Raw genomic sequence first — 125,249 nt, forward strand, 5'->3', positions numbered from 1 at the left:
TCTGTAAATCGTCCTTTTCCATTCCTAGTTTTGCATTGTGAATTGCTATCACTAGAATAAGTAGATGGTTCACAATTGTTTCCCCCACCCCTATGTCCTAGTTGAAAGCTTCCTAACATGACATGAATCTGAAATGGCTGTAGCTGTACTGCAGTAGTTACCCCTACTTGATGCTGCATGACTGCCAACGGTTCTTACAAATTCTTTCTTACATTTAATGTTACTCCTTGACAGTGGAAAGGAGACTGAGTTCCATATTGAACCTGAATTGACCCTTGAGTTAATGATGGCGGCTAATTATCTCCATACGTGAGAGCCTTGTCTCTCTCTTCACCTCTTAGGCACAAGTCATGCTTATAAGGTAAGTATAATCTATTTATGGCTCTTCTTTCTTTCCTTTTTATCTATTTATTCCTTCTCTTTATTTATTTATTTATTTTTCAGGGGGGTGGGGTGGGGATGATTTTGAAATGTGTTTGGATATAGCATTATGGAGCCTAATCATTTTGCTCTGTCTATTGCCATCAGGAAGACTTGCAAGATGGTTTTGCCATAGGAGGCTAAAAGGATTTAAGGTAGTACCATCTCACATATTTTCATACACCAGAAGTGGGTATATTTATTCTTAATCAGGTGGTTTCTGCCATTGTAAGCTGAAAGGACAAAATTAATAAAGTTATTAGAGAATTTAGAATTCTGTTCTGCTTGTAACTTTGACGTACCTATTATACTCCCCAAAGTGTAAAAAAATTATATGTTAGGGCGTCGTCTTATCAGCAGTCCTGTCATCACCTTAAAAGTTTTAATCTCTGATGTACAATGTTGGTGGAGCTCTTGCTGGCTACAGTTCTATGTAACTGGTTCAGGCCTCCACTGTTTTACTGCCCGAGTAGGATTCAACGAACTTGGCACACTGTGTAAACCTAATACTTTAAAAAAAATATTAGGGCAAGAGTTTTATGTTGGGGGAGTGTGGCCCCTGTATGCACACGGGGATCAATGAGAACGGTCGTGGAAGCATCACGGTGGCAGGATTTCCCCTTTCATTGGGGGTGGGGTTGGGGGTGTTCATTTCTTCCCCCACTGTCTTTGGTGAAACACTCACCCACTAGAAACTGTTCTCCAAAATTTAAATATTGTTTTGTGAAAAACTTCTCCTCGACGACATAATACTATTTCCTTCTCAAATCATAGTTGGAAAATTAGGTTTTATTCCAAGTTAGGTGACTCGGCCCGGTCAAACCTAGTTAGGGCAAGTAACGTTTTTCCAAGTTTTAAAATCAATAAATATATATAAATTAGTAAAAAACAGAAAAAATAAATAAATTATATGAAAACATTCGAAAAATACACTAAAACACTTATCAATTAATTTATTGCCCTTTATTGAAAAGTATGATAGAAATTTCTTGAAGCTTATGTTGTATATGCTACAAATTCATCGCCTATCAAGTTTTTCTGTTTATAAGCATATAGTGGTTCATCAACAGAAAACAGACATGGAAATTTTCCCCTTCCCCTCACCCTCACCAAAAAGAGAGGTGGGTTTATTCAGGAGGACTATTGTGATTGATTAAATAGATACGGATTCTTCTTGTAGTACATGATCTCAGGTCCATTTTGTACATGGCTTAGTTTAAAAATAATTTGATAATCAAATTCAAAGACTCACGGTTGATTGTCATTGATAAGTTGCAGAGGGGCTTAGGATTTCATTTTCTCACAACGAACTATTGAATAATTTTACTCACGTGGAATAGTTTAATAAGATTTTTTTCTAGATGACTGGACTCATCAAATTTATTTTGACTCGGATGAAAAAAAACAAGTCTCATTTGACACGGATGAGTTGTGATTGATTCTTGTCATTTTTATCCTAGCACAGTCTATAGGATTCTTGATCATGTTTTCGAAAAATTTGTCTAGATTCAAATGACTTGCCGTCTTGCCCGAGTCAAAACCCGGTTTTCCAACTCTCTCTCAATTCTCAAATGGAATTTTTTTTTCTTGCCTACTCTCCCCCATGAGGATGATTCTATTATTTGCACTACCATTGCTGTGGAATGTTTCTCCCTATAGGTTCTTAAGATGTCAGATTTTTAGATTAGGTAAATTTTTTTCTTTACATATGATAAAAGGGTTTACCCACAAATTTATTTCCTTTTTCTATTATAAAAGGGAATAAAAAACATGCAAATTATCTAAATTGCATAATCTCTACCTTTACCAAGCCTTAAGCTTTACCTTTAGCCTTAAGATGCACATGTCACCAAACTAGCGATGTTACAAAGAAGCTGGTAATTTGCAGAGTCTGCCAGAATATCTCTAGATTCAGTACCACCTGGGCCTGTTGAAGGTTTCGTACTTGGAGTTTCGGTGAGGCTCATTGGGGTTCTATTGTCATGTTCATGTGCTAACCCTGCTTCACCGTGGGATGTGGATGAGTCTGAAACTCTTGGGTGAAGCCTCTAATTAACTCCATAATAACAGTGTCCATGGATACTGGAGCTGGAAAGGTTGTCCAAGAGGGTCACTTTGCCTATTGTAAATGGCTAAAGTAGAGACAACTAAGAACCTTCGTTTGTTGAAATTGGCTTGGTAGTGAGGACCAAAGTTCTAAAACTCGGGTTTCGACTAGGTTTCGATCAGTCAGAAAATGAGTTCGTCTCGGTTTCGACCATATCTCAGTTGAAATCTGGGATTTTCTCTAGGCTAACTCGAACCATGGTTTCGAGGCCAAGAAGTTGTTATTTTTGCCCTGATTCTTATTGTGTTGCCTATTTTTGACATTTTAAACTCAATCCATGCATTAAAAAAAATTAGTAATAAGAAGTAGAAGAACGATCTTTGTTTGGGTTGGCTACATGTTTCACTCACCTTTTTCCCTACAGTAAATTTCAAAATCAATATTCTCACTTAAGTCTTTTGTAACTTTCAATCATCCATTAATCAACATAGCCTAATAGAATTCACATTGTCAAAGCTTTACTTTTTACCACTTGACAAGTGAGTAAAGAATTTTTGTTAGGGTTGAAATTTATACACAGTTGGGATATTGAGTTATAACTATCTATAAAATTTTAGATCTGATATACCTAAATAAGGCTCGTCAATATTAACATGACATGTGGCAAGGCCACAACCATGTAGAGCAACTCCCGACCTGTCGGGTTATACCTATGCAGTACTCAACCAACCCAAATCAGGAAAACTAGTCATGTGAGGACACGATCCCCACAGAGAAGGAACAAACGTATCCTATAAGGAAATAAGATCTCCCACCGATTAGCAATATAGGAACTCCCAGTAATGGTAGACTCTCCAGCCATCATTCTCCTAATAGAATTCTTACCATAATAAGCTCAGCGTTGAGCACAAGACTCATCGTCTCTTAGTGAAGCATAACCTCTACCTAGTCTGGCATATAAATAGGAGGACAACATGGCACTTAAATCATCTAACTTATTCTCTCAAGTTCTCTTGAATTTTCTGCTGCTAAAGAGACCTGACTTAGGCATCGGAGAGTCCCCCACTAGAGAAGACCGACACTCCCTTGCTTGTTTGTTTCTCTTTGTAGGTTTCATTTTGGAGGATTCATCCAATGGTTTATTGACACAACAGGCTCCACACAAACTAGTTGCCATCGTCCATAAAACCCAACTGACAAAGATCAACCGACATTGTTTCAAAATGTGATTGGACCGGTCAACTTGACCAATTTAGATATGTATCAAATGTGATTGGTCCTTATTTTGGATGTACCAATCCAGTTGATTCTAGGGTTTTAGGACCAAATCATGGGTTTTTTGAATCTAAGGGGTCATTTCTAGGGTTTCTAATACATATTCGACATCTGATTTAGAGTTTAAAGTTATTGATCCGTCAAACAAGAAATACGACAAAATTGCACGTGATGATTATACAAATGCTTTTCGTATCTAGGGTGTTTAGGATCCATGCCCAAAAAAGTGGCTGCTTACCAATTCTAGGGTTTTTAGGATCCATTTTTAAAAAAAAAAATTTATAAGCACTCATTCTTTTTTTCTTTTATTAGTAAAATTAAGGAATCGTTTGATAATACCGATTTCTAGTTTAAAATCCGCATGGTGATTACCCAGCTTACACCTTACCGCCATGAGCAGTTGAGTACCCACATGGCCACATGGAGCCGTTATGAGCTAACAGCAAACCAAAAGAGTCAGACAGCTGGCGCGTATCTTTGACCAGATTCAGCCTTCCTCTAATTAACACGCATGCACGCAAGCATGACGGATTTACAGCTGGCGCGTATCTTTGACGCCACCTCCCCTCGACCGTTATTTGGTTCCCTCTCTTTCAAATCAACTATACTTTCCATTTTCCCTCTCTTTCTTTCGCTCTCTCACACTCTCAACGGTAAGCACTCCCTGCTGTACAAATTCTGCTATATATGGAAGGAGTGTCTCTATTTGCAGAGTATGGCTTCGTTTTTTGTCCAATTTTTTCCCTTTCATGAATCTTGATCTTGAAAGGGAAAGCGATAGAGAAAGGAGTAGAATATGAAAAATTGGGAGGAGAATGATACACACCCGCTTCTCTCTTTCTCTTCCCCAATCGATGCCCTATTTTGCTTTAAATTAATCGTTGGAAAAGTACACCGGCACTTTGATTGTGTTGGAGAAGTCTGGATTCAGGTTGCGAAGGAACCCAAGGAAAATAGGGTTACTGCGGAGGATGGTCGGAGGTCGTGCTTGGGTCAGGCGATGACGCTGTGGCATCATTGTTGTTCTGATATGAGATTGGTAAGCCGGCGACTTATGTCGATATTGCAGGGGTGCAGCGGGATGGGAGGCTGCAGTAGCGGAGGGTGGGTTGCAGAGAGTTCCATTCATTGCAGCAGCGGCGATGTGTTGCAGAGTCTTCAACGTGCACCGGTGTCTCCGCCCAGCACTCTTTGTACGCTAAACAAAATCACAATCTCCACGAACACAACTTGCAGTCCTTCTGTGCTACTCCTCCAACTCCAAGTTCCAGGTCCAGAAAATCAGAATTTACAGAGAAGAAAGCAGTGGAGACTGGAGAGATTTAAAAGTATAATATTCTTATGAGAATATGATTACGAAACGAGAAAAGCAGGAACCTCTCTACCTACGTCTTCTTGATGTATACGAAGAATAAGTAGTTTTTGTGTTTTTAGATATATATATATATATATTTTTTTTCTGTAGTAGTTAAAAATTTCATTCATCTTTTTGTCTGTGAGAAATATTGATTATTGATGGAGGGAATGTACGGACTCCAACCAAGTCTGGATTACACGGAGCAGACATCGTTGTCGCCGGATAATATGGTTTCAGCGGCGGATTATCAGAGTTTGCTTAGTAGCGGAGCACTTGGAAGCGATCGAATTCCGATCTTTGGAGCGGATCAGTTGTTTTCGGCGGCAGCTTTTACGCCTCATGAAATTCAAACAAGAGGAAGTGGTGTTGTTGTTGGAGGAGGAGGAGAAGAAATGTCAAGTGTGATAAAGGCGAAAATCGCATCTCATCCTCGGTATCTAAGACTCCTTGAAGCTTACATCGTTTGTCGGAAGGTAAAGACTGAAAGGAGTTTTTTTAGTTCTCTGAGAAACGGAAATTTCTCATAAATCAAAGAGGAGTTTAGTTTAGTGTATGATTTCAACTTTTTCAGTGCTGTACAATTATCCATGGCTTACGTTTTTGAAAAATTTCTTTTAAAATAATCTGGATTTTTTTGCGTTACTACGAAGTAAGTTAGTCTTGTATTCAGGTGTTGAAGATGCAAGCAGAATTTGATGAACCTTCAAACATATCAGTCTTTTGGAGTTTGCGTTTTCTTCCAATGTTTTTATCCTTCGATCTTTGTCTTGGAAGTAATGGTTGCTTTTTCTGTTTAGGCTTACTCTCTTTGTTGTTCCTTGTAGGTAACACACCTGTGTGCAAATTGATAGCAGCCACTTGTTGGGTGCCCAAAGGGGTTTCAAAGTCTCTTCCAGTCGTAGCAGAACCACCTTGTAAAATGGAAATCGAAGGGATACTGAAGAGTGGTGCTTTAGAGAGAAGGTAGGACTTGTTAATTCTACGTTGTTTCTAGTTTAACTAAGCATTTTAGACACTTCGGTAATGAATGTGCAAAATTGCCAATTCGCATCATATAAATAATCAATGCAAATGCAATGCAAGATGTCTTTGCAAGTAACCTATTTCACATGCAATAATGCATTAAATAAAAAGCTAGAAAACTACAGGATAGGATCGTGAGCATGGCATTCAGCATAAAGTTGAAATTAATGTGATAAACACGCAGGAAATTAAGGTCGAATCCCCTTACCTGGATCGAAGTCTAATTCAACTAAGTAATTCTCCAATAGGTCAGCAAAGCACACAAGGACAGCAGAGAAATAGACCCTAATATCATAACAACACAATATATATTAGGTCTAATTTGAAGTCAGGACAATTCCCAACATAACAGGCGCAAGAAGGGCACTAAAAAGGACCAACCGGATGCGAGACTCCAACAGGGCCGGTCAACCGCCCGGGACTCGCAACTCCATCCGGGAGTGTGTCCGAATTTGGGGTTTTTGCTATTTTTGGGTAGATCTTCACATGCAAGGAAGAAACTAAGTGTTTTAACATTATATAAAGGTGGGTCTACCTATATGGGAGTTCAATTTCATAAATAACTTCATAATTTTGGTAATTATTCAATTAAACCTAATTAATTAGTTTAGGGTTTATAAATTGCCATCAAGAACAGCAATACAACTTTCGGACTTGGTAATTTCCCAAATTTCAGGTCTTAGAGAGTCAAAAGCTGTTTCAAATTAGTCTAATTATGCTCAATTTCACAAACCGAGCTTGGTCTCCAAGCTTTAATGGCGAAATTCTTAATAGTGAACTAGAGATGGAGAAGAAGGGAAATAAAGAGGAAGATAGCAAGTATCCAAGGCTTACCTCGGTTATAAGAACAGATTTAGAGTGCAGCGACTTTCTAATGGAGATTCTTGGTTCGGCTCAGTGTTGAAGACAAGCCCTAAGGTAAGCTTCCTTTTTTCCCTCTCTTCTTCTCTTCTCTTTTCTTCTTTCTTTCCTTCTCTCCCAAGTCGAACAATTTTTTAGCTCCCTTAAACTTGTGAATAGTGATCAATTGGAAAGGCTTTTAATATTTATCTAACTACTTAAGCACTAAGGGGTAAATCTGTCTTTTGGACAGAAATTAGATTTAACCTAATTTCTAAAATAGTTTATAAATCTGAATTCGTATTTATTGGTCTATTCTATCCATAACTTGATGCCGGGCGACATTAAAGGTCATTCGAACATGGGTAATTGTGCGGAAAAAGCATTCCCACTGGGAACCGGGTCCCACAATGACAATTTTACTAAAATACCCTTTAACCCTATTTGGTCGACAAAACGTTATATAAATATATTTTAAATTATACTTACATTGAGTTTAATTAAGGGGAGGTCCCTGCACTGTCCAGCCAGCAGACCCGACACAGGTAGCTCTGGTGCGGGGTCCCACAAGGTAAAAATTACTATTCTGCCCCTAATACACTAATTAATTAAAAATACAACATATATACATATAAAATGGGATTCTTACCTAGAATTCGGCCTAAGACAGAGAGAGGCTTCGCAGGCCATCAATCCAGCATGCCGAGCTTATGTGTTGCCTTCCGCTAGACACCTCAGATTCATTTAAGGCCATGGTAGTTGGCTGATCGGAATGCCTTTACAGACGAGTCATGAGATAGGTCTGAATTTCTTAATCAAGACGGCCCACAACTTAGAGGCTAGCATGGCCAAATATTGAACCAGAACCTGAAATCACACAGATTTCAAAAGTTCAAATTTATTTGGAAATTTGACCGGGTTTCACAGAGTGAGTCTCAACACACATATTAGCCTCATTAATTTAAGTCTTCCAAATTACATAAGACTCCCTAGGGGGGTAAAGAGAAATAAGACAAGAAAGTAAAAAATACAACTTAGGCATGTCTTATAACTAGACAGTGACAGAACTACCCCTATACAAGATATTCTAACACTCCCCCTCAAGCTGGAGAATAAATGTTATACATTCCCAGCTTGCATAATAGGGTACTAAATAGACTAGGGGAGAGACCCTTAATGAAGATATCTGCTACTTGATCACCTGTCTTCACAAAGGGAGTACAAATGCACCTAGAGTCCAGCTTCTCTTTGATAAAGTGACGATCAACCTCAATATGGTTGGTTCAATCATGTTGAACCGGATTATAGGCAATGCTTATGGCAGCTTTGTTGTCACAATAAAGTCTCATGGGCCCTTCAGTTTCAAAGCTCAAGTCCTGAAGAAGCCTTTTTAGCCATATGAGTTCATATACTCTATGGGCCATGGCTCTAAACTCGGCCTCAGCATTGGATCGAGCGATAACTGGTTGTTTCTTGCTCCTCCAGGTAACTAGATTACCACCCACAAAGGTACAATACCCAGAGGTAGATCTCCTTTCTGAGACTGAACCAGTCCCAATCAGCATCGGTGTAGCTTTCAATCTGCGAAATGGTCATGCCTGGCAAATAGAAGACCTTTTCCTGGACAGGATTTCAAATATCTAATGATGCGATATATTGCATCCAGATGACCACTCCTGGGAGCATGCATAAACTGACTCACCACTCCAACTGTATAGGAGATGTCTGGTCGAGTCAAGGAGAGATAGATTAGCTTCCCAACTAACCTTTGGTACTTGCTTGCATCTATAAGAGGAGAACCACAGTCATCACCAAGTTTATGATTCGGATCAATGGGGGGAAGTAGCTGGTTTGCACCCCATCATCCCTGTCTCTTTCAGAAGATCTAAGACAAATTTCCTTTGACAAATGTTGATCCCTTTTCCTTGATCTAGATACCTCAATTCCCAAGAAGTATTTCAAGAGTCCAAGGTCTTTGATCTCAAACTGTTTAGCCAGATAAGACTTCAATCTATTTATCTCAGCAACATCATTCCCCGTCACCACAATATCATCAACATAGATAATGAGGGTTGTAACTGTACCATTACCTCTCTTAATAAACAAGGTGTGGTCAGCTTGACTCTGAGAATACCCATTCTTCAGAATGGCTTGTCGAAATCTCTCAAACCAGGCCTTAGGAGACTGCTTTAGGCCATAGAGAGCTTTCTTCAACAAACACACTTTCCCTTCAGCTGAGGGACACTTAAAACCAGGTGGAGGTTCCATGTATACTACTTCTTTTAAATCTCCATGAAGAAATGCATTCTTCACATCTAATTGGTACATTGGCCAATCTTTATTGGCTGCTACAGAAAGAAGAACCCTAATGGAGTTATGCTTGGCTACAGGGGCAAAAGTCTCCTGGTAGTCAGTCCCATATACCTGACTATACCCTTCTGCAACCAGCCGAGCTTTGTACCTTTCCACTGTACCATCGGATCTATACTTGATTGTATAAACCCATCTGCATCCAACAGGAGTTCTCCCCCTGCGGAGATCAACAAGTATCCAAGTATTGTTTTTCTCTAGAGCCACCATTTCCTCAGTCATTGCTAGCATCCACTTTGGATTGGATAAGGCCTCTGTGACATTTTTTGGAATGGAAGAAGACTCAAGAGCAGTGGAAAAGGCAACACCGGTAGGAGAAATGGAGTCATAGGAAACAAACTGGGCTATGGGGTTAGTACAGGTTCTCTTCCCCTTTCTCACAGCAATGGGAAGATCTAATTCAGAAGGAGAGGGATTACCTGAGTGAGGAGAATGAGACTGAGGATGTGGATCCAAAGAGGGATTTTGGCAGGGTTGCTTATACCATGGTTGCTTCCCTTTTCCATTCAACAAGGATTCACCTCTTGTGAATACACCATCTTCTTTGAATCTCATACCCTTGTATTCTGTTTCCCTACTAGCATCACCACCATCAATAACAACAACATCCACCTTTTTGTACTTTCCAATATCAAATAGGAACGGGGAGGTGGAGGTAGGCAAGGGAGATAAAAAGGGAATGACATCCGCATTCTGTTCACTGCTTGTACTCTCCCCTTGAACAGAATGGCAAGGGGAAGGAGAAAAAAAAGGAATAGACTCAAAGAAGGTGACATCTTTAGAGAGAAGTCGCCTTCGGGAAGGAGGATGGTAGCACTTATACCCTTTGGTGGAGAAAAAAAAGGAATAGACTCAAAGAAGGTAACATCTTTAGAGAGAAGTCGCCTTCGGGAAGGAGGATGGTAGCACTTATACCCGTTGGTGGAATCAGAGTAGCCCAAGAAGATGCACTTGAGGGCTTTGGGATCAAGTTTGGTATGAGCTGATTTGTTGACATGTACATAACAAACACAGCCAAAGACGCGGGGAGCCAAAGGAAAAACTGAAGATTGAGAAGAAAGAAGAGCCAGGGGGGATTTGGAGCCCAGGAGTAGAGTGGGCATCCGATTAATAAGAAGGGCAGCGGTAAGAAGTGCATCAGACCAAAAGGTTTTTGGCACATGCATAGCACAGAGAAGACCTCTGGTGATTTCCAGCAAGTGGCGGTTTTTGCGCTCAGCCACCCCATTTTGCCGTGGGGTGTCAACAAAAGCCAATTGATGGATAATACCATGATCAGAGAAAAACTGTTGGAGCCCCCCGTACATGTACTCACCCCCCTTATCAGATCTAACAATCTTGATGTGAGTACCAAACTGAGTACTGATAAGTTGATAAAAATCCTTAAAGGCATCACAAACATCACTCTTTTGTTTCAATAAAACAGTCCAAGTAGACCGAGAATAGTCATCCACAAAAGAAACAAAATAACGAAATCCAGATAAAGAAGTAGTAGGAGAAGGCCCCCAAACATCAGTATGAACAAGAGTAAAAGGTGCAGTAGATCTATTACCACGATAAGGATAAGATGTGCGACAATGTTTAGCAAAAATACAAGATTCACACTGAAAAACATAAGATGCAGGAAAAGAAGTAAACAAGTGGGGTAATTGTCTCCTCATAACAACAAAAGAGGGATGACCCAAACACTGATGCCAAAGCATAACAGACTCCACAGTACTACGGTCATTCCGACCACAAACATAAGCTGCAGCAGATAGATATCAGTAAGTGTAACTGTGGCTCAAGAAGATAGAGTCCGCCTTTCTCAGTCCTACTGCCAATAACCCTCTTTGTCTCCAAATCCTGAAAAACACAATAAGAAGGAAAGAAAGTGACACAACAATGTAAGGATTTGGTTAGGTGACTCACTGATAATAGGTTAGTAGCAAAGTCAGGAACATGAAGGACAGACTCAAGAGAAATAGAAGGAGTAACCCGCACATTACCCTTACCAGAGACAGGGGAAAGGGAACCATCAGCAACCCTTACCTTGTCCCGGCCAGAGCAAATAGAATAGGAGTCATAGTACTGGGACATACCAGTCATGTGATCAGAGGCTCCAGAGTCAATAATCCATGTGAAAAACCCACAAAAAAAAAAAAAAGAACTTTTGGAATCTGTGTGATTTCAGGTTCTGGTTCAATATTTGGCCATGTTAGCCTCTAAGTTGTGGGCCGTCTCGATTAAGAAATTCAGACCTATCTCGCGACTCGTCCGTAAAGGCATTCGATCGACCCAACTACCGTGGCCTTAAATGAGTCCGAGGTGTCTAGCGGAAGACAATACATAAGCTTGGCATGCTGGATTAATGGCCTGCGAAGCCTCTCTCTGTTTTAGGCCGAATCCCAGGTAAGAATCCGATTTTATATGTATATATGTTGTATTTTTAATTAATTAGTGTGTTAGGGTTAGAATATTAATTTTTACCTAGTGGGACCCCGCACCAGAGCTACCTGTGTCGGGTCTGCTGGCTGGATAGGCTGCAGGACCTCCCCCTTAATTAATTTCAATGTAAGTATAATTTAAAATATATTTATATAACGTTTTGTACGACCAAATAGGGTTAGAAGGGTATTTTAGTAAAATTAACCCCGTGGGACCCAGTTCCCCAGTGGGGAATGCTGTCCTAGACAATTACCCGTGCTCGGATGACCTTTAATGTCGCATGACATCATTCTATGGCTGAATTAAGGTAGTAAATACAAAAGAATTAATTTTAGAAATAATTTATAACCAAATGACCATTCTACCCCTTAGTGCTTAAGTAGTTAGATAAATATCAAAAGACTTTCCAATTGATCACTATTCACAAGTCTAAGGGAGCTAAAGAAATTCGTTCCAGCTTGGGAGAGAAGGAAAGAAAGAGGAAAAGAGAAGAGAAGAAGGGAGAGGAAGAAGCTTACACTTAGGGCTTGTCTTCCATACTTAGGATTAAGCTTGGATTCTCTATTGGAAGGCTAAATTGCACAAAAGAAGGGCTGCCTGCATCTGTTTTCACTTCTGAAATTCAGGTAGGCCATGCTTCTGGACATATTCCACCTTCCTCTTCCTCTAATCTTCAACATATTAGGCCTAATTGAATTCCTGCCATTAAAGCTCTAAGTTTGAGCTCAAGTAATAAGAATTTTACCCAATTACTTGCTGTCCTAATGCTATTTAGGCTCAGTTATGTCTGAATCTCCATGGCAGTACCTCTAATAAGCCCAATTTCTGCTCCCAGTAACTAGTCCATGAACTCTAGCTAAGAAATTTAGGTTTAATTGAAGAAATTCCTAAATTAACTAACTAATTATGAAATTGGAACTCAAAATAGATTGACCCACCTCAATTAATGTTAAAACTCCTAATTTGGGCCATGCATGCAAAGATCCGCCAATGAAGCAAAACCCCCAAATCGGACATCGGCCGGATCTTTGTTGCAGCCCAGGGGCGGTTGACCAGCTCCCTGGAAGTCTGCATCCGGCTCCCCCGTTTTTGTGCCCTTATGACCTGGACCCCTTGGGACTTGACCTTGGACCATCCCAGAACCTATTGCATGGTGTTTAGTATGTTTTTTAGGGCTAATTCTACTGTTTTTTAGTCGGTTTGTTCGATTGTTGGTGGGTAACTGACCTAGAATTCCTTCTATAACTAATCTATAATATTCTTGTCGCATATTTAGGATTGTCTTGGTCTGTTCTTGCCTGCCTATTGGAGTTTATTCACCTAGGCTAGCTACAACTACAGGTAAGGGGATCTTGACCTTAATTTCTGTGTGTTTATCATCTTAATTTCTATGTTGTGTTGATTGTCATGCCATGCATCATTATAACTGTATCTGAGACATATAGTTTCCTAGCTTGTTTTTAATGCATTAGAATGCACTGTGAACTAGGTCGCATATGAGCGTCTGCGTTGCGTTTGACCGATATATTATTTATGTGAAATTATTGATGATGGAAATCAAGTACTCTATAACTCAATCCATGATTGTAACATCATAATTAGATTGCACTGGGTTAGGTTGTTATTTACAACCCGGTACTACGCCCCTTACCAACAGGGGGAAAGGTGTTGGACAACCCGTGGTACAACCGAAGGGATATGCCGGGGTGCCATCTTCTGTCCCATATTAGCGTGTCCGCTCCGCTGTGGGAATAAACAGACAGGGTTGGTCATTGAGGGTTTGTCAGGTCCACTACCTGGTGTCATACCGATCTGGCGGGTCCTCACCGTAGTAGAATGGTTTCGCTCGGGTGACCGACGTCTGGAGCTGCCTTGTGTCATGCTTTCCGGTTGGTCATTGGGGGTTTGTCGGGTTAGCTGCCTGGTGTCATGCTTTCCTGGCGGGTTCTCTTCGAGGCTAACATCTACTACTCGTAGTACTTAAACCTCATGAGACTTAGAACTGTGCTAGGAGCATACTAGTTAGGACATGCATCATGATTTATTATGTATGTGTGCTTCCCCTCCCCCTTACTGGGCTCAGTGGAGAGCTCATCCCTGTGGATATCCTTATTTTTCAAGTGATTTAATTACTTCTAATGTTGGCTTTACGGCACTGGAGTTTGAAGCGCACGATACTTCGTGCACACGTGATGATTGCGCAACCTCCTGGTCATGGCCTGATAGTCCAGGCTACCTCCTCACTCTTTTATGCTTTATAAATGCTTTATATAGTTATAGTATAGTTTCTTGTATACTTTTACTCTGTGCTACCTTTGAGAACTGTATAGTTGTATACTTGTATCACAAGCCTTATCATTTATATAAATGAAATATCATTTAGACTTCTCTTACTAATGATGTTATCTCTATTAATTAAATTATTTTCGTTGCCCCTAATTACTGTATCTGTGAGCAATGATTGTGAATAGGGTACTGCACTTGAGATCCTTAGGGATTGGTTGGATGTCAGAGACATCCCGCCACACTTGGCCCTTATTAACCGGGCCGGGGTGTGACAATCCAGGTGGGTGCAGTAGGGGTAGCAGATGAGACTTGCAGAGCTGAGGCAGAAGTGGTAGACCCTCCAGAGCTAGAAACAGTAGCTGACCCTCCAAGGTGAGACATCAATCGACGTAGGGCTGCAATGTCATCCTGTGAGAGGGAATCAGGAGCAGGCTGCGGTCCAGGTGGCTCGGACTCAGATGTCACAGAATGAGCCTTAGCTCCACCTCGCTTGCCTCCACGGGCATTAGATGAACTACCACGTGTACTGGGGGGCTGCTCATAAAGATCCCAGCACCGGTCCTTAGTATGTCCAAGCTTACCACAATGGTCACATTTGTATCTCTCACGACCTTTCCCCCCACTTTTCCAGTCTTTCTGGGAACTGGAAACAAGAGCAGACCTCTCTATTGATGGTACAATATCCATAGTGGTCCTCTGGGTTTCCTCACTTTGCAAATAACTGCACACATCATCCAGAGATGGAGAGGGAGATCTCCCCAATATTTGCAGGCGAAGAGGCTCATATTCAGAGTTAAGACCACCAAGCAAAATATGGATCCTTTCCTTTTCTTGGCTCCTGTAGACTTTTGCCTGATCCTCAGCATTGGACAACTGGAGATTGTTATAATGATCATATTCCTCCCACAAGCTAATAACAGAGTTGTAATACTCAGATATACTCCTATCACCCTGTTTCATATGAATGATTTTTTGGAGAATTTGATACACTTTTGTTGAATCTCCAACTCTATCAAAAACTCTGGATACACTGTCCCAAATATCTTTTGCAGTCTCCTTACTCATGAATCTCCGACCTATCTCAGGTTTCATGGAGAATATCAGCCAAATCATGACAGTGGAGTTTTCAGTCTCCCACTTGAGATAGCCTGCATCAGTAGTAGCAGGGGCTGTGATAGACCCAGTTATATACCCCAACTTTCCTCTACTGCGTAGGGACAACTTCACGGAACGGGACCAATCCAAATAGTTGGTAATGTCCAACTTCACAACTGAGATCTGGGTGTTGGGGTTATCAAAGGAAGCCATGGTTGGGAAACCACCACTTGGACTGCCGGCTGTAATTGGTCCATTGACTTTAGAATCTTGTCCAGACACAGTGGACATAATAGGCAAACACTTCAACAATCAAGATAAGTTGTTTGCACAAGTGGGGAGTATACTCAACCCAAACACAAGGAGGCAAACCAATACACAGATGGTTCCCAATCAACCAAACCACTAGGCTGAGACTAAGCCTAAAAAACCAGCAAGCATATGAAGAGCAAAAAATTGCATAACTCAACCCAAATTCCTCTAGTAGCCAAGAACCTTTAGTCTATAACACCCAATAATTATATCAAGATGTAATACTATCACATTCAGCCATCCAATACAGCAGACCTCAGAGAAAGCAAAAAACAGAGCAGCCGATACCTGTATACCAGCAGAAAAAAAGTGGTAGCAGTCCTCTGATCCTCCCCCTTCAAGGGCAGGCTCTTAGGGCTTCAAAGAAGCACTCCCATACGACACAAATGGGACAAGGTCCAAGGCTATCCAAGCTGCCAAAGGCAGAATCGAAACTGAGACACTACTAGGCTAGCAGAAAAACAGAGCCTGGTTTCAAGTCTTCAAGACATCTGGCAGCAGGTCCTTTCAACAAACAAGAGCTTTGGGGTTTGAAACAACACCCCTAGGCGATGCAACTCCATTAGGCTTCATACCAAGATGTGGAGAAGAGAAGGAGAACCAAGGAGAAGCTTCACAGGCTGGCGGTAACTTGCCTGTCTTCCTCCATAGCCTCAAGTCACCTTCGACAGCTCCTAAACTCTCTCCAACTTAGAGAATAACACTCCCAAAACTGTAAGGAGTATAGGTCTCACATATACAGCCTCTAATGGAACCCCCTTTACATTTATAGGGTTCCAAAGAGAGGAGAAGATGAGGACTGAGCTCAGCTGACTCTCAAACCAGAGAACCTGGCTCTGATACCAAGTTGAAACTCAAAGGTAGATCGAATCTGGTAAGAGGAGAAGTTTACAGCAAGAAGAAAGAGGGAAGAGAGAAGAAGAAGAAGAGAAGAGAATGGGAGAAATCGATTGTATGTGTTGAGTGAGTCTCAACACACATATTAGCTTCATTAATTTAAGTCTTCCAAATTACATAAGCCTCCCTAGGGAGGTAAAGAGAAATAAGACAAGAAAGTAAAAATACAACTTAGTTATGTCTTATAACTAGACAGTGACAGAACTACCCCTATACAAGATATTCTAACATCTTCATCATCCTCTGGCCTTTGTAAGACGTTTCTATTGGCCACGACTAGTGAAAACAACCCACACAATTTTCTTCTATTGCTGGAAATTACTCACCCCTTCCAATCTCTTCTCTGTAATAGATTTGGAAGAGCCCGAAACAACCTTAGAGATAACACCTTTAGAATCTTCATTTGGGTCACCCATCTCGACCAAGCAAACCGATGCAGAAATTCACCAACAACTAATAAAAACTGAGCAAGAGTGATGAACTAGCAAGCAAGCATGATCCCCAACAGCCACCGAAAAATTCAGAGATTGATTTTAGAACAAAAATTGATGCACACTCAATATCCAGCAAAGATCGATTCAGGGAAAACCTTACAAACAATCTTCAAACCACCAAAAAAAAAGGAACTGAAATCGAAAAATATTCTCTTCCCAAAACCCTGAATCGTTATTAAGCAATCACCACAAAAACGAGACTAGGTTCCTTTATATAATCATGAACCAGTCTCAGTAAACTCCACCGAAACGCAGCATAGGGTGCTGCAACCCCTTCAAACTGTGGTCACGAAAACCTTCAAACGTGAAGCCTTCAAAACCACAACAATGACTTGAGTAATCTGAGAGTAATCGAGTAGGTCCTAGGATGTAGAATCAACTCCTAAGATCCTAGCTCTGATACCATGTAAATAAAACCAGATTTAATGAAGAAGAGGAAGAAGAGAAGAGGCTGCAATCCTTTGGGGAGAACAACCGATAGAAAGTTGAACTCCCCCTTTCAATAATTAATATAAGAATAGGATACAAGAGATAAGAAGGAATAAAATCCCCAAAATAACCCCCACTAAACCCATCTCGGTATTAGCACCAGGCGCTAATACCGAGATGCCAAATCTCGATAGCTAACAGAGGCTAACTAGATTAATTTAACCCTTATTTCTTGGATGGTCCTACTACTTTGCCTGGGGCAATCCCATCCCTATAAGGTGGGAAAATTATATTGTTCATGACAGCTTGGGCCTATAGTCCACAATTCAGGGTTTTGTGACAACCATTCTGTATCACGCTCTCCTTTACCTGCAGCTTGGCGGTGATTAATATTCTGGAGCTATGAAGGGCAGTCTATAGGGCTCCACAACTAGTTTCAGTTTTAGAAGCGTGGGACAAACTCCTACAGCTCCAATTGATCATCCCTTAAAGATCAGACAAGATAGCAAATGCTTGCTATTAGGGTCTAGATGGAAACACAAGGAAATGAAATTGGAGTGGTATGATAAAATTAGGATGAGGGTTTTGAATGTATAATTGGACATTGAATTGTGGGCTAGTGGATTGTAACAGCTTTCTGCCATGAATTGACAGGAGAAAGTGTATAATAATCATTCCAATGCTTGGGTGAAGCTTGGTTTGGTCAAGTTAAAATTAGGTTTAATAGGTGTTGTGGATTGGAGTCGATAAGTGGAGGATTTTATGATGAAATCAGTGGAAAATTAGGACTGAATATGATTCTGTTATGACAGGCTGAAAATAGGACTGAATTTGATTCTGTTATGACAGGCTGAAAATATGAGGTACAGGGAGAACTCAATCCCATGGCTAGGTTTATTATGGGGGATAAAAGTAGGATAATAGGTTGCTCTGAGCAGTTTGTGTGTGATGTATGGAGGGCAAGCTGCAAGGAAGAGGAAGGCGGAGTGATGAAGGTGGGATAGAGGTTCCTTCGACATCTAAGGCATTGTTTGAGTTGTTAATGTGACAACACTAGAACTTGATATTAGTCCATGGACATAAAGGAAGAGAGAAGAGATGATGAAAGTTGAAGAGAGAGCGAGGAGAACTGCCCACAGTTTGAGAGTAGAGCAGAATTCTCCAAACCTTGGGTTGGGGAAACTACTTATATTAATATAAAATAAAAAAAGAGAAATTACAATAAAGGACAGGGTCCACTCTAAAGCCTGTAACTTAAGTGTACTTTACACTTGAGGGTAGAAATATAAAAGAACATTACAAATGTGCCCTTAGGAAACTGACACAACTTGACACTCCCCCTCAAGCTGGAGCATAGATATCACCCATGCCCATCTTGGAACATCCTTGGAGAGAGACATTACGAAATTAGGCTTGTAAACAGGTCTCCAAGTTAATTATTAGAACAAATTTAAAACCTAATTTTCCAGAATTCGATGATATGATATCTAGGGTTGGATACTTCCATACCTGCCTTAATAATCTATAAAGTTTTGATCTCAATCAAAGTTTGTCTGAGTGGCTTGCTTCTGGTGTTTTAATGTTGGACCTACAATTACGAAGACTCAACTACCTCATGCATCAGCAACACTTACTTGGTTTCTAGAGCCACACTTCTCTCCAAATGTATCATGTGTTTACAACTTTACAACAATTTGGAAGAATTGACTACGTCCTGCATCAGCAGTACTTAGTTTCTAAGCTGCACTTTTCTCCAAATGCTATTATGTTGTTGACTTCGCCAACAAACACGTTCCAGATGTGATGCAGGGGAGTTTAAAACCTACTCCTGCAGGAGAGGCAAATAGGCCTTAAGCGACTTTGAAGCAAACAAGCCTTAAAAGGCCTTTTTAAAATGTTTTTCCAAACAGACCTTAGCAGCCTGTTTAAATTAGCTTGTTATTTAGTTGTTTTTATGTTCTTTTATTAGAGTTCTTTATGGTTTTAGTTCTAAAAGGAGCCCTCTTTTAGATTTTGTTTCCTATTCCTATTAGCTCCAAACAGTTTATAGTTTCCTGCTAGGAATCTGAAGAATTACTTGCTTTTCTATTTAAAGATTTGTAAGAGCCAAGGCTCCCACAATTTCATGAATTGAGAGTTTGTTGTCTACTTCGATTGAGATGCTGTGAGATTTTGTGAAGGGTGGGAAACCCTTGGGAATAGTGAGATTCTGGTCCGGGTGTATGGTGGGAAGCCCTTAATTGAGTTTCTCCTCTCCTATACTCTGTTTTCCCGCAAGTAAGTTGCTGTTTTAATTTCTCTATCAATTGACATTGCTGTCCTGTGAATGAATCCCTGGTTTGAGTGATTCAAGATTCAATAATTAATTGGTATCCGTAGTATTCTTATAGTGCTTGCTTTATATCAGAGAAGCCACAGTTATGCCCTTCAGATGCTCTGTTTTAGAGCTTCTTTTTGACAGAACCGAGATCCCTCCTGATGAGGATATGACCTTCAGATTAAGGAGACCTTTTGGGATATTCAAGGTCTCCCTATAAGAGACCCTTAACCTGGGCCTGGTGCAGATCCGGTCTGCTGATCTGGAGATATAAAGAATCTCCCAAATCTGCCCCTTTGTTTTCCAGATTTTCTTTGACTTGTGACTTCAGTCCGACCATTAGAACAACACACTATTTTGGGTTTGTGAACTTTTGCTAAATTCTAACCTTCATCAGAAAAGGTTGATGACCATTCTGTTGACTTTAAATTATTTTTTGAGGTACTTGGGATCTTAATATGTAGGTGTGTAATTCTGAATCTAGGGTTTATCCTATCTTTCCCACATCAAGGTATCAATCTAGTCTCTTGATACACTAGCCTTTAAATGCCTTTACTTGCGACTGCTTTGGAGTCTTGAAACTAGAGAGGATTTGAAGTTTAGTTCCCAAAGGAATGAAGGGTCTCAGTTAGGTATTTGATTGTTCGAGTTTGTTATATTGCTTGTGGTATATATTGTTTCTACTAATCAGTAAATGGATGATGTACATATCTTCACAATGTTCTTGGTAATGAATTTCAAACAGTTGTATAAGCTAATATGCACTTTAGTTTATATACCTATTTGAGGCTCCTCAATGGGAAGTTCCTCTTCTTTCCCAAGCTGGTCGTTCAGTGGAATCAGTGCTAAGTTAATATGTTCTTAGTTTTGTATATACCTATTTGATGTCCTGATTTCTTTTTTTCTGCTAAGTTTTGACAACAACTTGATTCGATTAATGCTACATTTTGACAAAAAAAAGAGGTTGTTGAGAAATAACCTTCTTTTATCTCTTGGTAAGCAATTTGTAGGCCAAAAACAAATGGAAGTTTGGGTTTTAGAAGAAGTATGGTTCATAACAAAGCCTTGCTTTTAAAGCTCTCTCGGAGACTTCTTACCAATTCTTCTGATTTATGGGGTAGGATGCTGGAAGCTAAATATTTCGTAATTGTAATCTTCTTGCCTCTTCTGTTTTTTCCAAGTGTGGATCTTGGATATGGATTTGTATTAGAAAGATATTACCAATTATTAGGAGTTTGGTTTGTTAGCGGGTGGGTGATAGTTCACAAACCTCGATCTAGGATCAGCCTTGGCTGATACTGATCCGATCCGACAATCCAATACCAATACCTCATTCCATGGTTCAGAATGGTAACCACTAGTTTCTTTACACTGCTAAGACATTACCTAATTAATTGGTAATATTATGCCTCATAAGGCCTAGTCAACCACATCAACTTGAACCCTACAAGAAGACCAACTTGCCCATTTATTTTTTGGTTAATTAATTCCGACATACAAGGGTTAGAAAGTAATTCAATCATGGTTTGAAGTATCACCCGTATCGGACGATACGTATTGAGTTTGCTAGTCAGCCATCCTGATATTGTATCAGTGACAGTACGGACAATGCGTAAAACAGTCAAAAACCCTGTTTTTTTAAGGGAAATTAGAGGCAAATTTGTCAGTCTCACTCTTCCAAGTGAGATACGATACCGTGCACTAAAACCATGAATTTAATCATTCATTCGTTCCAAACCGAACTTTGAGCAGTTAGCATCAAAGGACGTCCAACCGGGGGGACCCATTCCAGCTTTGCCAAACCCTAGGATGGCCCCACCCGTACTACTAAGTGTTTAGTCAATTATTCAGTTGGCCTGGCAAGTTTCGATTCTAAATTGACACACTCTGTCTTACCCTCCCCATTTATTTATCTAGTTACGACATCAAGGTGATTTTGTAAGTATACATTATGTTCTTCCATATATACATGTACATTATTCGAAAGGGCCAACCCATATACATCCCATCTAATGAACCCATGAGACCATGACTCATGGACTATACCCATGGCCTATTTCCTTAACCCAAGTACCATTCATAAAACTTTACGCTTTATTCATTTCCTTGTTTATTTGCTAGGTAATGGAAATTTTCACTTGTGCCTTACAAGGTAAAGATAAGGGCAAATCTTTGTCCTATCTAAATGGAGTTAAAGTAGAGATGTACTGTTGCGGTGAAAGCCTTCTATAACCTTAAGAGGGACACGAAATGACCAAGTTTTCCTTCATGCCTTGACCGAGGGCTTCGAATGGTGTCCATAGGGTATCAACAGCAATGAAAATATTTTTAATCATTCATAATTAATAGAGGGTAGACATTGACAACCATTGATGGCTGTCCTTTTCCTTTACGTGACGTGAAGCACGAAATGGTACTCTAACAATTTACCAACAAAAATGAAAAATGATTTTTTTAGATTAAAAAATTTTGGTTGAAAATACAAACAAAAAACACCAAGACATCATAGATGCACATGATTGAAGGGAAGTGCTAATTGCATGCAAGCATGTAGGAATGCTCTCTTTGTGATCACTCCCAACAATGCAAGAGTAATCTACGGGATGATTCTGTTGTTCTGCATGTAAATAACACTCACTTGTAATTCGACTGAGCTTTGAAAATTGCCATGTGGCTAATGCAAACTATGTCCTAGTTAGAGCTCTAGGTTGGATCGATTCTAGGTAATAGAGAGGTGACTTGCAGCAAGAAGAAGAAGAAGAAGAGAGATTGAGAGAATCACGAGAGTTAGAGAGAAAACCCTCTCCTAACTCCTATATTCACTTCACTAATAACTCTTAGGAAATTACATAGAACTCCCTAAGGAGGTAAAAGATAAAAAGAGAATAAAAAGGAAAATTACAACTCTAGGCTTATAATAAAGACAGAGACAAATATAACCCTAATACATGAACTCTAACACTCCCCCTCAAGCTGGAGAATAAATGTCATACATTCCCAACTTGCATAGAAGAGTACTGAACTGGTTAAGGATAAGGCCCTTAGTGAAAATGTTTGCCAATTGATCACCGGTCTGCACAAATGGAGTACAAATGCAACCTGAATCCAACTTCTCTTTAATGAAGTGCCTATTAACTTCAATGTGCTTTGTTAAATCATGTTGAACAGGGTTATGAGCAATACTTATAGCAACCTTGTTATCACAAATTCACAGTAGAGCTGCATAGGTCCCTCTCACTCAAACCCCAATTCTTGAACCAATCGCCTCAGCAATATAATTTTGCACACCCCATGAGCCATGGCTCTAAATTCAGACTCTCCACTGGATCTAGCTACAACTGGTTGTTTCTTACTCCTCCATGTAACAAGGTTACCACCCACAAGGGTACAGTAACCGGAAGTAGATCGTCTATCAGAAATGGAACCAGCCCAATCTGCATCAGTGTAGCACTCTATCCTCAAGTGACTATGTCTAGCATATAGAAGACCTTTTCTTGGAGAAGATTTTAAGTACCTGATGATGCGATAGACAACATTAAGGTGTCCACAAGAGGAGAACCAGAGTCTCCACTAAGCTTGTGATTCTGATAAATTGGGGAGTTGGCTGGCTACATCCTAACATTCCTGTCTCTTTCAATAGGTCTAAAACAAACTTCCGTTGGCAAATATTGATGCCCTTCTTTGATCTTGATACTTCAATCCCCAAGAAATATTTCAAAAGTCCAAGATCCTTAATTTCAAACTGCTCAGCCAGGTAAGATTTTGACCTGAACTTTGAAAAACTGCTCTGAAGTGCCGGGACTTCAGTGAAGCTCCTCCGCCTCCACCTCGCCTCCCCCGCCTCCTCCCTCTGGGGGCATGCAACCATCCCCTAGAACCTCCCGCTCCCCTCCACCTTCTCCACTGCCACCTCCATCCTCTTTATACCTTCCTCCACCTCCACCCCGATCGCCACCTCACCTCCCTCTGGTTCCACTCCAACGTTACCTGTTCCTTCCTCTGACTGGAGTTTGCTATTCAGGTCGGCTCCAAAACCTTACGATGGCATTCCTCTGCATTTTATTGCCCCTTCCATTATGGGCTCTGCAAAAGTTGCACGCTGCCCTTCGGGTTTTCTAGAAGATGAAGCAAGGCTCTAGGAGAATTGCTTGGTTGGAAGTTTCCTTAGCTCTCGACCTTCATTCCATACAGTGAAGATCTCCAAGCAATGGCGTACTCGGGGGAATCTTGAGATTTCGCTGTTGGATAATGGTTTTTTTATCTTTAAGTTCTCTGATGATAAAGACAAGACTCATGTTCTAGAAGGTGGTTCTTGGCATGTGGGAAAGAAGCCATTATTCCTCCGGCAATAGCACCATCAGCTTCAACTCCAGCGACTTGATATCTCTTCGCTCCCTCTCTGGGTTTCTTTGCCAGGCCTTCCCCTTCACTACTGGTGTTCTGAAGGTCTCAGCACTGTGGGATCAGTTATGGGTACTCCCCTTTTTTTCTGATCTTCGCACCTTCAAGACAGACGCTGATGCCTGCCCCGAGGTGCTCCGATTCCATATCTCGGATCGTAGTCGATCTCGCATGTCATCGATCCCTCGCACCAGCTTCTCTAGCGTTAGCCCTCCTACTCCCAGGTCTGACTCTCCTTTGTTGGCGGCCCCTCTTGATGCTATCCCCTCTGCAAGACCCTCTTCTTCGTCGCGTGCTTCCTCGTCAGTCGAACTTTTCAAAATGCTTGACGCCTTCTCCCCCTTTTAAGACTTTTACTTTGTCTCTCTCCTCCACCTGTCCCCCTCTGGCCCCCATCTCATCTCTTAAACCTTCACTTCTTGGCCCTGGTCCCCTTTTAACCCATGTGGGTTCTCAAGTCTCTTCCCTTCTAAAATTTCCTACCCATCAAACCGCTTCTAACCCAAATTTTAAATAGCCGGTTAAACCCACCTCCCCTTCTGGCCGTGACATCCCTCTCCTAGTTGAGTTTCAGCTTAGGGAAACAATGGAGAAGGAAGGAAGATGTTAGAGAAGAAGGAGACAAGAGAGGGAAGAAGAGAGAGTTACGGTTGAAAGTTGTGTGTTAGAGAAACTTCTCCAACTCACCTATATTGCTCCAATAGAATTACTAAAAGTATTACAATCACCTCCCTAGGGAGGTAAAAGGTAAAAAGACATAAAAAGCTAAAAATACATAATAAGGGAACTAGTTAGAAGTCTAGTTCCTGAACTACCCCTGATACATATTTACTATCAACTCTAACACTCCTCCCTTTGGCAAATCCCTCCCCTGCTGGCTCCTACCAACGCCGTCACCGCAACTCCTCTCAGCCCAGGTCTGTTCTTTCTCGGCTCTGTGAGCCTTCGTTGCCTTTAGCCTCTTTGTCCAAATGAACCAAGGCATTTTTTGGAACACTAGGGACCTAAATTCCCCCTCAAAGCATGCTGCTGTTCGATTCAAGATCAAGCTTGATCATGCAAGCTTTTGCGGCCTTCTTGAAACTCATATAAAGGAGCCCAACTCTTCTAGAATCTTGGCCTCCATTGCTCCGGGCTGGTCTCTTCTCTCCAAATACCAACACCATTCAAATGGCAGAATTTGGATTTTATGGGACCCTTGTAAATACAATATCTCTCTCATCTCCTCTTCCTCTCAATTCTTGCATCTTAGCTTCCTTGATATCCTTAGCCATTAAAGTTTCCTCCTCACTGTGGTCTATGCCTCAAATTGCCCCTCTCATAGGCTGTCTTTTTGGACTGATTTATGTTCCATTGCAAATCAGATTGGCAATGCTCCTTAGGGTCTTGGTGGAGATTTTAATGTTATAAGGTACAGCAATGAAAAGCTGGGGGGGAGATCATTTAGACATGGATGCTATAACCTCTTTCAATGAGTGCATTAAAGACATAGGGGTCAATGATCTAAGATGGTCTGGTCCAATTTTTAATTGGAACAACAAAAGAACGGGCAGCACCCGTATCACTTGTAAGTTGGATAGAATCCTGGTTAATGAAGAATGGCTTTCAGCTCTCCCTTCATCTCTTGCCACCTCTGATAGGCCTGGCATCTCTGACCACAGCCCTATCACCCTTACCATCCAACCTTGCATCTCCTTTGGCCCGAAGCCTTTCAAGTTTTTTAACATGTGGGTATCTCACCCAACCTTTTTGCCAACTGTCCAAGATGCTTGGGATAAGCCTGTAAATGCTTTCTCCTCTCCCCTTAATGCTTTTGCCAGGAAGCTTAGAAATGTCAAGGATGCTCTCAAATGTTGGAATTCGACCTCCTTTGGTAACATTGGTCAGCAGGTTTTGTTATGCAAAGACAAGCTCTCCTCTATCCAGCTGCAGCTCCAATTTGATATCCTTACTGTTGCCTTGACTGAAGAAGAAAAGGAAGTCTCCATTGAGCTTTCCTCGCTTCTCTCTCAAGAGGAATGCTTTCTTAAGCCAAAGTCTAGGATTAAATGGCTGGAATTAGGGGACTCAAATTCAGCTTATTTTCATCGATCTTTGAAAGCAGTGATAAATGCAAATTCTATTCTCATGCTAAGGGCTCCTAACGGTTCTTCTATTACTAGAGTCAAAGATATCAAAGACACGACTGTGAAGTACTTCAAGGAAATTTTCGATGGTTCTTTGGATGATCCTGGGCCTTTCCCAAACAACCTACTCAACAAATTCATCCCAAATGAGCTGCTCCCCTCTTTTAACGCTATTCCTGATGAAGCTGAAATTGAGACTGCTATTCGATCTCTCAAAGTGGATGGTGCCCCTGGCTCTGATGGTTTTAATATGGGGTTCTTTTTAGTTGCCCTGGACATTGTAAAGCATGACCTTATCAAAGCTGTTCGGAGCTTCTTCTTCAATCCCTCTCAGATCAAAGGGGTCAACCATACTTTCCTATGTCTTATCCCCAAAAAAGAAGGTGCTTCAGTTATGACAGACTTCAGGCCCATTGCTCTTTGCAATATGATCTACAAGTTTATTGCCAAAATCCTTGCCTCCAGACTTAAGAGTGTTGTGGACTTGCTTGTTAGCGAAAACCAGTCAGCCTTTATCCCGGGCAGAAACATCTCTGATAACATTCTCCTTTGCAATGAGATTGTTAGAGGCTTTGCTAGATCCAGTCATTCCCCTGCTGCCCTTATGAAAATTGATATTCACAAGGCTTTTGACTCCATTAGATGGGATTTTATCATCAATGTGATGACCAATATGGGCTTTCCACCGACTTTTGTTCATTGGATTCATGCATCTCCACTACAAGACTCTCTGTTCTAGTAATTGGCAGTCTGGCAGGCTACTTCTCAACTGGGAATCAGACAAGGATTCCCTCTTTCTTCCTATATTTTCACTTTGGCTTTGGAAGTTCTATCAAGGGATATCCAAATTTGCACTGATCAGAACCTCATTTCTCCCATCCCCAAGTGCAAAGCTCTCAAGCTCTCCCATTTAGCTTTTGCGGACGACCAAATGATCTTCTCCAACGCTTCCATCAGCTCCTTTGAAACCATTATGTCTTGTTTGCAGCACTTCCAATTGATCTCGGATCTGTGCATAAACCCATCAAAGTCTCTTCTCTTCCTTGCAGGGGTTTCTGATTTGGAAAGAGCTGCTCTTATTGAGAAAGTGAGATTCACTGTTGGCCAGCTCCCTGTCAAATATTTGGGTCTTCCTCTGATTCCTGGTAGGCTGCTCTTAAAGATCTCAGCAGCAGATTTTTTTTTAATTTATTATTCCAACCGAACTAGAAAGCAAGGTGGTGGGGATACCAGCATGAAGTTCCTGTCCAAACTGGTGAACACACTCTCCCTCTTTCTCTTTGCATTCATATTAAGCAAAGTCATTACTGTAAGATAAAGCAACATTACCAGGTAAGTCATTTTGGTTACTCTATCATGCATTTAGAGTACCCATAATCAAAGTGCACCATCAAATAATTGAAATTAACACTGCATAAATTTTATAATTATAAGGAGTTGGTAGCCCAATAACAAAAGAAATCGGGCAGGAGAAGATATAAACAGTGGAAAGAAATCAAATCGTGCCAATTGGATGGTAGCATTGGTCTCTTAACAGCACATACCCATAAACAGGTAGCAAACACAAATGGTATGCTCCCCCTCTCATTTTCCTTCCGGTATGACCTGTACCAAGTTAACTTGGTAGCTAAAATAATTGTGTAGGAACAACAATATTCAAAAATTATAACCTCTAAGCAGTGAGTTCATACATTCACTAGCACTCTTTAAGACCTCTAGGACTCTGTCTCCTACTCAGTGAATAGTTCAACACTTATATCCAAAAGGAAGTGACAGGACAGATGCCCATGATCATACGACTAAATGAGCAATATAATTTGGATTTAGAAGATTTTCAATGTGTGATACTCAAATGAAGGTTTCCATCTTCAAACCATAACAAGGTGTTGACTGTTGAGTTATGTAACCCGATAAGGGTATTTTTGGGTTTTTTCCCTTGTTTATTCCCTGTTATTTAGCATAGTCGGCTGTACATGGACATTCTTGTAATTCTGCCTTATTATTGAAGGATATAAATGAAGGGGCTGAGTGAACAAACTAATCACTTAAGCCATTCTCCTAATTTCTTTCTTGCGTGGAGATGTAGTGGAAAGAACAGTTTCGAAAGAAAGTTTTTAGGTGATTAATGTCATGCACAAGATGAAACACCTCATAGGGGGGAGGGGGGGGGGAAACTGTCTGACGAAAAAGAGATCAAAGCTTTACAATCTGATTCCACCTCTAAATCTTCAATACCTTCGGCTATACAGTAAAGAAGGCCTGATCTCAAGGATATAGCCTCACCTTGAAGGACCGAGGAGAAGGTAGCAGGGATGGAGACAACAACAATTGGAGTTACTTTACAGCCCTGAATAACACACCGAAGGCCCCCTTTATCTCCAATGAGTGAGGCATCTTAATTCAACTTGAAGGTGTTATGCTTTGGGGGAGACTAGTACTTTGTAGTCATGGGAGTATGTGGAGGAAACAACGACTTGCCTGTTTGGAGAAAATACAGCCTTATTGAACTCCTGAACCTGAGTTTCAGCAATGTGAATTAAACTCTACTATGATGTTACCAAAAAAATAGATAAATAAACAAACTCTAATCTGGTTTGTCATCTTAATAGTATAGTTGCAAACCAACTAGGGAAAGTAAACATTCAGAACTTGAGAGCTCTTGTAGAAGAGGATTTGCAAGACCAAGGTTTCAATCTTTCCCTGCTCAGTCATTGGAGTTTTGACATTTTCCAAAATCGAATCAATTATAAATTTTTGGGAAAAAGAATGCTAACCGGTCATGTGGTTAGCGTGGTTCTTGCGCCTAGACCCAAATAAATACCTTTGTGCACGAGAAGACTGTTCAACCCCAAATGAAATCGAAAATCACATCCAAACCAATGCCTTTATGCACATTTTCATTGGCTACCGCGCTGGTGCAAGAGCAATATGACCATTTAGCTCCACTTATAGATTGGTTGGTTGTGATTTCAGTTATCGTTTCCGGTTGACACCCTTGGGCTCCGTTTGGTTGGAAGAGATATAGAACTGAAACTAAATCAATGCAAAAGTGAAATTTTTTATAATCATTACCTTACTTACCTAAAAAAAGCATAACTCCAAAATATATCGAATTTGGTTATTAATTTTCATTTTCTTTTGCAGTCAATATTCCTTTGATTCAAAAAATAAAATGGATTTTATGTGGTAAGATTTTTTTTCAAAAAAAAAAAACACGGTAAGAATTTTAAGTAAACTGTACAATTGTGATTAGAAAGCTTTCCTTTTCAAAAGTGATTTTTCTTCTATTTACTTCTTTTCTGTTTGAAAGTGATTTCTTTTCCATTCACTTCGTTTACTTGCAACCAAACAGAGCCTTAAATTATCTATAACTTTCACCACCCAGCGTCGGGTGTCGTTTCTTTAAAGCCTTTCCCTCCTTAAACCTTTGATTTCTAGGTGCAGACTGCAGGGAAACTGAAAAACCGTAGTTTCGCTTGTCTTCGATAACCGAAAATGGTATGAAACTATCTTTCTCTCTCTCTCTTGGTTTTTCCATGGCATTATATGGTGCTTATATGTGTTGGTATTAATCTGCTTGTCTGTTTGTCTTGAAGACCGCCGAAGCCGTGAATCCGAAAGCGTACCCACTGGCCGATGCCCAGCTCACAATAACCATTCTAGACCTTATTCAACAAGCTGCCAACTACAAACAGCTGAAAAAGGGTGCAAATGAAGGTCTGTCTGTCTTCTGCCTGACACGCCTTGAAGGCTAAAACCCTAAAGCCATCAATTTATCTTCCATCTTGTACTTATTGTCTAATGGGTCATATTAATCCGATCCGAATTTCAGCTACCAAGACGCTCAACAGGGGCATATCAGAGTTCATAGTAATGGCAGCTGATACTGAGCCGCTCGAAATTCTTCTCCACCTTCCTCTACTCGCCGAAGATAAGGTACTTGCCTCTTCTTGGATAGTTTCTCTCTTTTTAAGATTCAGTTGCTTCTTGTACACCTGAACATGTGATGGGTTTAAGCACTCTGATTCTTTCATAAGGGGATTAGATATGACCCTTTCAAAATTTAAGGGTGTCAATCGGTTCGGTTCTGATTTTGTATTTTGGTTTTGATTAATTCAAGGTACAATATGTACAAACTGAAGTTTTGAATAATTTTCATAAATTCAAACTAAAACCCGACTGAATCTGTTTGTTTTATTCGGTTCCTCTTCGATTTTCTACATTCGCATTCATTCGGTAATTTGGTTCAACTTATTCGGTTCCTAAGTCTTGTGCTAGCCTTGAAGAAGCAAAGGCACAAAAAAATTAAATAGGCAGAATTACAGAACTACGGGAGAGAAGTAAGGAGAGTCACTGACGCGAGATGAAGTGATAACTGAAATCTTAGAGCTCATGTTTAAGCCATTTAGGGTTTAGTATGGTTTAGGTTCAATTCAGTTCAAAACAACGGTTTGTAGCTTAAAACCAAAATTGAACTGAACTGAATAGAATTTCAATTTCCAAAACCAAAATTGAACTGATTTTTTTTTGTTATTTGGTTTTAAATGGCTGATTTCGGTTCTGGTTTTCAATTCCGGTTCTAAATTGACACACTTACTATCAATAGTTAGAGTCACTAATACTTTTGGGGTATTACATTATTCCGTCGTTATAAAGGTAAATGTTGAGATGTACGAAATAACTCGTTAAGTGCATATTATAAACTGGAGAGGACAGTTGATGCTAGGAAGATACTGTGCTTGGCAGTTAAAACCAATTTACAGGCCATTCTCTACACACACACACAGTGCGTGTGCATGGTGGGGGGGGGGGAGTGTGCTAAGATAAAGTGTCTTAGCGAATCTGCCATTTTATTACATGTACTTTTCAGATACTAGCACCTGCACATTAGCAGTTAGAAAAATACACACAAGATTTTATTGAAAGGGTGAAGTGAAAAAGCTCCACCTTGTTAAATGGAAATGAATGTATAAACCGGAAAGTTTGGGGGCGTTGGGTATAAAGAACGTATGCAATTTGAATAAAGCACTGTGAGAGATGTAGCTTTTGCGATTCTGCAGGGAAGTAAGATGCTGTTGGGGGGAAAATATAATTGTTTGGAGTTATGAAAATGAGGACTGGATTCAAGAGTATAATCTACTTCTAATTGTACTTATGTGTTGAAGTAAATACACTCAAGATGACCTCTGGTGCACAACAAGGCTCTTGGTTGTAAATGCATTAAAAATCAGTTGGTGTGGTTTGCAAGTATGATTGGTATGGTAGGGAAAAGTAATGCAATTTAGTTCATAGATTCTGGGGGTGGTAGTGCCTTTATTATACTATATATCATTGCTAAGAAAAGGTAATTTGTATAACAGCATATACTGAATGGGTATTTTAATTCTTGACATAATAAATTATTTTTTTTTTTTGTTCCCATTTATAATGGAATTAATAATAGTGTGAATTGCAGCATATACTGACTGAGCAGGATTTTAATATATAAATCTTGGGTAAATGTTTCCATCATGCCCTGACCCTGGACTTTGTCTATTTGGCCCCCATGTTTCCACCATGTGAACTGAAGATTTGGCTGTTTGATTGTTGGATAGACGGGGATGCCTTAAATATGCCACCTGTAGAATTTGATGGCCTAATCTCAACTGTATGGTCCATCATGTATGCATTCCCCCTTGGTTTTTTATGGTTCTTGTTGAGCTTCTATTGGGCTACATTTTTAAAACCCCATAGTGATACTTGGAGATCTGAGATTGGTATGGAATTGTTACATAGTTAAATAGATAACATGATGTCTAAATTTGGCGCTGCTGAGAGTGATGGAATGGGTTCTGGACAAAACCCCTCTCTCATAAATATAAATATATTTAAATTGAATAATGTTGATATTTATCCTTATGCTGGTACTTATCATTATATTTAGAATAATGGTTTTCCATAAATGATAATAAAATAAGATAACATCTAAAAGTTAATGTCAATTTATTTATTTTTATTAAAAAATATGAGTGTGAAAGAAACTCTCCATCTCACCAGAGTCGTATCTGTAACAAGGTGGGTCAGCTGGGCCAAACTTTAAATAGGTTATGCCCCAGCCCCCTTGTTATGTGCTAAGTTTAGTCCTCACGTACTACATAATCTGTCAATATGAAGTTGAAAACAAAGGGTTAAAATTACAAATGTTTAAAAAATTGTGAACCGATGAAATTTCAAGGAGAAGGGTCCAGTATATGATGGGCCCTATGATTGAAGTTGAGCACCAAACTTGACATCTGACAATACATGGCAGCTTTTTCCAATCTAATGGTCTAGATTGACTCACTTAATATGCCATGTGGCAAAATCCAGGTATTATAACACCCTTCTCTATCTACAAGCCTTTACTGTTGCCTTTTTGTGATGTATATCAGTTGTAATCTAATTAGGCATTATTATTATGAGTCTGAGGGGTGGGGATGAATGTGGAACAATGTTGAATCAAATTGTGGTTAATTTATTTATTTTTCCATTAACTATTCGTCATTTTTTAATAGTATCTTAACTTATAATTAGGGGTAGGGTGGGACTTGTAGTGTATAGGAGTTAGCCAAGTGGCTATGGTCTATGCCTCCACTGGGACGGTTTTACAGATATAGCCTGCTGGATATGGTGAGAGAACCATCAAGGGCCAAGATTTAAGGAAGAGACAACTAATAACTGATCTCGAGTCATTTTCTATCAGGCAAATTTTATCTATGGAAAAAGGTTGCCGATCTCAATCCATATGGTCGAGGTCTTGGCTCTGCAAAATTGGAGTCTGGAAGAACCATAGGCCATAATAAGCAGGCATTACCTTTGTAATTTCTAAACATGCCAATTGCCACTAATGCAACAGGACCTTGATTACTCATTAATCTGTTATAAAATATTGTAATTTGATGGTATATAATCTGGGGAATCTTTCTTCTTTTTTTGGGGGGAGGGGACCAAGACAGATGTATCAACGGAGCAAAAGTTTGGACCTAATCGCTTCTCCCCGTCGTAGAAGTATCAGAAAGAGATTCCTTCAAACATAAAAAAATAACTAGGCTACCAGGATAGCAGAATTCTAGAACAGCCATTTTTCCTTGAATCAAACAGCATGCATGTTAATGAACATGATCTTAACATGCTGTAGAAATAAAATTCAATTGAGTGTCTCACTTTTGGATGTGAAATTAGTTGCGGCTAAATTGAGTCAATAATAACAAATGCTTGACCTTAGCTAAATACTATTTGAATATCTTACCATCAATTTTTCTGTCCAAACAAGAAAAAAAAATCTTGCCATCAATTTGTTATGGTACCCTAATCAATATCTTTCCATCAGGTTTCAGGCATTCAACTGGATCTATATAATTTTGATGGATGCCAAGGATTCCTCGTTTGTCTTATATTGTATTGAAATGGAATATTTTTTTGTTAGAAAATATAAGAAATCAACTATGTCTTGTCCCTACTAAATGCGCTTGCTACATGAATCCTTTTTCACCATTCAGATCTGAACTAACTTTTCCCCAGGATTGGGATGTTTTCCTATACATATGTCACAACCATATATCATATCATGAATTGTTCTGATGAGCATTGGTATCTGCATCCTACCATTTCCTACTATTAGGATATAATAACCAAACAAATTGTTGACTTACAGAGTTTGCCACTCAAAATTAATTACGAGGTAGCATCATAGGAATATTCAAATCATTATGAGCAGATGCTCCAACTTCTCATGCTGTGTGGTATGGTGGTTCAGTGGGAATATGCCAGTAGAGGTTTCAGGCTCAGGACCACTACTTGGCAGGTTATGTTCAATTACCTAACTGTGAACATTATGAAATCCGAGTATTCCCATGTGGTAGATTACACTTGACCAATGTTTCTAAGCATTGGAGTTTTGTTTCACAATCTTCTGTCATACATGCATTATTACAACACAGTATAAAGTCGTGCAATGCTTGTGAAATTGGCATTATGTTGCATTTATAACAGTTGAGTAATAAAACTACCATCATTTTCAATGAATCATTTGTAATTCATAATTGTGGCAGAATGTGCCCTATGTCTTTGTTCCTTCCAAGCAAGCCCTTGGCAGAGCATGTGGAGTCACAAGACCTGTGATTGCTTGTTCTGTGACGAGCAACGAAGGAAGCCAGTTGAAATCCCAAATACAGCAACTGAAGGTTATCTACAGTCCTTTTTCATTTTGTCCAGCAATGTATTCTTTTTCTTTTCTCCTTGTACATGGTGATAATATCCAACTCTTTGCTTGCTATGCAGGATGCCATTGAGAAACTCCTAATCTAAAATAGCAGATGATGTCTTTTCAGTATGATGGGCCTCTCAGATCCTATAACTTGGTCTGAAGGCTTTGACTGATGCAAGTTGTGTCACTAGGGTGTTTGTACTCCCCATAATTAGCGATTTTATTCTTCCTTTTCAACGAATGGAAGCACGTTACAGTTAGAGTTAATAGAAACTCATTGTTGTAGATTGCTTAAAGTTATTATCAGGTGTCTTACATGCTATGAATGGAGTGAGAACTATGTTGAGAATGAGATTCACTTGTAGAACTCAATTCAGGTTGTACTCCTTGCAGCTTCCATTATTGCTTGTGTGAGCTTTGTAGTGTTGCTTGGTATATCCTGTTTATGGAGCAGTAGTTTATGTATTTTTAAGGCTTAATTATCCATTTTTGAGGATTTAATTTTCTACCTCCTTTAGCTCTCTAAGCTGCTTTATGATAAGAGTTTCAAAGAGCTTCAACGAATCAAGAAGAGGGCTTGGCCTCGTACACTCTTACTGTTATTAATATTTTCCTAAAGATAAGCTGGTCCATGTCTGTTTGGATATGAGACCTTTATAGCCATCTTGTTTTGTATTGTAGAACAGAAATAAGCAATGAATCAATCCCAATAATTCGAGGACAACCTTGGAGGGATGTTGACGAAGAGAATTTCCGTTCAGTGCTACTGGAGGAAACTGAACTTGGATTCTCTGCTCATGGCCATTGTGCTTATGGCCGGTGTTCATAGTGGTTTTTGCTATGTGGTATTGTGGTAGATCCGATAGAAGTTCTGTAGAGATTTAGATACCAAAGTCTCTAATAGGGAACGCAAGCAAATTTTGGTAGATAAGGTATTGAATTTGATTCTAAAATTTTACATGTTATCTATCCAGATCATCCCTTAGGTATTGGGGAAGCGCCTCTTGGCAAGGTGGTTTCTGTCGGTGCAGTAGAACCCTGGCCTAAATCCAAGGAGAGATTGTTTGTTCGACTTCCCCCCAATCAGATGTATAACATCCTGCTATTCCCCCACACCCCCACCCCCTGGCCGCCCTTCCTTGAGCTGGGAACCACCCATAGTGGTCAGATTAAAATCTTTTCCAATTCCCTAATTGTCGAGTGCAGTGCAGTTCGGGGCTAAGAGCTCGACATGTGGAAGATACTTCGTCCAACAATGCAAAGTTAATTGACCTAGTTTTTTTTCCCCCTTTATTCTTGAGCTTGGTGTCGTTGGATGTCGCATCTTCCACGTGTTGAGCTCTCAACCCCGAACTGCAGCGCACTCGGCAATTAGGGAATTAGAGAGGATTTTCCCCCTTAGTGGTCTATCAATTCGACTCCTCTACTTCCGCCTGCCTTGTTATGTACAAGATAATTCTAAAAATAAAATAAATAAAAGGGAAAAACAATAGATAAAGATAGATAGAGAATAGGGAAGAAACCCACTTCAAAGGGGGAAGACCTCCAAATGTTCTTTCGAGGGAACAACCTCTAATGCTTTACGCAAATATTTCATTTATGGTAAAACTTATTACATTATCCTGCTAATTTATAGAAACCTACCCACATCTAATAACTAACTCCTAAAGAATAGTTCCCACATCCAACTCCCATTATCCAACTCCTAAAACTTCTCCTAAATCTCTCACATACAATAACTCCCTAAAATAAATAACTCCCAGAAAAAATAGAGTACGTAACAATCCTTCCCCCTAAAATTGGTCTTGTCCTCAAGACCAAATAACAAATAAAAATTATTTCACCCGGATCCCAGATCTTGATAGGGAAAATCCCAATTGATGAAGTATGCACCTCATGATGTGTCAACTGTATTGCTTTGGAGGATGTGGTATATGATCTGCAGTTGGGATCCCTTGTCTTGTTCCTCTTCGTCGCCTTCTTATTCTTATTCTTTTCCTTTTTCTTCTTTTCCTTCTTCTTTGGCTACTCTGGGTGCACCGCTATAGCTTCAGTCTTAATTGCATTGACCACCGTATCTTCCCTCAATTTATTCATCTCCGTCCTCAACTCCGCCAAACTTTGTTGAACACATTGATAAACTTTAACCATCTCGTTGGAGATCGTCATCATGTCCCGAATGGATGAACGCATGACCTCAATGATCTCGATCTTCGTACCCATAGCCGTAGGATCAACCGGCTCTGATACCATTTGTTACATACAAGATAATTCTAAAAATAAAATAAATAAAAGGGAGAAACAATAGATAAAGATAAAGAGAGAATAGGGAAGAAACCCACTTCGAGGGGGGAAGACCTCCAAATGTTCTTTCGAGGGAACGACCTCTAATGTTTTACGCAAATATTTCATTCATGGTAAAACCCGTTACATTATCCTTTTAATTTATAGAAACCTACCCACATCCAATAACTAACTCCTAAAGAATAGTTCCCACATCCAACTCCCTTTACCCAACTCCTAAATCTTCTATTAAATCTCCCACGTACAATAACTCCCTAAAATAAATAACTCCCTAATTAACTTTCTAATAAATAAATAACTATTAAATAAGATAAAATAGAGTACGTAACATGCCCCTACTGCCGTGTGCGCCCCACAAACAAGCAAGGTAGAATGTACCGCCTTACCCTTGCCCGAGCGTCTTGCCTGATCGGGGTAAGGCGGTACTTTCCACTATGCTTGTGTGGGGGGGGGGTGCACGGCAGTACCGGGCAGGCGGAAGTAAAGGAGTCGGATCCGTGGTCTATGGGCCCTTGGTAGTATGTCTAAAAAATAATCTATTGGCCATTTAATTTATGGATTTATCATGTAACCCTTTAAGGTATCGAGAGAGTTATACCTAGGGAGAAGAGGTTTGCCACTGTGTTAAAACATTCTTTTCGCAGGGTACTTTCAACCTCCTCTTAAATCAAACTTATATCTCTCTCATTCCCAAAGTGGATCACCCCTCTTCTATATCAGAGTATAGACCTATCAGCCTATGCAACTTTATCTACAGAAATCATATCCAGGATCATAATCAGCAGATTGAGACCTGTTCTAAACTAAATCATCTCATTCAATCAAAATGGATTCATCAAGGGGCGGCACATCCAAGATAATGTCTTCATCGCTCACGAATTGCTCCACAAAATCAAGAAAACTTGAAGGGACAATAAGGGCTATTTTTCACTCAAAGTTGACATGCAGAAAGCCTATGATAGGGTAGAATGGAGTTTCCTACGAAGAGCACTCACTAACTTTGGCTTCGATCCGACTTGGATTCAAAGAGTCATGTTCTGCGTTGAAAGCACTCAATTAAGCATCCTTCTCAACGGCATGCCTCTTGCATTCTTCAAGCCATCTAGAGGTCTCAGACAGGGGGGCCCTCTGTCCTCCTATCTCTTTGTTCTTTGCGCAGAACTTCTATCCACAAAACTTACATTGGCACTTCATGAAAAGAAAATAAAAGGCATTCAACTTTGCAGAGGAGGCGAGCATATGTCTCACATGGCATTTGCTGATGATCTCATTTTCTTCGGAGAAGCATTGATGAATGAAGCTCGAGCTCTAAGTGAGGTACTAAATACTTATTGCAATCACTCAGGTCAAGCCCTAAATCTCATCAAGACTAGAGCTCAGTTTAGCCCCAATGTATCCTCAGCTACAAAGAGGCAACTCTGAGAGTATTTTCAGATCATTCCGACTAATTCCTTGGATTCATATTTGGGAATTCCTTTCACTACTGGAAAGCTCTCCACACATCATTGCAACAGTTTAATTACAAGAGTCAATAAAAAATTACAACATTGGAAGACCCAATTCTTGAGTCCAGCTGGCAAGGTCGTGCTTATCCAATCAACCTTTTCATCAATGCCCCTATATACAATGTCTTGCTTCAAGATTCCAGCGTCTGTGCAAAAATCTCTAGACAACATCAGCAGCAAATTCTTCTGGACAAGTGGCAACAAATCTATGGTTCCAACAGTGGCCTGGAATACAATTTGCCTTCCAAGAAGATTAGGAGGGCTTAATATCAAGCTATCTGCTCCAATGAACTCGGCTCTTCTAACAAAAAAAGGCTGGGAGCTTCTACATCCTCCAGCTTCCTTGTGGGCTAGGTTGATGAAGGAGAAATATTTCCCCTCCTCTAATCTCTTCCATGCAGCGTGTCCTAGTACATCGTCTTGGGGGTGGAAATCAATTTGCTCCACGCGAGAGCTCCTCAGAAAGGGTTCTTTCTTTCAGGTTGGGAACGGCAGCTCTATATACCCTTGGTTGGACTATTGGATCCCCAGTTTCCCTCCATCAGCAACTCCCCTCCCTCTCCCCTTGGGCTCTCCTTCTACCGTAGATTATTTCATTAATCAACAGGTTAGAAATTGAAAAAGTGATGCCATTTTTCATTGCTGGCCCCCAGACATAGCCATGGCCATTCTATCCATCCCCCTCCCTATCTTCCCATGTCAGGATCGGTTTGTGTGGTTGGGAACCTCAATAGGCATCTTTTCGGTCTCATCAGCTTATCATCTTGTTGTAAATGATTCCTTCCCCACTTCTAGCCCAGTATGGCTTAAAATGTGGCATCTCCCTAAGGCTCCCAAGATACAACACCTCCTGTGGAAAACACTTCATTTAAAGCTCCCTCTGCCGGATCTATTGAACTCTAGAGGTTTTGCATTAAAGCCTTTGTGTTCACTGTGCAATGTGGGAGCTCTCTCTACTAATCATCTCTTCTATGATTGCACAATCATCAAAGCCTTGTGGCAAAATTTAGGGCTCCACGACTTATTTCACAATCAAGATGTTCGCTCGGGTATCCTATCAGCCATCCAACTTGCAGGTAGACCAAGCAGGGACAACAACTTCAAAGCGTCTCTTTTTTGCAACTTAATTTGGTTCATTTGGAATGCTCACTGGGATGTTATCTTCAAACAACTCACGTTCAAATCAAGAGCCATTCTTCTCCGTGCCATCTCTCATTCCAGAGATCAAATGTTGAATTTCAGGACCAGGAACTACAAATATAATACACTCACCCGCTGGATGCCTCCATCCTTTCCTCTAGTCAAATTTAATGTCGATGGATCCAGTAAAGGTAATCCTAGGTTGGCGGGCTTGGGAGGTGTGTGTAGATCCCATACTGCTTCCTTTATCTATGCATTTTCACAAGGAATAGGCAGCAATCATGCTATGGTTACTGAAGCTATGGCCATACTTCGTGCGTTGACGCTAGCTCTACAAAAGGGGATCTCAAGAATTGTCATAGAAAGTGATTGTCAAGTGGTGGTTAACATCTTAACTGACTCTACTGTTGCTGTGCCATGGAGGTTAAGGCACATAATCACTGATTGTTGCACTCTCTGCCATTCGTTTTTGTTTGTTTCTTTTGTTCACACTCTGAGAGAAGCAAACGCGGTTGCAGACTGTTCAGCAAAATTTGCTGCCTCGTCTCAACAAAATCTGTATTGGCACGACTCCCCACCCCCCTGTAATTCTCTTCTGTTACTTTTCGATTCGTCTGGCACTTTGTTCTAGCGTTAATAAAATCTGTTCACCGAAAAAAAAGAGTTATACCCAAGGATTTAAAAATTAGATCGAAAGATCTGGATTGGAATCGATCGAGATTGACCCTAATTCCACCCGTTTATTTAGAGGAGACTTAGGTGGGGTGGGAAAATGCTGACGTGGGGCTTCAAAATCCCACTCAAACTTTGTTGGTGATGTAATACTTCAAAATCCTTTTGTTGTCCAAAGTCTCACCAAATTCGTGGGAAAAGTAACTTTACATCAACATTTCAATTCCAACAAAACCCCACTAGCATGTGAGTCTCATTCTCCCAAAACAGGGTTTAAGCCGTCGCTCCTAACCATCAATCTAGCTCTGTCTGCAACGCTTGAAGCCTTCAATGGCTTCTCGTGCTTTCTTGAGATCAAGAAGACCATTTGTAGCTTCGATGGTCGTTAGGGAACTGATAATGCACATTGAACCGTCGTATAACCCGATGAAAACGTCTGTTCCAAATCTGGTTGTTGTTTCGAGAAATGGGATATTGGATTTCAAGAATTACCATGACGGTAGACCTAGAGGACCACTTTGGAGAGGCAAGAAACTGTTAGGCAAAGAAGCTCTTTTCGTCATTCTGGGCCTGAAAAGATTCAAAGACAATGAAGAGAAGCTGGATAAGTTCATCAAGTCGCAAGTGTTGAGGCTCTTGAAGATGGATATGATCGCCGTTCTGAAAGAGCTCGAACGGCAGGAGGAGTTGGCGTTGGCCCTCAAGGTGGGTTTCTCTTCAACCGATTTTCCGTTTTGTTTGCGTTGAGGTTTCGAATATCTTTTTGTTTTAATTACCCAGAAAAGAAAAAAAAAATCTATTTATTTTTTATTTTTTTTTGAGAGGGGGTTGGGGTGGGGCATTGGAGGAGAATTTGTGGATGATGATGGAGGTCGGATTAGAGTTCAATTTACTGTGTTTTTTGTTTTTCGAGCCACATTCTTCTCCTTCTCTCCTGCCTGCTTCAATCCCCACTCCTAAACATAATGCCGGAATTAGTGTGGGGATTCTCAGTGAACAAATCTGTGATGTTCTGATTTACCCCTTTTTTTTTGGGGGGGAGGGGGGGGGGGCGGGGGGAGGGTTTGATTTGTTGCTGTTCTGATGGTTGGGTTTAGCTGTTAGAAACAGTGTCTTTGAACAAACTAGATAGCATAATTTCGATATGAGGGTGAACCTTGGTGCAACGGTTAAGGTTGCTCCATTATGTTCGAGTCTGTGGAAACATCCTCTCTGCGAAACCCGGGGGGGGGGGGGTTGTTAAGGCTGCGTACATTATGACCATAGTTGTCAAGGCGTCAACTAGGCGACACCTAGGCGTCCAGGCGCCTTGGTCGACTTGGGCTCCTTGGTCGCCTAGTTGGTGTCGCCTGGAATTTGGACCCTATCCGTCGCCTTGGGTCGCCGAGACGCCGTGACAACTATGATTATGACCCTCCCCAGACCCTATTGTGGCGGGAGCCTTGTGCAGTGGGTACGCCTTTCATAATTTTGATATGAGCCAACGGAACATAAAATCCAAAAAGAACAATTGACATACATGTTGATTATCCAATAACAAATCTAAATAAAAAGATATAACTTCTTTTTGTGATTTAATCTGACCTTGTTGAGTGACTTGTATATGATTACAAAATATCGCCACTTGAATTTCAAGGATCTCACAAGCAATTGGGGTGCTCACCCTTACACGTACACTTCTATAATTTTCAAGTCACTACAATGGAACATTAGTCACTAAGATCAACACTCAACTTACACGAGAATTTTTTCATGGAGACCATTGAGAGAGTAGTCATCATGTCTCCCATAGTATGAGCAATTTTGACCGACACCCCTCAAACCCATCACAGTCCAACAATGCACTCGTAAGCACGTAGTGCATCATGATAAGTATGGTCAAGCTGAGGACTACAAAGTTGCTCATCTGGATCATCCACAAAACCAATCCACTATTCCAGTAGATCAAAAAACAAAGGTACCAATCAATCAATTTTGCAAGCCATAAACATATGCCACATGCCACATGCCACATGCCACATAAGAAAATAGAAATATTAATGTTCAATAATGATGTGAAAAATAACACAAAATACATTTGTGTTGGGCCACATTTTTCCAACTTTAGCTTCTCACAGTTAGTTTTCAGTTTATGAGCTAGTTTCATTTCGTTTCATTTGGTTTGTAGAATCTATGTTGCTTTAAGTGTTTGATTTCTATGTTTCTGCTCAACCTCCAAGTTTCTTTTGTTTTTTCGTTGGATTTTTGAAGAAGCATTGACATTAAAACTTCTTATATTTCTCCAAACTCCAGCATTATGCTGGAGATGGATTCTTCCACTCCTTGATCCTGTTAAGTTTTCTCAGATGAATTCTTTTTCTTTATTGTGTAGCATTAATAATTGGACCTTAATCAGTTAAAATTAATTGTTTGGTTATCCAGATATTTGGGATAATTAAAAATCAGGACTGGCACAAGCCTGATGTCTATCTTTATAAGGACTTAGTTATTGCATTAGCAAAATGTAAAAAGATGGATGATGCGGTGCAAATATGGGAAAGCATGAGGAAGGAGGATTTGTTCCCTGATGCTCAGACGTATGCTGAACTTATCAGAGGTTTCTTGAGGTATGGTTCACCTGCAGATGCCATGAACGTTTATGAGGATATGAAGAAGTCTCCTGACCCACCAGAGGAGTTGCCCTTTAGGATTTTGCTGAAGGGCCTATTGCCACATCCCCTACTGAGAAACAGAGTCAAGAAAGACTTTGTGGATATGTTTCCCGATCAGCAGGTCTATGAACCTCCTGAGGAGATATTTGGAATACCTTGAGTTAAGGAGCTCATGCATTGGTTTGTATTTCACTCTTTTTTTCCTCCACTTGAACATTTTGAGCTTTTTGTGTCTTTTCATTTCATTATAGTCTTTTTTTTTTCTATTTGTTGGGATTAAGTTGACATGTGCAGTCATAATTCAATGCCTTTCTGTTCTTTCATTTACGTGCTAGTCTATTACTGCATCAAGTTATAGTTTGTAAAAAAATCATTTTTATGCTTGGACTTACATTTATGGCAAATGTGTCTTCTTTTAAAAACAAGACCAGGCTCCAAAACAAAATATTTCGACTGAAACCAAACTTTTGGTCGAAATCTGTACAATCGGCTTCAAGTTTCAGTGAAGGGAAGGGTTTCGAGGCCCAGATGGCCAAATTAGGTCCCAAAACTTGTAGAAAACCTTATTTTAGGCCCTTTAAACATAGTGGATTCCTTAGATTAAATGGTAGTTTGACTTCAGACCCTAGTTTGGTAGTATACATTGTATGTGTATACATTCTCTAATATGACCTATTCTATACAAAATTTAAAACTAGAACACATGTAATTCAATTAAAACAACTTAAATATGCATTAGGAGTGAATAGACATAAATTATAAACCATTTCATAAATCATACATCATACATGATTTATTGCAAAGAGTCAAATATATCAGAGTCAAGAATACAAGCAAGTCACCCCTATGCCCATCATAGAGTCCTAGTATCACATTGAGTTCCAGGTAGGATCAAAACCAGTAGAATGTTGCTGCTGCTGCCGAAGCAAGTTATCCTTTGACTGTATCACAAAAGCTTGCCATGTCATAGTGTGGCTGAATCAATGCTCAAAGTCCTCCACAAAAGCCATATAAATGGAATCGTCAACATACTGGAGGTACCCTAACCTAGAGTATAGATCTCTGAACCATGAGTAACTCGATCGAGAGCCATTGCTACAGACTAGGGAACTGACTCTGACACTAATCAGAATTCGTGTACAATGCTGGCCTCCCTTGTAAACTTATATACAAGACTCAAAAACTGATTCTGACACTAAAAAGGAAAGTCCTAACCCAATCCTTAACTAATAAGGTAACATAAACTGAGTAGGAAACTGACTCAAACCAATACTGGATGTATATAATTCTAATCCAGCCTAACTAAAACACTTAACAATTAAAATAAGGAATAAAAATAGTAATTTAACTAATCCCGTATGCCTAGCCTCTACCCATATTATAGGCCCATTAAAGTGGCTCATTACTATGAAAACACGTGGAATCAAAAGCCCAACACATATAAAACCCAACCCAAAGCTTATTTCTAATAAAATAAGACCATTTAGGTGATTTAACTGCATCAATTGTGGCTGTCGAACCGGCACTAGCATCGGCATGTATGGTTGGGCGCCCGGGAATGAGAAGATATTGTCCACAAATGATGATCCAATGTGTAACTGAACCGCATACTTAGAGGGTAATGACGATAAAGAGCTAAACTTCCCCAACTTTGAATCTTGCACTAATCTTCCAACAACGCAGCGAATCGTCGCTTCCAATCTCTATTGCCAAGTACTTGTTCCAACCTTGTATGGCAGTGATTTGGCAAAGAAATCACAAAAAATGAGGTTTCTCCCTCTTCTCTGTCGAAACTTGACATCCATTTCATTCGAAACAATGCTTTTAATGTTAAAGCATACTAACGTTTCAACCGATATATCGACAAAAACAAAATATTAGAGGATCTAATATTTCGGTGAAATCTCGGACTATGTTTGTAAGTACCATGCACATGTTCTACATATCTTTTATGTAATCCAGCTGCTCAATGTTCTGCTGATTTTGCCGTGGCATGTTCAGCAGTTTATAATTCAATGTCTTTCCGATATTTCTTCTACTCATGTGGTATTGCATCTGACCAGTTTGTATGAAGTCATTTTGTGCTTGAATTTATCAAATTTCTTATGTGGATTTTTTAAATGTGTGTTGTTAGTTTGCTATAAACATTTCATGGATTGCAGAAGCTCAATGTTCCACTGATTTTTTTTTTGACATTCTCAGATTCCACTGATTAGTGACTAATTGAATATAACACTGGGTGTGTGCATGGGAATGCATACCTAGCAATAATAAGTGTCTGTACATTTATTTTAATTTTCTGGAACTGACTATTAACATGGCATTGGTACATTGTTGGTGATGGTCATCACTTGTTCTACAACGATAAAGTACCTACTTGAAGCAGTCCCCCCCAGTTGGCATTAAGATATTGGATGCAATTATAAATGCAAATGAGAGGTGGAATTTTGTGGAGATCCAAAAAGAGCCTACCTGTGGAGAGGAAAGCATTTTCTTTACATTGTTGTTTGCAAAAGAAAAATGCTTTGTAAGGAGCTTGAGCATAAACTGAAGCCTTGGGTTGGGAAACTGGTTCGCAAGTGAGTGGGTAGTAGGTCGGATACACTTATTAGGAGGAATATAGTTTGGGGAAGCTCAACCAGCAATGGAGTATTAATTGTTTATATCATAACAACCACTCTGAAGTGTTTAATATAGACACTCAACTTATCTTTGACCAATTAAGTTTGTCTTTTATTTTTAAATGTGCTTTCTGTCTGGGTTGACAATGCAATTGAAATGTGGGATTTCTACTCCCTGTTTGGGCATGTTTTTTTTCTCTCTTTGTGCTCTGCACTGTAGTTTTTGAAACCAGATAATTTAGGCGAATACCTTTGCCCAATCTTCACCTAAATGGGGACACTATGATTATTAATTTTTCTACTAATTTACCAAGATGTTTTGTGTCCTGTTAGAAAAGAAAGTCTTTGGAAACTATGAGACCAGATTGGGGTTGCTTTTCTAGTGCATGCTGATGTTTGTCTCCGCACAGGTTTTATTGTTTGCTAGGATCAACAGATGGATGGATGTATGATGAAAAGTTTTGGTTGCCTTTCATTTTTATCTGATGTATTTTCTGATACAATGAACACAAATTATGGTTATTTTGTTTCACTTTGCATTTATTGTGCCATTGGAACATCTGATGTTAGTTGGATCTGATATATTTTCATTTGTCTTCAGAAGCTATATTCTGATTAACCTATTGTTGTGGCAACATCCAATCAGTACGTATATGCATATTTGCCACCGGCTCATCAATCCAGGGGTCAAGTCGCCTGTTTGGTTGGTATCATCTCTGACCAAGAGGTGAACAGCTGCTCGGTCAGTTGATCGGTGGTTTGCCAGTAGAGTGCATGCCCCAGGAGGTCAAGGGATCGATTCTCCTGTTTACACATTTGTGCCACAAGGCACCCCCCCCCCCCCAACACACGCACACACCTCCCCCCTTGTAGTGGTTAAAAATCTCTTGTAGTTGTAGTTAAAGTCCCATTGGGCAGTTGGAGGATAGACCAAAAAAAGAGATGAAAACTCTGACCAAGAGAAGATCAAACTTATAGGCCATTTGATACAGAAAATAAAGCTGCTAATGCCACATGATTTTAAAAGTTCTTCCTAATAGTATATATATATCATTTCAGGCTCAGGGTTTTGGAGAATATCTCGGGCCTTCAACAGTAGCAGCTTGCAGGGGTAAACAAGTTCAATCATTCTTTAAAACAGTGGAACGTGTTCAAGTATTGCATTGGATGAATTGGGTTTGTGGTTTGGGCTAGGGAGCAACTCTTCATTTCTTGTGGAAGAACTTTGCAGCTTGTCACATGATTGTGAATTGTAGTTCTCTTGAGAAGTTGGAACACAATTGGAAAACACTACACACAAGAGACAGATATAATGTTAATGCATTTTATCCATGTATTTAGCATGGCATGATCTTCTGTTATCTGAAATAGAGGTGAATTTACAAAATCTTAAATTTTCAATTGTCCGTATGTAATTATCTTTTATGGTTCATGTTCTTGTTTATCTATGTAATTCTCTGTGCTTCTGCTGCCGCTGCAAACCTGGTGGGTGGACATATTTCGAATCCTGACCTTGGCAGAAAATTTTCCATAACAACTAAAAAGATGCATAGCTGATAACAGTTGAGTGTACTAGGGTTCTACTGAGTTCCTGAAATGCCAATCTAAAAGTTAAGCTCTCTACCTGCTGGCTACTGGCTTACAGAGTAGCACATCAATGTACAGGCCAGGCAGTGGAGGCCTTGGAGATGTTGGGTAGAGTACACAATGAAGTTCACACCTTTTCATTTCTGTTCTACATCTGTCTCAATATCTGTACTTCTTCTGCTTGAATTGGATGCATCTCAAATGCTTTTTGCACTGTTTAACAACTCTAAGAAAGAAAATGAGAAGTTCCTATTGAAAGCTTGAACTGTCTTAGCAAGAATCCCTACTGTGGCTTTCTGTTTACTTTGATTGGAATCATGGTTGCTATCACTCAACAAATTGGTAGACCTACTAAAGGTAGGATCAGCAGATCATTGATCTCCTCTGGCTTATGCAGGGGGACATCTTTTAGCAAACCAATAATCATTGTTGCAGGGTCCTAATGCATCGACCTTGCTTCTTCACGGCAGAGATGGCAATGGGATGGGTTATATGGTTAATGAACTCGCATAGGTTGGGTATTATGCTGCTTCAGTTAAAGTAAACACCTGTCTTTGTTATTCTCTCCTTCCTCAGTTTCAGCTTCTGCATGGCCCATTTGGGCCTCCCTGTTTTTTTGAGTCTCAAAGAACAATCAGACCAACATGACCATGGCTAGATCGTATAGAACTTTCTGCTCTAGGAGTTAAACAGTATTCTAAGAATATTCCTGGTCTGTCCATTAGGCTGGGCAGCCTAATTATCTAGACCACCGTAGGGGGCTCAAATGCTTTGTCTCTTTGCAAAAAAAAATTGTCAATTTAAATGTTCCATGGTACATGATCTGAGGCAAGGGATGCTGTGGTTTCCACTGTCAACCACCAAATAACTGTGCTGTCATAAATTTTTTTTTTTAAAAAGTGGCAAATGATAATGGACCAGGCACCACTCAGATGAAGAAGCTATGGAACCATCAGGGAAGAAGTAGAAGAAATTTATAGTTCTTTAATCTGTCTCATTGTTTTTTTTTTTTTGATGAATTGTCTCACTGTGTTTCAGTCTTCAACTGCATTTATGTTTCCTATCTAATGGACAACGAAGACAATTCCTGTTAAGGTCACTATGCTTAACAGAAAATAAATAACTAACTTAATTACCTTCATGTCTTATATTTCCAGAGCACTCCACGTTCACTTTTGTCCTTAGATTCCCATTATGCATTAATGCACCTCCTCATCAATATAATCCATTCTTGAATACATAAAAGGTATACAATTTATATTTCATGTACTTACTAACAGAGTCATAAGTGAACACCATAGGTCTGATTGAAGTTCAGGGGAAAGAAAAATTGAGGTAAAATTTCCTCTTGAAAACTTGCGGGTGAGGGATGAGGGTAGCTTGTTTTTGAGAATTACCCATAGAAAGTAGAAACTGATGAAGCTACTTTGTGGGAGAATTAACCTTCTCTGTCTTGATGGTGATTATTAACAGAAGGAAACATCATTAGTTCCTTAATTGCTGTCCAACAATTTTACTTTGATGTAAGTGATGTTACATACTTACATCTACATTCAAAACTTAAGCCTTCTGATTATCTTTTATTTATGTGCCCCATGCTTATTACACTTCACTGTACAAATAGCAAGGGTTCAGGAATCATGATGTAGTGTTTCATGGCATTCTCAATTTGGAAATTTTTGTCTTCCATGTTCACAGACAATCCCTACCTGCCTTTCTGGCTTTTCCCATGACCTCCACTTTGATTTTTCATTATTTCATCTTGGTTTAAACTTTAAACTAGCACAGAAAATACATAAACTACATTGACTCAACGAGTCAACTCTGCAACCAGATGGATCTCCCATTTCAATTGGTGTGAAATTACTGGATGTTGACTTTGACTTGGTAGAGTCACATGGTAACTTGGTTATTTTCTGTTTACCAAAAAAAAAAAAATGGTTATTTTCTGTATTTTATATTATATATTTATATTTATTTATTTAATTTTTCATTTATTCTAAATTGATTAACTGGGATCACTGCTCCACTCAAATGGGTTGGATCTCAAGTGGATTAATCTTTCTAATAAAATCTATTCTGTTTGATCATCTCAGTAAGAATTCAAATGGGCACCCCCCCCCCCAACCCCCACAGACAACCCAACAGAATCTCTCTGAGCTCAACTGTGCTTGACTTTGATCACTCCCTACTGATCTACTCCTTTACCAGCTTGATAAAATAATAACTCTGTCAGCTTGTGTTTGCTACAAATTGCAGGGAAGATCATTTTTTTTTTCTTTTTTTCTCTAATTGTTATTTGGAATTTGAATTTTCTTCCCCACATAAATGGAGATATTAATTAATTAGACGATCTGAAATTAACATAGAAACATGTAAGGGATCTTGTTCCCCTCTTGAGAATTCAGTTGTAATGACAATAAAACATAAGGAATCCACGTGCAACCACCTTCAGATTTCCTTTTCAACCGACAACCCTAACTTAAACAAATCATGACAGAAGGTTTCTTCCTGAGAATCTAACAGAAAGGAAACTTCCATTAATGCAAGCACACGTTCATAGCTAGGTACCCATCTGACATATGTTTGTGTTTCTTTGTATATATATATGTATCTCAGAGTCAATTTACAAAGCAAGTCTCTGTGAGCTCCCAACTCCAGAAGAAGAGAACCAATTTTCTGAAAGAGAAGTGGAGAACCGATCAAAATGGCCAAGTTTCTTCTATTAGCTTACTTCATCATAGCCAATAATGCTTTCCTTGTATCTCTAGCCATGGGCAACGCCCCAGCACCGAGCCCATCTAATAGTAGAAAGATGGCCATGCCCACATGGAGTGTGAGCCCGCCTGCAAGTAGTGATAAGGAGGCAAAGAAGACGGCGAAAGCACCGGTGATTAAGGTGGAAGAAGCTGCCGGGAAAGATTCAGAATCAACTCATTCAAGGGGAGAAGAGCACGTTTCAGTGAACCAACCGGGTTTGGGTGAGCCGGATAATCAAGAACCGGAGCTTGCGGAAGGGCCGAGCCGGACAAACAGGAGGTTAGGGAAGCATCGTTCTGATAACTCCATAGCCTTTGGTGGAGTGATGCTTGGGGGGCTGGCAGCCACCTTTCTGGTATCGGTTATCCGATATATCAGGGCCACAAAGAGAAGAGACGATCCTACGATACCGACGTCACCGACGACACCGAGGTCACCAATCACACCGATGACGACGATGAAGACGCCGGCGTAATAGGTGTAGTCGTGTAGAGTGTGACTGTGATCGGCTTGTTTATATTGATTATAAAGAAAAACCTTTGTTAACATAAAGTGTATGTAAAGGATAAATGAGTAAATATGCTTTTTTCTTATGTCTTTTTTGTTCATGCTTTAATATTCTGGTTTCCAAGGCGTAAAGGAATCACATCAATCAATTATACCAAGTCATGCACTCACATTCCGGAAATATAAAAACCAAAGCATAACGGCGATCGGATTACCATAATGGTATGAAAACTCAAGTCTTAAGTGATTTTTTTTTTTTTAATTGAAAGACTCGACTTCATGGTTGTTATGGATCTAAATCATTGAAATTCCATCTAGTAAAATAGAATTATAAATCTTCAAAATAATATATAGGAATATTGCAAGTAAAGCCATTGCGACACCAATCAAAGGGATAGGTAGTTCCCCACCTAGAAGCTACCTTATCATATTTTTTAATGCAACAGTTTTAATAACTCCTCCAAATATGTTTGTTTTGAAAAAGTTCCAAAACTACCGTTAATACTTTGTGTAGCCATAAATCCTATTGCATTGAATGAAATCGGTTATTCCTTCAAGTAGAGTTTCCTCTCTTGGTGACCCCCCCCCTCGCGTCTATACAGGATCCCTGATTGTATCGATATTGCCTTTAAATCTTGGCAGGTTCTAATACTATGTATGCTCTTTGGCTCCTTCAGATTAGCTCTTGATTAGGGATGTGTTCTAGACTAATCTCTGGAAATTGGATTTGATTCTTAAGATTAAACATTTTCTTTGGAGATGTGTTTCAAATTATGTGGAAGTAAACCAACTTTTTTTTGCCCGTAACTGTCCTTATACACCATCTACAATCATCTTGACCTTTGTTAGGTGTCAACTCTCTAAGCCTTTCACCAATAGTTATGTTTGAATAGGTATGTAGTGTTCTCTCTCTTAAATGAATTATCTTATTTGATAACAAAATAATCAAAACACCGTTTCATGTGGTGCAACTATCTATACAAGCTAGAAATTCCATTTGGACCTAGGTGTGTCCGAATCATGGTTTTAGTAATTGGTATCGGTCTCAATCGATACCAATCCAAATCGGTCTGTATCGATTCAAATCGGACAGATTTTCTATCGTTTTCTTTAAAAAATGATTTTTTTGGGGGTATATTTTACCCATGTCGATACTGATCCATTGATACGGGATCGATTAGGAATCAATATCAATCTCCACTAATACTTATACAAATCGACCGATCCAGCCAATCCGATACCAATTCTTCAAACCATGGTCCGAATTGAAAAAACTTTGTCACAAAAAATGCCACCTAAACGAAATCTATATACAACACTAAGATCTAGAGTCTGGCCCTCGGCCTTAAAACAGTCTTTTATTTATAAGTTATAACTTAAATAGCTTAAATTAAATAATAAATAGTACCTAGGTATCACCTCATCTTTGCTTCCTATGAAACTGCCCATATTATTAGATAATTATTCTAGACTCGAATGTCAAGAAACTCAGGGAGTTGGAGCTGCATCGTCTTGTGTAGCCCATCTTTTCATTTCCCTATCAGATATATTTTTAAAGATTGCCTCTATATATGTATAAGTAGAAAAAAGGTAAATTAGTTTTATATAGTTATAATTTTTCAAACCAATCCACGTGTGTATCCCTGATTTGCCAAGATTCAACCAGGCAAAAACCTTCAAACCGATCTAGTGATCTCTCCAACTTTCAAAGAAGGAGAAAATATAATATGCATTCGCGAATTTCCCAAAAATCTAGCAAAAGAGAAACTTCTAAGGACCTCCGATCCAAATGGGAACTTGTATTCAAATCTCCTCTATTTAATGAGTAGAGAAAGAGTGATAAGGCAGTGAAGTGAACTAACTCCCTAAGCTCTCCGAGTCTCTAGACCTACTACTAGTCATTAAATTAATTAAAGCCTTAGAATGGTAGAGTGCAGGTTCCTTCTTGTCTGCTTGGTTTCAATGCTAGCAGATACGCTTATGGTGGTGATGGTGGGAGCCAATGTTGCTTTAAGTCCACTGGGTAGTCCAAAATATGGAGCTGCCGAGTCACCCGCAACTCAAAGGGGCGAGCAGCATGGCCACAGCCTGAGTATGGGCAGAGCATCAGTTGATAATATTATTGGAGAAGCACCAGAGAGAAGCAGAAGGTTGGGAAGGCAACACCACAGTTCCAATGATGCGAGTGTGATCGGCGGTGGAATCATCCTTGCGGGTCTTTTAGCCACCGTTCTCTTTTCGGCTATATGTTACATTCGTGCCACAAGAAGAAACCGTGGAGAAACCAAGGCTTATGTGTAACCTTTTGCTTCATTTTTGTATCTATTCTACTACGCCTTATGTAAACAGTATAGATTTTTCACTTTTTGGCATTTGTTCATCAGAACCAATTCAGTGTGGACTGGCAGCTGGGGGAGGTCATCTTTAGCAAGGGATAAGCTCTCTCATGCTTGGCTCGATCCTTATGTTGATAATTAACTCAGTGGAAATGCAAGATTTGATTGTTATGTACCAGCCTTCCCTATTACACAGTGCTAGTTTTATCACATGCACAGTTTGGATGAGGATGAAATTTTATGAACATGTGAACCTAAAATCCCCTGCTCTCACCAGTCCCTAGTCAATCCACATCCTCTACTTCCACCTGCCCGTACTTCCATGTGCGCCCTACACACAATGGGGGGATGCAAAGACCGCCTTACCCCCACTCGGGCAAGGTGCTCGGGCAGGGGTAAGGTGGTCTTTGCCCGCCCTGTTGTGTGTAGGACGCACATGGAAGTACGGGCAGATGGAAGTAGAGGATTTGAACTCAGTCCCCAGTTGAGTTTCTTTTATAAAAATTTTTAGTTTTCTAACCTAAAAACAAAATCCAAAATCCCTGGATTTTCATCCTCTTAAGTGGACAGTGCACCACACTTAAGAATCCTGTAAAAACATAGGCAGTGATGTCTTTTTATCCTTTCAAGTGTTGGGTGTACAGTTGGATTCTTAAGTGTGATGCCCTGCCCCCATAGAAAGGCAAAAATCCAACCCAATCAATGCTTGCATGAATGCATACCAAACCATGACGATAGTGATGCATATCGCGGACGATGCGATAATACCTCATACCATGATAAACAGTCAAAGCGTTTAAATTAAACTTTAACGATTTATGTGTACAGTTTTAAGTCTGTGAATTGATATGAAACGTGGCACTAGGAGAAGGTTATTAGAGAGGAATCATCTTCAATGTCGTTGGAGTAAATCCGGGCTCAGCGAAATCTATTTAGAATGAATACCAAACAAGTCCAGTTCACAGTCGTTCAAATGAAATCAACCCCATGTGGATCCCACAGAGTGGATTCCATCTGAAAGACTGTGAGCCGTTCACGTACGCCCAACTCAACAAACACAGTAAGTCGTATTTCTTTGATGATGTGGAGATTTCTTTAAGTTCCACCGTATTGTCCAAGCAACCGCCAAAGTTCGTACTCACCAACCTCTTTGTTCTTCCTCTTCCCATTCCCTTTGTATTCTTCAATTGACTTGGACTTCTTCCACCTCAGTATCTTCTTCCAGAGAGAGAACCGAATCAAGAAATAATGGCCACTGCGAACTCCGTCTTGGCTTTGGTAAAGGCTTACCGGCCTTCTTTTAGAAACCCTCACGACAAAGTAGCTTTTGCTGTTCACGCCTCCCTTCTCGCCTCCGGTTATGTTCTTACTGCCACTGGGCCTCCAGCTTTCTCCGACACTGCTTTGTCCTCCTCTTCTACTGGTAAGCTACCTTTTTTTTTCTGCTGTTTGTTTTTTTCCTAAACAGTTTCTGTTCTATGGTATGGATAATGATCTAATTTCTTGGATTGGGTAGATGATGAAGTTGGGATAGAGGGATGGAATGCAACGGATGAAGAATATGGTTTCCTATACCGGAAAGAGGATAACGGTGTCAAGAAATCGCTCCTAGTGAAATGTTTGGTAATGGGGGATAAATTAATTGTGGATGCACTTGTCGTGGGAGACGGAGAGGAGAAACCTGTCAATCTCCAAATCGAGTAATGTTTAATCCTTCCCTCCTTGAGCTGAACATTGAATTTACGTCATCTTCCTATAAAAGTAGCGGATGATGGCTTTTCTTTTGTAATTCTGCAACTCTTACGGGTCTGACGGGTTTATGCAGTGTTGACAAGTATGATGGGGCAAGTGAGAGCACCAACTATTCTGACATGTATAAGAATTTTGGGGAACTTGTGAATAGTTTGAATTCTGGTATTTTGGGTAAATTGGATGAATCCTCTGCGTCTTGCAGTTCAACAAGGTAACCTATTTGAAATTCCAGTATTCTCTGATGCTGTTACCCTTATTCTTTTTCGTCTTTGCATGCTGCTGCTTGAATTTTGGTAGGCAATTTTTTTGTTTTGTTTTATTTTGCGTGTGTTGTGAGAGGAAAATACTATTTGATGATAACATAGAAGTTGGAGAAATTATGTGGTTAATCCATGGTAGCCTTTTGTCTGGTGCTGAATTTTTCTGGGAAAAACTTCCCAAACAATGAGATTGAAATGATCCTTTATCTCACATGCCCTGGGAGAGGATGTATACTTTTCAGCCACTCTCTTTTTTCCTCAAAAGCAAGTGCCATGAACAGAAGCAATGCACTTCATGCCTTTATATTGTCTGTTAATGAATGAACTATAGGCTCTAGGCTTACTTATAGTTTTACAGAAACCTTAAATATAACAAATACATATGTGATAACCCTGAGTATACAAGAAAAACAAACTGAAACCATTAAAAAGATGTTCAAGAGATTCCAGTTGTCATAATCTACACGAGATATAGCTGAAATCTTTGGTATACCAAGTTTGCTATGCTTTTGCCACTAAAAACATTTGCTTCTAAGTCAAACCCACACACCCACACATACCCACACACATAATATATAACACCATAAAGTATTGTTGCATCTTGTCTCTAGAAGAAAAAAAAAAATTAAATCTTTCAAATATTTCTTAACTTCTTGAATGGAATTTGAAGTGTTGAAGTGTTGAACTGTTGCTTTTATTCCCATTTGTTTGGTGGTGACTTCATGAAAGTTCTGTTTAAATTAAAACCTATGTGGTTATGTTATGATTAATGGGAAAGTAATATTTTTTTTTTGGTTGGATTCAGTTAGGTGCATCCTAAAAGAATAGTTTAAGATAAATGGATGTTTCAGATAAAATGCTTGTTAGTTTGCACGATGAATTGTGGTGATAATGATGATGATGATGCAACAACCCCTCATTCATCATGTCCAAGGTTTATGACCTCTTTTAAGTCTCCGGGGATTTTTTTTTTTAATTTATTATAAGTGACACATTATTAATAATCAAACAAAATGGATAGAACAAGTCTCCAAAGGAGGAACTGTCATAGGTAGTGTGCAATAACAACAACAAAGAAGACCATCCAAAATGAAAAGGCTAGTTTCACTAAGGAATGCTAATTCCCATATCATATCAATCCCTAGGGTTTCCCCCCCCCCCGCGCCCCCCCCCCCCGGGCGCCAATTGCTTGCCTGCGTCACATATCCTCAGCTGTACAGCTCCTTTTTTGTTCAGATCATCATCCATCTCATTAGCAATCCTAGGCTTCCATTGGAATGTACTTTCCAGCAAGGTTTGAAGTATCGGTATTGGATATCGTATCAGAAGGCTGATTTTAAGAGACGTATTGTGTCGTATCAGAGAGACACAAGATATGCTAAAGATGTGTATGGAAATGGTCAAGAAACATATGGAAATGCTTAGGATATATGCAAATACAGTTTTGAAGTATAAAACACTATAAATAAGTAGTATGTAACATATATAATGTATAACTAGTAGAATAAAGTATGATGAGACTAGTGCATTCAATTGATTATATATAAAGGATGCATTCTTTTACAGTACTAATGCCAAATTTTTTAGGTATCGTATCGGTACCTTAAAGACACGATATGTATTGGTTAGTATCGGCGGATACGGAAAGATGCTTAAAACCATACTTTCCAGTCTAGCAGACAGATGCCTAATGTACCAAGTGAAAGCAAACCTCCATGATGCAGGGGATCAAGCCCTAGCCCAAGCCCAAGACTCCCAAGTCTCGGCCTAGGCTGGCCAGGACCTGGCCTTGCTGAGTTTATTTCATTTGGTTCTCTTTTTTGGTCCACTTGGATCCATTATTTTGGAACAGCTGCTGGAGAAGACTTTTGGTATTCTTAGTGTGTCTTTTAGAATTCCAAGAGTTAGTTAATTTTCTTGGTTTATGTTTCCTATGTGTTGGGGGTGGGGTTCAATGAATTGGGGTTTGTTTTCTTTGTATGGGAGATAGGATCAATGTCTTGGAACTCCTTTTCTTGTTTGGAGTTCTAAGAGTGCATTTAATACTTTTTTATGTAACCAAGAGGCCACAACAACCTCTTCTTCTCCCCCTCCCCCTCCTACATAATGAAATTCGTGGGTTGCTGTTACAGCATCCAGAACATTGTGAAAAAAATCCTCTCTCGAGAAACCCCTTGTGAGATACAAGCGCTGTGGGGCTCGGCAAACCCAGGTGGAACTCCTGCATATTGGCCTAGGTGGGACTCCTATGGCTGGGCAACTAGTGGGACTCTCGGCTGCCACCTATCTATCATCATCTACAACTTATCTTTTTATCTTCATTTTCTTCCAGATTCGATCTTGGCTTGCTTACCCTCTCGGGTTTGCATCACTCCAAGGCCTATGAATGAACTTGTGATACGGTTAGACATCCAAATTATCACATTTTTAGTCTCCATCCACAACTACCCTGTCATAGCCTTTCTGAAGAACAAATTCTCCTGGTCATGTTCAAAGTTCCTGCTTGAGTATTTGTCCTATGATGGTTAAATAAGTATAGAACAGGGAGGCTGTTCCACCTCATTTATTTTTGTGGAACCTATAGTAGAATTTTTTTTGGGAGGAGGGGGGGGGGGGTTGGGGGTGGGGTAAGGGTTTGTTCTTTAGGTGTTAGTGTCATGATTAGAGATTGTCTTAGCTGCCAAGAAAAAATTTAAGAATGTCACAAACATAGGGGCACGCTTAATACAATGTTTTCATCACCTATTTGTGGGGATAATTTTGGTAGGTCAAAACTTGTCCAATTGACATGATTTAGGATATGTTTGCAAGCTTCTCAGTTAGCTTCCAACGAGACCAAAATCTTGTCAATCAGAGCCTTTTTAGAAAAGAATGTGGCCAATTTGCTGAAAGTCTATCAGGCCGTGGTGGGATTTCTATTTTTGAAAGTTTAAGTCAATAATATATTTATTTAGTATCCGTTTCTTTATTTTGGAAAAATACTCATGGAATGTGGGCTGGAATCCACCAGCAGCGTTGCTAAATCCACAACATTTGCACTTGAATCCACCGACAAACTGATCCAAAACTTAATTTTCATTACTAAATTCTTGGGTTGGTCATTAGCCCTCACATATATTTAAATAAAAAAAACTCCAAACAGGAAAGACAAAAGTAAAAACAAACTGGGAAACCTCCTCCTTGGTGCATGCTAGGTTTTGAGCTTCCTGAATTGACTAGGAAAGTGGCTTATATCAGGTCTGGACTTATAGAGACCTAGTCCAACTTGTCTAAACAACTTAACAATAATAAAATAAAGAAAATAAAACTCCTAAACTGACCCCACTACTTGGAGCATTCTGAATGAAATAGATCTGGACCACATGCCAGGTTTGGACAAAAAAAAACTTAACTGGTGGAGGGTCAGTTAGGAGAAGAGGGGAAGCTGGGAAGAATCAGAGTTGCAGGGAGGGAGAGAAGAAATTGCATTAGAAGAGGGTTGGGGGGTTGGGGGGGGGGGGGGGAGAAGAAAACTCGCACACAGCCCGCACGCTACTCAACCATAACTCAACTATTCCATATTCAATCTGACTTTCTCGGTTACAAACTGGTATTTAAAGATGAAAATAAAAGACTCCTAATGTAACTATAAAATAGAACTTGACTCTATCTTGGACTTTAGGAATATAATCCTAACTCTAACTCTACCACGACTCAGCAATAAAAAAGAAATTATGAAATAAATCAAACTCCTAATGGGCCCACTTACCAAATAGACCATAAAGTAAAATATCCTACTGAACTAAAACTCAAACTGGACCTGGTGTATCTTCGTCTGGATACCCAAATGGGTTTCGGTCGGCCCAAGGTAGTGCACCTACATCATGAACCCAATTGACCCACCCCAAAACTGCAGGTTCTTTTCTGTCTCTTCTTTCTACCAGTAGGTGGATATTGCATCGACTTCCCCTGCTCAAAAAAACTGGACCATGTGTTTTGCAGTGATGGGGGATAACAGCATGTGAGTAGCAACCTTGACCGGTCGAAAACAAAACTTTGGTGATGTAGGGACATTAGGAAAAACATCCTCAATGGTGGAATCATGATCTTAAGGACTTCCACATCAAGAATAGCATCTGTAGGGGTCACAACCTCCTATGGAGTTTCCTTGACATCTTCCTCAACTGTGAACTCCTCTTTGAATTCTTTGTAGTTATCCTCCTCTTTGGTTTAAGCCAATGGAACTTGAGTTAACAGATGCTAATGTAGTACTGTAACTGAAAGAACAAAACAGTACCAAGACAAGATCTTTTCACAAAGAATAGTTTCCAGCTTTAAGAGAACTCACAGATATGAATTTCAGATGGTGTGATGTCTCTGAAACTCCTATCGAGATCAGTATTTAGAAGGGGCAATGGTTTCAGAGGTTGAAGATGAAGTACAGGTTTCAGACATGAATATAATCTATAAACGATGGCTTAATAGTTTCAGCAAATCAGAAATATAATCAGATCTGAACACATGGTTTGATAAGGCAAAAGGCAAAACAGAGATTTCACTCCAGCAGCCGATAGGCTGGTCAGAATTGAGTGAAACTTGAATTAAGTTCTCAACTTAGGGTTCTTGAGATCCAGTTAAAGTTTCAATCAGATCATGTTGCTGGTTTGCTTAATCTCAAAAAACATGTAGCATGTAATCTTCTAGAAACAAAGGTTTTAGTTACAGGAAAATAGAAGAATACTTACTTGTTAATGGATGAAGATGATGAAGGAATAATAAAAACAACAGAAAATAACAATTGGGCTTCACAGCGCAAGGTGGTTTGATTGGATCAAACACCAACCTACCTTGATCGCACTCAAGGGGTTCTTCAATGGAGAAGAAGAGCAGCAGAACAACAACTTTATTTATCAAATTAGTGTACAATGCTTGTCCCCCTTACAAACTTAGATAAAAGACTCCAAAATAGAGTCAAACACTAGAAAAGAAAGGCCAACCCAATCCTTAACTAATAAGGTAACCTAAACTGATTAGGAAACTAAAATAATAAAGGAAACAGACTCAAAACAGGACTCCACTAATTTAATAACTAAGGAATTAATTCAACAACTTCAATTGAACCGGCACATAGAACCGGTTCAATTGAACTAACCCAAAACAACTTAAAAATAAACGAAGTATAAGAAACTAAGTCCTAATAAAAGCAATCCTGTATGCAGCTTTAATACCCATAGTTTAGGCCCATTAAAGTGGCCTATTACATTGAAAACCCCATGGACCAAAGGCCCAACATGTATAGAACCCAACCCTAGACTTATTCTTAATTAAACAAGCCCATTTCGATGATGAATCTGCATCACCTGCACTCCACATGATTCCCCTTCATCCTCAGGCAGCTCTTCTCCTTTGCTTGGAGGCTAAGGATCATATTCTTCATATTTGTTGTAACAATACGATTCACTGAATACCAACAACCACAGGGAGATAAAGAGAGAAGAGAATGAGAGAAGAAGGTGAGACTGCTGAGAATAGCACAAAGGCTCAATGAACCCAGAGGTCCCCCCCCCTATCGATTGTATTATAATAAGAAGAAGAATTACAACTTAGAGAACAAGTAGGAATCCTAATACCAAAAGAAAAACAACTCTCTATACTTAGCCATGTAAGAAGAGAAGTCCTAATATAATTAGGAAAAACAACACAATAAAGACACCAAGCCACGATAGGGACATTCCCCCCTATCGTGGCATATTCCAGATATACCCCTCGGTACATTATAGCATCCCGAACACCCCCTCAAGCTGGAGCATACAATTCATCCATGCCCAACTTGATCCAGGCAGGCCAAGATGCCATCCTTGGTTCTGGACCCTACCCAGTAGAGTAAATACCCACTAGTATGTGACTGCCATTTATAATGGTGTTTTTAAAAAAAATAAATAAATTTACATCAGGTGTGGCAGTGTTGGTCCTATTAAAGTTTCTAATAAGTATTAATCTTTCCTTTGGCTGTTGTTTTCCATTGACATTTTCTCTTTGTTATGCATAGTTGTCAAGGCGTCGCCTAGGCGTCCAGGCGGATCTCTAGGGGCCTAGGCGAATGCCGCCATAGTGTAAGGTGCCTTGCACTGGTTTAATTGGTATCGGACGAGGTTTTGGCACTTCTGTAGGGGCCTAGGCGACTACCGCCATAGTGTAGGGCGCCTTGCACTGGTTTAAATAAGTAAATGTTTTTATATTTGTATTTCATTTACTTAAGATATATATTTGTTTTGGTAACTACTTAAGATAGTATTCATAAATAAGCAAATACCCTCTATTTGAATCCAATAAAAATAGTTAAAAATTCAAATTCCAAAAGGATAAAAAGTCAACCACCTAGTTCAAGAACAAAAACTGGATTTTTGGCAATAGGTGAAAATTTTAACTTTCTAACTAAAAATTCCATAAATCTTAATATGGTAAAACATTGCTAAAAACCCAAAGTGCGGTAAAATATTCATTTGTTTTGATATTTAAAAAATATTTTCATTTAGAGTGATTTTGACAGCATTCGTGCACACCAAATAAGGTTTGACAGGAACATAACTCCTTCAATAAAAATGAGATTTAAGCAATCTTGGATTTGTTGGAAAGCTGGTTTTGTGTTCTACCTAATACAAAAAGTCTAATGTAAAAATAAAATCATTTGATCAGTCAAACTTCTTAGAGAACAATAACATTTTTCTAAATCAAGAGCAGTTTAATTACTTATTGATAAGATCATATTTTCGAAGAACAGTATAACCAAATGTATGTTTTAATTGTTTCAAACTTCCAATAGCTTGCTTCTTCAGTTTTGTTGTCTTCCAGTTCTATGTTGATTTTTGATGACTTTATGTGGCTTAATATTGATTTTTGATTACTTAATGTGACTTAATGTTGCTTAATATTGATTTTTTATGACTTGATGTGGCTTAATATTGATTTTTGATGATATAAGGTATATATTGTAGCATACTAAATAATGTTAGAAAAGAGGGGAAATAAAAAAATAACACCTGGGCGCCTAGCCGCCTAAGCGCTTAGGCACCCCTCCACCGCCTTAGGTCGTCTTGCCGCCTTGACAACTATGCTGTTATGTGCTTTTCTATGTAATGGAAATATTTAATACTGCTGTAATTTCAGAAGTTCATGTGAATAACCAGAATTTATGATGTTAAGTTTTGGATTTCTTGTGTTCTATGTTCTGTAATCTTTTTGTCTTCAGTAAGGTATACTTAAGGGCTTGACTTGATATTTTTATGTTGGAACTAATCCTCTGATGTGCTTTTGACTAATTCTAATATTTTCAGCAGGTCAAAAGCAAGTGGCGGGTCAGAAGATAAACCAATTGATCAAGGTGTGGGAGTCATTGGGCCTCGAGGCTCTCAACCATATCCTGCTGGGTATTCTTTATTGAAATTCTCAGTCTTACATAATGGCATACACTAGTTACTTGAGCCAAGCTGATTATCTTACAGAATAATGAACATTCTACTTTATCTATTGGATGAAAGTAATACACTTACGATAACCAAAACAGACCTCCAACATAAGCAGCAAAGAGTCTATTTGAACCTGTACAAAAGACCACACAGTTGAGCTCCAAATCCTAGATAGATCAACTTGAGCATTACCAAATACATAGGATATAATGTGTTTATTGGCCGCAGTAGTTAATCAAAGGATATAAAAGTATAAATCTATTCTCTTCTGTATAAAAAGAAAAGGTCTTTATTTAAGTATTGTAAGCCCTTCCATCCTAACCTTCAATTTGGAAGAAGAGCCAAAGCAGTCTTTCACATTCCATGGGATTAGTTATACTTGTATCAGTTGTGTATTTGGTTCAGGTTATATTTTAATAGATTATATCTTCACATAAGCAAGTAACATGGTAATAGACTATAGTTAAATCATGATTCAGGAAGATACTATAGGGCACATCAAATTTACTGACTTCAAGCAAACTTCACACCCTAAAAAGAATTTTAAAAATCGGTAGTAAATCGAACTAAGACAAACTACAACAATGAAGAGCCTAATGATAAGTTCAAATGGAATAAAAAATTTGGAAAAATGCATTGTAAAACACTGCACATATAAAGAAAGAGGCTAATGCTTAAAATTTCCATTATAGACAAGTTTATCACCATCCACTTATTTAAATAAAGTCTAGTTCAGGGAGTTTGAGTTTACATGAAATGTTTTCTCCAAGTTGAAGCTTGCTTATACCTGTTGAATTCATCCCTATCAATCACCTGTAATTCCCCCCCTTCTTTTTGTTCTTTAGCTTCTTTGGCCCCGGAACTTCAATTCTACCAATTGTACACCCACAACTGGCCCGAAACACGAGAACTGCCCTCCCATTTTCAGGTGCAATCTCCCTTAACTGTTTTTGGAATTCTTTATCGGTTACTAGCAGAAAGTTAAGAAAGTCCTGCACAGGACCTTCTTCGCTCACAGAAGAACTTGAATTCTGTGCAGACTCTTCAATCTCAAGTTGCATTTCAAACTCCTTTAAGTTACGGAGGCTGTGGCAATTTGGATTTCGACATTTCTTACCAGTGCATTTAGAAATGCCCCAAAAAACTAAGAAAATCCCTATGCATGCATAGGCAATTGAAGATCGATGCACACTGTTTTTTACTACAGAAAGAATTTCCCCACTGATTCTTGAAATCCCACTGCAGAAAAGCTTACCAAAGGGGAATACCAAAAATCCTGTAGCACCCATGACAATAGTCATGAACACAACATCCACCGCTGCAGTTCGAGATTGATCACAAGATGGAATTTTTGAACGGTTCAAAGAATTGGGCTGCTTTCTGTTTTTCTGTTGTTGATGATTCTGCCTTGATATAGTAGATTGGCTGGTCAATGTCGGAGGAGTAGCCATGTTTGTAGGATGACCGGAGGACTTGCCAAACGAAATAATGCTACCGGAATGCACTGTTTGGATTGTGCTTCTCTGATCAAAGCCCACTTACCTTGATATGAAAACAGATTTAACCCACCAATCTAAAAATCAAATCAAAACAAATCCATCATAAAGAAGGCGAAATTGTTACAAGTTCAAACTCACCTGAAGGTTGGTATCCAATTTTGATGAAACTGAGGTGTTTCTGTTGCTTCTTCGAGCAGGTATTGATTCTGTGCACACCTTATGCAAACTAAGTTTGGCAATAAGAATGGTTTAGGGCATCTGTAAAACACTTTGCTCAAGAACATGAACTTGCATCTCCTCGAAAGAAAATCCCAGCCAGGTGCATGAAGGAGGCGATGTAGTCATGACTACTTATATCATCTCTTAAGCTGATTTATCATCTAAAACAGCTGTTTTTAGCCTGCAAATCAGATACTGGCGGAGCTAACAATGGTAAATCCCAGCCAGGTACATGAAGGAGGCGATGTAGTCATGACTACTTATATCATCTCTTAAGCTGATTTGTCATCTAAAACAGCTGTTTTTAGCCTGCAAATCAGACTGTCGGAGCTAACAATGGTAATGTAATAATTCGAATTAATGATCCCATTAAATGATAGCTATAATTGGAAAAGTTTCTTGGGAATTAATAATCCCGTTAAATGATAGATATCATAGGAAAAGTTTGATGGAATGCCTAATTTAATCTAATATAATCTTTATACAATCTAATAATAACGTTAATAAACCTTTTCCTGTTGTGAATTGGTGCAGGATCATTTGTACCTGTGTCAATTTTGTTGTAAGTTGCAACCCACAGGGTATTGAGGCAACCCCCCTCCCTGACCAAAATAAAGAGGGAGGTAGAAAAATCCACGGGGGTTTTGTGGCAACCCCCTCCCCAACCAGAGAGAGAGATCCACAGGATGTTGGCCAATAAATTATATGAGAAATTAGGAGATGGCACCTGGTTTCGTGATAGATTGATGTTCATATTTCTTTTTCTTTTTTTTGTCTAGTGTTCCTAAGTTTGATTTATAGGCCTCAGCTATGATGGGCTGGATATAGGCCTGGGCTACCTTTGACATGTTGAATGAAATGTATGATCATGGAGTGTAATTGTAGGAGCTCCCCATATACATAATTTTGGTTTCAAGGGCCCATATCTTCCCAAATAGCTTATGTTCAGAGCAAAAGATTGATTATTAAACAGTAATTTATTTCTTGGTTATTGAAGTATAAAACACTCGATAGAAACATGGATAGTCGTGGGGTGGCTCTTGAACCATTGGCTAGACCACAAACTGTTTTTTAGCAGAGTAGAGGAAATGCTGAGGGCCTGCTGCTGCTGAGTGCTGAAAGCAAGTGGTCATTGACCCTCTACTCAAATTCCTTTATTTTTGGTGGTGTAGGTTTTGGGGGGTAATTATGTATATTTTCATGAATGGCAGTGTTAGCCAGATTCTCTTTTAGTTACCTAGAAGCTGCATTATTTCGTACAAATTCTCCTATATTATAGATGTAACAATAGAAATAATGAAGAAACCAGAACCGAGAATGGAAAGAGGAGAAGAAGTGGAGTAGAGAGGGGAACTGTCAAGAGAGCGATCGAACTTGACAGTCTCTCACCCATCCTTTATTTATATACTTGAAACTTCAATAAGTGGGGGCTGTAGTTAGGAATCCTAGTTATGATATGAATAAACCAGAAACTAAACTACCTACTCCTAATTACAATAGGAATCAAAGTAAAAACATAAATAAACTAGGACTAAACAGTCCTACTCGAACTAGGACAACTCCTCACTCTTAGAACAAGTGAACGAAACATATATGAGGAGGGAATCTCGATCAGATGCAATATTCTGATCGAGATTGGCTCCCCCCTGCTAGGTACTCGATAATCTTCAACAATAGAATATGGTTCAACTTTCCTTGTTGGGCTGCTCATTTTATTCTGAAGTCATAAATAGTAGTTTACTAGCTATTGTACAGTCTGCAAATGTATAGGTTCTATGAAATTGTACTGTATGGTTAACCTGAATGTGTGGTTCTGGATTATATAAATGCTGTCCAGTTCTAATGCATTCTTCCACTTCTGGATTTAGAAGATATTAACTTTAACAAGCTGCCTTTACCACCACACCCGCCCCCCCCCCCCCCCCCAAAAAAAAAAAAAAAAAAAACTCTCTGCCACGTTGGGAGGTGGGGTTGGTTGTAAGGTGAAAACAGAATAAGGTTTACTGACAGTTTTATGTAATTAAATGAGTAGGAAGACTTCATGTGATTGTCAACAAGACATGACAGTGTCCTGTACCTGAACAGATTTTACTCTAAATTTTACATAGAAGAACTCCTACTCTTCTAACAAAGTGAATTCAAAATCTTGTTATGCACAATTCCGTGCCAGTTTTTAAAATTTGGCATGCAAAGAAAGTGAATTTATTATACTTACCAAAAGAAAATGATGATACAACCGGTCTCAGTTTTATTACATATATCATTAGTTATATTTAAGATATAGAAAATAATGAATGAATTAGTGATGCTGTGAGTGGAGTGTATCAGAGTGGGTTGTCTGTGCACCAGCCATGTGGGGTCCCATGGCCCAAAAAGATTGATTGGGGGGGGGGGGGGGGGGAGAGTTGATGCCGTGATTGCAGCTCCATGGCCAGGAATGAGTAGGGTGGGCTTATGACTCTAGAAAGGGCTTCACCCTGAAGCTCAGGCTTTTTGGTTGGATGCAGTCAATTGCATTAACAAACAAAATTGTTAAGAATCTCACCCTAAAGAAACCCAAGTAAATCATTTTAGTGGAATTGGTGAAATATTTTCTGCAGTTTATCTAGTAAGCAGCTCACATCTCTGCTGCTGTTGTGCTTCCAGTCCTGTGTTTCCTCAAGTTCCTCCATTTGGTGAGACTGATCTTGTTCCAGGAGGTGGTGCTGGAATGTATCCCCCCAGGTTCTTCTTCTGAATAGTGTTCCATGTTCTTTTTTTGAGACTATTTGATCCATTTTACTATGTCACTTTGGTTCTTCAGTTCAAAATCTAATATCTATTTCATACATCTTTAGGGGCACTGGCATTGGTGGAGGCATGCTTATAGGTTTGTGAGCCAGTTTATTCTATTTGGTTAGGAAGCATATATTTGCTTCCTGTCATGCTTACATGTTATTTTATTGGTAACAGGTCCAAATGATCCTCGCTGGTTTGGTGGCGTGGATGGACAGCCAGGATTTCCTGGGGGAGCTCCGTAAGTATTTTTATTTTTTTTATCTATTTGTTTTCCATATATGTTTATGCATTAAAGGATTCTTACAGAATTTAAAATTGCATCGGAGTCAGCCGATTCAACTCGGAATCAACTAGTGCCGATTCCGATTAACCCCGGCTCTTCATTGACAGTCAGTCCGATTGATTCTGGGATAATTCAAATTTGAATATGGTGATTGTTCCCGTACCGGATTCTGAGTTTTTAACTCTTGGATTCTTATGTTGGAAATGTTTGTTGAAACAGGGGTGTTCCACCAGGTGCTCGTTTTGATCCTTACGGTCCTCCTGGTGTTCCTGGTTTTGAGCCAAACCGTTTCGTAAGGTATCGCTTTAACCACTTCATATAATGAAATTCCTTCCGCTCATAATTGTTTCATGATCTAATGAAACTGTACATTTTGACTACATCTGCCATTTTTGGTTCCCCCCCCCCACCACCCCCCCCCCCAAAAAAAAAAACCAAAGTTGTTTCTTTCATTGCATTTTAAGTTGTGACATCCGAGATGTGTCTTTTCAACTTAACTTTCTAGGCAAAACCCATTCATTTGTGGTAAGAAAAGGTGATTGTAGGCTAACAGATTGGCCAGAATGTGCCATCCGGTTATCTGTTGCTAATTTGAAATCATCATCAAGGTTTCTGAACCATCTAGATTGGCCAATACTTCAGTGCTGTCCTGGAATAGTGGATGATGAATGACCTGTACACATGTAATGCAGTTAATTGGCATCGGGCTTAATCCTTGCGAACTTGTGAAATTTTCATTCTTTTTTTTATTCCATCACCAATATTCTGAACAGCTGTGTGTGATGGCTGGAAGCGTGACACTTTTTCCCCCATTTGCTACAAATTCTTTGCAGAAACCCACGGAGGCCTGGAGGCAATACACATCCAGACTTGGAGCATTTTGGGAGTGGTTCTGATTTTATTTAGGACTATGAATGCTTCCGACATTAACCTTCCGCAGTAGAAAGTTTTTACTGTAATTCCATTTTCTCCCTTTATAACTTCAATTTTGTTGGTTTGTATCGAGGGAGACAGTTGTTAGAAGAAGTATTGTTGATCTTGTTACAGAGATCGTATTAGGTGGTCCCTTGGATGAAGTGGACGAGTCTCAGATTAGGATGTATTTGCAATTTTAAGATTGTCAATGCCTGGTCTTACCTTTCTTTTTTGTGTGATGCAATTTTAAATTTTGTTAAAGTGAAAAATTGCTACAATACATTTATACAGTGTTGTCTCAACCTAAGTTTTCATTTCCTTTAGGTCCAAAAATCTGAAATGGCCAACATAAAGTAAACTCTAGAAATTTTTTTATTTAAAATTAAGGTTTCGTCTTCATTCCATAGTTGTCACGGCGATTACGTGACCCAGGCGGTGTAGAGAGGGTAAAAAATCAAGGTGACACCAAGGCATTTGTCTGCCTAGGTGACCAAGGCACCTGGAGAGAGGGGTGGGGTTTTTTTTTTTGGCACAATATGTAAACCAAGAGAGTTGATCACTTAACCACCTTGAAATATGCACTCCAACCAGTAAGCCACCAATTTATCGACCAAGTGGTTCTTTGCTGTTCTATCCTTCACTACAATGCATTCCCACCCTTCTAATGGATTCAGATGACATTTATGAAGAAATTTACATCTTGACAATTCTGTCTGGTTGCAAATAGAACGAAGGGGACAAACATTTGTCATGATGATTGTACAAGTTATTTAAAATTTGGGATAGAAATGCTACCTGGTCACGTGCGGCGGGTGACCCATGTGTCCAGACACAAATCCGTGGGAAATGACCACCATCCCCTTAAGAATTTTCCCCTTTTCATCATATTCCTTGCAATGTCATACCCAAACCCAAGTCCCTTTTATATACTTTATCTCTTCCCTTTTCTCACTTAGTCACTCGCCTCCTCTTTCTCTTTCTACTTTGGTGTTTCTACACCATTTCTTTTCATTTTTTTTCTTCTTCTTGTTTTTCCACTATTATGAAAAACACACTCTTGTATACCCTTTATCTATCCTTTGACACTTTATTTTTAGAGAAAACCCACTAACTCTCTCCTTGACCTTAATGAGCAAGATTTGATTTTTTCTCTCTTTAGAGAAAACCACTACAGACTTCTTCCAAAGTGACTCTTGGAAGACTCCATCTTGTTTAATATCTTCAATTATTAAACCACTTCCACTTACTTGAAGTCCCAACAACAATTAGAAAACATGGAAACGACAAAAAAAATAGAGTTTTATGATACGAGTTTTAAATAATAAAAAATGCAAACGGATTGTCAAATAAAATGATCTTAAAAACAGAGAACGGTAAAAGAATGAAAAATGGACGGTACGAGTTTTAAATGTTTATATTTCAAAAATGTGGAACAAAAAAAAAACCGGCATTATTCTCATATAAATTGATGAATTTTATTTGAAATACATGTCTCTAATTTTGGTATTTGTGCATTGACCTTGAGTTGAAGGTGATATCATGAAAAAATGTAATCCTTCGAGTCATCTTTACGTTGATGAAAGAATTAGGCAGATTAGAATTCGGCAGAGAGAGAGATATGATCACTTATTTCCAAAGTCTTAAAAAAAAGCCAAAAAAAAAAGAGAAGGAAACATGTTTAAAACAGGAATATTTGTCGTTTGCCCTTTTTTTCCGTATATTTGAAAAATATATGACAAAACATTTTTAAAACGATAAAAAAGGGGACCGCGTTGAAAACTAGTTTTTGCTAAGATAGGTCCCAAACTCGTTGAAGACTGAACTTTCCCACTTGAAGCCTCTTCAACTCTCTTTCAAATGGATAACTTAAACTAAATCATTGAACCAACATAAAAAGTGAAAATGCTATAATGCTTTCATGCACTCTCGCTCCCACAAGAAACACTTCCCTGAACCTGATTAAATAATAGTTCAGGTGCTACGTGTTGCTTTGCTTTTTGGGTTTTTCACAAATGCCCTCTTGAAAATGCTCATTTATCTAAATGCCTCCTTATAACTTTTCTAATTGTAAATTTTTTTTATTTTAAAACAGTATAGCACTTTGATCCAATCCATTAGTCTGAGACATTAAAGGTTAGTTTTAAAAAATTTAATAACCAAAATGTCCTTCTAATAAAAATCCATCAAATTTTAAGAATAAAATGATCAAATTGCACTCATCTTCCCCAAATGTTTAGGGTTTGAAACTGGATTTTTTTCCCAAATCGTTTAGGGTTTGAACCCATCTGGAAAGCAAGAGATTAAATAATCAATTTCCATCCTGTATGGGCAGTTGGTGATTCCAAGGTCATATCCTCTTATCCTTCTTTATCTTCTTCTGTTCTTCTTCTTCGTTATCTATTAAGCAAACTAGGTCAGTAATCAAGATTCAGAATTTTTTTGTTCATGTGCATACTCTATATAATTGAATCTGGTTTTTCTTTTCCATTAACCAGAGATTTCAGATCTGGTTTCATGCCTAGCAATCGCACCTTGTGTCCCATAGAATTCTGTTATCAAAATCTGATTTTGCTGTTGAACAGCGAGAGAAGCAAGTCCCAACTGAGTGAAAAGACTCCACTTCTTTATCCTCATGTTTATTATCTTCTACTTGCAGAAGAAACCCTACCAGATGTCATTACAAATTTGAATCCCATGAGTCAGGTTTTATTTATACATAACGCGCAGTGATTCTGCTCCAGATTTCAAACTCTTCACCTCTCTTCTTATCGTTCCTTCCAAAGATTCCCAGGTTCTCTTCGATCTCATGCCATTATTTCTGATTCCGTCTCTGTTTTCTGTCAAATTCGTATTCTGATGGGTTCAATCTTCGTTTTCCCTTTGTGACATGATTTATTTTCATATATATTCTTTCCTTTTCGTTGTAGTCTTTTCTTCCATCTTCGGGAGATTCTATGCTACAATTAGATGCTAAAACCCAGAAGAAATCCGATTGAATATATATGTAATGTAGTGGCTGGAGTCACCTTTACCTTGAAGTTTCTCAGTTGATTTTAAATCTAGGTTCTTGTGATTTAGAAGCAGAAACCCTGATTTTTCTTCCTGTTTGGTTTTGCTATTGGAAACTTATATTTTGATAAACTTTGGCCAAGCTTTGGTCCATTAACTTAAATAGCTTGAAGATAATGTGATTTGTTGAAATGATTGGGATTGATGAAATAGATCTTTGGCTAAGCTTTGATCCTCTTTCTTGCAGCAGAAGGATCTGGTTGTGCTGCTTACAGATCTGAGAATCTAGGACGACGATGAGTCTGAATTCTTAAACCCCAAGAGTTTCTCTGGGTTTGAGCGTAGGAAAGAGATGATCTGGAATCAAGTGCCCTAATTGCTGAAGATTGTTGAGAGTTGCAAATGATCTTGCAGACGCCAATTGATGGTGGAGCAAGAAAAAGGGTCAAAGTGGGAAAGGAAATGAAAGATAACTGAGGGGTAGTTTGGTCATTCTACCTTACCAAGGGCAGCAAAAAAATCCAGCCGTTTGTACTTAACGTTCCATTCTAACAGATTAGACCAAAATGCTACAATGTTTTGAAAGTAGAGGAGAGTTTACAATTAGAAAAATTATAAGGGGGCATTTGGATAAATGGGCATTTTCAAAGGGGTATTTGTAAAAAACAAGCAAACCCTTGTTTTTAAGTTTCCCTTTTCTGACGCGTCAATTTGAAATGAGTGACAAATGGGTGTTTGAGTATTTGTCAGGAAAAGCCACCAAGAAAGTAGCCGCCCCTGGGCCTGGAGGTTAATTCACAGATTAATACTAGTATGCGCGTTAAAATGCAAGGGAAACGGTGGCCACTTGACCCCTCTTTTAAACTACTCAAAGCTGTTATCCGATGGCAGCCGCCGGCGGGGAGAGGAAAGAGAGAAAGCCCTTGGAGCACGGTTTCCGAATTCGGTGCATCAGAAATTGGCGGATTCGTATCGGAATAGGCGGAGATCGATTCCAATTTCTAGCATCCTGAATAAAAAATTTTACGCCAAGATTTGCTTGATTTCTATCGTTGCAATCTGATTCTAAGGTTATTCGGATCGGTTCCGATCCGATTTGAATAGAGGATCAACTGGTCCATCACCGATTCGTGATTTTAAAATTAAAACCCTGCCCTGGAGTAAATTTAGGATGGAAACGGGTCAAAACGGTTGAGACGTTGTATAAATATAATAAAAAAGAAAGTTTTCTACACGGGTTATTGCGTGTATGTGAGAGGATACTCATAAATTCTCACAAAGAGTTGAAAAACTCATAAATTCCCACTTATTAATTAATGTCTTGAAACTCTCACCCTCTCACATATCCGATTTATACAACTGGGTATGAAATTTTTTTTCATAAAATAATATATTCTTTTCGAAGTTTCTAATCAATCAAACCTGTAGTAGCTGTTACACTCGAGCGGTGGATGTATCATTCTATAATGTATGGTCAAGTCCTGAGAAGTGTGGAAGAAACAAAATTGGAAACAAAAGAAGATTTCCTCAAAATTACTTGTGTTCTGGGCATCTTTCTTGTTTCTTTCTTCTCAATCTTTGGACTTTGGAGAGAGAGAGAGAGGAAGCTTCTCTGTTTAAAACAGAGGAAAAACAAACGATATAAGCAACGTGAATAAAACCGCGTTGCAAGCAAGTCCTCTGTTTCTTCTGGAAGCCCACACACATCGGATGAATGATTTCCTTCCAATCAATTCAAATTTCAAAGACACAAAAAAGAGTCTCGCTTTCCATCTTCCAATTTCTACCCCTCTTTGGTCTTTGATTTGATGGAAATTCTAGAATCAAATTAAGTAAAGCAGAATATTTGAATACTATAAATGAAATGTGATTTAAGGTACCAATATCTCATTCTTGGGTTACTTGGAACTTTGGAGCTCTCTCTCTCTCTCTCTCTGCACGTTTCCCTCTCCATTTTTCTCTTTATACAGCTTTGGTTCTTTCCGCACCAGCAAAGAAGAATTAATGGGTTTGGCTAAGCCTTGTATCGTCTTGTCCTTGCTTCTAATAATCTCCATCACTGCCTCTACTCTTATAAGTGCAGAAGCAAGGTCACTACGTCCCGTTCCAGAGCAGCCAAGTATGGTTTTCAAACATTATACCTCTCTCTCGCTCTTTCTTTCTATCTCTGTAGTAGTAGTGCCTAACTAATTAAGTACTAATTAAACTGATCATTCCTTGTGGTTATTTAAACTGTAGGGAACTCAAAGTGGTTTGCAACACTAGGACTCGAATGCAAATGCTGTGATGGTGAGGGAGGTGAATGCAGGAGTACTTGGGAATCCTCTTGCTCTAAGCTCAAATGCCTTCCATGGAGACCACATTGATCTGTATACCCTGTACTACTCCCTTAAACTTAGATTATAGTTTTAACAATTTAAAGATTGAATACCATGAGGGCCCTCCGTTTGAATGGAGTTGGGACTTCAAAAACTGCACTTGCTGAGATTGGTGTTTTCTAATTTTTTTCTTGCATGGGAGAAGATAAAATTGCTGAGGATAGAATACACAATCCAGAAGCTTATTTCAACCAGTTTTTAAATTGTTGCCAGCTTGCCTTGCGATGATGGTTTGTATTCCAATTAGATTAATGCTTTCGCCCCCCTCCCCCTCCACTCATGCGCGGAGAGGATGTTTCTCAACTCTAACTAAGACCATTATTAGGTCACAATGGATCAATTTTACTGTTGCATCACGGTCCTCCCTTTGACAATATATCTTCCTTAATACTTGACTTGGGCAATCCAACTGGGCCCTCGATCAAATTGGGTGTGCGCATAATTAAAACCATTATTTCTTATTTATTTATAAAATTTCAATCTAAGTTCTATACAAATGGAAAAAAAAAGTCAAAGATATGAACAAAAATTATGGATCATCCAAAATGTATGAGACTAATTGTATGCAAGTTAGCCATATGATGGAATTTGAATGCAAATTTGACGTGCGACTAATACATGAGAGATCTTACCTATCCATACAATTGGAAGTTGTCATCTCATCAGTCGTGTGGCCAAAATTAAATATGTGGGTTTTGAAGCTTGACAACACATTTGTGCCGACACATTTTTGCTTTGCGAATTTAAATCTCAACTCAACTCAATCTTATCTCAACTGAATTGGGTTGATTACATGGATTTTTTTTCCTCCAATCACCTCTATTCAAAACTATACTTGTTACAAGGCCTAAGCTATGCATGTCATTCCTCACCACTACTCCTAAAGTCATATCCCTGACTCAGGCAACTATTAATTAATCTCTTCCATAATTTGATAGTATGACTTATAAGTTTTATGTCTCTATAGTTATTATAGGTTTGAATATCATATAAGTTAGAACCACAATGCTTTTCCTCCATTCAGCTACAATTTTTCTTGTACTCATAATCTTACTAAACAACTTTGTTAGCCAAGATAATCCCTAGATTCCTAAGCTCTTCGATCCACATCTCTATTAGAACCCCTTATGGACCTGTTGCCATACCTATTTTTATCCTCTTCTATTTTTCCTTCTCTTACTTTTGCCACCCTTATGGCCTTATATATTGGGAAAAAGTTTTAGGGATGGGCTTGTCCATATTGTATGCATGGGTGACCATCTAGATGTGCCCTATGGAAGGGTATATCATTCATTTTGACAAGTAATTGCATGCTCTATAATCTTTGATTCTTTAGTGTTCTATTTTTCCACCTAGCCGGACTCCATTTAGGGATAACATTTGGTATGTAAGTAAGGGACCATTGATTCTACCTATCCATAATATTTTCGGCAAAATCTAACTCACAACATGGCACGCCGCACGACTAGGTGGGCTATACATGGATACCTTATCGATTATCCTTTCCATAAAATCTGCTCCCATATATAGTTTGTTGAATATATTTATATTGATTGAAAATTTTCATTAAATTTTTTTACTAAAACAATTAAAATATAAAAAATTTCATTTAGGCTCTATTTGTTTCAGCGTAAAATTTTACATGTTGAAAAACTTTTCAGTGTTTGTTTCCAATAAGTAAAATATGATGTAAAATATTATTGTAAGATTTTTCAATGTTTATTTAATTTATCACTTATTCTCTACATAATGAGGATCAAAGAGTAATAAGCTCATTGGGTAGAACCCATGGTTTTAGGTATCGTTTATTTTTTTCCCTTTGATTTTATCGAGCCCAAGCCCGATAGTTGGTAACATTTTACATGCTATTTTATGGTTGTTTCAAATGTAAAATTTATGGAGGTATTTTCAGGTAAATGCATAGATTTTTGTAAAAAAAATTCCAAGTAACAAAACTAACAGTGAATTTTAATTTTATGGTAAAAAAATTTTTACCAACTATTTTATGTTGAAACAAACGGAACCTTAAGAACCAACTGAAACAAAATTTACGATCAGACTTGGATCTGGGCAGTAAACCCAAGGTCTACCCATTTGACAAGAAGTGTGAAAACCCGACTAATGGATTGAATGTTGAGCTAGAAGCCAGTTATGGTGGATCAGTTAGTTCCCAATTGACTTTTTGGCTTTCACGGTCTCATGGCCCATACGTAAATCTAGCCCGGGAATTAAGTTCACGGTATTGATATTAGTATTGTTTACGGATAAAACCGATACCAATACTGATATGTATCAGTCTGTATCTGAAGATTTTGCTCCTTAAGATTCTAATGCCATTGGTTTTACTATTTTGCCCTCCATATTTTTGTACCACCTATACGATATCAATCAAGTATCATATCGTATTGTATCATATTATATTGATTTGACCAATATGACCAATTCGATACCCGATTCCTAAATCCATGATGTAACCACACCCTCAAGGTCTGAAAGAAGTATTCGTTGGATCCACTCAATCAGAAAAAGTATTGGAATTGGAATTCCGCAAATTTAGGATAATTTCGAGACTATCTATCTATCTATCTTCGTGAAGCCAATGTAGCTTGGGCCCGATTAGGCATTGGACAAAAGTAAGAGTTCCCATGCCCCCTGGGCCCTTCAGATATTCCCTTTACATCCCGTTTAGATAATCTTTTTCAATGGGCTTTTGGGCTGAAACTTTCTCAAATCTTTTGACTTTTTTTTTTGGTTCTTTTTCTTTTCCCTGTTATTTTGACTTTGCTCTTAAAAATAGTATAGAAGTATCGAATTAGGTTTGATGTCGACATAATTAGAATACAAAATAAAGTGAAAAAATTAGCTTCAAAAGAATATTCATCAGGAAATTAGTTGACCAAAAATTGATGAGATTTCTGATGTGAAACAATAGAAAAAAGTGAAATCTGCTTTTTCAATTTGAGGGCTCATATTTTTTCCTTTGATTTTTTTATTTTTGAATCGAAAAACTGTAGCTTAAATGGAATAAGAGAAGAAATATTTTTTTGGGTGATAATTGGATAAGAATAGAATTTGTTCAATTAAATATTGGCCAAGTTCATGAAACTTCTTGGGATTCAACTGTGATACTGGTAAGCCATGATCTTGGAGGACATGGTTTCTTTCTTGAATCAGATAAGAGAGAATTTGTGCAATTCATATTAAACAAGTTCATGAAACTTCTTTGGATTAAACCTTTGATACTGCCAAACCCTGATCTTAGAAATGGAATCTTATTAATTAGGTTGGGGTTGTTGTTGAACCAATAGATGGAGGAGGTTTTACATTTGCAATAAACCATGGGAGCTGATTAAGTTTTATATCAAATATGATGACCTCAAATAGAGCTGATTGAAGGATAATAATTTATGTAACCGATTCCATTTACTTGGGATAAGGATGAAATTAGTTTCTTTTTGGTTAAAAAAATTATTAAGTTGACATTGAAAATAAAGTGATTAAAAAAATGGAGGGTTCTAACGTATAGAGGAGCGCATTAGTGAGCTGCTGAATGGTTTTATATAGGAGCGTGGCAAGGTCATTTCATGTTAGAAGGAGAGAGATAAAGAGAAACAGTGCTAACGTACCAAACCCCCCCCCCCCTCCCCTCAAAAAAAAAAAATGGTAGATGTAATAAAAACTCTAGGAGTGTCAACCGAATTCCTTGGTTTGGTTTTGTTTTTGGTTTTAGTAAAATATTTAATATGATCCAGTTTTGATGGCTGGATTAGACCGATTAAAACAAACCAAATGAACATAAATTGAAAAATAGTTTTTGTTATTTATTTATGTACTTGATCATACGATTATAATTGACATAGCTCGTGTTGGGTTTGGTGGCTTTTATCTAGGTTGGTTGATGGGTTGATTCAATGATGTAGTTTGAGTTACCCATGTGAATGGAATGTGAAGAGTCTTCAACAAGGTTGGGTTTTCTAAGAAAGTGGAAGTAATTGGTGATTGAAGACATTAAGCAAAGTAAAGTCTTTTAAAAGACACTTTAAAAAAAATGTGTAGTGGATTTTCTCTAAGGAGAGAAAAAGTGAAATCTTGCATTCTTGTCCAACAAGATAAAAGAGAGAGAGTTAATGAGTTTTCTCTAAAGAGAAAGAAAACGACGAGATAAAATATATAGGTTATTTTTTTTATTGGTAAATAAATATATAGACTAATAGAAAGTAGAGAAGAGAGAAAAAGAAGGTGGTGAAAAACTAAGGATATAGTGACTCACCAAGTGAGAAAAGGGAAGAGAGAAAGGATAACTATTATTTCATCTCTTGTTTTTATGGAAGATCAAATCATTCCCTAAATGTGGGCGATATTACTAAACTACGTAACTCTCTTATCTCTCTTATGTGATTGTTTCTTTTTCTTTCTTTTTTTTGTTGTGCTTGATAATCTTCCACATACCAAATTTAGTAAGATATTTTCGTCGAAAAGAAAAAAAGGTTGTATCCTACCTCAACTGCTACTAAATTCAAAATATTAAAGGGATAAGAGATTAAAATCGACCGGATTAATAATAATCAGTTTCGATTGATTAGAATCACCGATTAGCTTATCAATCAGTTTCGATATAGACAAATATATGCAAAGGGGTTCGGTCAAACCAGACCGATTGAACACCACTAATTAGGTGGGCCCCATTATCAATTGCTCATTTGAGAACTCATCCTCAACCAACCTTCCCCCCTCCCCTTTTTTCTTTTTCTTTTTTTTACCTATTTACAATCCAAGAATGTATTTGTTTTAGGGGTACTGTTCTTTGTGTTGCAGCGCAGCCTGCGCCCAGGAACATGGGAGTAGGCGTAATGAGTATCCTACTCTCTGCACAGGCTGCACTGTGATACAGAGAACAGTCTCCCTTTTTTTTAATATATGGACTGCAGTCTTAAATTAAAAATAAAAAATAAAAAAATTATTCGATGGTAAACGGATAAGCAAGAATTTGTGCAATTCACATTGATCGAGTTCATGAAATTCTTCTAGATTCGAACTTTCACACTGCCAATTAAGCTATGATCTTAGAAATAGAATATTCAATCAGAGAAATGGGTGGCGGGTGTTGTACGTTTGAACCAATAAATAGAGTGGAAAACCATTTAGGGAACTCATTAATATATATATATAAAAGTAAACAAATTAAAATAGCGAAATCTTTAGAATATTGACTTAGCTTTGCCTTTTTGGAATATAAAATAAACTAAACTAGCTTTCATACGAATATTCATTTAGAAGAAACCCCCTCCCCCCCCCAACAAAAAAAAAGTGTTCTAAAAAAGCTAAATTTGCTGTTCAAATTTTCAAAGTTTCCTGTGTAAAACAGCACAAAGAGGTGAGTACCATGATCAGTTTTTAATTTTGAGAACTCATCATTATCTTCCTATATTATTATTAGCCTGTCATGTAGTGCGGTGTGTACCTGCCATCAGATATAATCATGCGCGAAATGATCTGTGCGTCTCAATCCTTTTCACTTTTCAAAAGGAATGCATTGGTCATTTTGTGTGTGACTGTGTCTAAGCAGTACACATTGTGCTGCACAATCGGATGGTATTTTTTTTCCCTTATTATTAAATTGATGACAATTGGATTAAGAAGAATTTGTACAATTCATCTTGACCAAAGTCCATAGAAACCTTTTATGATTCGAATTTCATGTTGTTGAAGCATATGATATCTTAAAAATAGATGAGAATCTTGATTCCGTAAATTGAGGTGAGGTTGTATATATGTTGAACCAGTAAAGATAGAGAGGAATTTACATTTGATATTCTAAATGCAAGTGCGTCAATGGTTGGACATCAGCTGGTATCATTCGTTCAACAATGTCTGGTGGAATCAAAGTCTCTTTTCTTTTTCTTAAATCTTTTCTACCAATAACAGAAAATTTTCATGAAGCTTTTAGATTCTAAAATAAAGTAACACTGTTTAAAAGGTTAAAATTAAATATACAACTTAATCTACTAGGTAGGAGGAACTGTCTTTTCCACTGTTATTTGAAGACTAATTTCTGTTACATAAAATCATTTTTAATTCTATAATTGCCATTGATCAATATTGACCTCATGTTCACTTAGACTTAATGTAGTTATATATATTCTTTATGCTTAGTTACCATTTAACTCCATTAAACATTATTGGTATTGTGGCAAACTTGCCATTCTTCATCAGTCTTTAACTGTTTTTGTGTAAACACCATTCAAAATTCTAGGAGCTCTTCTTCCCCACTTCACTCAATCTGTTCTGATTCTATGAGCAACTTTGAGATATCTTTTGACCATCAATCTTCACCACTCCTTTATTGTTTGCATTTTGGCAAAACAGACAACTTCCATTGTCTAATTATAATTACTTAAAAGAGCTATTGAAAAACCTGTGGACTATATAGTGTTTAGTTTTTTTTTTTTGGGTTAAAGGGTTTGTGTAAGAAATCACCATATATTAAAGGATCGAGTTTTTCCACACTCACGGTTAGAAGATTTGAGGTTCGGATGGTATAGAAAAGTTATCGGGAATAATTGGAGTATTATTAACTTCGTACAATAGGGGAAATAAAAATAGGTGGTTGGAATGAGGAAAACTTTTGTTTATAATAAGTTATGGGGAAGAGTTTTCTCTTTATGAGTGTGGCTCCTATGGCAACACGGGGCTAATGGGAGAGTGTGCAAAAGCAACAACAGGGGTAGGATTTCTTTTTTTAATGGGGTGCGGGGAGGTCATTTCACCCCATTCTATGTCTGGGTGTAGGGCCACTCTCAAGCAGGCTCCTTTTTCCTTAGGTTACTAATTAGGGATTTGAATTATTTTTAAGAGAGAGAGAGAGAGAGAGAAAGCGACAAAGTAACATTGTACCCTCATATATTGACATCATACACATCTAGAGGATGAGAGGGATTTTGGTAACTATCAATTTATATACAGAGACTCACATCATTAAATGATGAGAGAGGAACCCTATGCGGGGGCATGTATTTTACGATCACATGTCTACCTTTTTTTTTTTGATTGATAAATGATGACACAGTAACATATCTCTTTCTCTCACTCAATGAATCGTGTCACAATACAGGAGAGGGCTTGAAATATGTTCTCAATTCAAGTTGAAGCAAATGTTGCTCAAAGGATCCCAAGTGGTTCAATCTTCAGATATGATATCCAGTTGTGTGTTATATAGCTTGTCCATTAATATTTTACTAATTAAATCTGTCTCTATCTATCTGTCTAACCATCCATCATTCTCAAAGCTTGCAGCTTTTCTTCATGAGATCTGATATGATAAGATCTATCCATGATAGTTACTGATCCTACCAAAGAATCTCATTCTGCTCATCATATTTGGTTGGATAAGTCAAGACTGTGTGTCATCAAAGCACATATTAATTATTAGGATAAGTTTAAAGAGTGTCATCAAGCAATATTATTAAGACACATGCATTTCCTTTGAGTGTAAATAAACACATTAGAATTGTCCTCATCTAGTTTTAATTAGCCAGCTCCAGTAATGGTCCCAACAACCCAACCCAACCCAACCCAACCCAAATGGGATAAGACAGTTTTTAATTTGCACATATCTTTCAACTGTTGGACTCTATCTCTTTCTCTTTCTCTTTCTCTTTCTTTCCAGGTTTAATTCTCTGGTAGAAAATGTTTGGGTCATTTAAGGTGTGCTATTATTGGGCCTTTATTGAGACCCATTTTAATAGTCTTAATTTAAGATAAACACACACTCAGAATTGGATCAAATCTTTAATGGGTCCAAACCTAATATTATTACAAATGGCTTCTATTGTTAGGTCCAATCCATCATCAAAGACTGAAAGTATATCAAAACAGATCAAAGGATTCAAAGCTGAACCCCTTTTTATCTATCCATCTTCCATCCATTATCCTCTTACTCTCTTTTCAAACACTCATTCTAAGGTACCCATAAAACCCATCTTTATCCACTCTCTTTCCTTTCCTTTCCTTTCTGCCACTTATGGATTCGATACAAATCTTCATAACTGTCAAGTTCCTTTAATACATAAATAATACCACCAGATATAGTAATCCAGCCAGAAAAAAAAAAAACGAAAAGAAGAAAGAGAGAGTAGAGATCATTTCCTTATTACTATATACAGAAGATCTTAGAAAGAGAATGGACCACTGGGCCATAGTATGCAGTGGCCACGGTTGTCACACGTGGTTAGTTCCTATTGAACATTTATCTAGTCAGCCTTGGTCACAACAGCAACAACACATGGCTGAGGGTAAGGACACTCGGGGAACATGCGCCGAGTCTCAGTAGTCAGAAATTAGTATTCAAAAACACAATAGTGATGGATGATGTGTCATCACTGGTTAAATGGGGGCCCACTTAATTGGGCCCATCAGTACTCAGCTCTATTTTCAAATTAACTCAAATATCTGACCGGGTCTTTTGTCCCCATTCTCTCTCATTCATTTGTTTTCATCGTATGGGCCTCTGCAGCTTCTGCCATCCCTTCTTCTTTTTCCACTCTCTCATCCATTGCTTTCAATTCTTAATGTCAGTTCTTGACAGAACCGGAACTACCGGTAAAATCCCACCTTTTTTGGGTGTCATCCTTACCATTGGATGGACAGAAAATACCTTGGTAGGTCACTTCTTGAATTTGAGATCCTATCTTAACCATGTGTCCCATCACAAACTCCTATTCCACAAACAATCTTAAATTTTGGAAGGGTAAGAACACTCAGTTTTAGAAGGACATCACTACCAATGCAAAGTACTGCTTCAACCACAAAAGGGAGAGAAGTGCTTCAACTCACGATTTAATAACACAATTTTAAAAAGTCAGAAAGAAGCAAAACAGTAGTAGAGGTTATGAGTTCAACTCTAACCTATCCGAAAATGAAAAATTTACGAGCAGTCGAAACTGGAAAGACACCTTATATATCTATCCACTGTTTCAAAGGACCCATTGATCCCTTTACTTGGGATAAAAACCAACGGTGGTTGTGCTTAGACTAAAACAAAGCTAGCTTTTGCCCCATACCCAAAACTGCTTGGCTGTCCAGTTTAGACCAAAATTTTATGTATTGGTTATGTAATTGTTATCCACCTGTGGTCACTAGGGCTGAAATGGTTGCATGCCCTTATCGTATTAAGTTTAAGGGCAAGAGAACGCTGTTAACCGATTGCATAGTCCCTGTATTGATACGGTAACCAATGAAAATACACACAAAAGCATTAGTTTAGATGTGTTTTTCAATTTCATCAGAGTTGATTAGTCATTTTGCATACAAAGGTATTGATTTGTATTTAGACATAGGAACCACATGATCGATTTGTATTCTCTTCTAAATTTAATTATTATTATTATTTTTCGTGTGTAAGGGATCCAATAGAAACCATACAAGAGACCCATGGAAAGAAGAGACCAGAATGGGGGGCCAAGGCCCAAGAGGACCACAACCTTCTTGGAAAGCAGGAAAAAGGTCCCGTGACTTAGATATGGGCAAGGGAACTTATCCAATAACCAAGTCCCTCTTGTTTTTTATTTTTGGTGCACAAGTCCCTCCTAATAAGTGAGAAGTTGAAGTCCAATTATTTAATCAGATATTCGATGAACAACAAAATATCTTAGGATATTTTTGTATACGTTTATATATCTAGATATGTCCGGCAACTGAATATTTGATTAAAAATAGCATGTATTTTAATCCTTTTTTATACATTTATATTTTTATATTTTATTATTATTATATTAGATGCTTGACTTGCATTTACTTATTTAACCTTCAATTTAATTTAAATCATTCTCTATAAATACCCTGTTTATTATGTGAAATGCCATGTATATAACCTTATATTCATCATATATATATAACCTTTCAACAGTAGGGTTTTAGAAATCGGATCGGCTGTTTCGAGGAGGAATTGGTAAATCTAATTAACTTTGATTCTTTGTTTATTGAGTCTGACCGATTTAGACTGAGTGAGATAAGCCAAGTCCGATTAATTCCCAAATAATTCCGACTTTTAAACCTTACTGTGAAGAAAGGGTACCAAATATATCAGATTTTCTAAAAAATCATTGACCCACATGGCTGAAGGGTGGTGGTATATTCGTTTGCGTGATAGCTAGACTTAATGGTACCTTTTTCCCATTCTTTGCCTCCCTAACGGCCCACCCCCTCCCTTGGTTCTTTGAACACCACTTTCCTCCCATCGTTCGCATTGGAATTTTAGAAATATTCTACTTTTCTTTTTAGGGGAGGGGAGTGGATTAGGAAAAGTTTTCTGGTTTGGGGAGTCATGGAATCCAGTTTGATGAACCAATTCGACCTGGTCTGGTTTGAATTTGGTGGATGGAGGTCTTGGATAAGCGCAGCAAATCCATGTCAAACCCGACCAACTGACATTTATAAGAGCAAAGTCGGGTCGTATCGTCTCTCTCTCTCTCCAACACAATCGGTAATATCGCTCTTGTTCAATGTATGTGTCTGACTAGACTTTATGGTAGAGAGAGAGAGAGTGTGGGAGGTGTACGTGTACCAGCTATAATAACACATTAGAGAGAGAGAGAGAGAGAGTGTGGGAGGTGTACGTGTACCAGCTATAATAACACATTAAACAGAAATAGTCAGGAAAGAGACAAGAAGAAAGAGAGATAGATGGGAAGTAGATAAGGTTGTTTCTCCAGTCTCCACGCAACCGCTATTATTAAGTGTTCTGCGTTTTAAATGGACCCCTTCCCTTGGGTCTTCTTCTCTCCTCTTCTCTCCTCTCCTACACAAGTCTTGTCTGAGGCTCTCAGCTCATATATCCAAATCGAAAAGCCCACAACATGGAAACGTGGGACCGAGAAGCAAGCGGGAGGGAGGGGTGTGGAGTGGGGTAGAGCCGTAGGGGTTTGACAGTTGACACTAGGAAAAAACAGGAGGGAGGACAAGGGCGGTTGTTATCCAATGGCGACACGTAGCGTTAAGAGGTTGGCAGGTGGCAATACACCCCACCTGGCACAGTGTTGGACCCACGCGTCGCTTATCTGTTATGGTTGGGGAAAGAATTAAAGACGCTGGATAATATATTAATTTAGGATTGACGGAAGGAAGAGAGAGAAAGAGAGAGATGTATGGGTAGAGTGAGATGTAGGGAGAGAGAGAGAGTATGTACTACAGATGATGAGATATGGTAACCGTCGGCGAGGGAGGAGAGAGAGAGGTAGGGGGTGGAAGGGGAGTAGAGAGAGAGAGAGAAAAAGGAACAAACAGAGGAAGAGTGCTTTAAATGACGGCACATGGGCGGCACCACTGCCGTCTTCTTTTACTTATAAATTGCTGAAGGAGCTCTCGCTTTCTTCTCAATCCTCTGCCTCCTCGCTCTCGTTATTTCCTATTCTCCATATCCCCTCGTCTGCCATCTTCACGTGTTTCTGCTTCCCCCTTCCCCTATCTTCACTGCAGATCTTATCCCTTTCCCTTCTTCTGGGTTCTTTTGGGCGGATCGTTCCTTCCGAAAAATCCAGTCGGTTTCTGTAGTTGCCCACTGCTGTTTTTTGGTTCTGCGTCTCTCTGTGTGTGTGTGAGAGAGAGATTACTACACAAAGGCCAGAGAAAGTTAGAGATATGGAAGGGAAGAAACAAGTGGGTTCGTCCTCCCCGTTCCCTTCTGACCTTTTCGGAACCAAGGAATCGTCGTCATCCAAGGGAATTTTCGGGTCTGTTTTTCCACCTGCATCAAAGCTCCAGGTTTGTATGTCACTCTCTTCTTAGCGTCATTACGATTTTTTCTTACTATTTCTCACGTGGGTTTGCTCATTTATATCTTCAATTGATCGACCCCTCTGGTTCTCCCTCTCTTTCTCTCTGCGACTGTGGGCGCTTGCTTGGGTGTTCTTTGGTGCCCTGTTTCATGTCAGTGGGCTGTAGATTTATACTGTGTTTCTGCAAAACTTGTGTCGCTAGTTGAGTTCTCTTGGAGTCTAGAAGAGCATTCGTTATGGTTGATGGTTTTGCTTAATTGAATTGTTATTGCAGGTTAAACTGTGGCAGGGGTCCTCTTCTGTAACTTCTCTATCGTTAAAGATGATCTCTCTTTTTTCCCCTTTTTTTAATTGGCAAAGATTATTTTTTTTTTCTTATATTATTGTTCTTGGGATTTCAGCAGGTAGAGAGGGACTCTTCGCACTCCGAGCTGATGGGAACGTTGAAAAAACAAGATTCTGGGGATTATCGCTGGAACACCAAACAGGGAGCTCCAGGTTTGTGTGCCACACTCGTGTCTTTGGTTTTGGAAGATAACAAGTCATCAGTTACGGTATACAATCTAAAGTTCTGAACATGTTCTCACTTGAAAGAATGCTGCATGGTTTGGTTACTCACCAATATATATGCTGCTTCCTCCATATGTATCTTAGCTTCTTAGGTTGGTAGTTCTGCAACTTCAGGTCTTCTTTCGGTTCACTTTATTTGGTCCTTTGTTGCAACCAAAATTCACTCAAGTCCGCCGTTTGATTTTCAATTATCTTTAAATCTCACCCACTGCTCATGAGAGCCAAAAGTGCATTCAGTTCCCCCGAAGCAAAGAAGTAGCCCTGTTTCAGTCCTATTGCAACCATTGTGTCCTGGCTACAAAACTTTCCATATTCCTTTGAAGTAGCTTTACTTTCCTTGTGATGGATGCTCTTTCTTTCTATATTAATATATGAGAGAGTGATTCATTAATCATTCTTACTTCACTAGTTGTTCTTGTGAGCCATGTATTATGTTTCTAGGGAATATCTCTCCAATTTGAAGTGTTTCCTTTTCAGATAACAAGTATCAAAGCAGAGAAGGTAATAACAGTAACACAACCAACAAGGATAACGGTTCCATTTATCAAGATGAGTCAGTGGGGCATTGCCTTCTCAGCTCATCCCTTTACTATGGTGGACAAGACATCTATTCGAATTCCTCCAGTACCCGGCCATCATCTGGATCTAACCCTGTTGTGAGTATATCATTCAGTGATTTTTTTTTCCCATTGTAATATGAGCATGGGTAAGTAGGCAGAAAATTTTACAGGTGACCCATTCAATCAAAGATGAAATATCTAACATTCTGTAATACAAAATTGTGTGATCTCATTAGTACAAGGAAGATGGGCGAGATGATTCAAGTGAAGACAATTTACACAGTGCTTCAAGAGGCAATTGGTGGCAAGGTATGATCATTGCAAGAGTGAAAACAATTGTACAAGGATCATACTGTTTGGGCACCAGAAAATGCTTACAGCCTATTTGTCTTCTTTTTTTTTTGCAGGTTCACTCTATTACTAAAACCTTGTCTCAAAGCATGTTAATAAATTCAACTATGTATTAAGGTACTTGCTAACTTCTAATCCTTCCTGGAGAAGACAGATGGATCATTGTTATTTTAAAGATGCTTTTTCACCTTGGGAAAATTTGAGATAGTTTGTGGTTCTATTCTTGGAAATTATGCCTCTTGTAATACTTTTATTAAACTTTGCTGGTTCTTTTGTTCATCATTCTACTATAAAACCAGAGCAATTCTTCTGTTCAAAGCTTTTTTTGTTGTCATCCTAGCATTATGCCATGCCACAGGAACCCTTTCTGCTGGATTTAATTTCCTTAGATGCCTAAACAATGAAAAGCTGAAACCTTTGGAAATTAAACTGGATTTGGGTTCTTTTGGTTTTCTTCTTTTCTAATATAGTAACTTATTGTAATAATTAATTTTCAAACTGCACTAAAAAGGTGCTCTGTTGCGTTTGACAAAAACAATTTTGTTTTGTTTTAAGAAAACTCTGTTTCTTACCGTGAAGTGATACTTTTTTCTGGTATTTGTTGACTACAGGAGTTAGATAACGTCCCGGCAGTGACTTGTATCTACCATGTGTAATACGGAAGAAGATAAATGGTTTTCTATAGTTACGTGTTACTTTGGATGGGAACAGCGGTGGCTCTTATGTGGCTTCTTCTGATTTACCCAAACAGATGCAACATAACGTTTAATGTGATTTGGTCTTTGTTTCTTTGTAGGTTTAACTGTAATAATAAGATACTCTAGAGGGACGTTGTTGTAAATTTTAATTACTGCTTTATGGGTTGTGTACCTTGGACTCTCTCTCTCTCTCTCTCTCTCTCTCTCTATATATATATAATTATGTGGATTATCAATTATGTACTGAGAAATAATGTAAATGTAAAATATTTGCCTAGTTAAGTTTCAATCAAGTTTCTATGAATTTTTTTTCTGATTTAAATTCAAAAATTCTTGAGTCACACACACCACATGCTTGCGCGTTGAAAGCTAACTTGTGGCCTTTTCAACCTCAAATTTCATCCAAAAAGTTTGTGATTAACAGTTTTTAGATAAAGAGAATTTGGTGGATTATGAAAATATCCATTCGTCAGAGCTATTGGTGGTTTCTAGAGTTTGAGAAGAGAGAGAGATTCAATAGCTGGACCACCTCTCTGTGAATTGACTGTTTCTAGAGTTCGAAGAGGAGACATTCAATCACTGGACCACCTACTGTGAAATTGACTGCCAATTCAGGGCAAGGATGGGAGAAAGGCACTGGGCTACCACCTATTTTCATGGGGGAGGCCTCATCTCCAACAAATATAGATCAATACCCATCCGTCGTGCAGCACAAAATTCACTTTGTGGATGTGTGGAACCCATGAGCTTCAGGGTTCAGGATGAAAGATTCTGCTTACTAGGTGGGTCGATGGTGATGGTATCTTTTTCAAGTGGTGACTGGTAACCTTCTTACGAGGTTGGATTGGAAAAAGAAAAATTCTGTCTTGGACTGTGACCGAATTATATAATAATTTGGAAAACATTTACTTTCAGTCTATGATCATTAGAGTGGTCATAGTGATAGCTGTTGAAAGATCATCAGTGGGTCCAACTGTGTGTGTTGTTGGGGGGGGGGGGGGATCGAAGCTGTGATTGTTAATGACAGCAACATCGTTAAGGACCTAGTAGTGTTCCATTCAAAGTTATTAAAAGCTGGCACCCTTCATCAAATCACGTAGACTGGAGAAATAGTTGATGTCTAGTGCTCCACTACTGTTGTGATTGCTGTTCCGTCTGAGAGTCTCACTCAGTAGGTTTCTTTAAGAACAAGAACAGGACAAGATTAAGCTCGTGATAAACAAAGACTAGAAGCATAAGATTATCTGAATATGGTATACATAATCACATACTTATATTATTCAGAGATCCTCACATTACATCTAATAACACTTGCAGCTTTTATTGGCTTTATACACCTGTTTTAACAACACAGTTACTACCACACCATTAGCTACTAAACAGTGTGTACCCTAATAACCCCAGCGCATGGTGTTCACTCCTCCTTGCTACCACATCAAGGCAATGTGTAAGCTGCAAAACAACCAACAAGGTGAAGATTACAAGGTGTCCTATCCGTTCAAGAGTAGAGAGAGATGCCAAAATCATGCTGATAAAGAAACTCTTTACCTCCACACTTGTAACCAACAGGACGGTTGGCAATGTTGCAACGCTTGGGAATAGTCACAGCAACTTCTGGTTTCACTCCAACACTCTTGGCTGTCTGAGAAAGCATAACAGCACAGAGGCAGCTGGGATTCTTGCCAATTTGCTTGATCTGAAGGCAGCACTTGTCAGAGGGCTCAGTGTTCTCATCTTGACCTGCCATTACACACGGAGTAAGCTTCAAAGCCTCAGTCTCAACAGGACTACTGCCACATTCTCCAGCCCCTTGAACCTTTTCAATGCCAGTGATACCTAAAACCAAAAGCAACCCCAAAAGGAAAATATGCTTCATTTGAACCTCCATTTCTCCAATACAACAACAATGAACAATCCTTCCAATTCACAACAGTATAGAACTAATACTTCCAAACACAACAGCTATGAACAAATCCTTCCAATCCCTTGGGTTTTATACTGTCGCCAGCATCCAAAAAGTTGATTCATCTGAAATCCACTTGGTTCTAGTGGTGGTGGCACTAGAGCAAAAGGCCATTTATTTATTGCAGCACTACTCTTGAGTTGGGTTGTTGAGGATTACTTGGCTACTCTTGATTGGTTGGAAGTGGGAACCTGCAATAATCATGCCCAGTATACCTTTCTTTCTTTTCAATAAATATGCATGAAAGAAGAGCCTTTCATAAGCAGCTCCCATCTTAGTAGCAGTGAACAAATTCAAACCTGTGTGTCTAGCCAACTCACCCTTCTCCAAAATTCCTCTTCAATGAACTTACTGTCGGCGAAAATGTGCACCCATCTGTGTAACTGATTAGACTGGCAAGCTTAGCAGCCATTACTGGTTTACCCGAAACCATAGCTTCCAAAAAGGTGTGATCCAATCCTTGAGCTCAAAGAGTCGGGTTCAGAAAGGTATCGAGCACATTATAAAAACTTTGCCAGCTGCATCTGGTCCAGTGGCCCCCAAAACCAGAACACTGGGACCAAGGTCTCTGTATCTATCACCCCAGGCCCATCTCCAGCTACCAGAACAAAGATTCTTCTTTGCAAGGTCTCATCTTCCATGAACATTTGCTTCAGAACTTCAGACATTATTGAATGTCCTTTATTCTTCACTAGCATCTTCGCCATCCCCAAAACAAAGGTCCTGAATCTGGAATGCCATTTTCCACCAAGAATATTCACCACTAATGTTTGGCTTGAAGATTTCCTCATCTACACCATTAAGAATAACATGAACACATTCTTCAGGGACCATACAAATCCTTTTCAGAATATCTCCTTGCATGATCACTACTAGCAACATGGTGAGAATAATGTGGAAAGAACTTCACCTCTTCCAACAACTCTAATGGCTCTCTCATTTAGAGCATAAGTGTTGGGCTGTTCAGAAGTCCTTACAAGTTTGTGGATAATGTCAGAATGTATGGTTCCATATGCATTCCCATGCCAGGAAACGGTAAGGTCAGATAGATTCTAAGCTTGAGTGTGCAAAAGCCCCACGCTCCAAGTATGAACCACATCAACGGTTTTCCAGTAGTGTTTTGGGAAAGAAATGCTTCAAAACCAGGGCTATATCCAGGTAACTTACGGCTGTTGGTTTCGATTGATGGAAATTCATGTTGATTTGTGGGTATCTTGGGAAGGTGGAATTCAGGTTGATTTATAGTTCATGGTCTCTTTTGGCAATGGCAAAAAGTGCAAGGGTTACGGCATGTCATTGCAGCCCTCTGAAAGATTCCTGTTTGGCAATTTCTTGACAAAGACTGCAATTTTGAAGAGCTTTAGAAGTGGTTTTGAAGAAAAGGAAAATTGATGCAGGTAAGTCGCCTAAAGGTCTTATTTATTGGCATTTGGCAATACGCCTTGGGTTGAGTTATATAGGTGTTTGGCCTTTGATCTCATGGGTTCTTTGTAATGTATCACTTTTTTTTTTTTTTTTTTTTTTTGGTAATGGTAATGTATCACTTTAATGAACCTAAAATATGGGTAGAAAATATGAAAACAGGATTTACTTCATTAATTTAGTTAAGAGTCTGTTTTGAGTCGGCTTCTTTCATTATTTTAGTTTTTTTTTTTTTTTTTTTCTAAAGAATCATTTATATTAAAAAGAAAGAAAAAAAGAATATACACAATACAAGTTGTGTCTAGAAAGACACTAGAAACAAAAAACAAAAAGCATAGCAAAGCCCCCTCCCCTCCACCTTCGACATGGCCATCAACTAGGGAGGGACCTACAAGTTTCTTCACACCTCTAACTCATTAGCTAATGATTGGGTTAGATCTTTCTTTTTTAATGTTTGAATCTGTTTTCAAGTTTTCTATATAAATTTGTAAGGTGCTACAGCCTTGTACACGAATTTGATTAATGAGGTTGAGAATAAAAGAACATAGCTTTGTGCTTTGCTCAGTGATAGGTTTGCAGGAGGAAGAAGAAGAAAGAAAGGGAGAGGGTGCGTTGATGTTGTCCTTTATAAGTAAGGGCATTTTGGTTACAATAGATTAATTATTAACACTGTTAACGGCCTGGTACTAAGTGAAGCCCAATTTGAAAAGTAGGGGAAGTCTGAGTAATTGTCAGAAACGTAAGAGAGGTTCCCTGAATTGATAGAAAGGTCAAGGAGGTCTGAGTAATTTACTCAAAAACATAGCTTTATGCTTTGCTCGGTGAGAGAGTTTGATGAGATGCCATTGGTGAGAGGCCATGAATGAGAGACTTGAGTATGATAGAGACTACCTTAGCAGAAGTTAATTCCATTAGCAGACTTATTGAGACTCTCATGTGGAACAGTGGATGCTCGTGCTGAATTCCCAACGAAGCATGGAGTCCATTTTCGTTCTGCGACTAGAAAATGAAATGCACAAGGATTTTTTTATTTTGCTTCAGAGGGTTAGAGGATCAAAAAACTTAAAAATAGGCGACGCAAAACCAAACAAAAAACATATAAGAAACGCCGTTGCCAGGGATCGAACCCAGGTCACCCGCGTGACAGGCGGGAATACTTACCACTCTACTACAACGACTTGATGTGTTAATATCTGTTGAGTAAATTATTATCATACCTAAATACACTTTTAATTGGTTAAGATACTATATTACATCTAAATGGTTTCATTAACCCCAAGAGCAAGAACATAATGGTGCACACAATTATTATTGGGCTTGTATGTGTATGTGTTTGGGTTGGGTTTTGATCCATTACATGTATGAGGGTAAACTTGTACTTATGTACAGTTTATTGTTTCTAGGATGCTTATATATTGTTTTTTATGGGAAAAACCTTAGACATAAGCAAGGGAAATCAAATAATGAGGTGAAAAGCTGTGTAGAGTATTTCTTTGTCTTAGTGAAAAATTTTCTAGTTTTCTCGGATAGATGTAGGCATCCGTGCTCAACCACATTAAATCTTTGTGTTTGTGTGTAATTGTTTGTGTGGTTTCTTTCTCGTGTTTGCACGTTAGTCCCAACATGAAGTCCATCATTGACCTATTGTTGATGAAACCCATTGATAATTACAGTGACTTGTTACTTTGGTGGACGCCTGTAGGGAGGTTTTGCAAAGAAAAAATATTGCCAACATCTATCCAACAATAGATATCAAAATGACAGTGGTTAGTCATGCATTTTGAACCATGGATTTGGAATTTTGAGATGTTAAAATCTTCTCAATGATGCAAATAACTGCATAGCATGCAGACGTGCACACGTACCCGCACATGCACTAAAAACGATGGAAAGTATCATATATTCATATCATTAATATGGGGAAAAGAATGCTAATTAATCGTGTGGCTCTTGTGCGTAGACATAGGAGCCACGAAAGTACCACCATTCCCCCATGAAATCAAAATTTGAATTTATTTTTATGTCCCTGTGTGCACTCTCATTGGCCCCGTGCTGATGCAGGTGCTACACGACCAAACAACGATCTCTTACCCTGCTAATACTGTTTCCAAAATAGTTTATTAATCAACATGTCACATTGAGTTTATGGAAATCATTACTGTTTACTGCTATTTTGTTTCTATTTTCACAAATCTGGAGGTGGTAATAGGGCGGCCTCAGGTCAAGCTTAGAAAAGCCATCACATTATGTGCTAGTCCAATTCTTTGCATATGCTTAGTTCGTTGGTTTCAGTCCAAGGAAAACCTGTTTCAAGAGATTTTTCCTTTTTTATTTTTTGTTTAGGGATAACAGACTGAGATAAACCATCACATGAGTATCTTGAGGGTTTTTGAAGATTCAATGGGTTCTAAAGAATGAGAAAATGATAATCATGAGACTAAGACAATTGAGAAACATGGATTGAGACTGAATCGTATCATTCGGGGAGAAAAAGGTCTAGGTTACAAAAGTTAGGGATGTAAACAAATACTCGAAAATCTGAATTTGATTCGCATCTGTATCTGGGCATATGGGCTGACATCCTTTATGAGCCACAATCCAACAACCATAGCCAATATTAATTTAGTAAACCGATTTGACATATAGAGTTATGGCATTGGCTGCCATGCATAGTGTGGAATATAATAGCATTTCTATTAAACATAGAAATGATGACTAGGGAAAAGTTTATATGCTCAAAATTAAAGTCTTGGCAATTACACAACAAAACAGTATGAAGAAATTGTTCAATCAATCAACTCAAAAAGTTTTACAACTCATCAACTAGACACACCTTTATACTGAACTTAATACATTCGACTTCTCAAAATAAAGTATTTTCTCTATATATGAACAATTCTTCTACTAAAGCACACATCTCACATTTAAAGTACTAGTACATAGTTCAACGCTTATGGTTCCTTCTAATGAACTTTGACCTGGATAAATTTGTTGGGGAAAATGTCAATAACTCTACGAACAGAGGAAGTTCCATTAAAGTGTACAGAGTGAATGGAACACTAGCTAGAAAAACAATTGGAAAAGGAGACGCATAAACGAGCACTGGAGTGAAATAAAACCAGGGTAGCTTCAACAAAGGCAATCATCATCCCCACTGACGAAAAGGAAAAATAGGCCCAACATCAGCATCAGCATCAGTGGAAATTTTGTCAAGAAATCTTCTACTGCTTAGCTTGTAGTAATGATGATGGCCTTTGTTGAAGCTATCAAAGAAGGAATTAAAAACAATGTTAAGGACCTAGTAGTGTTCATTTAAAGCTGGCACCCATCAACAAAGCTACATAAACTGGAGAATAGTTGATGTCTAGTGCTCCACTGCTGTTGTGCTTCTTATCAGGGGGATGTAGATTCTGAATTATGTTCCTTCTGAGAGTCTCTCTCAGTAGGTTTCTTTCAGAACAAGAGCAGAACAAGATTGAGACTTATCAACCAAAAAAAAAAAAAAAAAGATTGACCACATGTGATAAACAAAGACTAGAAGCATTGGATTATCTGAACATGGCAAACATAATCACATACTTTTTTTATTCAGAGATCCTCACATTACAGCTAATAACACAAAAAGCTTTTATTGGCTAGATACACCTGTTATAAGTCATAACAACAAACAGTCACCACCACACCATTAGCTACTAGCAGTGGCGTACCCTAATACACAGTGCATGGTGTTCACTCCTTCCTACCTCATCAAGGCAATGTGTAAGCTGCAAAACCAGCAATAATGTGTAAGATTACAAGGTGTCCTATCCATTCAAGAGTCGGGAGAAATGCCAAAAACATGCTGGTAAAGAAAGTATTACCTCCACACTTGTAACCAACAGGACGGTTGGCAATGTTGCAGCGCTTGGGAATGGTCACAGCAACTTCTGGTTTCACGCCAACACTCTTGGCTGTCTGAGAAAGCATAACAGCACAGAGGCAGCTGGGATTCTTTCCAATTTGCTTGATCTGAAGGCAACACTTGGCAGAGGGTGCAGTGTTCTGATCTTGACCTGCCATTACACATGGAGCAAGCTTCAAAGCCTCAGTCTCAACAGGACTACTCCCACATTCTCTAGCCTCATGAACCTTTTCAATGCCAGTGATACCTAAAACCAAAAGCAACCCCAAAAGGACAATATGCTTCACTTGAACCTCCATTTCTCCAATACAACAGCAATGAACAAATCCTTCAAATTTACAATTGCAATGAACATATTCTTCCAATACCCTGGGTTTGATAATGCACCTTGCATCCAAAATGTGCTTCCACCTAAAATCCACTTAGTTCTAGTGGTGGAGGCACTAGAGCAAAAAACCATTTATTTATTGCAGCACTAACTCTTGAATAAAGTTGTTCGAGGATTACTTGGCAACTCTTGATTGATTGGAAGTGGGAACCTGCAATAATCATGCCCATTCTCCCTTTCTTTCTTTTCACTAAATATGCATAAGAGAAGAGCCTTTCATAAGCAGCCGCCATCTTAGTAGCAGTGAACAAATTCAAACGTCTGTATCTAACCAAAGAATTCCTCCTCATCCCCCCAAACCTTATAAAGAGCCCCAAGTGGGTAAGGGGAGTCAAACTCAGGACGCATGTTGATACTGGCAATGTATTGAGAATAATGTGGAAAGAACTTCACCTCTTCAACAACCTTAATGGCTCTCTCATTTAGAGCATAAATTTGGGGTTGTTCAGGAGTCCTTACAAGTTTCTGGATGATGTCAGAATGTATGGTTCCATATGCAATCCCATGCCAGGAAACAGCAAGGTTAGATAGATTCTAAGCTCGAGTGTGCAAAAGCCCCACATCTTCAGTGTTAACCAAATCAAATGGTTTTCTAGTAGTGTTTTGGACAAGAAATGCTTCCAAACCAGGGCTGATCCAGGTAACTTACGGCTGTTGGTTTTGACAGGTTTGAAATTCATATGCATTTGTGGTGAAGATGTGTAGTTCATGACCTCTTTTGGCAAGGGCAAGGTGCAAGATGAAGGGTCAAGGCATGTCGTTCCAGCCCTCCGAAAGATTCCTGGGTGGCCATTTCTTGACAAAGACAGTAATTTTGAGGAGCTTTAGAAGTGGTTTTGAAGAAATGGAGAGATGGTTCCATGCAGCAGGAAAATATAAATGATCAATGGATAGGTTTTTCTCTAATGCTATGATGTGGTTTTGAAGATTGCAGGAGCATGAACAGTGTGACCAACAGATAAACAAGATAGAAGAGCTGGAGGAGAGATAACTGAAGATGGTGGATAATTGATCTTTTGTCATTTTTGGTTACAGAGTAGGAAATTTAATTGCATGAAAGAAGAATGCTGTGGAGAAATACAATGAAGTTTAAAATGGGGAAGACAAATTGTTAGCCCGGTTGGTAGAGTGCAGGCTCTCAGGAGGTCATGGGTTCGACTATCCTGTCTTCACCTTGTGCCATAAGTCCAGAAGGCCCTCCTCTCTAACCCCCCCCCCCCCACCATACACACACACACACACACACACACACACACACATACTCATTTCCCACCTCTCTCATGTAGCTGAAGTAAACTCCCATTGGGCAGTAAGATAGGATAGACCCCCCCCCCCCAAAAAAAAAAAAAAGAAGTTGAAATGGGAGCCATGTATCAGTTTTTCAGCAGAGGAAAGAGTTATTGGATACTGTAAATTCTATAACTCTGAGAACTCTAACTGTAGCATATAATAGGCTCTTTTCTTCTTTATTTGGTTTTATATTTCCTTCTTTTTGTCTAGAGTTTTTGAATGAAGATTAAACTCTGTTTTTTTTCTCTTCTTTTTTTCCTTTCCCATCCCAATAAAGGTCTGCCCATGGTGGTTCTCTACCATTTTCAGCGATGTAAAATCCAGAATCTCACTTATTTATAGTCAATATGATTGTTTGTTTATTCAGTGGACCAATAAGCTTTCCTTTAACAGCACAACTGCACAACTCCATGCTCAAGCTAAGTTAACCAGATAGATTTTTCATTCCTCTTATAGCCTTGTTACAGAGATACATTGTTGTAATACAAGATAAGAAGGACTAAACTCATTTACCTCTAGTCCAATTGTCGCATACTCGATTCGCTCTTCTTCAAATGCACAAAAACAAGTTCTACCCAAAAAAAAAAGCACAAAAACAAGAAGAACAGCAGGAATGAAGTCAATGACATGAAATTAGCGAGTAATCCTTTCACAAATTTATCTAAGAACTAAAAACAGGACAGAACAGAACCCCCCCCCCAACCCCCTCCATTCCTATTTTTTCTCTTTTGCGTTGTAAAATTTTTACCTACCCAGCAGAAGTATCGCTTAATGCCATTAGCAAACCTCCTGTGACTGTCATGTGGATCAGTGGATGTTCGTGCTGAATTACCGACGAAGCTTGGAGTCCATTTTCGTTCAGCAACTAGAAAACGAAATGCACAAAGATTTTGGATTTTCAGAATAGAGGATCAAGAAATTCAGTGGGAATTTGGTAATTTTAGCAGCTATAAAACTGAAAAATAAACGGGGCAAGTGGGCAACCAAAAATAAAAGATATAGACGCCGTTGCCGGGGATCGAACCCGGGTCACCCGCGTGACAGGCGGGAATACTTACCACTATACTACAACGACTTTATATGTACCGTATCTTCATAATATATTTTTATTAATCTTTAATAACTGAAAGAAGAGCAATTTATAGTGCTTGTGTAGGAAGAAAAACTAGCCATAAAAATTAGTACAGAGAAAGAATGCTAAGTGGTCGCTAGACACAGCGTGTGCCTGTGCCTAAACACAATCCAACGCAAAAAGACCAGCCGCCCCAGATCATTTCCAGGGGGTGCACCAATCTTTTCGTGTTGGGCTCGCAGCCACACGCTACGCCTAGAGACTAGTTGGCATTCCTTTTACCAAATTAGTATTTAAAAACCTTGTGTTAATGTATCCATTTGGTGGATTTGATATTTCTATTATTATAGGCCTTAGTCGTAAAATTCATTTAGATGGTCTTTTGGCTTACATCCCAAATAATATTTCCAAGGGAGAGGGATCCTTTCTGACGCCCCTTGTGTAGTTTCCATCGAATGAAAGAGGGTATTTAGGGCAACCCATCAAATAGGGGGTATTTAAGACATTTTTTAGGGGATGCTACAATATTTCGGGTGGGAGCAGATAGTTTCAATTTTAAGTGGGTGTCATGGGAAATATTTAGTCCATTTCTAAACTCTAACAATTGTACGTAATTGTATTTCCAATCAAAATATTTTGATAAGGGTTTTCTTCATATCACTATGCCTATTGAAGTACAACGCTTTACTATTTGTCACATGGCAGTGTTAGTCTATGTGATAAGGGAGAAGACAAACATCTCATTGGTATAATTTCAGCTTAAAATGAGTAGAGGAAGTATGTAAAATTACAAAAGATGTCATTTTACATTTTATATTCATCTTCATTTGATGGCATTTTGATAATTTATTTTTCGAATCAGAGCTTGGCAATTTTTTTTTCTTACTTTGAATTAAAATTTGGTCATTAAAATGTACGTGGAATTCTTTATAACAAGGACAACCTATATACTACCAAGTGGCAAATATCAAAGCATTAAACCTCACTAGGCATAGTTTTCACCAACCAAAAAAAAAAAACAAAAAACCCTTCTCACCATGCCTAGAAGGAGGCAAGTGATGTCAAAAAGACCTCTTTTTTTGTGTAAGTCGAACTATGAGCTTCTGTTCGGTTTCGAAATGAATTGCTCTAAATCCCCTTCTTCAATTCTAGTCTTGCATTAAAATTGGACCACTTTATACCCATCTCATTATTAATGGTTTTCATACCCTTTACCTCAAATTGTTTAAAATCTAGGGTTAGGTATTTCGGTCACACTAATGAAAATAAGTTGAAAAGGCCAAATTAATGGAAAAACTTGCTGAATCAGGGAGGGTGGTTTCTCAACTGTTTTAATCAATTTTAAGGGATGGGTTTCCCATGTTGTCAGTATGGGAAGGAATTTGTATGTCACATCATTAGTTATTTTGAAGAAAAAAATCATTCATGTGGGATCCACATATTTAGAATAGAAAAGAGAAAATAAATAATAAAAAAACTCATGTGAGAGGAAAATTACAATTTGCAAGTATGAAAATCTTTTTCCTCAATTTAAATAAGGGAAAATGATGTACATTAGCAGGGTGTAATGGAATTTTGCACACCAACATCTAATTGATCATCAAATGTTGCAGGAAGCATCTCAATCATTTGTTGTTACTGCCCTACATCACTTGCAATCCACCACCGCTGCACAGCCTGTCATTGACACTTCACAACCAAGGGCCGTGAGCTCCACCAGTCTCTTCTTTCTGCATCTCTCTCCTGCCACTGTCCACCTGTGATCCCCCTCCCTACCTCTACTCTGGCAGCATGGCAATCCTTTTCCCCCAATTTAAATATGGAAAAATGATGTACACACTAGCATGATGTGATGGAATCTTGCACACCAACATCTTATTGACCATTGAATAATGAGGGAAGCATCTCAATCATTCGTTGCTACTTGCCACTGTCCTACCTCAGCCGCAATCCACTACCACTGCACAGCCCGTCATTGCACCCTTCGCAACCAAGGGTCGTGTTCTACCTGTCTCTTCTTTCTGTCTCTCCCCCGCCATTGTCCACCTATGATCCCTACCTATACTTTTTGCCCCTCCCCCCAACCCCAACAGCTCTCTCCCCCCCTCCCCCACCCAGTCCAACCCATCTCTCTCGCGACCTTCCCACCATCATCTCCATTAGAACCAACCCCTCCACCATCCTTCCTGAAAGGATAAGAATAAGGAATAAGATAACAAGCAATAGCTTTGGATAAGAATTCACCACACTATTGAGCTTACGGTGTTGTTGTATTCATATTGTATGTGATGTACACGTTACATTTGAATTTGAAATTCAAATAACAAAGAGAAGATGAGTTTGAATGCCAAACAAATTCCTATATACAAGGAGATGAAGAGAAGAAATAAGAAGAGGATAAGGCATTAGCACTTTGTGTGGGATAAGGCTTGACTCAATCAACATGCAAACCATTGATTGAATTTGAATTTGAATTCTCTTCGTTATCCTTATTATACCCCCTCAAGCGAAGCGGCCGGTCCATGATTGTGAGCTTGGCACATAGAGTACAATACCGCGGTCCTGGCAACCCTTTGGTCATTATATCTGCAATCTGATCTTGACTTGGAACAAAACGTACATAGAGATGTTTGGCTGCTACTTGTTCATGAACAAAGTGGTAATCTATCTCTATATGCTTTGTTCTAGCATGAAATAATGGATTCGCCGCAAGATAAGTCTCTCCTATGTAGTCACAGTATAAAATTGGAATTGGGCATGAAACACCAAGATCTACCAATAACTGTTGCACCCATATTAGTTCAGCTGAAGCATTTGCCAAGGCTTTGTACTCAGACTTAGTAGACGATCTTGCAACAGTGTGTTGCTTCTTGGAACTCCAAGAGACTAGGTTGTCACCCAAATATATACAGTAGCCACCTGTGGATCGGCAATCATTAGAACACCCAGCCCAATCCACATCGATATATGCACTGAGTTGGAATGATGATGATACACATAGATAAATGCCAAGATCTAGTGTGTCCTTTATATAACGCAGTATGCGGTTGATTGCAATCCAGTGCTCTGTTGTTGGTGAGTGCATGTATTGACAAACCTTGTTAACCGAGTAAGCTATATCTGGTCTAGTCAAGGTTAAATATTGCAAGGCACCTACAGTGCTTCTGTAGAGTCTTGGATCTGAAAATGTATCCCCACTTGTCTTGGATAGGTGTGTAGTAGAGCTCGGTGTGGGCATAGGCTTTGCTGCCTCCATGTTCGTCCTCTTTAGAAGATCTAGGGCATACTTGGTTTGAGAGAGGTAGAGTCCTTGAGAGGATCTTGTGGCCTCTATACCAAGAAAGTAATGCAAGGTGCCCAGATCTTTAAGCAAACTCATTTGTTAGTTGAAGGATGACATTCTGAACTTCTTGTGCGGTTGTGCCTGTGATGATTATGTCATCGACATAGACCAGAATGTATATGAGCAACCCTTTGTTGTTACGGACATACAATGATGTATCTGCTTTAGAGGACTGAAAATCGATGGTTACCAAAGAAGAACCAAGCTGATGAGCCCATGCCCATGGTGCCTGTTTGAGACCATATAAGGCACGTTGGAGATGACAGATATAATCTAGAAAGGCTGGGTCGACAAAACCCTGTGGTTGAGTCATTTATACTTGCTCTTCTAGAGCTCCATTCAAAAAAGCATTTTGAATGTCCAGTTGATGGAGCACCCACCCTCGAGATACTGCAATGGATAGAACTATCCTAATGGTGGTTGGTTTTACAACAGGGCTGAAAGTATCGAAGTAATCGATTCCTTCTTGTTGGGTGAAGCCCTTGGCTACAAGACGGGCCTTGTATCTTATGACAGTTCCATCAGCATTTCTTTTTATGCTGTACACCCATTTGTTACCAATCACATTTAATGATGGGGAGGGTGGGATAAGTTTCCATGTGCCATTCCTCATTAGGGCATCAAACTCTTCACTCATGGCCATTCTCCACTTTGAATCTTTATTGGCAGCAGTGTAGGAGGTAGGTTCATGTTCCTGGGTAGGAATGGTGGATAGGAGAGCCTGTGGTAAAGGGTGCTTAGTGGCAAGGAGGTTCAATTTCAGAACTGGTCTAGTAGTTCCAGCTCTTGAACGGGTTATCTTGTGATGGGTACTTGGGTTTTGGGGAGCAATTGTAGGGTGAGTTTGAGTTGATGTGGTGGGTTGGGTTGGGAAGGGTTGTATTGACTCAGATGGATTTGTAGTGGGCTGAGTTGTCTCAGTTGTGTTTTTGAGTGATGGTGGAGAGGCAATGGGCAACGGCACTTGTGATGGAGCTCGTTGTGAGCTTTGGGCCAATCTACCTAAGGTTGCAGGAGCTTGGCTCGAGCTAGGAAGTGCTCGGCTGGTAGAGGAGTTAAGGGGCGGGGAAATTACAGCCCTATATTCTCTATGGGGAGGGGGCAGGGAAAGATTACATTAGTGTTGATAAATGTGGGGTTGGGGGAGATGGTGGGGGGGGGGGAGAAGTTACATATTGTGTTGAAGATGTTTTATAAGGAAACAACATCTAATCAAAAATTACATGCCTTGAAATGTAGGTCTTCCCACTGTTGATGTTGTAGCATTTGTAGCCTTTGTGTGAGTTGCTATACCCAACAAAAACACACTGAGTTGATCTATATTCCAACTTGTGCTTGTTGTATGGCCTTAACCAAGGGTAACAAGCACACCCATAGGTTCGCATCAATGTGAAATCAGGGTCTTCTTTGAAAAGCATTTGAAATGGAGACCTATTCTTCAACACTAGCATTGGAAGCCTATTTATCAAGTATACTGTAGTGTCAAAGGCCGACACCCAGAATTGCCTAGGTACACATGCATGTGCCATGAGAGATAATCCTGTTTCCACCACATGCCGATGCTTGAGCTCTGCCCTTCCGTTCTGTTCGAAAGTATGAGGGCATGAGTACCTGTGCACTATTCCCTTTTTGTGGAGAAAGATGTCAAAGTATTTATATTCACCAACACCATCAGATTATTGAAAATTAATGATTCTGCAGTTATGATAATTTTCCACATATGCATTAAATTGTATAAATACTTTTAATGCTTCTGATCTTTGTACTAAGAGAAAGATCCAAGTATATCTACTAAAATCATCAATGAAAGATATATAGTAGGTATACCCTTGGACCGATGGTGTTGATGCAGGTCCCCATATATCAGAATGAATCAATTGGAAAGGGTTGGAAGCAGTGGATTTATTTAATGAAAATGACAACTTATGAGACTTTCCCATTTGACATGAACAACAAATAGAACTAGAAACAGTAGAAGAAACTGGCAGTTTAGAACTATGAATAATAGTGTTTAAAATGCTAGAAGAAGGATGACCAAGACGGTCACGCCAGATAGACTTGGAAGTACGTTCGCCAATATAGACACTTGACTGATTATTGGAATTGGAGGAAAACATTGCTGTTGTGGGAAGACGATAAAGACCATCTTTATTCGTTCCTTTGAGTAGAATATTCCCCGTTCGAGGATCCTTCACAAAACAATAAGAGGAGTGAAATTCTAAAACAACATCATTGTCAGCAGTGAATTTACTAACAGATAATAGGTTTTTGGTTATTTTTGGGACATGTAAGACATCTTTAAGATGAAATTTGCGGGAAGATGAAGAAAAGGAAGAACTACCAGTATGGTTAATGGCCAAACCTGCACCGTTACCAACTTTGACCTAATTAGAACCAGTGTATGGGCTGTGAATATGCATATTTCCCAAGTCAGATGTCAGATGGTGTGATGCACCTGAGTCAGGATACCAGGCAGCATCATAAGATGTCGTGGGTGTCGCAAGAAGAGCCTCTAGTGGTGTGGTTGAAGCTAAAGCCACAGGTGCCTGGAAGTTCGGATTGTACCGATTATAGCAAGACAAGGCCGAATGATAGCCACGTTGACAGATTTGGCATAATGCGGCATTGTTCTGTCGTAGCTGATTTGAGTAATTTTGCCGACCTCTTCCATGACCACGTCGATAGTAGTTGCTCCTCCCCCTATTAGAATTATTATTTGGATTAGGTAAGGAAAGAGTGGCAGCAACATTGGCTTCGACAGTTGGTAGATTCAGTATTGGAGATCTCTGTTCTTTGAGAATTTCTTGGCTTAGAAGGAGGCCAGTGAAGTCGTCAAGACTGAGAGGATCGATCCAGGTAGTGACTGATGTGGCAAATGACTCATATTCATTGCCTAATCCTTTAAGAATACTAAGGATAATATCTGGATCAGCTACAAGATGGGAGGCGGCAGCCAGATTTGCGACCAGCTCCTTGACCTTTTGAAGATAATCGATCATGGAGCTAGTGCCTATTTTTATTTGCAGCAGTTGGTACTTGAGTTGCATCACGCGAGCCTGTGAATGAGAGGCGTATGTGCGTTCCAGGGTCTTCCAGGCAACATGGGAAGATGTGACTCCAATGATGTGAGCCATCGAATGCTCAGTCAGTGAAGAGATGATCCAGGAGAGTATGATCTAATCTTGGCGCCTCCAAGATGAGTATACAGGGTTCACGACTAGGGTGGACATAGATGATTTGGCAGCATCATTGGGTGGCAGTGTTTGGGGTGGGCATTGAAAGCTTCCATTGATATATCCAAAAAGATCATGGGCATGAAGAAGTGGGAGGAATTGGGACTTCCAAAGGAGATAGTTGGATCGTTCAAGCTTGATGGGCAGCAATTGAACAATGTTTGTTGGAGAGATTATCGATGGAGTAGAGGAGGTGGTGGTGGTGGTGGAGGAATCTGAGGAAGCCATGATAGCTTAGGATGTTAGTCTTTGGCTCCGTATACTATGAAAGGATAAGAATAAGGAATAAGATAACAAGCAATAGCTTTGGATAAGAATTCACTGCACTATTGAGCTTACGGTGTTGTTGTATTTATATTGTATGTGATGTACACGTTACATTTGAATTTGAAATTCAAATAACAAAGAGAAGATGAGTTTGAATGCTAAACAAATTCCTATATACAAGGAGATGAAGAGAAGAGATAAGAAGAGGATAAGGCATTAGCACTTTGTGTGGGATAAGGCTTGACTCGATCAACATGCAAACCGTTAATTGAATTTGAATTTGAATTCTCTTCGTTATCCTTAATACTTCCCACATACTTCCATTGGCTCCGTTAGACAAAAATGATCACAGGATTTGTCTTTCAAACGATTTTCCTCACTAGCATTTGGTGTTGGGTGTAAGACCTTTGATTTGCTGTGAAACATCTACCCAGGTTGGAGTAATTGATCCATCTCCAAATTGGTGTTGTCTGATCTGATCTTGATATCAAGGTATACAATATTTATTTACCAAGTCACATCCAAATGATGAAGTCGTCATTTATTTATTGAAGGGAAAAGGTTATCTCAGCCGTTAGGTGAGGGTATGCTAGCACCATCTCTCTATCTCTCTTCTTCACATGAGATGACCTTGCTACCCTCCTATGTATGAAATGATTTCATCGCTTCTCATTGACGCACTCCTCTATGTTGTTTGAGAATTCTCTCCCTTTATTGAAATATCCCTATTTTTTTTATGAAAGGAAGAAAATATAATCAACTTTCTTTTTTTGAGTGGAAAATATATTAAAGGAAAAGAGCATAATACAATGCAAAAGCCCGGAAGGCTAACCCCAAGAGATCCCCAACTAACTAGAAGAAAAACAAAAGGATGATACAGCAAATTACCAAGGCAGGGAGAAACAAATATCAAATGGATAATACATCAAAAGTCGAGGACGGGAGAAATAATTAACAAAAGGATGATACATCAATAACCCAGGGGAGGCAGAGAAATAAGGGGGAGATCCCAAGAAATACACTTGAAAGGCTAAAGAAATAACTTAACATCCTCATATACCAAATGCCTCCACCTCTGAACCCTCCCTTACTATGATAAGTAGCTAGTAATCTCCACAATTGAATTGTCACTTTACCTTAACTTCAAATGGAACTTAAATAAATTTTTGATCCACTCCCAAGTCCCAAGGCCAGACCACATCCTTAGCCTTTGGAATTAGCTTGATCATATTGGAATTTTAATTTCATTTAAAATATTTGATTCAAAATATTTTAATTCTTTATTAAAAAGTTTAATTAGAGGGTTTTGTCGCTTCCTAATAAACACCTAAATGACCAATGGGTGTACCTATTGGAAGACTTATTTGAATGGTCAACAAACAAGTCTTATGGGAAAAGGCATGTTTTATGGGCATATCCTTTGGAGACACCCTTTGGGGGTGTCTTTTCTTCTCTTATATAAAGAGAAGAGTATTGTCCATTTCTCTAATAATTTTTTAGAAAACTTCTTTTGTTTTTTCTCTCGGCTTTGTTTCTCTATTGTTTATATCTAATTGAGAGCAACTCTCCGTGCCCTTAGTAGCCTAGTATTTGAAGTGCATCATTACTGGATAACTTTAACCGGAACACTATTTTATCTTGGAGGCTGATTTGCAAGGACTCGGCCACACCATAAGGGGCGTCTACAATCTTAAGGAGAGTGACTTTTGTCACGACTCAGCCCCACCGTTTATTTTATTTGCTTCATGTTTTTCAGGCTTATGACGCGTTATATGGTGCTTGAGATTGTCGTCATTGATCTTAGTTTGTCTACATTAAGATAAGTAATCTAACTTCTTAATTACATATATAATGATATGTATGTTTTGGAAGATTGTTTCCGACAATTGCTTTCAAGTATAAACACAACAAACCATATTCCCATTCACATATCCACTCAAACAGGTAGACCATCCCAAAGAGGAAAACAGTTCACCATATACCCAACAAGATGGCACAGAGTATAATATGACCCACTATCTCATTATCTCAAAAGCAAGATAAAACAAATTAACATACTGTTTCTTTAGACAGCACAGCATACAATGCATTCATATCATTCTTAAAAACTCAATCGGCCGAACATCTCATCACAACAGGATTTCAGTCATTGTAATGACTTTTAAATGCTTTGCTGAGACGAACCAGTAAAGAACCCAATGATGACAATCTGGTTGTCATGCCATGGAAGGGCACAACAAATGACAACAGGTATTTCATCGTTCCCGACTATACACCCTTCATCTTTTCAAATTATAAAGCAAAAATACACTCTAGATGGATCTTACGAGAAGCACATTCATTAACCAAACGTGTACAACCCTCCAACAGAATTGCCAAATAAGTAATCAGAATTGCAAATAAAAGCAACTCTACAGTCTTAAGATTGCATCATATGTCATGATTGTATTAAATGCCTAGTTGTTGTATTTGATGGTGATCATATTTTTTGGCTGAAATTAATGGCTAGTAAAAGTGACCGACCTATATTTTGAGAATAGGTTGGATGTCCGGTTATCAAATTAGATAATTTGGATGTTGGTTTGTCCGGTGGATTTATCGGTCGGTAAATCAAGTAAAGCCAAGTGATCATATTTGTTGATCAAATAAGTTGTTGATAGAGACAAGTGACATTGTATACATATTGGTCGAATGCTTATTCCATCGGTATCGTGTTTGTGCATGTAATTATAAAATTGCATGGAACATGAATTTGAAAGCTATACTATATTTGATATCCAAGTAAAGTTGCATGGGTAAATTAGTATGGAAGTGTGGGGGTTACAGTTTTCTCGCAAGGGCAATCTCATATTATTTTGGCTTATATCTCTGAATGTGATAAATCCAAAATGTGGGGGTTATTATGAGAATACGTATATTTACATGTTGAGTCTCTTCTTAAGAGATAAATAAAACCAAGTGGAATGATTAATCTCTATTTGGAAATTGAATCTAATAGATATGTTTAGATTCGATTATGTAAATATTTGGAACAATACCTTGGTTCAAAGGTGGCATGTACAAACATGTGTTGGTGGGATGACTTATAGAATCAATAATATAAACCTACGTGATAGGTACCACCATAATTTTACAAGTTTATGGCTTGTAAAAAGGCTGGATTGGGAGCCACTAGGCTAATGATCGGTAATAACAGATATATGGTGATGGCCGAAACCAAATCAATGTAAACCCTTATCCGGAAGATAAATGACATGGTTAGCAGAGAAATAAAGACTAATATGTCTTGGTTATATATCTGATGAGGCTAAGGAAGGTAGCGTTGTCGATACAATGTAGTCAAGACAAAATGACTACTACGATTATATAGCCTCTGACCACTTTTATGGTATACATCTAAAGGAATGAGTTTAAAGCCTGTGTCATAGATCATGTGATGGACACCCAACCTATGTGAAGAGGTTTAATCCTGAATTAGGTTCAAAGGGTAAAAACGAAGTCACTGGATGATCTGTTTTGTACTACTATAATTCGCTCATTCTGATTAGATGAGAAAGTAGTACCACTACAATGAAAGGAGGATGAGTTTTAGACTCTTAATTAGCTGAATCCTACGAAATGTAGGGGTGTGTTAACTGTGGTGCACACTGGCTAACCTAAGTGGATGTAGGAAGTCAGGCCACCTACCGATGAGAATTTTATAGGCGAATTCTCTAAACATCCATGAAACTGAGATGGGGGCAAGGCCGGTATTATTAAAAATAAAAATGTCCATATAATTAAAAGGGAACTTCGCGAGGGTCGATTGGTAGGAGGTGGATGGTAGGCTAGTCGGCTACACTAATAGGGAAAGGTTCAATAAGTCTGACTTCACCCGTACTCTGTAGCGTAGTCTATCAGACCTAGTGTAGGTTCAAGTCCGAAAGACACCTGCAACGATGCGTCCTACTATATCTAATTCACTCAATTGGATTTGTCAATTGTTTTGGATATTTTGAATTTGTGGGGGATTGTTGGAATTTTAATTTCATTTAAAATATTTGATTCAAAATATTTTTATTCTTCATTAAAAAGTTTAATTAGAGGGTTTTGTCGCTTCCTAATAGACACCTAAATGACCAATGGGTGTACCTATTGGAAGATTTGTTGAATGGTCAACAAGCAAGTCTTAAGGGAAAAGACATGTTTTATGGGCATATCCTTTGAAGACACCCTTTGGGGGTGTCTTTTCTTCCCTTATATAAAGAGAAGAGTATTGTCCATTTCTCTAATAATTTTTTAGAAAACTTCTTTTGTTTTTTCCCTCGACTTTGTTTCTCTGTTGTTTATATTCAATTGAGTGCAACTCTTCGTGCCCTTAGTAGCCTAGTATTTGAAATGCATCATTACTGGATAGCTTTAACCGGAGCGCTATTTTATCTTGAAGGCTGATTTGCAAGGACCTGGCTGCACCATATGGGGCGTCTACAATCTTAAAGAGAGTGACTTTTGTCACAACTCAACCCCACCGTTTATTTTATTTGCTTCATGTTTTTCAGGCTTATGACGCTTTATATGGTGCTTGAGATTGTCGTCATTGATCTCAGTTTGTCTACATTAAGACAAGTAATCTAACTTCTTAATTACATATATAATGATATGTATGTTTTGGAAGACTGTTTCCAACAGATCATCTCCACCTGTCCATTCTTCTATTGACTGGTATACAATCCGCAATCTTGCTTTGACCCCTTGCAGAAGACTCCTGGATTCTGCCTCAACCTTGCTTCCTGCCACACCAAAATCAATTCCCGCAAAGAGAAACTTGCCTTGGCACAGAATCAATAACACCCAGCCCACCTCATTAGTCAGAGGATCAAAACTCCCAGAAAATATGACGGGGGGAATCTGTGGTAGGTATATCCAAGGTGTCAAAAGAACTAACAAACCAGGAGGAAAAACTGCTATCAGACCCTCAATTCAAAGGACACAAGAGGGAGATAAATGAAGTCAGTAACCCTGGGGATATATTCTGCAAGACTCTACTGGGATCAGGCTTGACACCTTGAAACACTACTTGATTAAAATACCCTTGTTAGCATCAGGGACTCATGCTGTTTGAGCAATCCAAAGTTTGTTAGCATCAGTGACTCATTACTAATCTTCTGCTTGAATAAAAAAGTAGGACCAAAATGCACTCCTTGACATTGTATTCCCAATTATAAGTTTAATCTTTTATTTAGCAAGTGGCGGACATGCTGCACATTTCAAGTCTTCCTCAACTACAATTCAACCAATTTGAAGTTTTTCTTATGCCCAATTCCTGCACCCATAAAGAAAGACTAGGAAAATAGTTTCTCACCACAAAGTTAGTAATTTCAGTTTCTCACCACAAAGTTAGTAATTTCTTGACCCATAATATAGTACTCCCCCCCCCCCCCGGCCCACCCTCTTTTGAACAGAATTGAGTTTTCAACTAATTTTTGAAGAATTATTTATGCTGTTGATTTGGAACAAAAAATGAACAGATGATTGAATGATCACAGGGATAGCATGTCTACAAAAAACATTAAGGGGGAGAAGACCCAAGTCACATTTTCAAGTCCTGCTCAAATGCAGTATCAGGTATGTACACAATTCTTTTGGTCCGATCAAAGCCCAGGACCTATTTGCAACCTAAACAGATTCTGCAAAATGCAAGAACCCCATTTAACACTCAACTCTTAACTATAAAACAATCAACAAGAATAAAACAATATTTAATGGTTAACCCTCTTACTTCGTGGGAAAACATATAGGCATCATGAAACAACTTGTCCTGGCTCAAATTAGACCTGTGTTGGAGGGCTGACTACCTCTTTATGGATCTCCACGTTTTCCATTCTAGACCAACCTGCTGGTGCTTCTTGAATTGAGCTTGAGCTAGTATCTGATCCCTCGACTGAATTACTAGAGCTTTTTTCTTTCAAATCCACTCCAAGATAATCTGTCAAGACTTTCTTTACTCCAAATCCACGGTAATGAGGCTTGTTGCCATTGAGGAAGGGAGACTTCCCTCCTCTTGCAGGGCTAACTAGAGGTGCAGGTGAGAAGCTCGGAGAGGTAAAAGCCGTTGCATATGGAGTGCTTGAGACAGGCACTGAGTATGGAATGGAAACCCTCTTGTGAGCAATCACACTTACAGTGGGAATGGAGGAGTAATCATCCGAATGCTTGGTCAAGTCATCAACATAGAGCAAATCATCTATACGTGCAACAATGTTAAATGCCAGGCTCTCCAAAACTCTGGAGTAGCTCTCTAGAATAGATTTCCCAACATCCTGAAAATTGCAGGATTTTCAATTTAGCTAACTGAAATTTGTCTATTTAAATAAGACAACAAGACCTTGAGTTGAACCAGAGTTTAAATAGGAGACAAACCTTGTTGTATTGGATCTTGCTCATATCCAAGGTTGTCTGCGGGAGACCTGGGAAACGCTGCTTCAAGCATATCAAGAGGCTTTCAGCTCGATCTGCAAGCAACTCCCTCTTATCTACATCAATCATTAACTCCTTGACTATCTCCCAGGATGACTTTGAAGCGGAGCGGGTTGTATTAGTCATAGACCTTGAGTTTGTTCTTCGACGCCAGACGTATATTGAGGCCTCAACACGGTTAGCAATTTCAAGAGCCTGGTGTTCAGAAGATAGGTCAAGGCAATCAAGAAGGCATTCGGGAGAGAACTGGTCAGATGTTATGTACCGGTGGATCATGTCACCAAGGCTGGCTCTTCCACTCTGAAATCAAATACAAAAGACTTGTCACTAGGTCCTTATTGTTATCATCAAACTAGAAACATTGCATCATACAAGATTTCATTACCTTTGGTAGAGAATCCAAGTAGGATTCAGGGATTTCCAGTTCAGCCAAGGTAATGCTGTTGATAGCCATGGCAGCTTTAAGGATTTGGTTTGTGCTCTCACGCTTGTGTTGCAACTGCTTCCTTGAATTTTCTTGAAGACCACTAGGGGGGACACGGGGCACAGGCAGCCACCACTTTTCCTCTTGACGCTGGAGGGGTCTACGGAAAGAAGCTGATCCATCAGCATCTGGAGCTAAAATCCCTTGGTCAACATACCAGAATTCTGTATTGCTAAAGCTATCCAATATCTCCTGTGAAAAGTGAAGACCAATAAAGTGAGAGCATTTTACATTAAAAGGAGAATAAAAATAACTGGAATACAAGAATTTATGGATCTTACAAGAAGCATGTTGTCAAGTTTACGCAGAGCTGGGAGATTAATATACAGATCTGATCGGGGTCTGCAAGTCATAACCTGAATTTTACAACATGGAACAAATTACAGAAACAAGTTCAGTGAATGAAATACACATTTTACAGATATCTTTTGCCAAAACCATTAAAATATATCAAAATTATGTTTATGATCATAGTCATGAATCAATTAATTGAATATAACCAAAATTTCAGCAATTGTAAGTAATGGAATGATTTGAACATGCAATTGAAAAGCTTTGGGTGCCACCATTTGAGGTAAAAAATAACAAATAAATAAAAGTTGATAACGCTCAAAACATTAGAAAATTATCATGATGCTCTGCACTGTAAGAATTAGAATTACCTCAAGCTTGCTTCCATCAGGAAATGTTTGCCAAGAGGGCGTCAATTCAACAATATGATCACTGACACAAAGAAGCCACTCCATCTCCCTTCGCCACATTGATTTCTTCCCAGGAGGTAGGGGTTCTAATCTCCAAAGCTGCCCAAAAAGTGTTGCTACACAGATTGGGTAAAGAGAAGAACAACAATCATCAGACAAGCTAGTGCGAGATCCATCTAAAAATATAAGTGTAAAATAATTTTTTTTGTTTCTTATATCTGCTTTTCCCATCAACATAGACTGAAGCCTAGAGACAAAGAAAGATTACCACAGAGATTAGTAATGGCATTGGAAATCGCCAATGCTGTGCAAACGCCTTCCCCACATCCAGACATGTCTTCTCCAAGCAGCAATTTTGAAAACCTCTCCTTCATCATCGCAACCTCTATTGGAACCCAAAACCAGCATCACATTAGAGAACATTGTTGGCAAGAACCATGAAAATGCATGACTAGGAAAAGGAAAGAGAAGAAAGGATTTCGTACCGGAAATCATTGATGTTTGTTTCTCTAATTTCTTATCCTCCGAATGTGCTTTCTCTTTCGATTCGTTGACATCAGAAATTGAACAATTTTGCACCTCCGCCTTCCTGATAGGCCAACCTAATGATGATGCCGAAGATGATTCTTCCGAGCTGCTATTACTCCTTTCTTCATTTGTGGTCGTATCAGACGTCGATGTATCAGAGCTGGAACTGCTCTCCCTGCACTCCTGTTCAATCGAATCGGTGAATGACGCATTTTCAACCCCATTCGCATCAATCCCATCTTTCGTCGCTTCCGTTCCTTGACTCTTCTCGACTAAACCCTCCTCCATCCTTACCTCCCCTGCTTCAATAAACCCAGAAGGACCACACAAAAAACGAGCCCTTCGCCCTTCGCCCTTCACAGCCAAACCTGAACAAACAAACCTTTTCAAAACGAAACCATGGCGCAGCCGACCTCTGCAAGGAAAGGGACGACGAGATTTGGAGACCCAAAATTACAATAGAGAAAATGGGTTCGCATTCGCAGAGCTTGAGCTTCTGCTTCGTCTTGTCTCTTTATTTTCTTTGTTGTTGCCAGGAGGAAGCCCTATCCACAAGGTCGCAACCATTTCAAAAGGGGTAAAAGGGGAAACGCGGAAACATTTTTGAAGTAGCTTCGCATATTTATTCAGCTGCGACTGCGAGGGGAGTGAAGTTAGCCATGAATACTAGAGCTTGCTCCAACACATGATCCCTGGGAGATGGAAGAGCCTCTCAAGCTGCAATGTGGCTATCTGTAACGCTCCTCTTGTTCTCTCTCTTCTCTCTCTCTCTCTTTTTTCTTCCTTCCTCAGCGTTTGTTTGAAATGACCTCTGGAAATATTGTACTTGGAACGGGAGGAAGACAAGATAATCCAAAGCCAATTTCAAAAAAATTATTAAATAAGAGCAAGGAAGTCCCGTGAAATGACGGAAACGACACACGAATTTACCTTATCACCCTTCATATTTGAACGATTGTAATTAATTGGTTTTCGAGGTGGAATGACCCATCTGCCCTGGTTGGTGGTTCAACCGCTCGAGTGGGTTCATTATCACGCGCACCTACCAAAGAAGTTTCTCTTACAAAGTTTTGGAATAGTGGAATGTGGATGGACCATATAGAATGGTAGGCCCCGCAATACCAAACAAAGGCAAACTAAGGACTGGATGGGAAGAATGAAATCCATCCTTGACGATTCTGAGAGTATTTAGGTCTTATTCTCAAGCCAACATTGGGTTTGATTCTCATGTGATCATACTTTACATTTTTGCCTCGTGGAAGGTTGTGTGGTAATCCTGATCGGTGGATAAATTAAGGTTATATTTGGAAGTCAAAAAAAAGATGACACAATGATTGATTTATGGATCCCGCTCTGAGGAGCTAGCGCCCAGGGAGTGCCCAAAAGTCATCCAAGGGTTGGGTTATGCCGCATACATCTCGATGTATGCCTAGGAATGTGTGCAACACAGTCCAATGGTTGGATACTCTCTGGGCGTGTTGGGCTCTCTAGAGAGGAGCTCTATATGTCTATTTTTCTCTTCAAATTTTTTTTTTTAATTTTTTCTTTTCTATTCTTAGGTTCCAAACATAATCAAATAATGTGAATTAGTTATATATTAAATTTTAGATCAAATTTTATTATACAGCCTCATGTGCAGTTAAAATGAATGTTCATCTTGCAGGAAAAGATTTTAACTTTGAACATCAAAAAATACAAGGGTATTTTGGTAAATTAACCCACCATTTTCCTGAAATGAATCGAAATTCAAAGGTTTGGGACTTTGCAGGGTTATTAGTTCAACGGGTTTACTCAAGTGTCCTACCTTCTCTCTGCAGATAGGACCACCCCCCTCTTCTCCAACAGAAGATTTCGGATCTTTTTTTCAGCCAGCGGGTCCCTCCGACCTCTGTTGTCCCTTTGACCCATAAGTCGAAGACTCAAAATACCCTCAGAAATTGGGTGAAAAGCTCAAACAGAAAGGGCATCTTCGGGTATAGAAGGAAAAAAAATAGCCTCATATCACTGACCAATGATCAGAGTATCAGACACTTCCATCATAATTCTTAACACTGCTCCCAAGCAAAAGTGAAAATTAAAGAAACCTAACCTTAACATCGAGACCATACCCAAGTACCAACCCCACAATCCCATAAAAAAGTAAGGGAGCAAAAAACACAAGTGAAAAAGACATCAATTTTCCTATCGTAAGGAATTATATTTTGGTGAGCATTCAAAAATATCTCTATAACAGATCCATCAGTACTCCCAAAGTCAAGTCCCCACCTCGTTTTAGCTTTCCTTATAAGGTTTAACTTTCTCCACTTCTTCTTCTTCTTCTTCTTCATGCTTCTTTTTTTCATTCTTTGATCATCAACTCCTTATGATGCCGGTTGTTCCAACTGAAACCTGCCTAACCCCAAACTCAACAACGGCTAGCTAGCTAGCTACCTGGTTTTGTTTTTCAAATCACAAACTTATAGTTAAAAAGGGGCTTAGGGGGAAAGAAAAAGAAGAGAGAACCCATCCAATTTTCTAGCTAGCCTTCTGTAATGCTACCTACCTATACCTTAATTTGGAGGAAATTATCTCCTCTTGTCCTTGTCCGGCCCAATTCCCCCAGTGCCTATAATAAGGGGGATGGATCCCACCCTTGCAGAGTATTTGGGCAGGGGTAGGATGGTCATTGTGCCCCCCTATTACAAGCACTAGGGGAATTAGCCGGACAGAGAACTGGAGGGGACAAAGATCCATAACTTTGGTGGCTTTGAAAATTAAATTTGGAGTAGTATGTATTCTTTAAATGCATTCTAGGTCAATTTCACATTTTGGAATGATAAAAACAACTTCAACACTTTCGAATCACTTTATTCATTCATTGTCTGTTGTTACCAACTGCACCAAAAAAAAACCCTCAATGCATTGAGGAGTACCTAATGCATGCAGTTTCTCCTTTTGCATCCGCTTTAGCTCTCTTTAATCGTACCATGTACTAGCTAGTGAGCTCACCATAATTTTCCTCCTTCTGCTGTTAGAGGTTCGGAGGGGTCCCCTTGTGGTTACGGACACAATCAGGTACCCAACTGAGTCTTGTTCGTCCCAGTTCTTATAAGAAACTTATACACCCAGACATTATATAAAGTGAGCAAAACGCCTTCTTTTAAAACCCCACCCTCACCACACCACAACCCAACAAGTGAATATTCAAAGATTCCAAAATTAGAAAAGCAACTTTAACAAGCATTTCCACATCTACAACAAAAGAGAAACATGGGGAAATGGCTATCAGCATACAAGAAGCATTACTACATCTGCAAGCAACACACAGTGAAGGGAAGTGAGCCCTACAGCCCTTTGTAAAGCAGTGCGTGGGACCTCCTGCACATGCACTGCCCTTTGTGGCTTGGACGTGCCCCTGCACATTTACAGGCTACCCTTCTTTTTTCATGCCTCCCCCCCCCCTCTGGCTAACTAGCATTGTCCAAGAAACCACACAAAAATAGCTTTTGACTATATTCATTCATGAATTAACAGTAAGGTTTCCTTCTTTAGGTGACCTATCATAGTCACTTACTTGATTTTATAAAATTGGATTGATAAGTATTAATACTGGTAGAATGAGTTGTTAAGTCCAGTAGTGTTAAATGATCACAGACAGGGATATTTGAATTATTTTAGCACACTTTAGTTGGTATGAAAATTGTATGTAAGTATAGGCCTATAATTGGGAACGGAAATTTTTGTCTTCCTTTTGCAGCGTTGGTTCTTACCCTCACTCTATATATTGTCGACAATATCATATTAAGTGTACGATGTTCTTCGAACAGCGGAGCAGCGTTCGTTCAGTTAGTCACTATTCTTCGATCATAAATCCAGGTATGCCAAAACCTTCCTCCATATTGATTGTTAGTATGGTTGTTTGATCTCCAAAATGTTCTATAGTTTGTGTTTGAATCTATCATTAACAAACCAAAACTCTAAGTATTGGGGGGTTCCTTAATTCTATTGTTTGCCATGTTAACCAGTTCTTTGGTAGAGCTTAATTAATGGGTACATTATATGATCAAGTGCTACAAGAAGTAATCCCTCAAGAAAACCTAAAAGTTTTCTTTTCTTGATTACTTATGAACCGAAGTTGTTCGTAACTGACTTGCAGTGTAATCTATGTTGGTATTATTAATTAATCTAGATTTGCTTAAGTGGGATTAAAATAATCGTATATCTTTGTGATTGCGAGGCAAGCTTTGGGATGATTCACCTTAATTTATCCTTTCTCATAAAGTAATTAAGAGGGTCCACTTATTAGGTTGTCGTGTAATTTAGGAGACACTATATACCTTGAGCCTTCCTTCTTTTTTCCTCTCTCACTTTTCCACTTTTACCTTTTGTTTTCGTAATATTCCTCATTTCTATGGATTTGAAACCTAAACCGCTAAACAGAATAACGGATACGATATATATCACACCTTTTTGGCCCGTATGGTTGACGTCTCTATGCTAACGGCTCTCTCTCTCTCCATTTGAATAGCTTAACGGCTAGTTTGATTCAAACGATATCACATTGTAAAGATAAATTTTAGTGGAAAAAAAGGCTACAGATAAGTTACTATAGTTTTTTGGGTCAACGGAACCTTAGCTGTGCTTTTTGCCCTTTAATTTATTTGAATTTGAAATAGAGACCACAAAGGGCGGAGAGTTCATATCCTGTGATGCGTGGTCACCGGTTTGTACCGTTAAGGTGTCAATGCCTTTGACTTCATGTCATTTAAATGGTGAAGAAGGGTATTTATGGAAGTCAAAGGAACATGTGTTTACATCTATACGTACGAACGTCTGTCCAATCTGAATCGGCTGGAATTGACTAGAATCGACTAGAAACAGAATAAAATAAGCAAAAATCGAATGTATCAATCACGACCAATTTTAATTTGAATCTGCTGATTCTCGATTTTTAGAACCATTAAGACTCCCTTGATCATCCTTTGAAATGTTGACATATATTTCTTCCAATATTTCATATTGATGGATGAACCACAATAAAATTCACCAAGGTTTTCCTTAATATCCTCTGTTTAGGCAGCTAGCTCTCCCTTAACAGCTCCAAATATATGGTATGTGCCATGTGGCAATTCCATTGGGGGCTTAAAACTTTAATTAGTTGTGTTGTTGATATTACCATCACTCTATGAGGTAAAGTGTTATTAATTTTCCTATGTGGAGTTTTGAAATCATACAAGTATAGATATGTCCTAACATGGTTAGCTAGATACTTGACAAGTTGCTAATCCAACATGAACAAGGTTAGGCTATTTAAAGGAGATTTTCATTATAAAACACTTCATTGCTATGATGTATATAGAATGCAATAGTGTGGCACAACAGCCTCTTCTCTAGTCTCCATGGAAGTTGGTCAACTAAATTGTCCATCTCATGGGGTTCCTTACTTCGGCATTTGTCAAATGTCAAAGTTGGTGATTCTATTTTGTATTAAATTATTTTTCTCTTCCAATTTTCATTCATTGAACTGTCTTTTTTTTTGTTTTTTTTGGATATTTTTATCATTTTTTATGGCTTTGTTTTGCCACTTGGCTATTTCTCTTTGACTTTAAATTTGACAAGTGGAGAAAAAGCATAAGGGATCTACATATCCACCAAATTTAAGTGCTAAGGTGGTGCCATATGGTTGTTGTCAGTCGCTTGTTGTGCTAAGCAATAGGATGTGCCACCTATTTTTCTAATATAAAATAAATGGGCTGAAGATTGCTACCAGGTTGCATGCAGTCTGTGCCAACACCCAACCAATGAGACAGCGCACAGGGGCATCCAATAGGGGGGCCGTTTGATCATTACAAACAGACAACATTCTTTTCCCCTAAAATGATTTTAGAGGAAGGAAGACTACTAGACAATATAGCTTTCCTTGTCACAAATCATCCTAAGCGCCATTCCACTAAGAATCAATCTTTTTTATGGCCTAATTTGTACTATCCCTCATGCCCATGGGATTGCCAAGGCCCAAGTGGGCTCTTCCTTCTCTAGGTTTGGGTTTTCGAATGCTTCTGTTTCAGGAACTAATCCCTTTTGTAAAAAAAATTTTGTCCCTTTGAGGATGAATAAAATTTGCCCCATGAGCGGGTTTATACCAAAAAATTATTAGAATTGCATCTAGGACCTCAGTTGGTGATGCAATTTTTAGCTTAGTAAAATAAAAATTATTGGAATTGCAATTTTTATATATTTTAGGGATATGTGCACTTTTTCTTCTCAAAGCATTCATACTTTAATTTAGTATAATATAAATTTAAGGTTATTTTCATCATTTTATAATGAATGGCTAAATGCATTTCAAGACCTAATAACATGAAAGATAAAACTACAACAAAATTACATTATAATTATAGAACTTCCTTAATGCATTTCAAGACCTAGTAATGTGAAAGATAAAATTATAAAAAATATATATATTATAAATATATAATTTTCAAAATAAGACAATGTTTGCTACAAAATACATGATCTAATATTTTTCAGGAAAAAAGATCTCTACTTGGTGGTGTTTCCTATGCCCTCTCACAGGGCACCGTGAGATGACATCTCTGCCCCCTGGTAGATATCCAGGCATGCTCACAAGTCACCCATTGGCCCAAATACTTGTGTAGAGACCATGCGACCAAGTAGAGATCTCTTGCCCTATTTTTCATCTCAACTTAGTTTCATCTTCATTTAATTTACCCATTGAATTAAGCTCTGTTTTATGCTCACTTACCTATATAAATCAAGCAGCTTAGACTGGCCACATACTTTTCTTGGTAACCCTTGAGTCTCCGTTTTAGCCACACAGGTTCTCGTACAGGGCTGATCCGCACAAATGGAATCCATGAGAGGTGGGTCTCGCACTCTTGGATTTAAACTGTGTGGCTCAGCCATGTACGAGAATGGTTCTCGTTCGAGAACCTGAGCCAACCTCCACAAAGGTGATGAAATACTTTTCTCCCGAAAAGTAAACAGTATTCATCATCATCGTCCAAGTTCACCAACTCGGGAATCCTGTGCTTGCACTCAGACCATGTCATTCTCGCTACCAACGTCAGAAACCCCCGAGCAGTTGCAGTTTGTTTGAAGATCATTGGTTTGAGAATGACACAGGCAAAATAAAATACCAAACAAAAGTCAGTGAATGAGCGAGCACTGGATTATTATCAAGTCTCAATCTATATATCACATAATCTAATTAAGTAAGGCGGGGCTGGGCTGGGCTGGGCTGTTAGTTGAAACATGAAAGTTAGTTAGTAATAGAGGAAGAAGTCTTCATTCATACAAAGAACCCACCGCCATTTGTTTATTATATTTCATCAGGTCCATTATCGCAGGTTTTTCTTTTGGCAAAGTTCTCTTGGTTTCTTCCCCTCTATGTAATTATTCCAGGTTGCCGAATTACATTGGTTATCAAGAGATTTTAGAATAGTTTTTCTTACTAATTCCAGTGTACGTTTTCAATCACAACACTTGTTCTCTAACGGCCAATCCTAGAGAGAGATCGGATCGTGTTCTTGTACAAGTACCGTTTAAGGCTGTCCAAGATCATTCACATAGAATCCATTCTGCATGTAAATCTCACAGTGGATTCTATGTAACTAGCCTTGGAGGTCTTTGAACGGCACTTGTACAAGGACACCATTTGCGCTCTCCTAGAGACGAATTTTAAAGTACACGAAGTTTGATCATTTCTCAAGTGACAAAACAAAGCCCTAACCATTCGTTATAGCCGCCACAAAGATACAATGACAAAGTCTAGAAGAAAGTCCCCCATTTCCCGCTTTGGTTTGTGGTCACTGTCAGTATGCTAGAATTTTCTTTCCAATACTATTTTCTGAAAGACATCAGTAGACTAGTTATAACTTCCATATTATTATTATTATTTTCCATCTTAAAGTCGTATGTCCACGTGAAGAGCCAGGTATGCCTTCCAAATAGCTTTACCATCAGTAGAGAAACCATTTTCACAAATCCATTTTTCCACCTCTATCCTCTTCTTCTATACCTATCCTTCCATTTTCTGCTATTGATGATTCTGTCTCGTCTTCACTTACCTCTCCACCACTTATTTCTTCGTCTCCTTTATCTCCTTCACCCTCTGCTGATATTTCAGTCCCTCTTCCTCGCAATACTCATTCTAATCAATCTCTTCACATCTTTAAGACTATCATTGTAACATTGTTATTTCAATTCTTTTCCATCTACCTCTAATCCATATCTGTCTTTTCGTCAAATATTTTTGCGGATTCTAAACCTCATGCCTTTACTGAGGCTTCCCAAAATTCAAAATGGTGTGCACTCATGTCTATTGAGGTCAAGGCTTTCGAGTTTAATCACACTTGGGGACCTTGCAACCACTTCCTCCTAGCAAGCAAGTTGTTCAATATAAGAGGGTGTACAAAATTTTAAGAATCGAGTTTATGGCTCCATTGAAAGATACAAAACTCGATTGGCTGCTAAATAATTTATTCAAGTTGAGGGTGTTGAATACAAATAAAAATTTTCCCCCATTGTCAAACTTGATATTGTGAGATGTTTCATTGCCATTGTTTCTATCAAAGGTTGAGAGCTCTTTTTCATATGGATGTCAACAATGATTTTTTACGGGCTAAAATTTTTTTATAAGCTTTACAAGTCTTTACCCTTTGGTTTATTCCGAAAGGGGGAGCATAATCTTGTTTACCGTTTACAAATCCATATATGGTTTGAAACAAATTTCTTATAATTGATTCTCCAAATTTACATAAGCCTTACAATATGTTGGATTCAAACAATCATTAGTCGGGTATCCTTGTTTGTCTCTGCCTGTGGATCTAGCATCACAATGGTTTTAGGTTATGTTGATGATATAGTCACTATTAGAAATGATTTAATTTCCATTAATGCTTTGAAATTATTTCTTCATATATAGTTGCTTTTTTTTTTTTTTTTGGTAAAAATATATAGTCACTTCATATCAAGGACTTGGATCCATTAAAAAAAAATTTCTTGGCATTGAGGTTGCTAGATCAACTTAAGGAATTTTTTCTATGAGAGAAAATATACCTTAGAGATTCTAAGTGATGCACACTTGGATCCAAACCAATTAATATTCTTATGAAGTAAAATTTGAAATGGAATTGTGAAAATGGTGAACTTATTTTCAATCTAACAGAATATGAAAGGCTAGTTGAACAAGGTCTGAAATTGCTTTATATTGTGCAAGTTTTGAGCCAATTTAGGGAGAAACTTGGAAAATTCATCTAGATACTGCATTTCGGATTTTAGTCCCATAAAAAGTATTTGTTATCATCTACTGCTAAACTTCATATCAATGCCTACTATGACTCAGATTGAGCTAGTTGTGGCATCTATCATCGCTCTCTTACGAGATAAATGCTACAACTTATGAACTAACTAGGTTACGTTACCTGCTCAAGGACTTAGGGGTACTACATTCAGAGCATATGGAAATATAAAGCCGATCTCGTTTCAAGTTTCATCGAATTCCGTCAAAACAAGAGAGAAACGCAGAATTGCAGATAGTTTCCATAAAAACCAACATAATTGCTACTATCTTGTAGGGTTTTTTAACCGGAAAAAGGAACTTAAAACTGCCGCACAGAATCAACAAAAGCTACTAACTAAGCTTCCTCCCTTGATCGGAGTTACAAGCACAGAGTCAAAGACAGAAACACAGGAAAAGTAAACAGAACACGAATTTCACCAAATACTGTGTTTTTTTATTTTCCATTATGATAGCTACCCCTATCCATCACCAACCTCGAATTCATTCAATGGTAGCATCAGGGCTTAATGGGAGCTGGGATCCTTCACAACGGTTACAGGGCATGTCGCATGGTTGATCACGTAATTTGTCACACTCCCCAACAGTATCCTGGTTTTTCCCAAAAAGAGGATAAATTAGACAAAAAAAACCAGCACAACCCAGTAACAGGAGGAAAGGGGGAAATGAATTGTAAGAAAACAAAAGAAAAGGAACTCAGAAACTACCTCTGAATGACACCAAGTCCTCTGCTTCCCATGACTAAGGAATCCAGTTTCAGATCTTCAACGGCTTCGCAGAGCTTCTCCCTTGCATCACCCCAGTAAATCTTTGTAACGATGGTCGCCTGAAATCCATTCATTGGTTTTCCAAACCATATATTAGCATTCTTTTCTTTGTTGAAACAGGGGAATAGAAAAGATAAAAAATTGGTCAGGCAGATCGAAGAAGTAGCGACAGTAGTGAGACGGCAAAGAACAGCGTAGATACCTCCTTCTGCCTGGAACCGGTGTCAAGCATATCCAAAACCTCAGGATCGGATTTTACTTCGTACCTCTGCATAAACTCTGGTACCCGAAACTCCGACAAGGGAATAAGAGCTGTAAAATCACAGATCCATAGCTTAATAAACCTTAAACAAGATAGTGAGGCCATGATTCATGAGATTCATGAGAGGGTGGAGAGGGTTTATCTGTATCGTTACTTACGAGAACCGGTACTAGACCAGAGAGAGTTGCGGGACTCTTGGCCTTTGTCAGGTTTGATGTGAAGGATGACCAGTGTATCCCCTTTGTCCAACAGATTATCTATGGCCCATTGCAGTGAGCATTTGCTGCTCTTCGAGAAGTCAATCGCCACCCCTATCTTCCGATCTTTCACCATCTCTCTTTCTGTGTCTCTCGCAGTCGAAGAAACAAAGCAACAAAGTTATAAGAGAAGAAGAAGAATAGGAAAAAATGAAGATTAAAAAAAGGAAGTGAAGAAAGAAAAACGTGAGGGTCCACGCATCTTCTCCCAACAAGGATACCGCCTTACCGGTCTTCACGGCAAATTTCCTGAGTCGTGTCGGCACGTGTTTATCGGGAATTGATTGTCAGGAGTTCTCCTCTCAAGTTCCCTGTCCGGTCAGATGCGCAGGTTCCTCTCATAAGGATCGAAATGATGGCCTCACCTCTTCTGGGCAATGTGTTCAACCAAGGGTTGAAATCGTCATTTTCACCCCTATGAGAGGAACCCGCACCTGACCGGACAAAGAACCTGGGAAAAGAAAAATTCGGTCAACGTGACTCCTTCAGTACTTTGTTGTTTTTTTTTAAATAAAAAAAAATTGAATTTGTTTGGATGCTCTTCATTATGGGCGCAACGAGGGCACAGGCTGTCTACCATGTTGTTTGGGCCTTGGGGGATCAAAGTTTGTACTTTGTACCTTCCACTCATGATTTAAATTCATGGTGTCGGGCACGGTTCGGCATGGCTAATATCGATATAATACTAATATGGATCGATCTATTTTTGTTCAGATCAGATGATTTTACCACTATTTTTCTTTAAAATCATTTTTTTAAATATTTTTATCATGATTTATATCGCTAAACCGATACAAGATTAGTTAGGAATTAATATCAATAGATTCAACTTATACGATACCGATTCGTGGAACCATACCTCCGATAGGTTGTCTTAGTGACATTGACCAATTGAGAATACTTCATAAAGAGTATCAAGCGGTTGGTTCAATCCGATTTCATAGTGTTTCCTTTTTCTTTTTTTTCTTTTTTTTTCTTTTCTATTTCATATAATAGGAGTAGAGGAGAGTCAGACTAAAATATGGATCGATTAAGTCCAAACGGCACCTCCCATTGAAACAATTGTAGCAATTCTAGCATCCATTGATTGATAATAATCATGCATAGTCATACATATATAACCATGAAATGAAGATAATAGGGGGGTTGAAATGACCAAACACCCTTTTTTTATGAGGCATTCAATTTCCATATTCGACCATTTATGAAATGACCGGCACCCATTTTTTTGTTTTTTGGTAAGAATTTTTTCATTTATTATATGACAAATCTAAACATTTAAACTTTGTACCTTGTCTTTTCGTTTTTCGCCACAATAATTTTAATTTTTTTGATAAATTCTTTTTGGTTTTCAAATTCTGAAATAAATATGATATCATATAAATTTTTTGGGAAAAAGAACACCAAACCAATCGCATAGTTAGGGTGGTTCCTGTGCCTAGATACAAACCAATGCCTTTGTGCATAAAAAGACCACTTAGCCCTTAGTGAAATCGAAAATCGCATCCAAACCAATATCTCTATCATTTTCGCTTTAACTAACTATAGTCTCAGTGCATACCAAGAGCCAGAAGACGTTCTAGAACATATATCCCTTTCAGCCATTAAGCAAGTTGCAATTGCATCTACTTCGACTATTCAATTAGAGGTTGTTTTTTCTTTTTTTCCCTGTTAGTGATGATCCCTATGTCCTCTTATAGGGCACCATGAAATGACGTTTCTATCCTCTAGGTAGATACTCAAGTGTGTTCTCCCATTGGCCCAGACACTAGTGTAGAGATCATGTGACCAAGTAGTGATCTATGACCTGTTTAAAATTATATATATTTCTCTTTTCCATAAAAAAAAAAACCCATATGACTACATGAAGTATGGCCTTTGCCTTTTCTAATTTTAGGAAGAAACAAGTACAGGTTGGACCATTGGAGGGATCACCATACCATGAAGCTTCGACCCTGCTTCCTCTGTGCCATGGATTCATGGTCAACCGATACAAAATCGTCCATTGAATCATTTTTCTGTTTTCGAATAAATAGCTCGGGGCCCAAGCTTGGAACGATAATGAGCCGAGGCAGGCGTTGGGCGCGGAGAAATGGTTTCATTAATCCTGAGCAATAAATATTCGAATTCCATTAAAGGGCTAATAATAGCAGAAGAATTTACTTTAGGGAAGAGATTGTTTTCATATAATGCTTAACCTTGGCTCCCCCACCTGTTAACCCTAGACTTTTGGTTAATTTTCATTTTACCCTTTTAAAGTGATAGAAATTAGAAAAAGGAGAAATTGCCTAGATCCACAAGATAAAGAAAATTAATTATAATATAAATAGGTTTAAAATTTATTTTACATCCACTAATTTTAATTTTAAAAATATTTACTTAAAACCCGTAGTTAGTTACTGCTCATGAGTTCCAAGAAAAAACATGATTGAACTTCCTAAATTACCCTAACCCTTCATCTTCTCTCTCTTTTTTTATTTTATCGTATTTATACTTTTTTTTAATTCTTTCATTATTTTATCAATTGTGGGACCCACCACCACCTCCTCTTCCTTCTTCTTTCTTTCTCTCTGTGCAAGGCTGGCAGCAGCCCACCGTTGCAACCCTGCAACTCCACCCCCACCTGCAACCCGCCCCACCATGCTCTCATCAACACCCAGTCCCCCACCCCATGACCTGCTGAATCCTTCTCTCTACTTCCCT

General features: G+C 38.8%; 9 protein-coding genes, 1 long non-coding RNA gene, 1 other non-coding gene and 1 pseudogene across 17 annotated transcripts in view; 6 read left to right on the top strand and 6 right to left on the bottom strand.

Moving 5' to 3' along the window:
- Positions 1 to 684, top strand: part of LOC122641892 (elongin-C) — a 17,203-nt gene extending 16,519 nt beyond the window's left edge. Inside the window, exons 3-4 of one of the 2 annotated variants that reach the window (XM_043835223.1) lie at positions 235 to 362; positions 566 to 684. In XM_043835223.1, coding sequence (XP_043691158.1) covers positions 235 to 313 — 79 coding nt within the window. In that variant the 3' untranslated portion in view covers positions 314 to 362; positions 566 to 684. Of the gene's footprint in view, positions 1 to 234; positions 363 to 528 lie in introns of both variants that reach the window. The other variant, XM_043835214.1, reaches the window with a different exon arrangement.
- A 28,790-nt stretch (positions 685 to 29,474) lies between these two features.
- Positions 29,475 to 34,720, top strand: LOC122650868 (NHP2-like protein 1). Its single transcript, XM_043844255.1, has 5 exons — positions 29,475 to 29,614; positions 29,713 to 29,833; positions 29,949 to 30,052; positions 34,186 to 34,317; positions 34,415 to 34,720. Exons 1-5 carry the CDS (start codon positions 29,612 to 29,614, stop codon positions 34,439 to 34,441), a joined length of 387 nt encoding a protein of 128 aa, XP_043700190.1. The 5' UTR covers positions 29,475 to 29,611; the 3' UTR covers positions 34,442 to 34,720.
- Positions 34,721 to 40,291: 5,571 nt separating this feature from the next.
- Positions 40,292 to 46,402, top strand: LOC122666291 (protein THYLAKOID ASSEMBLY 8-like, chloroplastic). Of its 3 annotated transcripts, XR_006333524.1 has the most exons (4): positions 40,292 to 40,666; positions 42,383 to 42,772; positions 45,847 to 45,960; positions 46,199 to 46,402. XR_006333524.1 is itself a non-coding variant. In XM_043862496.1 (3 exons), exons 1-2 carry the CDS (start codon positions 40,292 to 40,294, stop codon positions 42,770 to 42,772), a joined length of 765 nt encoding a protein of 254 aa, XP_043718431.1. In that variant the 3' UTR covers positions 44,996 to 45,555. The 3 variants fall into 3 exon arrangements, 2 of the variants coding, with proteins under 2 accessions (XP_043718431.1, XP_043718421.1); XM_043862496.1 differs by lacking the exons at positions 45,847 to 45,960; positions 46,199 to 46,402 and adding an exon at positions 44,996 to 45,555; XM_043862486.1 differs by lacking the exons at positions 45,847 to 45,960; positions 46,199 to 46,402 and having other exon boundaries at positions 42,383 to 43,082.
- Positions 46,403 to 53,577: 7,175 nt separating this feature from the next.
- On the top strand, positions 53,578 to 84,910 carry LOC122666270 (probable proteasome inhibitor). 4 transcript variants are annotated; one of them, XM_043862455.1, is made up of 11 exons: positions 53,580 to 53,846; positions 53,940 to 54,123; positions 54,249 to 54,386; positions 61,749 to 61,841; positions 66,245 to 66,322; positions 66,436 to 66,467; positions 66,551 to 66,614; positions 66,879 to 66,956; positions 67,493 to 67,604; positions 70,485 to 70,494; positions 84,899 to 84,910. In XM_043862455.1, exons 1-9 carry the CDS (start codon positions 53,672 to 53,674, stop codon positions 67,563 to 67,565), a joined length of 915 nt encoding a protein of 304 aa, XP_043718390.1. In that variant the 5' UTR covers positions 53,580 to 53,671; the 3' UTR covers positions 67,566 to 67,604; positions 70,485 to 70,494; positions 84,899 to 84,910. The 4 variants fall into 4 exon arrangements, with proteins under 4 accessions (XP_043718406.1, XP_043718390.1, XP_043718381.1 ...); XM_043862471.1 differs by lacking the exons at positions 70,485 to 70,494; positions 84,899 to 84,910 and having other exon boundaries at positions 53,578 to 53,846; positions 61,752 to 61,841; positions 67,493 to 67,692; XM_043862446.1 differs by lacking the exons at positions 70,485 to 70,494; positions 84,899 to 84,910 and having other exon boundaries at positions 67,493 to 67,691.
- On the top strand, positions 62,689 to 64,217 carry LOC122666315. Its single transcript, XR_006333527.1, has 2 exons — positions 62,689 to 63,698; positions 63,827 to 64,217. It is a non-coding gene; the product is annotated as an uncharacterized LOC122666315 (long non-coding RNA).
- Positions 84,579 to 87,091, top strand: LOC122666308. Its single transcript, XM_043862508.1, has 6 exons — positions 84,579 to 84,722; positions 85,137 to 85,230; positions 85,780 to 85,958; positions 86,099 to 86,171; positions 86,270 to 86,330; positions 86,825 to 87,091. Exons 2-5 carry the CDS (start codon positions 85,167 to 85,169, stop codon positions 86,284 to 86,286), a joined length of 333 nt encoding a protein of 110 aa, XP_043718443.1. The 5' UTR covers positions 84,579 to 84,722; positions 85,137 to 85,166; the 3' UTR covers positions 86,287 to 86,330; positions 86,825 to 87,091.
- Positions 87,092 to 88,172: 1,081 nt separating this feature from the next.
- LOC122672174 (putative lipid-transfer protein DIR1) lies at positions 88,173 to 88,926 on the bottom strand. Its single transcript, XM_043869674.1, has 2 exons — positions 88,460 to 88,926; positions 88,173 to 88,363 (listed from the first exon to the last, which is right to left on the bottom strand). Exons 1-2 carry the CDS (start codon positions 88,797 to 88,799, stop codon positions 88,347 to 88,349), a joined length of 357 nt encoding a protein of 118 aa, XP_043725609.1. The 5' UTR covers positions 88,800 to 88,926; the 3' UTR covers positions 88,173 to 88,346.
- Positions 88,927 to 89,003: 77 nt separating this feature from the next.
- Positions 89,004 to 95,608, bottom strand: LOC122667599 (annotated as a pseudogene).
- On the bottom strand, positions 93,850 to 94,577 carry LOC122672183 (putative lipid-transfer protein DIR1). The gene is made up of 2 exons (XM_043869681.1): positions 94,157 to 94,577; positions 93,850 to 94,060 (listed from the first exon to the last, which is right to left on the bottom strand). The coding sequence occupies exons 1-2, from the start codon at positions 94,494 to 94,496 to the stop codon at positions 94,044 to 94,046; spliced, it is 357 nt and encodes a 118-aa protein (XP_043725616.1). The 5' UTR covers positions 94,497 to 94,577; the 3' UTR covers positions 93,850 to 94,043.
- A 1,270-nt stretch (positions 95,609 to 96,878) lies between the features above and the next one.
- Positions 96,879 to 96,950, bottom strand: TRNAD-GUC. Its single transcript has one exon. It is a non-coding gene; the product is annotated as a tRNA-Asp (tRNA).
- Positions 96,951 to 109,415: 12,465 nt separating this feature from the next.
- LOC122672166 (rop guanine nucleotide exchange factor 7-like) lies at positions 109,416 to 112,419 on the bottom strand. The gene is made up of 7 exons (XM_043869666.1): positions 111,917 to 112,419; positions 111,700 to 111,816; positions 111,393 to 111,547; positions 111,012 to 111,086; positions 110,632 to 110,922; positions 110,190 to 110,546; positions 109,416 to 110,089 (listed from the first exon to the last, which is right to left on the bottom strand). Exons 1-7 carry the CDS (start codon positions 112,245 to 112,247, stop codon positions 109,598 to 109,600), a joined length of 1,818 nt encoding a protein of 605 aa, XP_043725601.1. The 5' UTR covers positions 112,248 to 112,419; the 3' UTR covers positions 109,416 to 109,597.
- Positions 112,420 to 121,472: 9,053 nt separating this feature from the next.
- LOC122638798 (universal stress protein PHOS34) lies at positions 121,473 to 122,679 on the bottom strand. Its single transcript, XM_043831648.1, has 4 exons — positions 122,448 to 122,679; positions 122,230 to 122,339; positions 121,968 to 122,086; positions 121,473 to 121,851 (listed from the first exon to the last, which is right to left on the bottom strand). The coding sequence occupies exons 1-4, from the start codon at positions 122,620 to 122,622 to the stop codon at positions 121,767 to 121,769; spliced, it is 489 nt and encodes a 162-aa protein (XP_043687583.1). The 5' UTR covers positions 122,623 to 122,679; the 3' UTR covers positions 121,473 to 121,766.
- Between the last annotated feature and the right edge of the window lie 2,570 nt (positions 122,680 to 125,249).

This window comes from Telopea speciosissima, chromosome 1, assembly GCF_018873765.1.
Source record: "Telopea speciosissima isolate NSW1024214 ecotype Mountain lineage chromosome 1, Tspe_v1, whole genome shotgun sequence".
Taxonomy (NCBI): domain Eukaryota; kingdom Viridiplantae; phylum Streptophyta; class Magnoliopsida; order Proteales; family Proteaceae; genus Telopea; species Telopea speciosissima.

Excerpts from the sequence above, each read along its gene's own strand:
- LOC122650868 (XM_043844255.1), top strand. Across the intron at positions 30,053-34,185 it reads CTCTACTCGCCGAAGATAAG|AATGTGCCCTATGTCTTTGT; the intron begins GTACTTGCCTCT and ends TAATTGTGGCAG. Across the intron at positions 34,318-34,414 it reads CCCAAATACAGCAACTGAAG|GATGCCATTGAGAAACTCCT; the intron begins GTTATCTACAGT and ends CTTGCTATGCAG.
- LOC122666291 (XM_043862496.1), top strand. The coding sequence starts at position 40,292 with ATGGCTTCTCGTGCTTTCTTGAGATCAAGAAGACCATTTGTAGCTTCG. Across the intron at positions 40,667-42,382 it reads AGTTGGCGTTGGCCCTCAAG|ATATTTGGGATAATTAAAAA; the intron begins GTGGGTTTCTCT and ends TTGGTTATCCAG.
- LOC122666270 (XM_043862455.1), top strand. The coding sequence starts at position 53,672 with ATGGCCACTGCGAACTCCGTCTTGGCTTTGGTAAAGGCTTACCGGCCT. Across the intron at positions 61,842-66,244 it reads TCTCAACCATATCCTGCTGG|TCCTGTGTTTCCTCAAGTTC; the intron begins GTATTCTTTATT and ends TTGTGCTTCCAG. Across the intron at positions 66,615-66,878 it reads GGATTTCCTGGGGGAGCTCC|GGGTGTTCCACCAGGTGCTC; the intron begins GTAAGTATTTTT and ends TTGTTGAAACAG.
- LOC122666308 (XM_043862508.1), top strand. The coding sequence starts at position 85,167 with ATGGGAACGTTGAAAAAACAAGATTCTGGGGATTATCGCTGGAACACC. Across the intron at positions 85,231-85,779 it reads CACCAAACAGGGAGCTCCAG|ATAACAAGTATCAAAGCAGA; the intron begins GTTTGTGTGCCA and ends TTTCCTTTTCAG. Across the intron at positions 85,959-86,098 it reads CATCTGGATCTAACCCTGTT|TACAAGGAAGATGGGCGAGA; the intron begins GTGAGTATATCA and ends TGATCTCATTAG.
- LOC122672174 (XM_043869674.1), bottom strand. The coding sequence starts at position 88,799 with ATGGAGGTTCAAATGAAGCATATTTTCCTTTTGGGGTTGCTTTTGGTT.
- LOC122672183 (XM_043869681.1), bottom strand. The coding sequence starts at position 94,496 with ATGGAGGTTCAAGTGAAGCATATTGTCCTTTTGGGGTTGCTTTTGGTT.
- LOC122672166 (XM_043869666.1), bottom strand. The coding sequence starts at position 112,247 with ATGGAGGAGGGTTTAGTCGAGAAGAGTCAAGGAACGGAAGCGACGAAA. Across the intron at positions 111,548-111,699 it reads TGCCATTACTAATCTCTGTG|CAACACTTTTTGGGCAGCTT; the intron begins GTAATCTTTCTT and ends CAATCTGTGTAG. Across the intron at positions 110,090-110,189 it reads GCAAGATCCAATACAACAAG|GATGTTGGGAAATCTATTCT; the intron begins GTTTGTCTCCTA and ends TGCAATTTTCAG.
- LOC122638798 (XM_043831648.1), bottom strand. The coding sequence starts at position 122,622 with ATGGTGAAAGATCGGAAGATAGGGGTGGCGATTGACTTCTCGAAGAGC. Across the intron at positions 122,087-122,229 it reads CCGGTTCCAGGCAGAAGGAG|GCGACCATCGTTACAAAGAT; the intron begins GTATCTACGCTG and ends AATGGATTTCAG. Across the intron at positions 121,852-121,967 it reads GGACTTGGTGTCATTCAGAG|GATACTGTTGGGGAGTGTGA; the intron begins GTAGTTTCTGAG and ends GGGAAAAACCAG.